Raw genomic sequence first — 144,179 nt, 5'->3', positions numbered from 1 at the left:
AGAAATCAATGATAAAATTGAAAATAGAACTTCTCTAACACCTGAACACTAAATAATATGTTATTGAATGATCAATGGAATTCTGAAATCAGGGATGAGATTAAAAAACTACTTAGAAATAAATGACAGTAGTAATACAATTTATCAAAATCTCTAGGACACAATGAAAGCGGTTCTAAGAAGAATGTTCATTGCATTGAGCACATTTTTTAAAAGAATAGGAAGTAACCAAATAAATAGTCTAACATTACACCTCAAAGCCCTAGAAAATTAAGAACCAATTAACACTAAGAGCAAAGGAAGACAGTAATAATGAAAATCAGAGCCATATTAATGAAATTGATACCAAAAAATATTAAAAATCAATGAAACAAAATATTGGTTCTTTAAAAAATAAATAAAATTAATAAACACTTAGCCAAGCTTACAAAAAAAATAAAGACTTAAATTTCTAAAATTCATGTTGGAAATATTAACACAAACTATCGTAAAATACAGACAATAATCAGAAAATACTTTGGACATCATGAAGACATCAACATATTTCTAGGGACATCAAACCTACCAAATTGAATCAGGAAGACATAGAAAATTTAAACAGAACAATTTCAAGAAATGAAATTGAAGATGCCTTCAAAAGCATGCAAACAAAGAAAAGGACTAGATGAATTTTCAGCTGAGTTCTACAAGACCTTCAAAGAACTTATGCCAATTCTCCTCAAATTATTCCATGAATAGAAAAGGAGGTAACACTCCCAAACTCAGCTTCTGGAGCTAGTATCACCCTGATACCAAAACAAGATAAAGATACATAAAAGAAAGAAATATTTAGCCCAATATCCCTAATGAAAGCAGTTATAAAAATTCTTAATAAAATACTGGCAAATCACATTCAAAAATATACTAAAAAATAGTTCACCATGATCAAGAAGATTAATTCTAAGGATGTGGGTTGTTTCTAAATATAGAACTCAATAAGCATAATTCACCACATCAATAGACTTAAAGACAAGAATAACATGATTATATCAGTACATGCAGGAAAAGCATTTGACATAATATAGCATTCATTCATGCTCAAAACACTAAAAAATAAACTAGGAAAACATCTCAATTTTTTAAAATCCATATATGTTAAACCCAAGGCCAATATCATTCTAAATGGGGAAAATTGAAAGCATTTCCACCCATAAATCAATTGCATTCCTATACAATGATGAATAGTCTTGAAGAGAAATTTGGAAAACTATCTTATTCATGATAGACTCAAAAAGTAAAATACTTGGGAATTAATTTGACAAAAGAAGTGAAAGAACTCTACAATAAAAATTATATATATATATATATATATATATATATATATATATATATATATATATATATAAAGAAGACCTAGAAGACAGAAAAATCTTCCATGTCTTGGATAAGCAGAATTACTATGTCCAAAATGGACATTCTACCAAAAGTGCTATACAGATTTAATGCAATTTCTATTAAAATTCCAATGATGTTCTTTATAGAAATAGAAAAAACAATCATAAAATTTATTTGAAAAAATAAGAGGACCAGAATATTCAAAGCAATTCTTAGCAAGAAATGTGGAGCAAGAGACAGCACAATACCAGACCTTAAACTATACTCAGGACCATAGTGAAAAAAACAGCATGCTCTTGGTACCAAAACAGACATGAAGACCAATGGAAGAGAATAGAAGAAACAGAGACAACCCCACATAAATACAGTTGTCTCATACTACACAAAGACACCATAAACATTCATTGGAAAAAAGAGCCTCTTCAACAAGTGGTGCTGGTAAAACTGGAAATACATATGTAATAGAATAAAATTCCATCCCTATATCTCACTCTGTACAAAATTCAACTCAAAGTAGATCAAGGATCTAGATATTGGAAGAGAGATCCTGCATCTACTAGAAGAAACAGTAGGCTCAACTCTCCATCATGTCCCCACCTCAACAAGACTCCTAAAAACAAGAAATAAAATCAAGAATCAATAAATGGGATGATATCAAACTAAAAAGATTATTTACAGCAAATAAAACCATCAAGAACATGAAGAGAGAGCCCACAGAATTGGAGAAAATCTTTGCCATGTGCACCTCAGATAGAGCATTATCTCCAAGATATATAAAGAACTCAAAAAAATTAATACCAAAAAATAATCCAATTATTAAATGGACAATGGGACTGAACAGACACTTCACAGAAGAAGAAACATTAATGACCAACAAATATATGAAAAAAAATGTTCAACATCTCTAGCTATTAGAAAAATGCAAATTAAAATTACACTGAGATTCTCTATCACTCCAGTCAGAATGGCAATTATCAAGAAAACAACTATCAGTAAATTGGCAAAGATGGGGTGAAAAAGGTATATTCATATGTTGTTGATGGGGCTTCATGTTGGTGCAACCCATATGTTAAGCAGTATGGAGATTCCTCAGGAAACTTGGAATGGAACCGCTGTTTGACCCAGTTATTCCACTCCTCAGTTTATACCCAAAGACTTATAAACAGCATACTACAGTGACACATTCTCATCAATGTTTATAGCAACTCAGTTTACAATAGTTAAGTAGATATCCTTCAACTGAGGATTGGATGTAATATACATATGCAATGGGATATTAATCATAAAGAAGAATGAAGTTATGGCACTTTCCGTTAAATGAACAGAAGTGGAGACAATCATGCTAAGTGAAATAAGCCAATCCAAAAAACCAGAGGCTGAGTGTTCTCTATGATAAGTGGATGCTTATACACAATAAGGTAGGGGAGGAATAAAAGTGCATTGATTTAGACAAAGGGGAAGGAAGAGAAAAGAGAGGGGAAAGGAATAGGATATACAGTAGAATAAATTGGACCTAACTTTCCTATTTCATATATGAATACTTTACCAGTGAAATTACACATATGTACAACTGCAAGAATAGGGATTTTAATCATAATAAGTTACATTCCATGAATGTATATTTCAAAATATACTCTACTTTCATGTATATCTAAAAATAACAAATTTTAAAAAGAACTTAGGTAAGTGGTAAATAAACATCTGAAACACTGGTAAAAGTGTTCAACCCTGAGACCAGACCGGAGGAGGAAGCCCAGCACCAAGCCAGACCACAGGAGGAAGCCCAGCTCCAAGATAGACCTGAGAAGGAAGCCCGGCCCCACCCTGCGCGCTAGTCCAGAGGAAGCCCATCAACCCTTAAAAACCCATCAAAGGGGGCGTGGCTACCAGCACAGTTCTGCAGCTGATCCAGGTACCCAGTTTCCAACTCCCCCACCCTTAGCTGCAATAAATCAAAATATTTCCCACAAGCTTTTGGGGGGTGTTGCTATCAACGCAAAACAACAACTGTACAGGCACCTGGTTTCCACCTCAGATATTAGAGTAGGGAGGATACAGGTGGAAGCTCATGTCCTTTCACACTGGCTATATCCACCACCCTGAACACAGAGGCTCAAGCTAGGAATACACAATGCCACCTACTGGAAGAAAGGAAAACAGAGTTCTGAGAGACTTTTTTTTTTCTTTTTCTCTTTTCTTCTCTCTCTTTCACAACCTCAACATATGTGAAACCAAGAACTGTGCATGAACAACCGAATCACCAAAATAATATAATATAGAGGAATTGCATATGCCCCACCTTCCCCCCCATTTTTTTCCTTATTCCTTTCTTACTTTCTTTTTCCTTCTCTCTTTTTTCTCTTTTCTTCCTTGTTATTTTTTTTCTTTTCTTCATTCGTATTCCCTCTATCCCACTTTCAACCCCCTAACTTTTACTATCTATACATAGGGTAACTATCTAAATACAGATAGGAGGTTGAATCTATACATTCTTCCATAACTTACCAATCTATTGGTTAGAGTTCTCGAAAGTTGCTAAGTTAGTTTAACCTCATACCCTCACTCCTTTCCCTCTAAGTATAACATCCTTCATCTGAAATTCAGTTTTCTGTATGCCACCAGATATGGTATGCCTTTTATGAAATTAATGACTACATTTTAAATAATAATTGAAACCAATATCTATAGACTTATATTCTAACTATAAATGTATTAATAATGAAAACTTGTGCTTAGATGATGTTCTGTTGATATTGGGAACTGTTAACATTGTCTTTCTCCACAAAAGAGGGATTTTGGAGCTATACAAGAACAATATAAATATGTAAGGGGAAAACCATTAACAACAGTTTCACAAAGCTAGAAAGAAACATGAGCAGTATGAAAAGACAAGGAAAGAAAGGATCACAAACAACGCAGGTCAATTCAACATTAGAAGAGGTAATATTTGCAGCCGATGGAATGTCAGATAAAGAGTTCAGGATATACATGCTTCAGATGACCTGGAGACTCAAGGAAGACATTAGACAGCAAATTCAGACAATGAAAAATCACTTCAACAATGAATTACATAAACAAATCCAAGAAGCAAAAGATAAACTCTACAGGGAGATAGAGGATATAAAAAAAAAACAGAACTCCTGGAAATGCAGGAAATAATAAACCAAATTAAAAACTCAAATGAGAGTATTACCAGCAGAGTAGAACACTTAGAAGATAGAACATCAGACAACGAAGACAAAGTTTTTCAACTTGAAAATATAGACAAATATAGACAGCTCAGCAAGAATGTTAAGAAATCATGAGCAGAAGATCCAAGAATTATGGGATAACATAAAGCGACCAAACTTAAGAGTTATTGGGATACAACAGGGTATAGAGGTCCAAACCAAAGGAATAAGCAATCTGTTCAATGAAATAATGCTAGAAAAAATCCCAGACTTAAAGAATGAAAAAGAAATCCAAATACTAGAAGCCTACAGGACGCCGAATGTACAAAATCATAAGAGATCCACACCAAGGCACATAATAATGAAGATGCCCAACATACAGAATAAGGAGAGAATCTTAAAAGCCACAAGAGAGATGGAAACAGATTACATTTAGGGGTAAACCAATCAGGATAATGGCTGATCTTTCAACACAGACTCTGAAAGCTAGAAGATCCTGGAACAATATATTTCAAATGCTAAAAGAAAAAGGGTTCCAACCAAGAATCATGTATCCAGCGAAAATAAGCTTCAGGATTGAAGATGAAATAAAAACCGTCCACTATAAACAAAAGTTAAAAGAATTTGAAGCTAGAAAACCAGATCTTCAAAACATCCTTGGCAAAACATTACAGGAAGAGGAAATGAATGTTAATGGCTTAAATGCACTAATCAAAAGACATAGGCTAGTAAACTGGATTTTTCAAAAAAGATCCAACAATATGCTGCCTACAGGAGACTCATCTGATAGGAAAAGACGTACACAGACTGAAGGTGAAAAGTAGGGACTCATATAGACCTTGGAAGCAAGCAGGGGTGTCCATACTTGTATCAAACAAAATAGATTTCAAGCCAAAGTTAATCAAAAGGGATAAACAAGGACACTACATACTGCTCAAGGGAACCATACACCAACAAGACTTAATGATCACTAATATATATGCCCCAAACAATGGTGCAGCTACGTTCATCAAACAAACTCTTCTCAAATTCAAGAGTCAAAGAGACCACAACACAATAATCTTGGGAGATTTTATTTTTTTTTTTTATTTTTTTTTTTATTTAAAGGACTTAAGATTTACTCTTGAATTACTTTATGTACAGAAACTAAAAATGATGTTAATGTTATAGATATAATATTTATTACTGACAGTATTTCAATATGAACATGTACAGCTATGTCTGTCTATAATATTAATAGATTTTTTTAACAAAAATGAGATCATAATATTTATATTGTTCTATATGTAAATTTTCACTTATATTATGCAGATTCGATTACATTTTCTGCTATATTTTTAAAAATTTCAGTATTTCTCAAGGACTTTTTTTTTAGTTGTTTCTTTTTTTTGTATTGTATATATTAAGTATTTATTTTATTTTATTTTTTTATTTATTTATTTTTTTAAAATTTTTTATTGTTGGCTGTTCAAAACATTACATAGTTCTTGATATATCATATTTCACAATTTGATTCAAGTGGGTTATGAGCTCCCATTTTTACCCCATATACAGATTGCAGAATCACATCAGTTACACATCCATTGATTTACATATTGCCATACTAGTGTCTGTTGTATTCTGCTGCCTTTCCTATCCTCTACTATCCCCCCTCCCCTCCCCTCCCCTCCCCTCTTCTCTCTCTGCCCCCTCTACTGACATTCGTTTGTCCCCCTTGTATTATTTTTCCCCTTCCCCTCACTTCCTCTTGTATGTACTTTTGTATAACTCTGAGGGTCTCCTTCCGTTTCCATGCATTTTCCCTTCTCTCTCCCTTTCCCTCCCACCTCTCATCCCTGTTTAATGTTAATCTTCTTCTCATGCTCTTCGACCCTACTCTGTTCTTAGTTACTCTCCTTATATCAAAGAAGACATTTGGCATTTGTTTTTTAGGGATTGGCTAGCTTCACTTAGCATAATCTGCTCTAATGCCATCCATTTCCCTGTAAATTCTATGATTTTGTCATTGTTTAATGCAGAGTAATACTCCATTGTGTATAAATGCCACATTTTTTTTATCCATTCATCCATTGAAGGGCACCTAGGTTGGTTCCACAGTCTAGCTATTGTGAATTGTGCTGCTATGAACATCGATGTAGCAGTGTCCCTGTAGCATGCTCTTTTTAGGTCTTTAGGGAATAGACCGAGAAGGGGAATAGCTGGGTCAAATGGTGGCTCCATTCCCAGCTTTCCAAGAAATCTCCATACTGCTTTCCAAATTGGCTGCACCAATCTGCAGTCCCACCAGCAATGTACAAGTGTACCCTTTTCCCCACATCCTCGCCAGCACTTGTTGTTGTTTGACTTCATAATGGCTGCCAATCTAACTGGAGTGAGATGGTATCTTAGGGTGGTTTTGATTTGCATTTCTCTGACTGCTAGAGATGGTGAGCATTTTTTCATGTACTTGTTGATTGATTGTATGTCCTCCTCTGAGAAGTGTCTGTTCAGGTCCTTGGCCCATTTGTTGATTGGGTTGTTTGTTCTCTTATTGTCTAATTTTTTGAGTTCTTTGTATACTCTAGATATTAGGGCTCTATCTGAAGTGTGAGGAGTAAAGATTTGTTCCCAGGATGTAGGCTCTCTATTTACCTCTCTTATTGTTTCTTTTGCTGAGAAAAAACTTTTAAGTTTGAGTAAGTCCCATTTGTTGATTCTAGTTATTAACTTTTGTGCTATGGGTGTCCTATTGGGGAATTTGGAGCCCGACCCCACAGTATGTAGATCGTAGCCAACTTTTTCTTCTATCAGACGGCGTGTCTCTGATTTGATATCAAGCTCCTTGATCCATTTTGAATTAACTTTTGTGCATGGCGAGAGAAAGGGATTCAGTTTCATTTTGTTGCATATGGATTTCCAGTTTTCCCAGCACCATTTGTTGAAGATGCTATCCTTCCTCCATTGCATGCTTTTAGCCCCTTTATCAAATATAAGATAGTTGTAGTTTTGTGGATTGGTTTCTGTGTCCTCTATTCTGTACCATTGGTCCACCCACCTGTTTTGGTACCAGTACCATGCTGTTTTTGTTACTATTGCTCTGTAGTATAGTTTGAAGTCTGGTATCGCTATACCGCCTGATTCACACTTCCTGCTTAGCATTGTTTTTGCTATTCTGGGTCTTTTATTTTTCCATATGAATTTCATGATTGCTTTCTCTATTTCTACAAGAAATGCCGTTGGGATTTTGATTGGCATTGCATTAAACCTATAGAGAACTTTTGGTAATATCGCCATTTTGATGATGTTAGTTCTGCCTATCCATGAACAGGGTATATTTTTCCATCTTCTAAGATCTTCTTCTATTTCTCTCTTTAGGGTTCTGTAGTTTTCATTGTATAAGTCTTTCACCTCTTTTGTTAGGTTGATTCCCAAGTATTTTATTTTTTTTGAAGATATTGTGAATGGAGTGGTTGTCCTCATTTCCATTTCAGAGGATTTGTCGCTGATATACAGGAATGCCTTTGATTTATGCGTGTTGATTTTATATCCTGCCACTTTGCTGAATTCATTTATTAGCTCTAATAGTTTCTTTGTAGACCCTTTTGGGTCTGCTAGGTATAGAATCATGTCATCTGCAAATAGTGATAATTTAAGTTCTTCTTTTCCTATTTTGATGCCTTTAATTTCTTTCGCCTGTCTAATTGCTCTGGCCAGTGTTTCGAGAACTATGTTGAACAGAAGTGGTGAGAGAGGGCATCCCTGTCTTGTTCCAGATTTTAGAGGGAATGCCTTCAGTTTTTCTCCATTCAGAATGATGCTAGCCTGAGGCTTAGCATAGATTGCTTTTACAATATTGAGGTATGTTCCTGTTATCCCTAGTTTTTCTAGAGTTTTGAACATAAAGGGATGCTGTACTTTGTCGAATGCTTTTTCCGCATCTATCGAGATGATCATATGGTTCTTATTTTTAAGTCTATTGATGTGGTGAATAACATTTATTGATTTCCGTATATTGAACAAGCCTTGCATCCCAGGGATGAATCCTACTTGATCATGGTGCACAATTTTTTTGATATGTTTTTGTATCCGAGTGGCCAGAATTTTATTGAGGATTTTTGCATCTAGGTTCATTAGAGATATTGGTCTGTAGTTTTCTTTCTTTGAAGTGTCTTTGTCTGGTTTAGGAATCAGGGTGATGTTGGCCTCGTAGAATGAATTTGGAAGTTCTCCCTCTTTTTCTATTTCCCGAAGTAGCTTGAAAAGTATTGGTATTAGTTCCTCTTTAAAGGTTTTGTAAAACTCTGCTGTATACCCATCCGGTCGTGGGCTTTTCTTAGTTGGTAGTCTTTTGATGGTTTCTTCTATTTCCTCAATTGATATTGGTCTGTTTAGGTTGTCTATATCCTCCTGACTCAATCTGGGCAGATCATATGACTTAAGAAATTTATCTATGCCTTCACTATCTTCTAATTTATTGGAGTATAAGGATTCAAAATAATTTTTGATTATCTTCTGTATTTCTGAAGTGTCTGTTGTGATATTGCCTCTTTCATCCCGTATGTTAGTGATTTGAGTTCTCTCTCTTCTCTTCGCTAGCATGGCTAAGGGTCTGTCGATTTTGTTTATTTTTTCAAAGAACCAACTTTTAGTTTTGTCAATTTTTTCAATTGTTTCTTTTGTTTCAATTTCATTAATTTCAGCTCTGATTTTCATTATTTCTTGCCTTCTACTTCTTTTGCTGTTGTTTTGCTCTTCTTTTTCTAGGATTTTGAGATGAAGTATGAGATCATTTATTTGTTGGTTTTTTCTTTTTTTAAGGAATGAACTCCAAGCAATGAATTTTCCTCTTAGAACTGCTTTCAATGTGTCCCATAGATTCCGATATGTTGTGTCTGTGTTTTCATTAATCTCTAAGAATTTTTTAATTTCCTCCTTGATGTCTTCTATAACCCATTGATCATTCAGTAACCTATTGTTCATTCTCCAAGTGATGTATTCTTTTTCCTTCCTTCTTTTATCGTTGATTTTCAGTTCCATTCCATTATGATCAGATAGGATGCATGGTATTATCTCTACTCCTTTATATTGTCTAAGAGTTTCCCTGTGACATAATATATGATCTATTTTTGAGAAGGATCCATGTGCTGCTGAGAAAAAAGTGTAACTGCTTGATGTTGGGTGGTATATTCTATATATGTCAATTAAGTCTAGGTTATTAATTGTGTTATTGAGTTCTATAGTTTCCTTATTCAACTTTTGTTTGGAAGATCTGTCCAGTGGTGATAGAGGTGTGTTGAAGTCTCCCATGATTATTGTATGGTGGTCTATTAGACTCTTGAACTTGAGAAGAGTTTGTTTGATGAACATAGCTGCACCATTGTTTGGGGCATATATATTTATGATTGTTATGTCTTGTTGGTGTATGGTTCCCTTGAGCAGTATGTAGTGTCCCTCTTTATCCCTTTTGATTAACTTTGGCTTGAAATCTATTTTATTTGATATGAGTATGGACACTCCTGCTTGTTTCCGAAGTCCATATGAGTGATATGATTTTTCCCAACCTTTCACCTTCAGCCTATGTATGTCTTTTCCTATCAAATGCGTCTCCTGTAGGCAGCATATTGTTGGGTCTTGTTTTGTGATCCATTCTACTAGCCTGTGTCTCTTGATTGGTGAGTTTAAGCCATTAACATTTAGGGTTATTATTGAGATATGGGTTGTTCTTCCAGCCATATTTGTTTATTTATGTTACTAAACATGGTTTGTTTTCCACTTTGATTATTTTCCCCCCTTTAGTGTCCTACCTCCCACTGTTGGTTTTCATTGTTATTTTCCATTTCCTCTTCCTGTAATGTTTTGCCAAGGATGTTTTGAAGAGATGGTTTTCTAGCTGCAAATTCTTTTAACTTTTGTTTATCGTGGAAGGTTTTAATTTCATCTTCCATCCTGAAGCTTAATTTCGCTGGAAACACAATTCTTGGTTGGAAACCATTTTCTTTCAGTGTTTGAAATATGTTATTCCAGGATCTTCTAGCTTTCAGAGTCTGTGTTGAAAGATCAGCTGTTATCCTGATTGGCTTTCCCCTAAATGTGATCTGCTTCCTTTCTCTTGTAGCTTTTAAAATTCTCTCCTTATTCTGTATGTTGGGCATCTTCATTATAATGTGTCTAGGTGTGGGTCTCTTATGATTTTGCACATTCGGCGTCCTGTAGGCTTCTAGGATTTGGGGTTCTGTCTCATTCTTCAAGTCTGGGAAGTTTTCTCGTATTATTTCATTGAATAGATTGCTCATTCCTTTGGTTTGAAACTCTGTCCCTTCCTGTATCCCAATGATTCTTAAATTTGGTCTCTTGATGTTATCCCATATTTCTTGGATGTTCTGCTCATGGTTTCTTAACAGTCTTGCTGAGCTGTCTATGTTCTTTTCAAGTTGAAATACTTTATCTTCATTGTCTGATGTTCTGTCTTCTAAGTGTTCTACTCTGCTGGTAGTATTCTCAATTGAGTTTTTAAGTTGGCTTATTGCTTCCTGCATTTCTAGGATTTCTGTTTGTTTGTTTTTTATAACCTCTATTTCCCTGTATAGTTGATCTTTTGCTTCTTGGATTTGTTTATGTAATTCATTGTTGAAGTGATCTTTCATTGTCTGATTTTGCTGTCTGATGTCTTCCTTGAGACTCCAGATCATCTGAAGCATGTATATCCTGAATTCTTTATCTGACATTCCATCTGCTGCAGCTATTACCTCTTCTAACGTTGAGTTGACCTGCAATGCTTGTGGTCCTTTCTTTCCTTGTCTCTTCATACTGTTTGCGTTCCTTTCTACTTGGTGAAACTGTTGTGCTATTGAATTTTCCCCCTATATATTTATATTGGTCTTGTATAGTTGCAAAGTCTCCCTCGCAGGCGCGGGCGGCGGCTCTGCCCCTCCTCCAATTGGGGCAATGTGCCTACCACGCCGGCAGGCCGCTGGGCCTGTTCTGCCGGTCGGTAGTAAGTCTGCCGTCCTTGCAGGCGCGGGCGGCGGCTCTGTCCCTCTGCGGGCTGCTAGGCTTGTTCTGTCGGTGGTCGCAGTTCTGCCTACTTTGCAGGCGCAGGCAGCGGCACTGCCCCTCTGCAGGCTTCTGGGGCTGTACTGCCGGTGGGTCGCAGGTCCGCCTACTTTGCAGGCGCGGGGGGGGCGGCTCTACCCTTCCTCAGGCCACTGGGCCTGTTCTGTCTCTCGGTTGCAGGTCTGACCTGTTCTGATGGTGGTCACAGTTCCGTCTACCTTGCAGGCGCGGGGGGTAGGGGGCGGCTCTGCCTCTCAGCAGGCCACTGCTCCTCTTCTGCCGGTGGGTCGCAGGCCCGCCTACCTTGCAGGAGTGATTGGAAGCTCTGCCCCTCCGAGGGCCACTGGGCCTTTTCTGTCGGTGGTCGCAGTTCCTCCTAACTGGCAGGCGCTGGGGGTGGGGGGCGGCTCTGCCCCTCAGCAGGCCGCTGGGCCTGTTCTGTGGGTGGTCACAGTTCCCTCTACCTTGCCGGCGCAGGGGGAGGGGACGGCTCTGCCTCTCAGCAGGCCGCTGCTCCTCTTCTGCCGGTGGGTCGCAGGCTCGCCTACCTTTCAGGAGTGATTGGAAGCTCTGTCCCACCGCGGGCCACTGGGCCTTTTCTGTCGGTGGTCACAGTTCCCCTACCTGGCAGGCACGGGGGGTGTGGGGCGGCTCTGCCCCTCAGCAGGCCGCTGGGCCTGCTCTGTGCATGGTCACAGTTCCCTCTACTTTGCCGGCGCAGGGGGAGGGGGTGGCTCAGCCTCTCAGCAGGCCGCTGCTAATCTTGGGAGATTTTAACACACCTCTCTCACCACTGGACAGATCTTCCAAACAAAAGTTGAATAAAGAAACCATAGAGTTCAATAATACAATTAATAACTTAGACTTAATTGACATATGCAGAATATACCACCCAACATCAAGCGGATGCACTTTCTTCTCAGCATCACATGGATCCTTCTCAAAAATAGACCATATATTATGTCATAGGGCAAATCTTAGCAAATACAAAGGAGTAGAGATACTAACATGCATTTTATCTGATCATAATGGAATGAACTTGAAAATCAATAATAAAATAAGAAAGAAAAAATCCGACATCACATGGAGAATAAACAATATGTTTACTGAATGAACAAAGTGTTACAGAAAACATCAAAGAGGAAATTAAAAAATTCTTAGAGGTAAATGAAAACTCAGACACAACATATCAAAATATCTGGGACACTATAAAAGCAGTACTAAGAGGAAAATTCATTTCATGGAGTTCATTCCTTAAAAGAAGGAAAAGCCAACCAATAAATGACCTCACACTATACCTCGAAGGCTTAGAAAAAGAAGAACAAATCAGCAGCAAATATAGTAGAAGGCAAGAAATAATTAAAATCAGAGCTGAAATCAATGAAATCAAAACAAAAGAAACAATTGAAAAAATTGACAAAACTAAAAGTTGGTTCTTTGAAAAAATAAATAAGATTGATAGACCACTAGCCACGCTAACAGAAGAAGAGAGAGAACCCAAATTACTAGCTTATGGGATGAAAAAGGCAACATCACAACAGACACTTCAGAAAGATAATTAGAAATTATTTTGAAACCCTATACTCTAATAAAATAGAGGACAGTGAAGGCATTGATAAATTCCTTACAGCATATGAGCTACCCAGATTGAGTCAGGATGATATAAACAACCTAAACAGACCAATATCAAGTAAGGAAATAGAAGAAGTCATCAAAAGACTACCAACCAAGAAAAGCCCAGGACCAGATGGATATACAGCAGAGTTTTACAAGAACTTTAAAGAAGAACTAATACAAATACTCTTCAATCTATTTCAGGAGACAGAAAAAGAGGGAGTACTTCTGGATTCATTCTATGAGGCCAACATCACCCTGATTCCAAAACCAGATAAAGACACTACAAAGAAAGAAAACTTCAGACCAATATCCCTAATGAATATACATGCAAAAATCCTCAATAAAATTCTGGCAAATCAGATACAAAAACATATCAAAAAGATCGTGCACCATGACCAAGTGGGATTCATCCCTGGGATGCAAGGCTGGATCACTATATGGAAATCAAAAAATGTAATTCACCACATCAATAGACTTCAAGATAAGAACCATATGATCATCTTGATAGATGCTGAAAAAGCATTCGAGAAAATACAGCATCCCTTTATTTTCAAAACTCTAGAAAAATTAGGGATAACAGGAAATTATCTCAACATGGTAAAAGCTATATATGCTAAGCCTCAGGCCAGCATCATTCTAAATGGAGAAAAATTGAAGGCATTCCCTTTAAAATCTGGAACAAGACAGGGATGCCCTCTCTCACCACTTCTATTCAACATAGTTCTTGAAACACTAGCCAGAACAATTAGAAGATGAAAGAAATTAAAGGCATAAATGTAGGAAAAGAAGAACTTAAATTAGCACTATTTGCCGATGTCATGATCCTATACCTAGCAGACCCAAAAAGTTCAACCAAGAAACTTCTAGAACTAGTAAATGAATTCAGCAAAATGGCAGGATATAAAATCAATACCAATAAATCAAAGGCATTCCTGTATATCAGTGACAAATCCTCTGAAATGGAAATGAGGACAACTACTCCATTCACAATATCCTCAAAAAATAAAATAAAATATCTGGGAATCAACTTAATAAAAGAGGTGAAAGATCTATACAATGAAAACTACAGAACCCTTAAGATAAAAATAGAAGAAGACCTTAGAAGATGGAAGGATTTACCTTGCTCATGGATTGGTAGAATTAATATTATTAAGATGCCATATTACCAAAAGCACTTCACAGATTCAATGCAATTCCCATTAAAATCCCTAATGACATCCCTTGCAGAAACAGAAAAAGCAATCATGAAATTCATCTGGAAAAATAAGAGACCCAGAATAGCTAAAGTAATTCTAAGCAGGAAGAGTGAAATTGGTGGTATCGTGATTCCAGATTTTAAACTATACTATAGAGCGATAGTAATAAAAACACATGGTACTGGCACCAAAACAGGCTGGTAGACCAATGGTACAGAATAGAGGACACAGAGACAAATCCACAAAATTACAACTACCTTACATTAGACAAAGGTGCTAAAACCATGCAGTGGAGAAAGGATAGCATCTTCAACAAATGATGCTGCGAGAACTGGAAATCCATATTCAACAAAATGAAATTGAATCCCTTTCTCTCACCATGCACAAAAGTTAATTAAAATGGATCAAGGAGCTAGGAATCAGACCAGAGACTCTGCATCTAATAGAAGATAAAGTTGGCCCTAATCTTCATCACATGGGGGCAGGCCCCAAATTTCTTAATAAGACACCTATAGCACAAGAGTTAAAACCAAGAATCAACAAATGGGATGAATTCAAACTAAAAAGTTTTTTCTCAGCAAGATAAATAATATGTGAGGTGAATAGGGAGCCTACATCCTGGGAACAAATTTTTACCCCTAAAACATCAGATAGAGCTCTAATCTCTAGAGTATACAAAGAACTCAAAAAGTTAAACAACAAAAAAGCAAATAACCCAATCAACAAATGGACCAAGGACTTGAACAGACACTTCTCAAAAGAGGATATACAATCAATCAACAAATACATGAAAAAATGCTCACCATCTCTAGCAATCAGATAAATGCAAATTAAAACTATTCTAAGATACCATCTCACTCCAATAAGAATGGCAGCCATTATGAAGTCAAACAACAATAAGTGCTGGCGAGGATGTGGGGGAAAAGGTACACTCATACATTGCTGGTGGGACTGCAAATTGGTGCAGCCAATTTGGAAAGCAGTATGGAGATTCCTTGGAAAGCTGGGAATGGAACCACCATTTGACCCAGCCATTCCCCTTCTTGGACTATACCCAAAAGACCTAAAAAGAGCATACTACAGGGACACAGCCACATCAATGTTTATAGCAGCCCAATTCACAATAGCTAGAATGTGGAACCAACCTAAATGCCTTTCAATAGATGAATGGATTTTTAAAATGTGGCATTTATACACAATGGAATATTACTCAGCATTTAAAAAATAACAAGATCATGGCATTTGCAGGGAAATGGATGGCATTAGAGCAGATTATGCTAAGTGAAGTTAGCCAATCCTTAAAAAACAAATGCCAAATGTCTTCTCTGATATAAGGGGGGGTGACTCAAAATGGGATAGGGAGGAAGAGCATGAGAAGAAGACTACCACTAAATAGGGAAGAGAGGTGGGAGGGAAAAAGAGGGAGAAGGGGAGTTGCACAGAAGATGGAAGGAGAACCTCATTGTTATACAGAATACATATATGATGTTGTGATGAGAAAAAGAAAAAAAGTGTGTCACATTATATTGGATAGACAGAAAGGATGGGAGAGGAGGGGAGGAGTAGGAGGGATAGGGAGGGCAGCAGAATAGAATAGACAGTATGATTGATGTATGTACATTCCATGTATGTATTATATGTCAAAACACATTCTGCTGTCACGTATGACTGAAAAAAATAAAAATGAATCGTATGGTAAAAAATAAAAATAAAATTCAAATACAAAAAAAAAGTGTTCAGAGGAGAGAAAAAAGATGGCCGCTGCGTACGGGGGTTGCTGAAGTGCTGAGCGTGGTGCTCAAAGCAGCGGCTTTAATAGAGATTTCTGTTAGAGCTCATTTCACCGTTAATCTGTAGCGGACCACTTTGCCAAGGAGCAGGAAGAACAAAGAAATCGAAAAAGAGACGCTTGGCTGCCCAGAGCCGCGGGCACTTTGCTCCCATCTGCTTCCTCTTTCACTTCGCTCCGGGCGGAGAAGCTGAATGTGTAATCAGCAGTGGATTGTAAGTACCCGAGGCAAAGAAAGCTCAGTGCGCCCCGCCTTTTTTTTTTTTTTTTTCTTTTTCTTTTTTTTTGAATACTTTTTATACAGGGAGAGTTTGTGGATTGGGTTTGTTGGAGGGGCTGTGGTTTCTGTGCCGAAAATCCACTCCGCGGGAGCCGCCATTTGCTTTCTGCTTGCTGTCTTGATGGCTCTGTATACACTGTCCGACAGCCGCACCTAGAGGTTGGAGCTGGGCTGCGTGCCGAGCCCTGTCCTCCGAAGGCTGGACTGCAGCCTCGAGCGTCTCGGTGGCCTGTTCGCCGCTGCACCTTCGGGCAGAGCCTGCTCTGGGGTCGTTCTGCACCCCCCTGCCAGGGGACCCGTGCTCCGGAGGAGGGGGATGGAGAGCCGCGGCGGCAGCCGCTTGGGCCCCTGGGGCCTGGCATAGGGCTGAAGAGCTGCGGAAGCCAGGGCGGCTCTGCTACAGTCGCAGACAAGCATGGCCCAGAGACAGCGACAGCGGCAGGGTTTCATTTCTAGAAATCTGGACTGGAAACAGAAGCAGCAGTTTGTATAATCCCAAGAACTTGCTTATACCAGGAAGCTGTAAGGGCAACATGAATAGCATTGAGGAGATGTAACATGGTGGCAGGCGCAGAGAGATCAAGTCTCTGACATCTTCAACTGCGGGGGCATAGGGAGCCGTAAACTGTCTAAATGCTGTTTGCTCAGGATCACTAGGCAATGCTGAGCTGACGTGGATCTGGGGTGTACAGGCTGGGCCCCTCAGAACACACACACAGAGCCCGAATCGGAAGCAATTAAGCTCCGGTTCGCCTGCTTCGTGTGACTCAGCACTAACGACCCCGCTGAAATAATTGGCCGGCCCTTAGGAACTTACAGAGGTAAAAGCCAACCGAGCCTTCATAGGCAGTGGCCACAGGACTGAAACGGGGATTGGGAGAGACAGTCAGGACCCACCCGTTGCATTGGTCACCCGGCAAAGGGAACAAACGGTCACCATTTGCATGGGATATCACCATGGCAGAGAAACGGCGTCACGGGCGGAGGAGATAACTGCATTGAAACCAGCGCGACAGGTGTGTAATCCCCTAGTCATCTCTCTCCACACAGCAGGGAAAACTTAAGGGCCACTCCCAGCTCTCCTGTGAACGCAATAACCAGAACGAGGGAATCAGGAGTGGCGCGGGACTCGCGGTGCGGAACTCCCGGCTACCGCTCCCACCAGTGCTGACAACTGAGGTCTCTTGCACCAGCTACCGGGGGCGTGGCTACAGGAGGGCAAGCAAATTCGCTGGGGGATCTCAGCCCCAAGCTCTACAAACTTAGGGTCTGAGGGAGGCAAACAGGGAGAGTGAGCCCAGGTGTTCATGAAAACAGGGCTCCCAGGAGCAGCAGACCTGGCGTGTAGCCAGTATTGTGGTGAGCGCCACAGGTGAGCACGGCCTGGCTTGAGGAAACACAAGACAAGGCCCTAGACACTCAGGATTGGAGACCCGCCCAGTCTAGGAGAAAGAGCTGCTGCACAGTGAATGGTTCCCACCTATTGAGAGGAGAAGCTTGGCCCAGTGGGCACAGCTCCACCTACTGGAAGAGAAGTTAATAGAACTCTAGGACTGCATTTATTATTATTATTATCATTTTTTTTTCTTTTTCTTTTTTGTTTTTTTTTCTCTTCTTTTTCTTTCATTTTCAATTTTTATTTGTTGTTGTTCTTTAACTTTTTTTCAATGTTTCTATTTTTTTTAAATTTTTTTTATTTTATTATTTTTTTTTAATTTTAATTTTCATTTTTTATTATCACTATTATTTTTCTTAAAAATTTTTTTTTCATCTTTCCTTTCTTTCTTTATTATCTAATCTTTGTTATTCTTGTTTCTTTTGTCTTTTCATTTCTTTTCAATTTTCTTATTCCCCCTTCCTTGAATTCTACCTGCCTACTCTCATTCTCTTTAGTGACTTCTTCCCTTCCCTTCTAATATCTTTCCTCTCAAGCATCAAATAAATCTATAAGAGTAAACAGTAACTCAGCAGTCAAACAGAACAAGAAGAAACATGAGCAGCATAAAAAAGCAAGGAAGAAAAGTAGTACAAACAATGAAGGACAGCCTAAATATTCAGGAGGACCTAGAGTCAGCAGAAAAATGGTCATATAAAGAACTCAAGGAATACCTTAGACAGATGGAATGGAACCTTAAAGAAGATACGAGACAGCAAATTCAAACAGTGAAAGAACACTTTGAAAATGAATTACATAGACAGATAAAAGAAGAAGTTAAGCATCTTTATCAGGAGATTGAGATTATAAAAAAAAACCAAACAATAATTCTAGAAATGAAGGAAACGATAAACCAAATTAAAAACTCAATTGAGAGTATCACTAACAGAGTGGAGCAAGTAGAAGCCAGAACATCAGATAATGAAGACAAAATATATCATCTTGAAAAGAGCCTAGCCAACTCAGAAAGGCTGGTTAAAAACCACGAGAAAAACATCCAAGAGATATGGGATAACATAAAGAAACCAAACCTACGAGTCATCGGGATAGAAGAAGGTACAGAGATTCAAACCAAGGGAATGAGTAACCTGCTGAAAGAAATAATTACAGAAAACTTTCCAGAAATAAAAAAGGAAACGGATATACAAATTGTAGATGCATACAGGACACCGAGCACACAAAATCACAGTAGACCAACACCAAGACACATTGTTATGAAGATATCCAATATACAGAACAAAGAGAAAATACTAAAAGCTACAAGAGAAAGGAGGCAGATTACATTCAGGGGTAAACCAATAAGGTTAACAACAGATTTTTCATCACAGACGCTGAAAGCGAGAAGATCCTGGAACAACGTATTTCAAACACTGAAAGACAATGGATGCCAACCAAGAATTCTGTATCCAGCAAAATTAAGCTTCAGGTACGATAACGAAATAAAAATCTTTCATGATAAACAAAAGCTAAAAGAATTTGCAGCCAGAAAACCAGCATTGCAAAGCATCTTGAGCAAAACACTACACGAGGAAGAAATGAAAAACAATAACCAAAACCATCAGTGGGAAGTGCCTCTATAAAGACAGAGGGCGGGGGGAAAGCTAACCATGGAGAAACAAACTAAATTAAAAAAAAAAGAAGAAGAAGATAAATAATCAAACATGGCTGGAAGTACAAACCATATATCAATAGTAACTCTAAACATTAATGGCTTAAACTCTCCAATAAAGCGACATAGGCTGGTAACATGGATTAAAAAAACAAATCCAACAATATGCTGCCTCCAGGAGACACATCTGATTGGAAAAGACATACACAGGCTGAAGGTGAAAGGTTGGGAAAAAATATACCACGCACATGGTCCTCGTAAGCAAGCAGGGGTGGCCATCCTCATATCGAATAAAATTGACTTCAAGACTAAATTAATCAAAAGGGATAAGGAAGGACATTATATACTGTTAAAAGGAACCATTCACAAACAAGACACAACAATTATCAATATTTATGCACCAAATAATGGTGCTGCGACGTTCATAAAACAAATTCTCCTCAAGTTCAAGAATCAAATAGACCACAACACAATAATTATGGGTGACTTCAACACACCTCTCTCACAATTGGACAGATCCTCCAAACAAAAGCTGAATAAAGAAACTATAGAACTCAATATCACAATCAACAACCTAGACTTAACTGACATATATAGAATATATCAACCATCATCAAGTGGATATACTTTTTACTCAGCAGCACATGGATCCTCCTCAAAAATAGACCATATATTATGCCATAGGGCAACCCTCAGTAAATATACAGGGGTGGAGATAATACCATGCATTTTATCTAATCATAATGGAATGAAACTGGAAATCAATGATAAAAGAAGGAAGGAAAAATCCTACATCACATGGAAAATGAACAATATGTTACTGAATGATCAATGGGTTACAGAAGACATAAAGGAAGAAATCAGAAAATTCTTAGAGATAAATGAAAATACAGACACAACATATCGGAATCTATGGGACACAATGAAAGCAGTTTTAAGAGGGAAATTCATCGCTTGGAGGTCATTCCTCAAAAAAAGGAAAAACCAACAAATAAATGAGCTCACACTTCACCTCAAAGCCCTAGAAAAGGAAGAGCAAAACAACAGCAAATGTAGCAGAAGGCAAGAAATAATCAAAATCAGAGCGGAAATCAACGAAATTGAAACAAAAGAAACTATTGAAAAAATTAACAAAACTAAAAGTTGGTTCTTTGAAAAAATAAACAAGATCGACAGACCTTTAGCCATGCTAACGAAGAGAAGAAGAGAGAGAACTCAAATCACTAACATACGGGATGGAAAAGGCAATATCACAACAGACACTACAGAAATACAGAAGACAATTAGAAATTATTTTGAAAACCTATATTCCAATAAAATAGAAGATAGTGAAGACATCGATAAATTCCTTAAGTCATACGATTTACCCAGACTGAGTCAGGAGGATACTCACAACATAAACAGACCAATAACAATAGATGAAATAGAAGAAGCAATCAACAGACTTCCAACCAAGAAAAGCCCGGGACCAGATGGGTATACAGCGGAGTTTTACAAAACCTTTAAGGAAGAATTAATGCCAATACTTTTCAAGTTATCTCAGGAAATAGAAAAAGAAGGAGCTCTGCCAAATTCATTCTATGAGGCCAACATCACCCTGATTCCGAAACCAGACAAAGACACCTCAAAGAAAGAAAACTACAGACCAATATCTCTGATGAACCTAGATGCAAAAATTCTCAATAAAATTCTGGTGAATCGGATACAAAGGCACATCAAAAAAATTGTGCACCATGATCAAGTAGGATTCATCCCTGGGATGCAAGGATGGTTCAATATACGGAAATCAATAAATGTTATTCACCACATCAATAGACTTAAAAATAAGAACCATATGATCATCTCAATAGACGCAGAAAAAGCATTCAACAAAGTACAGCATCCCTTTATGTTCAAAACATTAGAAAAAATAGGGATAACAGGAACTTACCTCGACATTGTAAAAGCTATCTATGCTAAGCCTCAGGCTAGCATCATTCTCAATGGAGAAAAATTGAAGGCATTCCCCCTAAAATCTGGAACAAGACAGGGATGCCCTCTATCACCACTTCTATTCAATATAGTTCTCGAAACACTGGCCAGAGCAATTAGACAGACGAAAGAAATTAAAGGCATAAAAATAGGAAAGGAAGAACTTAAATTATCACTATTTGCAGATGACATGATTCTACACCTAGAAGACCCAAAAGGGTCTACAAAAAAACTACTAGAACTAATAAATGAATTCAGCAAAGTGGCAGGATATAAAATCAACACGCATAAATCAAAAGCATTTCTGTATATCAGCGACAAAGCTTCTGAAACGGAAATGAGGAAAAACACTCCATTCACAATATCCTCAAAAAAAAATAAAATACTTGGGAATCAACCTAACAAAAGAGGTGAAAGACTTATACAATGAAAACTACAGAACCCTAAAAAGAGAAGTAGAAGAAGATCTTAGAAGATGGAAAAATATACCCTGTTCATGGATAGGCAGAACTAACATCATCAAAATGGCGATATTACCAAAAGTTCTCTATAGGTTTAATGCAATGCCAATCAAAATCCCAACGGCATTTCTTGTAGAAATGGATAAAGCAATCATGAAATTCATATGGAAGAATAAAAGACCCAGAATAGCAAAAGCAATTCTAAGTAGGAAGTGCGAATCAGGCGGTATAGCGATACCAGACTTAAAACTATATTACAGAGCAATAGTAACAAAAACAGCATGGTACTGGTACCAAAACAGGAGGGTGGACCAATGGTACAGAATAGAGGACACAGAGACTAATCCACAAAGCTACAACTATCTTATATTTGATAAAGGAGCTAAAAGCATGCAATGGAGGAAGGATAGCATCTTCAACAAATGGTGCTGGGAAAACTGGAAATCCATATGCAACAAAATGAAACTGAATCCCCTCCTCTCGCCATGCACAAAAGTTAACTCAAAGTGGATCAAGGAGCTAGATATCAAATCAGAGACTCTGCGTCTGATAGAAGAAAAAGTTGGCTCCGATCTACATATTGTAGGGTCGGGCTCCAAATTCCTTAATAGGACACCCATAGCACAAAAGTTGATAACAAAAATCAACAAATGGGACTTACTTAAACTGAAAAGTTTTCTCTCAGCAAGAGAAACAATAAAAGAGGTAAATAGGGAGCCTACATCATGGGAACAAATTTTTACTCCTCACACTTCAGATAGAGCCCTAATATCCAGAGTATACAAAGAACTCAAAAAATTAAACAATAAGAAAACAAATAACCCAATCAACAAATGGGCCAAAGACCTGAACAGACACTTCTCAGAGGAGGACATACAATCAATCAACAAGTACATGAAAAAATGCTCACCATCTCTAGCAGTCAGAGAAATGCAAATCAAAACCACCCTAAGATACCATCTCACTCCAGTAAGATTGGCAGCCACTATGAAGTCAAACAACAACAAGTGCTGGAGAGGATGTGGGGAAAAGGGTACTCTTGTACATTGCTGGTGGGACTGCAAACTGGTGCGGCCAATCTGGAAATCAGTATGGAGATTCCTGGGAAAGCTGGGAATGGAACCACCATTTGACCCAGCTATTGCCCTTCTTGGACTTTTTCCCGAAGACCTTAAAAGAGCGTACTACAGGGATACTGCTACATCGATGTTCATAGCAGCACAATTCACAATTGCTAGACTGTGGAACCAACCCAGATGCCCTTCAGTAGATGAATGGATAAAAAAAATGTGGCATTTATACACCATGGAGTATTACGCAGCACTAAAAAATGACAAAATCATAGAATTTGCAGGGAAATGGATGGCACTAGAGCAGATTATGCTTAGTGAAGCTAGCCAATCCCTAAAAAACAAATACCAAATGTCTTCTTTGATATAATGAGAGCAACTAAGAACAGAGCAGGGAGGAAGAGCAGGAAGAAAAGATTAACATTAAACAGATAGATGAGGTGGGATGGAAAGGGAGAGAAAAGGGAAATTGCATGGTAATGGAGGGAGACCCTCATTGTTATACAAAATTACATATAAGAGGTTGTGAGGGGAATGGGAAAATAAACAAGGAGAGATATGAATTACAGTGGATGGGGTAGAGAGAGAAGATGGGAGGGGAGGGAGGGGGGATGGTAGAGGATAGGAAAGGTAGCAGAATACAACAGTTACTAATAGGGTATTATGTAAAAATGTGGATGTGTAACCGATGTGATTCTGCAATCTGTATTTGGGGTAAAATTGGGAGTTCATAACCAACTTGAATCTAATGTATGAAATATGATATGTCAAGAGCTTTATAATGTTTTTAACAACCAATTAAAAAAAAATGAAAACCAGCTGAAGGAGATATGGCAATAGAATAATCAATTGAATAACAATCAAATTTAAACATTGGAAATTAATCAAAATGATAGGAAATAAAAATATCAAATAATCAAATATATATATATCTCCTTCAATCTAAAGACATGGTTGGCAGAATGGATTTAGAAACAAGAACTTGCCTGATGTGGTGGCACACACCTGTAATCCCAGTGGCTTGGGAGGTGAAGGCAGGAGGATTGCAAGTTCAAAGCCAGCCTCAGCAATTTAGCGAGGTGCTAAGCAACTCAGTGAGATCCTATCTCTAATAAAATACAAAATATGGCTGGATATGTGGCTCAGTGTCAAGTGCCCCTGAGTTCAATCCCTGGTACACCCCCCCCCAAAAAAAAAGAAAAAAAAACAAGACCCGATAATATGCTGTCTCTAAGAGACTCTCCTCATAGGCAAACACATTCACAGACTGAAGGTAAAAGGATGGGGGGGAAAACATACAATTCACATGGATCTTGTAAACAAGCAGGGGTTTCTATCCTTATATCAGATAAAGTAGATTTCAAGCCACAATTAATCAGAAGAGACAAAGTAGGTCATTTCATTCTACTTTAGGGAAAGATACATCAACAAAAATAGCAGTGGTAAAAATTTATGCCCCAAACAATATAGCATATTCATACAATAAATACTCCTCAATTTCAAGAATTAAACAGACCACAACACAATGATACTGGGTGACTTTATACCCATTTCTCATCACTGGATAGATCTTTCAAACTAAAAAAGCTACAAAACTAAAAAATACAATAATTAAGACTTAATGGACATATGTAGAATATTTCATCTATTCGATAACTGAATACATTTTCTTCTCAGCAGCACGTAGATTCTTCTCTAAAATAGATCATATCCTAGGCCACAAAGAAACTCTTATCAAATAAAAAAAGTAGAAAAAGTTGCCTTGTATACTAGCAGATCATAATGGAATGAAATTAGAAATCAATGATGAGATTTAAAAAAATAGAAGCCACTTTAACACCTGAAGATTAAATAATATACTTTTGAATGATGAATGAATAGCAGAATAAATCAGGAGAAATAAAAAATACCTACAGGTACATGAGAATAATGGTACAACATATCAAAATCTCTAGGACACTAGGAACAGTTCTTTTTTATTTTTTTATTTGTTCTTTTTAGGTATACATAAAAGTAGAGTATTTTGACATACATGCATGAAGTATAACTTATTCTAAGTAATATCTCATTCATGTGATTGTACATGACGTGGAGTTTCACTGCAGTGTATTCATATATGAACATAGTCAATTTATGTCTGATTCATTCCACTGTCTTTCCTATTCCTATCTCTTGCTGCTGATTTCTAGTTTTACTCCATTGTGGTCTAATAGGATACACTGGATAATATCATTTCTATATTTTCTAAGACTTAGGTTATGACCTAGAATAATGTCTATTTTTGAAAAAGTTCCAAGAGCTGTTGAGAAAAAGGTAAATTCAGCTGTTCAGGGGTGAAATGTTCTGTAGATGTCTATTAGGTTCATTTGATCTATAGTGTTATTTGGATTGCATATATCTTTATAGATTTTTTGAAGTCTCACCAACAGTATAAATGTGTTTTTCCCCCAATATCCTCATGAGCATTTGTTATTATTTGTCTTCTTGATAATTCTCATTCTGACTAGAGTGAGATGAAATTCTCAGCATAGTTTGTTGTTGTTGTTGTTGTTCTTTTTAGACATACATTACAGTAATATGTATTTTGGCCTACTAAACATACATGAAATATAACTTACTCTAATTAGGATTCTATTCCTGTGGTTATATATGATGTAAATTTACCCTGGTTGTGTATTCAAATACAAGGATAGAAAAGTTATGACTGATTAATTCTATTCCCTTTCTATCTCTCTTGCTCCCCTTCCCTTCCTTTCATTCCCCTTTGTCTTATTCAATGGGTTTATATTCTTCTCTTTCACATCCTCCCCTGTTGCGGGCTAGTATCCACACTTCAGAGAGAACATTCAGCCTTTGGTTTTTTGGTACTGGCTTGTTTCACTTAGCATAAAATTATGTTCTCCAGTTTGATCCACTTACTGGAAAAAGCCATAATTTTACTCTTCTTTATGGCTGAGTAATATTTCATTGTGTTTATATACCATATTTTCTTTATTAATTCATCTGTTGAAGAACACCTAAGTTGGTTCCATAGCTTGTCTATTGTAAATTGAGCTGCTATAACATTGATGTTGATTCATCACCATAGTATGCTGATTTTAAGTTCTTTGGGTATAAGCCAGAGTGGGATAACTGGGTCAAATTGTGCTTCCATTCCAAGATTGCTAAGGAATCTCCATATTGCTTTCCAGGGTGGTTGCATCAATTTGCAATCCACCAATAATGTATGAGAGAAATTTTTCCCACATACTTGTCAGCATTTATTGTTTTGTATTCTTTGATGACCCATCTATTGGTGATAGGGGAGTGTTGAATTCACCCACAATTGTATTGGGGTCTCTCTGGTATTTAATGTCAAGGAGTATTTTTTAATTTAATTAGGTGTGCTACATTTTGGGCATATATATTTACTATCATTATATCTTTTTGTTGGATTTTTTTCCCTTTACCAGGATGTAATGGTGTTTTTTGTCTTTTTTGATCAATTTTGCCTGAAATCAACTTTGTCAGGTATGAGAATAGCTGTTCCAGCTTATTTACAAACTCCATTTGCATGTAATATTTTTCCATCCTTTAACTTTCAGCTGGTGAGTGTGTTTGCCAATGAGATGTGTCTCTTGCAAAGAGCATACAGTTAGATTTTGTTTTGATGCTTTCAGCTAATCTATTAATTGGAGAGCTGAGACCATTTATATTCAGTGTTATTATGAATATGTTTGTGGTTTACTGCAATTTTGATTTTTTTTGTTGTTTAACTCAGTCTTGATTCTCACTTAGCTTAGTATTTTATTGATATTCATCTATTGGGGAGTTTTAGGATTTGTTTTGGGGGTCCTCTGTGTGCAGCTTATCTTTGATAATTCTTCTGAGTGGTGGCTTTTTTTGTCATGAATTCCTTTAGTTTACACTTGTCGTAGAATTTTTTTATTTCTGTATTGAATATGAAGGAAAGCTTTTCTGGGTATAGCAATCAGATGGAATATGTCACTATAAGCACTCCTTTATTGTAATGTCTGAGTTGGGAAGTCAGAAGTGAGCCTTATTTATTTGCTTCTTAATGTGACCTGAGGTTTCTCTCTTACAGTTTTTAATATTATTTTCTTATTTTTGGTGTTAGGCATTTTATTATGATGTGTCTTGGAGACCTTCTCTTCTGGCTATATCTATTTGGGGTCCTGTATGTTTCCTGTGCATGAATGTCTATTTCTTCTCTGATATAGGAAAAGTTTTCTGTAACATTCTCATTGAAAAAGTTCTTAATGCCTTTAGCTTGTATCTCTGTTCTCTTTTATCCCAATGATTCTTAAATTTGGTCTCTTGATGTTGTTCCAGAGATCTTTTATATTCTGATCCTATTCCATTATTTTTTCCTTTATTATAGACTGTGTGCTCAATTCATGTATTCTGTCTTTAAGACCTGAGGTTCAGTCTTCAAGTGCTGAAGTTCAATTTTCAATAATCTGTTTGTGATGCTTTTAAGTGATTTGGGAAATGGGGTACTGGGAATTGAACCCAGAGGCACTTAACCACTGACCTACATACCCCAGATCCAGCCTTTTTTATATTTTATTTTGAGAGGATGTCTTGCTTAGGGCCTCACTAAGTTGCTGAGATTGTCTTTGAACTTGTGATCCTCCTGCCTCAGCCTCCTGAGCTGCTTGGATTACAGGCATATGCTAACATGCCCAGCTCAAGTGAATTTAATTTAGTTCATAGTGTCTTTTACTTTCAGAAATTCTCATTGGTTTATTTTCAATATTTATATTTCTTTATTGAAATATTCTTTCATCTCTTTATTTGTTCTCTTAATTTATTTTTTAGAGCTTTTATTAGTTCACTGAACATTCTAATAAAGATTTTATAATCTTTTTTGGAATTTTATCCTCTTCCATATCTTGTGGAATTTTTCAATGAGGGATTATAAATTTGAGGGGATATTTATTTACCTGTTTTTTTAATATTTTCAGAGATACTGGACTTACACACCCATTAAGATAGATTCCCTTTCTCTTTTATACATGTGTCCTTATGTATGTAGGGGTTTTTTTAATTTTTCTAGAATTTCTCTGTTTTTTTAATATTTTTTAGTTGTAAATGGACATAACTTTATTTATTTATTTATGTAGTGCTGGAGATCAAACTCAGTGCCTCACATGTGCTAGACAAGCATTCTACCACTGAGCCACAACCTCAGCCCCTAGAATTTCTGTTTTTGATATACAATTGGATGTCAAGGGATGGGACCTGAAGTTCTCCTCTAGTTTTCCTCCTTGGGGCCTGGTTTTTTGTTTGGGGTTTTTGTCTGCCCAATTCTATGATTTGAAGTAATGTTTAGATGCAGGTGGAGCTAGAACATGTGTAGGATGAGAGTCACTGTTGCTTGGCTGAGTTGTGGGTGTTTCTTGGCAACAGTATTTCTACTCTGTGATCTTGAAGCATCCCAATCACTTTCAGGCTCTCTTAGAGGAAAGGGTAGCTGGAATAACACTGATGTCAGATGCAGATGTATAATTTTGAGATAAATGTCCAGTGTTTACATCTGTAACATTATTACAACCTATATAGGAATGCTAGGGTAAGCATTTATCATCAGTACCAGCAATAAAAGTTTGGACAAGATCAGGCATTCAAACATGAGGTGTCTACCATGTCGTCACTATGTTAATAAACACAGTATGAAAGGGGTATGATTTACATCTATATAATTTTATATTTAGAGGAATTAGTTACTTAAGCACAGAGAAAAATAGGGCATAACTATGAGGGAAAGTCTAAAATATTTTTTTAAAAAGTGATAAAGAAGAGGCCAGTGGTAGGTAGCAGATGTCAGCTGTAAAGAAGAAATAAAAGATTTATAAAAAAATAAGAGAGTACATAGGAACAGAAAAATTTGACTGTTGGTGAGGAGGATAGTTATTGAAGGGAAGATAAAAGGGATGAGAATCAAAGTATGCACAAACCAGCAACTGTAAGATCAAAAAAAAACTCAAACCCCTATATAAATGAACCCCACCTAAGACAAATCAAGCTATAAAATAAATGGGTGCAGAAGGGAGCAATTAATGTGAAAGTAAAATTATATAAACACAGAGATATGATAAATTGTGGTATAAAAGTGTATTAAGAATTGTAATGCAAAAAATAAATTTAAAAAAAAAATTTAAAGAATTATATAAACATACTAGTACTTTTTCAAGCCTATCTGCATAGTGAGTACATACACACACACAAACACAAAAACATACATAATGGGAAAAAGAAATAAAATATGATGAAATTATGTTTGAAAATTTTAAAACAGTCTTTTTAAAAATAAAAAGTTTTAATTAAAATGGCAATATGAAGAAAAGAAAAAAGAAATGAGGAACAAAAAAAATATACATAATATAAAATGAAAACTCTTACTGAGAAAAAAAGGGCTTATTTCCACCAATTCTCTGATAGCATGACCACTTGTTTTCTTGGCTGCAGGGAAGCAACAGATGGTCACCCTCTCTGGTAGTATGAATGTAAGTGTGAACATGATCATGAGTGCATTTTCCTCACCCACAGGAACTCAGCATGTGTAGCTGAGTTCTCTAGTAGCAGATGGCTGGCTGCTTTCTCTGGTATAGCAAGCACAGCAGGCAGCCACCTTATCTGGTAGGACAAGTTCATGCTTTCCCCCACCCCACCCCCAAGCCCAGCAGCCAGTTTGCCTTGCCTAAAAATGCTTCCCCTCACATGAGAGTTATTTTTGAAATTGCTTTCACTTTTTCACTTCCTAGCTGGCTATTAAACTCAACTATTAAAATAATCAGGCTACATCAGTTACACATCCATTGATTTACATATTGCCATACTAGTGTCTGTTGTATTCTGCAATCTGTATACGGGGTAAAAATGGGAGTTCATAACCCACTTGAAAAAATCAAAGTGATTTGAAAAAATCAAAGTGTGAAATATGATATATCAAGAACTATGTAATGTTTTGAACAACCAACAATAAAAATAAAAGAAAAAAATAAATAAAGATAAAAAAAATAATCAGGCTATTAAAATAATGATACTACAATCAGCTTTCCCTCTCTAATCCAACAGGTTACCCCAAGTCAATTCTTCTTTATTTTTTCAATGTCTTTATCAGCCGGTCATGCTGTCTCTTTTCTCTGCACTGTCCTTCCCCTTTGCTACAGCTGCTGGCAGCCACACTGGAGCCCAAACTGGCACTTCTCTGATGTGTTATTTCTTATGTTTTCATTTCTGACTTCTTTGACTCTATAGATAATTTTTTTACAGTTCCGTGTTCAGTTTCAGTGAGTTCCCCAGTTGACAACCTTGCTGAGAAGCCACTTCCTGCTTTGTAAGTTCAGTGCTGAGGAGCTACTAGAATGTGCACGCTTCCTCTAATCTCATTTTGGGGTGTGGGGGTACTGGGGATTGAACTCAGGGGTACTGGACCACTGAGTCACATCTCCAGCCCTATTTTGTATTTTATTTAGAGACAAGAACTCACCGAGTTGCTTAGTGCCTCACAGTTGCTGAGGCTGGCTTTGAACTCAAGATCCTCCTGTCTCAGCCTCCCAAGCTGCTGAGATTACAGGCATGCACCATCATGCCCTGCCCTTTAATCTCATTTTAATAGTACTTTTTAGTTATGCATACATTAGGATTCATTTTGACACAATTATAAAAGCATGGAATACAATTTGCTCTAATTTAATTCCCACTACTTCACCTTTCTCTCCCTTCCCTTTTTCCCTTCTTTCTACTCTATGATCTTTCTGCTATTTATTTAGGTTTTTTTTGGTTGTTGTTATCAGTTTCTTGTGTGTTTACATAAAGATGAGATTTATTGTGGTATACACACACACACACACACACACACACACATACAAGAGAAAGTAAGATCATAATCATCTCACTGTTATTCCCTTATTCTGTCCCTATCACTCCCCTCCCTCTACTCCACTGATCTTTCTGCTGCTTTGATGGAATTCTCCCCTTTGATTTTTACTTTCTTTTTTCTTCTTCTTTTGGACCAGGTTCCATGTATAAGAGAAAACATTTGAAATTTGACATTCTGCATCTGACTTATTTCACTTAGTATAATGGTCTCCATTTCCATCCATTTGTTGGCAAATGCCATAATATCATTCGTTTTTTATTAGGAATAATTCTTTAATCATTTGTTGACACGACCTAGATTGGTTCCATACCTTGGTTAATGTGAATTGTGCTTCTATAAATGTTGATATGGCTGCATACTAATTCTTGATAATTGCCATTCTGACTGGAGTGAGATGAAATCTCAATGTAGTTTTTATTTGCTTTTCCCTAATTGCTGTGGAACATTTATTTTATGTATTTCTTGGCCATTTGTATTTCTTCTTTTGGGAAGAGTCTCTTTAGTTCTTTTGGCCACATATTAATTTGGGTATTTTTAGGTATTATGCTTTTTAGTTCTTTATATATTCTGAAAATTAATCCCCTGCCTGAGGAGGATGTGGCCAAGATCTCCCATTCTGCAGGCTCTCACTCTTCTAGTGACAGAAACAATATAAAACAAAATCAAAATATGCTAATCAAAAACTGTAACCCTCAAAATACAGAGCATGGGAAAATAACCCTTTCAAAAAAGAAAAACAAGTCCAGAAATGAGGAAAGAGAAGCAAATGTGTATATGTATTGGAGTCTTTGAATCAATCAGTACATATTTAAATAAAACAAAAACCCAATATAGAAAAACAAAACAAAACCCAAATAAAAGGAAAATCTTGGTGAATTGTTAAGAAATTAAGGAGTCATTTCCACTGTGGTGGACAAAATAGTAAACATATATGTTCTCTGTCTGTGCCCAACTGGTTTTCTTTTCATTTCTTTTTGAAGTGTGAACTAAGTGTGGGAATATGGGCCTTGGACTGTGAGTCCTTCATTTTTATTGTATTGGCCACCTCATTGAAGGTTGGGGTTTAAGACTTCCCAACTTCCCTTCTTGGGGGATTATTGTGGACAGTAGGGGATGCTGGCCAGGTGGTGAAGCTGGTGGCTGGGGCAGTTGGGCCTGGCAGCAAACTGGCATGACAGGCAAGCTGGACTGTGGCCAAATGATGATGAAGTGGTTGGGCCAGGCGGGCCAGCCACAAAGTAGTGGGTCATGCAGGCTGGGCTGTGGCTGGATGGCAAAGTGGATGGCCACATCTAGCAGGCCTAGCTGACCTCAGCCAGGCAGATCAGGGCTAGGTGATGTCCCTGTAGTCATTGGTAAAGCTATGTGCTGGGTCAGGGAGGCCTAGCAGTGAAGCAGTGGCCTGGCAGGCTGGGCTATGAGCCAGCAGCAGAGCTCCTGTTTGAGTGAGCAGAGCAGTGGTCCAGGTCAGTGTCCAGGGGGCCAGGGAACTGGGGGCTAGGGGGCCCAAATGCCCTGGCAGTTGCCAGTCTGTTACTGGCACTGGGGACCTGAGAACCCAACAGGTGCCAGACAAGAGAGGATGCTGGGAACTATGGTGATGGGACAGGGGATTAGCCCAGGTGTGCCCCAGGAAACCAGTGGGTGCCAGACTGGGGAAGGCACCAGGGATCAGGCTAGTGTTGGGACCTGGGGTGGGGAGCTGGCCCAGGTGGGCCCTGGGAACTGGTGGGTGCTTGGGACTGTGTGGTTGCTGGGATCAGCCAGGCAGGTATGCAGAGAGCCAAGTGCTCTCATACCCACCTTTCCAACCTCCTGACCACTGTCAGCCCCCATAAGCCACAGGACTCACAGGGCTGGGGACAGCCTCTCCAAACTGTGCTCCTCCAAGCAAAATGGTCCCAGTTTCTGATTTTCCATAGGTTTGCTAAACCCAGCCAAGTCCTTGCTATGCTCAGACAGGCCCACATAGACCTAGCCAAACTCACAAATCTGTATTTCCAGTTCCTGTTGGTGCAACTGCATTGCAGTCCCAAGATGGCTCCTGGATTGGCTCTTCACTGGATGATTAATAAATTCAGGATGACTTTCTTAGGTCCACTTAATGAGTCAAACAATCTCTGGTTCAGCTAGGACAGACTGCCCCTCCAGTCTCAGGATTTTTCTCTCAGCCTTGGGGAGAAGACATATTCCTACTGCTTGAGTTCTGGGTAGCCAAGCTAGGAGAAATGCTGCCTCACTCTAATCTGCAATCTTGTCCCTCCTAATTCACTATTCTTCTAATTAGATTTATTCATACACTGACTCTAATTTTTTTATTTGTTTTAATTATATATGACATTAGAATGCATTTATGCATAGATAATATCATACATAGATGGGATATAATTTCTCATTTTTCTGAATGTATTGTTGCAGAATCATATTGGTCATGTAGTCGCATATATACATAAAGTAATAATGTCTATTTCATTCTATTATCTTTTCTACCCCCACATCCCCTCCCTTACCTTCCCATTACTTCCCTCTACCCAATATAAGGTAACACAATTCTTCTCTAGTGCCCGCCACCTTATTGTGAATTAGCATCCGCATATTAGAGAAAACATTTAACCTTTGGTTTTGTGGGATTTGCTTATTTTGCTTAGCATGATATTCTCCTTGCATTTACTGGTAAATGCCATAATTTCACTCTTCTTTAAAGCTAAGTAATATTTCATTGAGTATATACCACATTTTATTTATCTCTGATTTTTAAAATTTCTTCTGCATGAAATATCTCATTGAGTATGTTTTGTGATGACGGTTTAGTGGTTATGGATTCTTTTAGTTCCTGCTTGTCACAGAAAAAAATTTTATTTCATCATGGTATGCTATCTTCTTAATGTGTTTTGAAAGTTGTTTGCTAATGTTTTATCAATAATTTTTGTGTCTATGATCATCAGAGATATTGGTCTAAAGTTTTCTTTCCTTGATGTCAAGGGTCAATGCTTTTGCTCACATGTGGAAACTAGAGAAAAATAAGCCAAAAATGAGGTACATCCCTTGAAAATAGAAGCGAGATCAGTGGAATAGAAGGGGATAGAAGGGCAGCCAGGAAGGATGGGAAATGGGAGAAAAATGCAGAATAAAATTTACCAAATGATCCTGTGTACATATAAGAATATAGTGCACTGAATTTCAACTGTATGTATATCTATAGAGCACCACTAAAAAACTATGATAAATGGAAGGAAGACCAGCAGGGGGAAGTAGGAGGAGCAGGGGAGAGAGGAGTGAACATATACCTGGGACTGAAGTGGAGCAAATTATAATTCATGCATGTGTGAATTTTTCAAGATGAGCCCTAATGTTGGTATAACTATAATGTGCTCATAAAATCATTTAAAATTTACAAAACAAACTAAGTATACATAGGTGCTACATAGATAACAACTTAAAGATGTGGACTCAGTGGCATTCACACTTTTATTCCTCACAGCTCCTAGCCTAGTGTCTTGAGCATGTGGATGCTCCAGATAACAATGTACTACAAACATGGCCAGTATAATCATAGAGTTCTGGGTTCAAATTCTAGTACTTCCATTTATTTAGAAGTGGAATCCTTGAGTAAAAGTTTAATTCTCTCAGAACAATTTCCCCCTTCCAAAAGCTGGAGATTGGTAATAGTATCTTCATTTTAAGACCCTTTTTAATGTTTTTATTAGTACATTTATATTTATATATAATAGTGGGATTATTTGATGATTATATATGCATGGAATGTAGTTTAATCCATTTCAGTCCCCAGTGCTTTCTCTTGCCCTTCCCTCCCCCCATTCCCCTTCCTCTATTCTACTTCCTCTATTCTTCCACTTATTAAAAAAAACATTTTATTAAATTAAGAATTGAAAATGTTTTGATGGGACATGAGAAAATAGAAACTTTAAAGATGATAAAAAGATTGTGGTTTAAGCATCTATATAAATATAATTATCACTCTCAATGATGAGGAAAGGTTGTTAAATGAACAGTTTTGCAGGAATATCAGGAATTCAATTGATCTAAAATAGTAATTACCATACCACATAATATGCAATAATTCATTATTGTTTATATTACACAAATTTTGAAAATTAATTATGATATATTATTAGTACTAATTTAAATGTTTTAAATATGCATTTTCTAAAGATCAAATGAGCAGAGAAAATGTAGTTTTATTATGCATGAATACATATTATTCATAACCCTGAATCTATAAAAATGGGAAAAGTTACCAAACATGATTCTAACACTAAAAGCACTGAAACATAAAACTAATTTATATATTTATATATAATTTATTTATATTTAATTTATATATAATATAGTTTAATTTTTCTAGCTTTTTCTGACAAGTTTGAGATTAGCTTTGTTTATGTACAATGTACCTCACCTGTTCTGTATGAAAATTTAAAAATAAATTAATAGAAAAGATAAAACAAAAAAAGAATTGAAAATAACAAACATAATAAGAAACACTTTAAAAGTTAAGAATTTCTCATTGGTTACATATTGGATATGATAGAGCTTTTCTAAATAGATTTAAATCAGGGAGAAAATAAAAAGTAAACTCAAAGTAGAGGAAAGACTTAAGTATAAAGAACAGAAATTTTTCAACTGTTAGAAGAAAAAAGTAGGAGAAATACTTTAAAATGTAGGAACAGGCAATAACTTCCTAAACAAGATTCCTGTAACTCAGGAAATAAGAGCAAGAATCAATGAGTGATGACTGAATTCCCTTTTTTCTTAACATTACATTAAACTTTTTTAAATAGAGCATATTTTAAGTCACAAAGAAAATCTTATCAAATAAAAAAATAGAGATAATATTTTGCATTCTATCAGACCATAGTGGAATGAAATTAGAAGTCAACAATAAGATAAAAAAGAAACCATTCTAGCACATTAAATAATAAAGGAGATTAAATAATACACTTTTGAATGATGAATGAATAGCAGAAGAAACCAGGGGAGAAATTTTTTAAAGTTCTTAGAAATAAATAAGGGCTTCAACATATCAAAATCTCTGGGAAAGTATGAAGGCAGTTCTAAGAGGAAAGTTTATAGCAACGAGTTCATATATCAAAAAAAATAGAAAGATACAAAATAAATAATTTAACATTATGCCTCAAGGTCCTATTAAAAAGAACAAACTACCAATAATCAGTAGAAGACAGGAAATAATTAAAAGCCAAAATCAGTGAAATTGAGAATTGAAAAACAACACAAAAGATCAACAAAGAGTAGAATTTTTGAAAGGATAAATAAGATTGATAAGTTAGTTAGCAAAACTAACCCAAAAAAAGAAAGAAAACACTCAAATTACCAATATTAGACACTACTGAAATCCTGAAGATAATCACAAACGATTTTGAAAATTTATATTTAAACAAATGAATATCAAGTAATGATATTAAACATCTATCAAAAGCCTTCCAACAAAAGCAGTATGGAGACTTCTCAGAAAACTTGAAATGGAACCACCATTTTGACCCAGTTATCCCACTCCTTGAGTTTTACCCAAAGGACTTAAAATCAGCATACTACAGTGATTTCAAGGTTTATAGCAGCTCATTCACAATAGCCAAACTATGGAACCAGCCTAGATGCCTTTCAACAGATAATCAGATAAAGAAAATATGGTATATATACACAATAAAATATTACTCACCCTTAAAGTAGAATGAAATTGTGGCATTTGCAGGTAAATGGATGGAGCTGGAGAATGTCATGCTAAGTGAATTAAGCCAAACCCAAAAAAACAAAGGCCGAATATTTTCTCTGATAAGTGGATGTTAATCCATATAATGGGGGCAGGGATGAAGGAACTTTGGATTGTGCAGAGGGGAGTGAGTGAGGAGTGGGTGTGGGTATGGGAAGTATGATGAAATGAGATGTGCATTATTATCTTATATACATGTATTATTACATTAATGGTGTGAATCTACCCCAAGCTCAGCCAGAGGAAGAAGTTGTGCTCCATTATGTACTATGTGTCAAAATGCATTCAGCTGTCATGTATAATTAATTAAAACAAAAACGTTTTTAAAAAGCCTTCCAACAAAGAAAAGTCCAAAATCAGATTTTTTGTTTATTTGTTTGGTTTGGTTTTTGGTTTTTTGTGTGGTTCTGGGGATTGAACCCAGGGGCACTTAACCACTAAACCACATCCACAGCCCTTTTTTATATTTTATTTAGAGACAGAGTCTCACTGAGTAACTTAGGGCCTCCTTAAGTTGCTGAGGCTGGCTTTGAACCCACGAATCCTCCTGCCTCAGCCTCTCATGCCACTGGGATTATAAGCATGAACCACAGCACCCAGTGAACCAGATGGATTCTTAGCCAAGTTCTAACAGACCTTAAAGAACTAATACAATCCTCCTCAAATTATTCCATAAAATAGAAAAGGAGGGAACACTGACACATGCATTCTATAAATGTGTCATGCATTCACTTTGATACCAAAACCAAAGACATATCAAGGAAAGAAAACTTCAGTCCAATATCCTTGATGAGCATAGGTGCATAAAATCTCTTAATAAAAATTTGGCAAACCACATACAAAAACACATTTAAAAGATGTGTATCATGATCAAGTGGGTTTTATCCCAGGGGTGCAAGGTTAGTTTGACATATGGAAATCAATACATGTAACTCAGCACATAAATAGAGTTAAGAATGTGAATCACATGATTATCTCCATATATGTAGAAAAAGCATTTGACAAAGTCTAGGACCCATTCGTATTTATAATATTAGAGAAACTCGGGTTAGAAAAAACTCATCTCAACATTGTAAAGGCTATATATGACAAACCCAAGGAGAATATCATACTGAATGAAGAAAAACTGAAAGCATTTCCTCTAAAACCAGGAACTAGATAAGGATATCCACTCTCACCACTCCTATTCAAGATAGTCCTCGAAAATCTAGACAGAGCAATCAGGCAAGAAAAGGGAAATAAATAGAAAAAACAATAGGGCAAACTATTTCTGATTGCTGACAACATGATCCATATTTAGAAGACCATAAAACTCCACCAGAAGATTTCTAGAGCTGATGAACAAATTTGGAAAAGTAGCAAGATACAAGATCAGCATAGAAAATCATATTCCAACTCCAACAATGAATCTGCTGAAAAAGAAATTAGGAAAACTATCCTATTCACAATAACCTAAAAAAAAGTTTTAAAAATCAACATAACAAAAGAGGTGAAGGAACTCTACAATGAAAACCATAGAATACTAAAGGAAGAAATTAAATACCTTACAAGCTAGAAAGACTGCCCATGTTCTTATCTAAGCAGAATTAAAAATTGTCAAAATGGTCATACAACCTAAAGTGCTATACAAAGAGATCCAATGGAACCCCATCAAAATACCAATGACATTCTTCACAGAACCAGCAATAGCAGATCTGAAATTAATTTTGCAAAATAAGAGACTCATAGTAGCCATAGAAATCCTGAGTAAAAAGAGTGATACCAGACCTTGAATTATGCTACAGAGCTAAATTACAAAAACAGCATGGTACTGTCACCAAAACAGAACTGAAGACCAATGGACTAGAGTAGAAGACACTAAGGCAAACACACATAAATATAGTTATCTGATACTTGGCAAAAGTGCCAAAAACATATTTGGAGAAAAGATAACCTTTGAAACAAATGGTACTGGGAAAATTAAAAATCCACATGAAGAAGAATGAAATTGGACCCCTAGCTCTCATCCTGCACAAAAGTCAACTCAAAGTGGATCATAGACCTAGGAGTTAGATCAAAAACTTTGTAATTTCTAGAAGAAAATGTAGGACCAACACTTCAGCATGTCAGCACAGGAACCAACTTCCTTAAGAAGACTCCTAAAGTACAAGAAATAAAATCAAAATAAGTGGCATGGCATAAAATTAAAAGCATCTGCACAGCAAAGAAAATAAGTGAGAGCATGAAGAGAGAAGTGACGGAATGGAAGAACCGTGCCACCTGCTCCTCAGATGGGGCATTATAATATCCAGAATATATGAGTAACCCAAAAAACTTAAAACCAGAAAAACAAATAACTCAACTAATAAATGTCAAAATAACTAGACAGACATTTCTCAAAAGAAGAAATACAAATGACCAACAAATATATTTTAAAAATCTTCAACATCTCTAGCAATTAAGGAAATGCAAATCAAAACTACATGGAGATTTCATCTCCTTCCTGTCAGAATGGCAAGTATCAAGAATACAAATAATAATAAATGTTGGTAAGGATGTGTGGGAAAAGGGACACTCATACATTTTTGGTGGTACTGCAAATTAGAGCAACCACTGTGGAAAAGATTATGGACATTCCTCAAAAAACTAGGAATGAAACTACCATAGGACCCAGTTATCCCACTCTTTGGTTTATATTCAAAAGATTTAGAATCAGTATACTCAGTGATGCAGCCACTTCAATGTTTGTAGCAGCACAATTCACAGTGTCCAAGTTATGAAATAAAGCTAGATTCTCTTCAACACATGAATAGAACAAAAAAAATGTACTCTATATATACACAATGGAGTATTATTCAGTCATAAAGAAGCATGATATTGTGGTGTTGCTGCTAAATGAATGGATCTGAAGTCTATGATGCTAAGTGAAATAAGGCAGTCTGTCGCGACCCCTTGCCCGCAAGGAAGATGCAACTCAGGAATCTTCTTTCAGCAGTTTATTCAGGTCCTTGATATTTCTTCTTTCTCCTCTCGGATGCCCCTCCCAGCCTTAATAAAGCATCTCAAGCCCCAATGCAAAGCTGCCACGTGGAGCTTTCTCATAGGGTGGTGAAAAATCATGTGCCAACTCTCCCAAATAAGGAGTTGTTTGTCACAGACCACAGCGGAGCCAGCGCCATCTTGTAATGGCTACCATAGTCTGCAGAAACGGCAGAAGTGGCTCACCACAGTTCCCCCTTTTTGTTTTCTTAAAACAATACAGGCGAGAGTAGAGGTCCTATCCCACTGTGCAGAAGTGGCTGCATAGTATGACTCAGTCCTAAGGAGGGCCCTTCCCCAGATCTGAGGCCATATCAGCCGACGCCTTTTTTCGTGGGGCGGGGCGTGGACGCGTCTAACCCGCATGCAATAGGACATGCTCTCCTTGAGGTCCACATCAAGGATCACTCAAGTGCAGTGCCTTGCCTCGCATCCTGTATCGTGACGATAGTGGACGAAGGGGGATAGCTGAGGCTGAACTGTGGCTATTTATAATGACAAACAAGTTGACAGCATCCTGAAAGAAAGGCACGGACTTCAAGACGATAGAAAAGCACTAGTGTGGAAACCCATCTGCGTGCAATGGCAGTAAGACCGGCAGAGTGCAAGGGCTTTCCAACACTAAGAGAATGACAAAGAAAGTCATGTCGATCCCAGTGCAATGTTATAATAACTTGGGGTGTAACGACCATGTCAAAGGTTTACTGCTTAAGATGTGCAAGCCAGACTTGAGGTGAGTTGCCATTTTCTAAAGCTGCAAGAGCTTGTATGATCATAGCCTTATCGTGAGCACTGCGGGCCTTAAGGCGACAGAGAAACCACAAACAGAGGAACATACCGAAGCAACACATTGCACCAAAAATGCCTACCCCCACCCACTCTTTGAAGAAGGAAAAAGCAGAAGATATCCAATCGGTGAATTGACCCAAAGTCACGGGATCGACACGGGTACTGTTCAAGACAGCTATCTGGGTTAGTTGAGACTGGATCATGTCTTCCGCTGCCATGGACCAATTTCCGGCCAAATATTCGCCAATGATGCGGGAGGCATTCCTGGAATCATTAAATCTGACAGAGGTTATGCATAAATGTGCACGTTGATCAACACAACCCAAAAGCACCAAGTCGGCCAATTCTTCTACCTGAGCTTGGAGTAAATCTATTCTTTGGTTGGCAGCTAAAATCCCTGACAAAATATGTTGATTAATTGTATTTTGGGATTCAAGTATGGTGGAAGTTTGTTGAACAACTTGATTAATGGTGGCAGCAGTTTGTACTTGACTGGCCATGGCCACTCCAGCCGTAACCGCTGCAGCAGCAGACACTGCCACAGCTGTCACTATAGCTGCCGTAATTCCAAAATCCCTGCGGACTCTAAGTAGCTCAACAATGGGGAATTTATCTGGGTCCGCAGTGACTGGGATTGGGACAAAGGTTGGAATTTTCATAACCACTGCTACAGTCCAAGAACCATTCCAACACTCAGATAAGAGACAGGTAACACTAGAACAATCCAGCATCCCCGACGAGGTATCATTAGCCAAAAGGAGCAAGAACGGGGATTGGACGCAGACCATTGCAGGGGGCAATGTGGCATTATATAGCAAAGAGTTGAACGAAACAGATGTAAGTCTATTACCTCATTCACTCTCCCTAACAGTGCCAGAAACATTAGCCAGCCAGCTTTTGGCTCCCAGCAATTGAGCCAATGCAGAAATATCGGCTGAAGCCCCCTTCTCATTAGAAATCAGCCATTGAAACCAGGACCAACCTACTCCTGTAGAGGAGTTGGCACTGTTGTTAAAGTTATAAACATACCTCTTAAGAGAGGGGGAAAAGGAGAAACCTTTAGCAACTTGATGTTTCTCCCAAGAATGATCCTGACAAGGCGTAAATGTTGGGGGGAAACCAAGATTAGGGGTACAGTAAGGAGAGGCCTTGAAATGAGTGGCATTGTAAGTACTATTAGAAGAAGGAGGCACTGGGATTAATACCTTGGAGATAATAGCCAAGGTAGTTATGTTTAAAGCAGAGCTATTTGCGGGGGTCCCTGAACCTGATTGCTTCCCCGAAACTACTTGGCTCAGTACGGCACTGATAATGCTCCCTGAGACCTGACTGGACCGCAATGGGTCCTCCCAGTTAGTCAAATTTTTGGTCTTAAGACTAATGCAATTAGCGTTTCCAAGGCTGAAACAAAAAACTCCTGTGAGATTAACTTGAGATTGATTAAAAATGCTCTCCATGTCCCCTCTAGGAGAGGCACAGGGAGCAGACATCTCACATGAGGTAGAGAAAAGAGTGGGGAGGACACTAGAATTACCATGAACCGGCATCGGCATTGGCCAAGCCCGTGCCACTGCCCACCACTGCATTGGTGTCGTCTGTGCCATCGGCACCAGCACCAGAACCAGAGCACGTAGCAGAGTGAAGATCCTCATCACGGGATTGCTGTGGTATCTCTTGTTGCTGGTTGGTTGATGTCAAGACTCTTCTTGTCAGGCGTTCAGGGACCCACAACGGTTCCGTGCGATCCTGGAGAAAAACACATACAGATCCTCGCGCCCATGTCAGCACGGGGTCGGGGCCGTTCCATTGGCCCGTAAGAACATCCTTCCACTTAACATAGCCAATCACAGAGGGCTGAGGGGACACATGTCTATCAGCCACAGAGCGACCATGAATATCCAAATTCAAAAAATTAATGGTAAAGAGAGCTAAGGACAGGCGTTCTTTAGGAGTGTGTTCAGCTCCTATTCCCCCTTTTTGTTTTTGTAAAGTTTCCTTTAAGGTGCGATGAGCACGCTCAACAATGCCTTGTCCTTGAGGATTGTAAGGCAGACCATGAGTAAGTTGCACTCCCATGGTAGAACAAAAGGATGTAAATTGTCTGCCAGTATAAGCAGGTCCATTATCAGTCTTAAGGGATGCAGGAGCACCCCATGCTGCCCATGCTTCTAGGCAATGAGTAATAACATTACGTGCCTTTTCTCCCGATAAAGCAGAAGCATGAATAACTCCAGAGCACGTATCAACAGAAACATGTACATACTTGAGGTTACCAAAGTCAGGTATGTGCGTCACATCCATTTGCCAGACAACCAATGGCTTCAATCCCCGTGGGTTCACTCCATAAGTAGGGGGATGAAGAAATGTGACACAATGGGGACATTGTAATATTATCTGACGAGCATCCGCTCTTGAAATGGAAAAACGCCTGCGCAGCGTTAAAGCATTAACATGGAAATTCTGGTGAAATAATTTAGCCCCCTCTAAGGAGGAAGCCAAGCATATCAACTGGCCTCTAGTGGCTGAGTCCGCACAGGCATTACCCTGTGATAATGGACCAGGAAGAGAGGTGTGAGCCCGGATGTGCATTGGATAAAAAGGAGCAGTGCAGCTACAGATAAGCTGTTGAAGCTGATTAAAGTAAGCAGATACATTATGGGCATTACTAATAGCTCCCACGGCCTCCAGGACTTTGAGTGCTTGTACCACATAAATGGAGTCCGAGATAAGATTAAAAGGAAAAGAACACTGTTCAAAAACCTCAATAACAATTTGCAGTTCCACCCATTGTGGATTTCCAGGAGCAAATTGATGCTGAACAGGGGGAGAATCATTAATTACATAAGCTCCCATTCCAGACTTGGAACCATCAGTAAAAATATTAACAGCCCCCGGAATTGGATTGGGTGAAGTTACCTTAGGGAAAATGATGTGATGTTCTTTAACAAAATGGAGTAATGGATGGGAAGGGTAATGATTATCAATATCCCCTTGAAACGAGCAACATAGAATAGCCCAGTTGTCTAGAGTAGCACACAAAACATTAAGTTGAGCTTTAGTATAGGGTATAATAAGAGAAGAAGGTGATTGTCCGAAAAATTGAATGCTTTGTTGAATCCCTTTAAGTGCTAACGCTGCAACAGCATCAGGATAGTATTCTAAGGATTTTCCTGGGGATATATGTGGGTGGATCCATAGTAAAGGCCCATCTTGCCACAGTACTCCAGTAGGCTGCCGCATAGTGGCAAGCACACATAACTGGAAAGGTTTATTACTCTGGAGCCTGCATAGAGTAGCATGTTGTATAGCTTCTTCTACTGTTATAAGGGCCACTCTAGCCTCTTTGGTGAGGCTACGAGGAGAAGCAAGATCTGGATCACCCTTAAGGGTAGCATACAAAGGCTGGAGCACACCATTAGGAATATGTAAATATCCCCTTATCCAATTAATATCTCCCAGCAGTTTTTGAAAATCATTTAGAGTTTGGAGATCCTGAGTTCTTATGGTGATTTTTTGTGGTTTTAATTTGTCATACCCAATTATCGCTCCCAAATACTCAATAGAATTCCCCGTTTGAACCTTTTCAGGTGCGATATGTAGCCCATATTGAGCTAACAGCTTTACTAATTCTTTATAGGCCTCATTAACTGTCTGCTCTAACTTAGCGGCCAATAACACATCATCCATATAATGAATGATCTTGATGGAGGAATACTTATGTCTGAGAGGTGCGAGTGCCTTCCCCACATACATCTGGCACATCGTGGGACTGTTAGCCATTCCCTGCGGCAACACTACCCACTCAAACCTTAGATCTGGTTCCTCGTGGTTACACGAGGGAAGGGTGAAGGCAAAACGCTGTGAGTCTTTAGGATGCAAAGGAATAGAAAAGAAACCGTCTTTAATGTCAATAGCAATAATATGCCAGCCCTGAGGAACAGAGGAGAGCAGAGGCAGCCCTCTTTGAATGGGCCCCATAAGTTGCATTTGAGCATTAACTGCTCGTAAATCATGCAGTAGGCGCCACTTTCCTGATTTTTTCCTAATAACAAATATGGGAGTATTCCATGGAGAAGTAGAAGATTGGATGTGACCCAAGTCAAGTTGTTCTTTGACTAGATCATGGGCTGCTGCCAATTTAACCGAGGGAAGAGGCCACTGAGGCACCCAAACAGGCTCCTCGGTGAGCCATGTTATGGGTATTTGAGCCCCAGTGGCCCCTAGGAAAAACCCAGACCAAATCTGTTAAGCTTTTGATGACCTTGCACAGGATGCCTACGCCCCTGTAGGTGTTTTCCTAGTCCTAGACCTGGCCTATACCCCATATTTTGCATAATCTGTTGAGACACTGGGGAATAGTCATTACTAAGAGTGAACCCCATGTCTTTCATCAGATCACGGCCCCATAAAGAGATAGGTAAATCAAGTACATAAGGCTGAAAGGTGCCATTGTGTCCTTCTGGGTCCTTCCAAGATAGATGTCTACAGCTGATTTGAGGGGCTTGGGCATATCCAAGTCCTCTCAGGGATTGATCAGAAGTCTGCATTGGCCATCCCTTAGACCAGTCCTTAAGGGCTATGATACTACGGTCTGCTCCTGTATCCAGCAATCCCACAATAGATTTACCTTCTATGCTTAATTCCAAAGTGGGGCGATTGCTCATATCCAGTGATAAATAAGCACAATTCCCTCTGGTGGTACCAGCAGGGAAGTGATTATGTAAGCTAGGCAAAATTAGTAATTGAGCAATCCGATCCCCTGGGGAGATAGACACAATGCCCCTTGGAGCCTCCACCATAACCTTTACTGCCCCTACAGTATCAGGGCTAATGACTCCAGGAAAGACATGAAGACCTTGTAAGATAGAGGATGCACGTCCAATTAGCAAACCTACAGTGCCAGGTGGTAAAGGCCCTTTGAACTCAGTTTCCACCAATTGGACTCCCATCTTAGGTGTTAATACGAGTCTGCAGGTGGAACAGAGGTCCAATCCCGCGGCACCTGTAGTGGCTCTCCGCGTCTCATGGGATGGCGTAGAGATGGCCATGTCTCGGGTTCGGGTGTGACATTCTCCACTGCCCCATATATTTGTGGGCCCTGGGGTCGGGGGCCCCTTCGGCCGTTTTTTGGCCCAGCTGAAATAGGCTGTCCATGGATGTCCCTCACTGATCTACACTCTTTTGCCCAATGCTTCCCCTTTTTACATTTTGGACACAGCCCCGGTTGACGAAGGCCATTGGAAGGGCCACCATGAGGGGGTCCAGTAAAATTGTCTTTTTTGGGACATTCACGTCTGAAATGACCGGGTTGACCACAATGGAAGCATGTGCCGGCACCAGGACTGCCCCCTTTTGCAATCCGAAGGACAGCAGCTGCAAGACCTGCGTTATTTAAAGGTCCTCCAATCTCTCTACACACTTTCATCCATGCTTCTATGCCCTTATTTTTATAAGGAGTGATTGCCGCTTTACATTCCTTGGTGCATTGCTCAAAGACCAATTGCTTGATAAGGGGCATGGCTCTATCAGGATCCCCAAAAATCTTTCCAGCGGCATCCACCATCCTTGCTACAAAATCTGAAAAGGGTTCTGTAGGGCCTTGTAGAATCTTGGTCAAATTACCAGACACCTCTCCTCTATTTGGAAGCGACTTCCATGCCCGAATGCAAATGTTGTTAATTTGATCATATGCCTCAAGAGGAAATCCTGTCTGTTGATTTGCAAATCTACCCTGCCCCAAGAGCATATCCTTGTCCCAATGGGGGTGTCCCGCCGCATGGTTTTGGGCGGCCTGCTCTATTGCGCCCTCTAGCACAAATGCTCTCCAGTCCAAATATTTACCCGGGGAAACACAAGCCCGAACAAGGCTAGCCCAATCAGAGGGAGTCATGCAGTATCTAGACAGACTCTCCACCTGAGTTAGTGTGAAGGCGGCATCCACCCCATAAGTGTGCACAGACTCCGCCAGGGTCTTCACAATTTTAAAATCTAAGGGTTCATGGAATCTTCCCCTATTGTCATCCTGAAAAACTGGATAAGCAAGACCCATCTCAGCGTTAACAGCCCTCCATGTTTGGGCATGGAAAGCTCTCCCCGAAACACCCCCACCATACGGCGGTGGATCCGGGGGATCGCTTTTCTTGAGCCCCTGTTTATTTCTGTTCCCTTCTCCTATAGCTAAACTCTCTAGCTGACGAGACAGCCTCCCGAGCTCTTCCTCCTCATCCTCCTCTTCCTCTGACCCACTTTCACATGGGGGTGTGCGCAGCGTACTGAGATCTGGATACAATCGTCTCCTCCCCTGTTTCACGCTCTGCACACTCCCATCCTCCTGAGGCACCTCACTTCCTGCCGTCTCCGATTTCTCCTCATGTAATTGCTCTAGAACTTCCTGTCCTTTAGTAAGTGCTTCCTGACATCTGCCATCTGTAAGGCAACTACGGACCATTTTCCAAAGGGGTATCACCCCACCCTCTAATATGCCCTGCTCAGAAGCAAAGTCAAGATCTTTGCCTAATTTATCCCAACTAGGTACAGTAAGGCTGCCCGAAAATGCAAACCACGGTGCAGCAATATCTATCTTCTGTAAAAATCTCTGTAAAGTACTATGTTTCACTTCCAGGCCCTTGGAACATAACAGGCCATCTAGGGCCAGGGGAAGCGGACTTGAAGATGCGGCACCCATGACACAACAACAAAAGAAGCACAAAAACAAAAACGAAATGACACAACAAAAGAAACACAGAAAACAAAAGCGAAAGTAGAAGCGAAAGTACACAGTGCAGCTGCAATAAAATGTAATGCTCTCTCTTTCTTTACAGAGGAGCTGCCCCGCTTTGGTCGCGGATCCCACTTACCTGGGACTAACCGGTGCACCACCCCTGACTGCTGAAAGTTCTGGTTCCCGGGTCTCGGCACCACTTGTCGCGACCCCTTGCCCGCAAGGAAGACGCAACTCAGGAATCTTCTTTCAGCAGTTTATTCAGGTCCTTGATATTTCTTCTTTCTCCTCTCGGATGCCCCTCCCAGCCTTAATAAAGCATCTCAAGCCCCAATGCAAAGCTGCCACGTGGAGCTTTCTCATAGGGTGGTGAAAAATCATGTGCCAACTCTCCCAAATAAGGAGTTGTTTGTCACAGACCACAGCGGAGCCAGCGCCATCTTGTAATGGCGACCATAGTCTGCAGAAACGGCAGAAGCGGCTCACCACAGCAGTCCCCAAAATTCAAAAGTCAAATGTTTTCTCTGATATATACAAGGTAATACAACATAAGGGGAAAAATAGAGAAAAGTGAGGAACAAATTCCTTCAAAATAAAGGAAATATCAGGTGAAGGAGATTGAGGAAGGAAAGAATGACAGGATAAGAAAATAATAGTGGAATGAATCTGACTGAACTTTCAACATGAATATACCTCAACGAGTCTCAAAATCAAATATATCCACAAGACACTAATTTAAAAAAAAACTATAAATTATAGAAATATCAGTGGAGTGGAGGGCAGGGGAAGGGGAGAGTGGAGATGGGGAGGGGGAAGTGTTGGGGACTGAATTAGAGCAAATTATATTCCATGCTATTGTGATTATTTTAAAATGTATCCTGATTATAAATAACTAAAAAGAATCATAAAAATAAGTGGGGAGACATCAATTTAAAAAGCTTATTCATAGAAAGGGATATAATAGAGTGAAGAGACAATCTACAGAATAGGATAAAATCTTTGCCAGCTACTCCTCTGGCCAGATTAATATCCAGAATACATAAGGAACTAAAATAACTCAACAATGACAAAAACACAAAACAAAAAATCCAATCAATAAATGAACAAATGAACTAAACAGACTTTTCTCAAAAGAAGTACAAATTGCCAAAAATTACATGAAAAATGCTCAACATCTCTAACTTCCCAGAGAAATGCAAATCAAAAGTTCACTGAGATTCTATTTCATTCCAATCACACTGACAATCATCAAGAATACAAATAATAAATGCTGGTGATGATATGAAGCTACAGGGGAAAATGAATCCTTATGCACTGTTGGTAAGGTTGTAAATTAGGACAACCACTATGGAAATCAGTTTGGAGGTGCCTCAAAAAGCTAAAAATAAAATTTCTATATGATCCAGTTATACTAGCCTCATAATTTATCCAAAAGAAATGAAGTCAGCATACTATAGAGATACATGCATCACCATGTTTATCCCAGCACAATTCACATTAGCCAAGTTAGGGAATCAGCTTGGGTATCCATCAACAGGTGAATGGACAAAGAAAATGTGATATATATATATATATATATATATATATATATATATATATATATATACACACACACACACACACACACACAATGGAGTTTTACTCTGCCATAAAGAACAAAATTATGTAATTTGCATAAATGGAACTAGAGATCATGTTGTGTTAAATAAGTCAAACTCAGAATGACAAGAATCAATTTTTTTTCTCTCATATGTGAAAGCTAGAGGGGAAAGAAAGGGAATAAAGGGGCATTGTGGAATAGAAGAAAGACTATCAGGGTAAATAAAGGGATCAGGGGAGAGAGAGGTAAAGCATATGATGGAGATATTGAGGAGTGAAATTGATCAAATTATGTTTCTATGCCCAAATTTGCCCTGCCTTTCAATATAATTAATATGTAGCAATTAAAATCTGTTAAAAATGGTATATCAGGGATAAAATAAGCATTATGCAAGAAAAGAAACAAATTCAATTTTAATTTTTTTGTTCTTTCTCTTTTTTAATTAAAAAAGCAGGATTCTGTGGCTTATCAATTACATAGTAATTCCACAGACATTTTTAAACCTAAATATGACATACCCAGCCCAATCCATTTGTCTCAGAGTTAAATACTGGAACCCACACAATACAAAATAGGCTGTGAGATTTTGTGGAAAGTCACCTGATATCAAAATTGGGAAAGTGGAGCTCTGACCAAGCTCTACTACTATCAGGCTGTGTGAACGTAGGTGAATTACACCACATTTCTAGAAGTGAGATTGTTCATATGTTTTAAAAAGACAATTTGGAAATATATAGATTTCCACTAAAGACAAGGTCAAACTTTTTAGTTCATCTACTATTGTCATATTTATGTTCATTTCCTCTGTGGGGGAACATTACAACTACATTACAAATGTTTATAAATGCAGATGCATAAGGAAGATTGACCCTCCCAGTTAAACAGTAAGAAGGAGAAATTGTCCTGAACTATACACATATGGGAAAAGGTTGGCTTATTTATGCAGATGTATAACCTAATTCATTGGTGATTTACCTACAGTCCAATGGACACAGAATGTCAAAGTCTGCAGGGCAAGAAAACTCTTGAAATAAGGAGTTGTTCATCAAAGTTCTCAAGCTTTCAGAAAGAAGATGAATAAATTCAAAGTATTGAAGATACAACATGCTGACCATATTTAAAAATACTCTGGTGTACTGGAAGTTGCTGAATAGCTCTTCATTGTTATCACTACAAATGCACAATAGATGACTCTCGACTGGTGCAGTAATTAACTTGACTGTGTTAGTCATTTGAAGATAAGTATGTGTATTTCATATATATCAAATTCTGACTGGAAAAAAGAATTTAGACCTAATCATCACAAAGGAATAATAAAAGCAAAAAAAATCTGGTCTATAATTATCTAATTAGATAAATTTCCAACTGCTTTCCATTTTGCAACACAACAAACTTAGAAGTGAAAATCAATAAAATTATTCTTTGCCTAGCCAATATTCTAGTGGCTCAGCAAGAGGTCAGGCAAAATAACCATGGATAAAGACCGCTGCAGCTAGCAGGAGGATGGCATTAATGTTCAGTACAGTCCTCCACAAGGGCTTCTCTGATGTGTCTGTCAATTTCCTCTTTAAGGCTTCTTCCTCCTCTTTGGTCAGTTTGGGCCCTGCCTTCTGCAAACCACAGAATAAGTCATATGTCTTCCTGAGACATCCACGAGATTGCTCAGGATGATCTAAAACAACAAAAAAAGATGAAGAAATCATCACAAAACATGGAAAACAGAAATCCTCGTCAATGTTCTACATATGACCATAAAAAATCATAACAACATATAAATGTTGGAAGAAATCATAGAGAAAGTAGCTAAATTTGGTTATGTGAAAACAAAAAATCTGCATGGTAAAAGCCCAATAAACAAAGTAAGAACATTGGGGAAAGCATTGGCATGTTGTTTTAGAAAGGTACGAATATCCATAGTATAAAATGAGTTTCTAAAAATCGGAAAAGTCCATCAACTTCCTCATGTAAACATTCTAAAGAGATGAAGAAACAGTTCAAAAAATAAAAATAAAAATGGCTCTTAAGCTCACTCAAAAAAGAGAAATTTAAATGAAAACTTGCTGAAATGCCACTTCCCATCTATCAAAGGCAAAATTTTAAAGTTACATGTTAAGTCTAGAAACAGGAATTGTCTTATGTAAAATACCAATGAATTAGTATCACACAACTGCATAAATAAGTCTACCTTCTCCCTCTGTGCACATGGTCCAGGACAACTTTTCCTTCTTACTATTTCATTGTGAGGGGAAAGCTTCCTTATAATTTATTTGTGATATTTTTAAATCATGCAGGAAAAATATTGTTTAAGTCCAAAGAAGTAGAAATTGGAGAATATAGCAAAATTACATTGGCTTTTTTACCTCACAAATCTCTTAAAACCTATCCCAACAATATATTGGCAAATTTACAAAAATACTTATTTACAAAGCTATTTTGCAGCATTGGAAAATTTAAAAATCATAATGAAATTAAGACTATAATTCCTATACTTAGAAATAAGTGATAATGAAAAGTACACAAAATAAATCCATTAGATGCAACAAAAGTATCTTTGAGGGAAATGTATACATCTTCCAATGTTTTTACATTAGAAAATAAGATAGCCTAAAAATTAATGAAATAATACTCAATTGAAGTCAGCAAGTATAGTTAACAGAGTAAAATCAAATAATATAGATGGAAAAATACACAAATGAGGTCAGAATGTAATGAAATATGAAAGAAGAAGAATAGAAATATATATAAAATTCGTTCTTTGATTAAAGTAAAATAGGCTAGTCTTTAGTAGGATTTATCATGAAAAAAATCACAGAAATTATATTAGGATTTAAAAGGTAATATAAATACAGAGGCAGAAGAAATGAAAACAACAATATATAGAATAACTTTATACCAATATATTTAAGATGTGTACTAAACAGACACAATCTTAAAAGTATGTAACTTTCCAGAATAGATTAATGAAGAAATGAAAATTCTATAGCCATTATATAAAGTTAATAAGTAGTTCAGAAACTTCTCTCTTTTTCTCCATTTGTCTCTGTTCATCTCTTTCTCTCTCTCTCTCTCTCTCTCTCTCTCTCTCTCTCTCTCTCTCTCTCACACACACACACACACACACACACACACACATACACACAGAAACCCCTAATTTTATTTCTGGCAGAATATTAAAATTTCAATGCGGATATCACTCTAATTTTATTAAAATATTTTCATAAAATTAAAAAATGCTACTTTTTATTTATTCTGAGAACACTGATCCTAACACTAAAACCAAATACAATACAGGAAAATTACAGGTCAGTCTTATCACAGGAGTACTGATATAAACAGCCGAAAGAAATAGAAGACATTGGTCCTTTCTTAAATTGAAAGAAACTAAATCAAAACTAAAGAATTAGTGTACAGTTCAAGACACTATATCTTGACATGATAAACCATGTCAGTAGTTTTAAAAAGCATGAGGTAATCAAAGCCATAGTGAAGGATTCTTCCTTCATATTCCTAAAGGAAGTACAATTAGAACTTAGATTTTAGGAATATTTTTTTCTTTTGTACGGGAGGTATTTTTTTCTTTTGTACAGGAGGTAGAAATATCCTCTAGGGGGACATGATGCATGTGGGGAAAGTGAAGTAACCTGCCTACTTGGGTTGAAGAAAACAGTGAGAGGTAAGGTTGGGGAGCAGGTAGGTTTAGATACTTAAGCAAAATCAATCAAAATGAATTTGTTGAAAACAATATGTAACTAGAAACAAGAAAAGTTTGTAATTATCATTTTAGCACTGCCACTCATTATTATGGATGGACAGATAGATGGACAGGCAGATGAATGAATAGATTACATATGTAACAACTAGTTGTATTGTTTGCTGAAAAGATGAAATTGTAAAGTTTCAGTTTGCCACAAATTGAATAGCTTTTTCAGAAGTTGAATTTCATGGCATTAAAAAAAAAATCTCACCCTAAACCAAGCCATGCACACAGAGTTCCTACATAAAAACCAAGTGTAAGCCAGACATTACCTTCCTCCTCAGTGTCATATTCTTCATGCATTATTTCTTCTGCATCTAAATCAATTCGTTCCTCTGTACTGTTCCGAAGAGCCCAGCACAGGCGATACAACTGACCAGAGATACCCAAGTAAGTTAGTGATGGAAGAATGTTCCCAATAATCCATTTGTACCCTTATTTAGTGTATGGTTTAAAAAATCAAACTTAACAAGAGTGTATGTCATAAAATAAAAAAGGCCTCCTGCCAAGTTCACTCACTAAAACATTTTTACTTATAATTATTCTAGCAGATTTTCAAAACTCCAAAAAATATTCTTAGAGCTCCCACTTCTGAATTTGTGATTCCAAAAAAATAAAAGATTTAGCCCACATATACCATGCCCCTTGTTCATTCATTGTCCTATCATCCAACTTCTAATAGCTATATCATAGTTTATAATTTTAAAAATATTTTCTGACATTATATTTCTGATCCATTAGATTTAGATAGCATCTATGTGTTGTTCTTAAGTTCTAATTGCAATTAATATCCTTGTTGGCCTTTGGTAACTCACCTGCAAACTTCTATCAACTATACCAGTACTCTAAACTGTTTTGTAGAATTTAATTTAATTTATTTCTGTAATATAAGTAAGATACCTATACTTATTCTGTTATGTTGATTAAGAAATTGAAAATAAATAACATATGTGCTATCATTTTTTATTGGTCACAGATCCAAGTTACGTGATTAGATACAAATAAACACCAACCTTGTGTCATGCTAAGGAAATTGTTCCAATTATCAATAGGTTTTTAAATTTAAAGTCATATTCTCAAAATAATGCATCATTTAATATAATTCACAACTTTCTTGTACCAATTTACAAAATTTTTGTAATTGGCTTTCTTACCTATTATTGACATAGATATATATGCTTTCACCTTATCACAATGATTTCTCATCATAGCTTTACAAGCTCTTATTCATAGCATTTCTTTTATTAGATTAAATCCACTTTCTTTGTAAAGCTCTTTTCCTTGGACTCCTTGAATTCTTCTTAGTTGCATCAATTTTATTCTAGATTTCTCCTCCAAAACTGGAATATCTCACTACTGCTCTAAGAGGTTAGGTACATAACAACACATTTCATGGCTGTCTATGAAAACATTTAATGCCCAATATTCAGTGTAAATATTGGTGATGAATTCTGGTGATATTTCTTTGGTAAACTAATTTCACCTACTCTGTGCTTAAGTTTACCCATCCACATAGCATCTACTGGTCACTTCTCAAGGAAATATAAAATATATATTATTTGAGATTAATGTTGATTAATTGATGATGCAAAACAAAAATATACATGTTAGAAATAAATTCAATCAACATTAGTATTTAAATTATTCATATTTTTAAGTGATTAATATTTTCTGTGTCCCTATGGTGCCCCCCTTCCAGAGATAATTGCTAAAAACTTCAGATGTGAGCATGTCAAGATTTTTTCTACGCATAGATGAAGACATTTATTCCTATGTGTGTTTTATTACAACTATGATATTAGACAGTAGTATAATACTCTGTATATGTTTTTCCCATTTAGCCATAATACAGACATTTTTTTTAAATCCCTGTTCATTTTATTAAGTTCCTGAGTCCAGCACTTTTTTTAATATATTTTAGTTGTAGATGGACACAATACCTTTATTTTATTTTTTTTATGTGGTGCTGAAGATCAAACCCAGTGCCTCACATGTGCCTGGCAAATGTTCTACCACTGAGTTACAACCACAGCCCCTTACAAACATTTTTAAAAGCAAATAACAAAGCTCCCTCATCTTGTTTCGATTCCTTTAGTGGTGGAAATTCAGATTGTCTTCACTTTTTCTATTATAAAACATTTGCAGAGAAAATCCTTTTACAAATATCTTCCTACCTTTATACATTTTTCTACATAAGCTACTAAAAATGAAATTCTTAACTCATAAGGTTAGAAATCTAAAAATTGACAAATGTTGCCCAATTGCAAATTATAAAATGCATACCCTCAGCAATTCTGGACTGCGGGCATTCTTTCACATCCCATCAACATTGTACAATATTCATATTAGGTACTTTCATCTATTTGAAAGGCAAAAGATGAATGCCATTCTATTTTTCCTTTTCTTGCCCCCTGCTACCATGTGCTTTTTCTTTTTCATCTCTGTTGTCAGTGTTTGTTTATATATATGAGGTTGAACTTGCCCCCAAACTGGCCCTCTCAGATGACAGTTCTGCTGTTAGGTGTCACAGTCTCTTAGGCAACAGATCCCTGACTCTTAAGCAACACTAAGTGTTTCTCCCTGGTATGTTTTAACAATGGTGTAGATTTACCTACCAATAGCATTCTGCAGTTTAGGGATTCTCTAGCCCATTTCCTAATCTCTTAATTCTTAATCACTGGTGCTTTTTACATACTAAGGCAGAAAATTGTTGTTTAGTTGAATGACAGGATGACAATACTCTCTTTTTTTCTACTTTATGTGGTGCAATGATTTCATCGACCTGAGACTTGTGTACCAGTTGTCACTTAAGAAGGCAAAGAACTCTTATTTTACAATGAGAAAATTGCCATTACACAATACTCACATGTACATCAGGAATGGGTTTCGTTAGGAAGGAAATCCCCAGGATGGCCAGTAGGGATAAGCAGAAGAGAATGATGGAAAAGTACATATAGTGCACTCCACAGATGATCTTGGGACAGTCACTGGCAACCAAGCAGGTCCCTGTTCCATAGGCAAACTCTGCGATCATACGAATAAGGCCTATCACAAGCCCAATTATCAGACCCCAGAATGCTCCCTGCAAAGGAAATAACAATAAATCAATGTTTAGAAAAGATGATGAATCAATCAAGTAAATCATGATTATCATTCAGCCTACTTTCTCAACTAATGACAAACAAAGGGCTAATCATGAGCACAAGTTTATGAAAGCAGTTTTATGAAAGTTGCAATGTACTTTGCTATCTCAGCCAAAGAAACAATAATTCTCACTCTGGCAGGAAAATTTTTTCCCAGTTTTTGCTTACTTGTTCATTGACTCTTTTACAAAAGATGGCAAGCAGGAAGACAGCTGCAATTGGAGGCCCAAGGTAGCTGGAAATTGATGATAGGTAATGGAACAGCTGTCCTTTTTGAGATACTTGTACTAATGGAACCCATGCAATGCTGATGACAAGTAATATGATGACAAATATCCTGGTAGGAGAAAAAAATGTTTTGAATATTAAGCAAAAGTATCATAAGCACCTCCATTTCACTTTAGTTCTCCTTTTTAATATTTTTTAATTGTCAGTGGACCTTTTTATTAATGTGGTGCTGAGAATCAAACCCTGTGCCACTGAGCCACAACCCCAGCCTCTCACTTTAGTTCTTTAATTCATTCTTTTGGCCTTCCATTAATTTTTCTAACAAAATTTATGTTCTAGACTCGACATGAATCCATGCCATGCTTAACACTTGTGATTAGTAAAATGTCAATAAATTGCTTCTTTATAACTCATCATGATATGTTATCTATGAGACTAAGCATCCATTCATAAGACAGTTCAAATGTCAGCAATTGACTAATAATTCCTTCATGCAATGTATATATCAGTTAGAAATTCCACTTTTATATATCAGTAATTATAATGTACCAATTAAAAAACAATAAATAAATAGAAGGAAGACCAATAAAGGAAGGGGATCAGGGTGAGGAAGGAGGGAAGAGAAAGGGGAAATACTGGGGATTAAAATGGAGCAAATTATGTTATATGCATCATGAATGTGTCAAAATGAACCACATTGTTATGCATAACTATAATGACCTAATAAAATGAAATAAACTACGGGAAGTCAACATTATGCATAACACACAGTATGGTCAATAAACTACACCCAATAACTTTATTATTATTATTAGAAAGTCATGTACCTCTCCTGCTCTTAGCTTTAATTCCTTTCTATCACATGAAAAGTGAAATCCAGTTTCCTTATGACTTCAATACCCCTGCAGACATCACCTCTGGCACCTTCCTAAGCTTGTTTCTTATCATCTTGTGCAAATCTCACTCTTTGTTGTTAACCTAAACACCATTAATTCTGTCTTAATTTTCTTCCTAACATGTCTTGTTACCTAATGGAGCAACATTTATTGTGTTTTCTCCATAAAGACCTAAGTCCCACAAAGCAGGAATTTTTAAGTAGTGGTGTGGGTTTTTTTCATATTTGTGTTCTGGGAGAAAAATCAAAACTCATTAGTATTTATATTCCATGATTTTATAATTGTCAAAATGAATTATAATGTTGTATATAACTAAAAAGAACCAATAAAATTTTTAAAAACTAGGTAAGATATCATTAGACTTAAAGAAGTGTTGTGCTCAATATTTTTATACCTATTAATGAGCCTACTGCATCCTAGGACTCCTGAATTCCAGTTTCACACATGCTCTCCCATGAGAACATCAAGGTCTGACTGTTCCTTTTGTTTTACTGTATTTGTACAGAGTCAAGATACGGACAAAGTGAGGTCTTCAGGTTTTTCTTCCAAGTGTTAAATTTCCTAAAGCTGTTACTGTTAACAACAAAGCACAATCTTTTAAATAGATGATCAGTTTCTTTTGACACCAACTTCACAGAAAATTTGTCAGTACCCTCCCAAGATTGGTTTTCACAGGCACTGAACTTCTGGACTGTGCTGAGTGTCCCTACTCTGAAGCCACTGATATATGAGTCCCCAGGTTGCTCTATTCAGTGAATGAGCTAGGGAGAAGGGAGAGATTCTAGGTTAAGAGAACAGTTCCCCTTCCACTTAATTGAAAAGCTTCAATGTAAACTTCAAGCGTTAAGCCACAAGTACATAATGACATATTTTCACTATATAAAATACACACAAATACATTACCAAAAAAAAATTGAAAGGATAGAAGGAGAAATGTTATCGCTTTGGGGGGGGGGGATATGTATCCCCCAAAAGCTCATATGTGAGACAATGCAAGAAGGTTTAGAGATGAAATGCTTGGGTTTTGAGAGCCTTAATCCAATCCGTGAATTAATCCCCTGATGGGGATTAACTGGGTGATAACTGTAGGCAGGTAGGGTGTGACTGGAGGAGGTGGGTCCCTGGCAGGTGTGTATTTGGGGTATATATTTTGTCTTTGTTGAGCAGAGTACTCTCTCCCTGGATCGCCCCCACCCCCTCTGCCCTACTTCCTGGTAATGTCCTGAGCTGCTGTCCTCTTCCACCATGATGTTCTGCCTCACCTAAAACCCCAAGGAATGGAACAGGTCTTCTATGGAGACCTCTGAAACTGTGAGTCACAAAATACACTTTTCTTCTTCTAATCAGTCTTGTCAGGTTTTTTGGTCATAGCAGTGAAAAAGCTGACTAAAACCACATTTAGAATTATTGTGCCTGTCAATTTGATTATTTTTACAAGTGTCATAATTATTTTTTATTTCAAGATCTTTTCCTGCATTCTTGTTAATCATAACTAATAAATTTTAAAAGGCCAAGAGTGAAAGATATGTAAACATATAGCAATCTACCATAAAGAATTATGTGTCCATGAGTACCAAGAGATGTTGACAAAATCCTCAATCCAGAAGTCCATGAAAAATAAATTCAAATATATTACAATAATGGAATATCATATAGCAAATGACTGAATAAACTACAGCTATAAATAACAGCATGGCTAAATGTCACAAACAGCCAGGATATCTACTGGGCTATTCTATTGATAATAGTGCAAAACTAGAAAAGACTAAACTACAGCATTGGAGGTTACAGTGATTATTTTTGGAAAGATGGGGCCCAACAGGAAATTTGGGTGCTGGTAATTTCCATTTCTTGATTTGAATTTTAAAAACATTTTATAAAATGCTATGAGCATATAGAATCCACTTACAAATTGTGAAGTGGGAAAAGGAAACTATACTATCTAGTATTTCTCCTTATTTCCTTCCACCTCACTGTGTGCAAGGCCCTCAAACTGCTTCGGGCCCCCTGGGTTGACAAAAGTATCCAAACAGCCTTTTGTATTTAGTCACTTTGCTGAGTCTATCCCTTCTAACATGACCCAGTCATTAGTCAATGTAGCTATTGAGTGGATAACTTACCCTATTAATTCTGTGCCATACATGGAAACTTCTAGAGAAAAGTTTCTAGGGTTTTTTGAAGATGTGGATGAGGGGGTGGTTAGGAGAAGAAGAAATAAGAGACAAATATGCTTGAAAGTCTGAAAAAACAACTATTTGATTTTAAAAGTCTGGCCTCAATTTTTATGTTTAGAAAGAGCAAAGTTGAATTAAATGTCCTCTACTTTCTTCACTTTAGAACTGTTTGATTACTTTCATTGAAGTCAAAGGCTAAGAGTTGTAGTTCACTTCCACATCTGCCTTTCCCCAGAGAAATTCTAAATACAAACCAGATTCCCTTACCGTCCAACTATCAGGAGCTCTTTCTCTGATGCCTGCTTTCGAATATTGGTATAGATGTCAATGGAGAAGAGGGTGCTGGCACTATTGAAGATGGATGTCAAGGAACTCATGAGAGAGGCCAACATGACGGACAGCATCAGACCTCTCAGTCCTAAGGCCAAGAGAAAGTGCAAACATCATTTAGCAATTGGATGTCATGGTCTACAAGGTTCTTGCTAAAAACAGAAAGCCATATAAAGATTAAAATGTCACCTGGAACATTGATTAACTACTGTAGTTGTAGTTTCTTTTTACTTATTTATATATAACATCAGAATGCATTACAATTCTTATTACACATATAGAGCACAATTTTTCATATCTCTGGTTGTATACAAACTATATTCACACCAATCCGTGTCTTCATACATGTACTTTGGATAATAATGACCATTACATTCCACCATCATTTCTAACCCCATGCCCCCTCCCTTCCCTTCCAACCCCTCTGCCCTATCTAGAGTTGGTCTATTACTCCCATGCTCCCTCTCCCTATCCCACTATGTATCAGCCTCCTCATATCAGAGAAAACATTTGGCATTTGGTTTTTTGGGATTGGCTAACATTTTAATAATAATCCAGTACATAATTTTAGTACTAATTATAAGCATATTTATAAGCTGAAAACTAATTTTGGAAAAGAGTGAAGAATCCAGTATCATCTTTCTTTGGAAAAGAAGGTCTTGGTTTCCTGAAGAGTTTGAGAACCAGAGAAGTAGAGGCCCAGTAGATAACACTGCTGAAAAGCCCTTTGGTGGGAAAAGTTGAGGGTTTTGAAACATAATGAAAGGTCCAACTTCTCACTTCAGTTCCTTCTGCCCCTTAGTAATGGACCTAAATCTGCTAAGACAGAGTAGAAGATGGTCTTGATCCTGAAAGAGCAAGGGTTCTAACAGAACCTGCATCTGGTTCACTCTTTATCTCCAGGCTCATCATATGGTTGGCAGCATGTGGAAGGGGCTCATGAAATATCTGAATAGAATTGAATTAATGGAAGTAAGAATACTAAGGCTTATTCTACAACCCTTCCTGATGGATAGAACAGACATCTGAAGCTGTGTAAGCAAGGACATTCACTTACCAGCAGGCATCAGTTCCAGCACCATCATTGGGTAGGCATAGTTAGTGCAGCCAACTTCAACACCACAGTGCTTCACACATTCAGAAGGTACAACACAGGCAACTATATCTGCAGAGATGTGTGGAGTTAGTGCAGTGAGCAGGTAAAACCCACAAACATTGAACATAGAGATAATGTATAAGACCATTAATGGGAGGAAATATATTTTCCTCAAAATTGGAGATTCTGCTTTGAACTTCATACAATGGATCCTGTCCTTCTTTGCCCAGAACACAGCATCCAAGTATCTCATCTCCAAAACTCCCTTGCACTGGCCATGGGGCAGGGCTCTACTTTGGGAGATAATGTGGCCAGATCATTAATGCAAACAGAAAGAGCTGATCCCATCTTCCAGAAAATGGCAAGAGAACCAGTTCTCCCAGGAGAATGATGCTCCAGAAATATGAAAACACCCAGGAAGCTAGGCCCAGTGTCCAGTCACATTTTTCTCAGTGTCATTTGCCTACATCTAGGAAGATGTCACTGTGATAGTTAATTGGGTGACTATCCCATGAGGTATGAAGTCTCACTTCTGTGGCAGGTGATGAAATTTTGCTTAAGCAATATTAGGACAACAGATATGAAAAAGTGTTGCATATCCACCCAGAATAATAACACTAGCACAGCATCTTCTTTTCATTTTGTTCTTTTCTAATACTTTTCCACAGAGAAACCAATATCTTTCACTGGGGGATCATCTTTGAGATAATATTTTGCAGCATTCTTTCTACAATAACATAATAACCTCAACAATTTCCACATTTTTAAGATAATCTTTTCCCCTAGTGTAGAATTTTCCATAAATGAGGTAAACAATAATTATTTGGCTATATTCTGCTAGGTGATTATTGATACATTTTTTACTGTTATAAATAGTAAGAATTTCACAATCAGAAGTGATGTTTACCACTTGATGGTCATTTTGAGATTTCAGTGAAATAAACTAATGTTTATTTGAAAAAATACAGAGTGGATTTAGTGTTAGCTAACAGATTGCTCCTAATAAAAAATGAAACCCCAGTTATCCAGAAAAAGATCAGCTATATTTTCTTTACTTTTCACAGTAAAGAAAAAAATGCTGATTTTTTAGGGATATTATCAATATTAATAACTATCCTCACCTGAATCAGAAATGAATGGTCCCTCCAAAAAAAATCTGATTCTGATAGCAAAAGCTGATTCAATTCTACAGTTATCTCAGAGACCAAGAAGTATGAATTTATCTCAAGACCTTTTCAGTCAGAGATGTGATTAAACTCCATGACTACAGATCACTCAAGTCATCTTTGCCCAATTCTACCTCAACCTTCTTCTTCTTCTCTTCTGTCATATTCTCTAGATTTCCTTAAATTCAAGCCACTCATGAAAATAGTACTCACTGTCTCAAATATATACTAAGAGACAGGCAAGCATCATTAAAAACAATAAAAAACAGTGTCAAATAGCCAAATTTTCCTGTTTTTCATCCCCTTCACAAATCTTGAATTCTTCTTTTACTTCCATCCAGAATTGGGTTTTTTTGGGGGCGGGGGATGGGGGCATTGATCATGGGTTTATACTAAAACTTTAAAATATTTCTTAGGATTCATAATAAAAAGAGGATATATGGATTCATGGCTTGCCTGTATATAGGATACGACTGATCATTCCTGGCATCACCATGAAGAATATGGGCAGAATCTTCAAATAGCCACACATGATGCAGGCAGCCTTCACGTGAGACATGTTCTTGCCACACAGGCAGCGTTGTACCATAATCTGCCAGGAAAAATACAACATATTAGTAAAATAATGAGGTAATGATTTCCAAGGAGGTTAGTGTCTTTGTTCAGGGTTTAATGTTGCAATAAGAAATTACATCATGGTTAGTGGAAAATAATGGGCATTAGAATAAGGCCAAGATTTGAATTACTACTCATTTTGCACATATGTGATCCCTGTGAGTCTGAGGTTTCTCATTCATAAAATGCAGGGCATTCTGAATAATTACTATGATGCATAGTAATAACTTTGTTACATAGAAATCAATACACATTAAACTACAATTAAAGTATTTTTAAAGCTCCAAGATTGCAGATCAACAATCATAATGTGCTTTATTAGTTGCAAAGAAGTTATATTGATGCTACCACAAGTTGTGTAAATTGCGTCTTTAATATTGTAGGCATTATCAGCAGCTCCCTACTTTAATTATGTAATGGCACCCTTGGGAAATAGACATTTGCCATAGAAACACTATAGTCAGACAATCATCAGAACTGAGCACTGAAACATTAATTTTCAGATTTCTTCAAAATATTCTGAGAATCTCATCTAGTTACAAATCAAATATGATAGCACTGGGGGAAATAATGCATGTGGTTTTGTAATTTCTACTTAATTTGTGCAGTCTTTTAACTGAGAATTTTCTAGCAAAGGAGTGTTTATACCTATAATGTCAAGACTTCTCAATATTTTTAAAGACCATCAAAATAGGGATGTCCTTAAGATAATCAATTTATTAGTGTTAAAGCTGGTATCATTTAATGATGGGTAAGAATATGGCATTTTTTAGACAGGTCTAGAAACAAACAGTTGACAAATAATAAGTGAGGACAGAAACCCTGTGAGCAGATAAGCAGGATCAGGTATCAGATCTAAACAAATGTGAGGCTGCTTGCAAAGCGTAAGTCAAGGAGTCAGAAATGAAATAAATATAATAAAGAAGGTTCTAAAATTCATAAAGAAATTTTGCATTATTTGACAGATATTTTGAGAAAATCAGTTTATTACTTGGGTAGTACAGACATTTTAACTATATAATTCTTCCAACTCATGAATATGGGATATTTTTCTTTATTTGTGTCCTCTGTTTATTTAATCAGTATTTTAGAGTTTCAATTATAGAAATTTTTCACTTCCATGGGTAGTTTATTCCTAGGTATTTTAATTTTTTATCTACTATAAATGGGATATTTTCTTTAATTCTTTTTCAGAAAATTTACTGGTAGCTTATAGAAGTACAACTGATTTTTGTATGTTGATTTTGTATCCTTCAAGTTTACTTAATTATTATATATAGTTCTAATAGTTTTTATTGTGGCCTTTAATGTGATATTAGACATATATATATATCAGAATATATCTCAATATGCAAATATAGTCACCCGCAACAGAGACAATTTTATTTACTCCTTTCTAATTTTCTAATATGGGTATTCTTTATCTTTTTCTCTTGCCTAATTGCTCTGGATAGGACTTCCAGAAGTATGTTGGATAGAATTGGTGAAAGTGGGCATACTTGTCTTGTTCAATATTTTAGAGGAAAAACTTTCACCTTTATCCTGCTCTATAAAATGTAAACTGTGGGTTTGTAACCTTTAACCTATGACCTTTATTATGTTGAGGTACATTTCTTCTACACCTAATTTGTTGAGAGCTTTTAACACAAAAAAAATGTGCTAAATTTATCAAATGACTTTTCTGAATCTATTGAAATATTTATGAGTTTTTTGGTCCTTGATTCTGTTAATCTGATGTTTCACATTTATCAATTTGCATACATTGAACCTTCCTTGAATCTATGGGATGAATTCTACATGATTATAGTGAATAAACTCGTTAATGCACCATAGAACTCAGTTAGCTAGTTTGTTGAGCGTTTTTCCAACTATGTTCATTAGTTTACTTTTTGTTATTTTCTCATATAATTTTGATATCAGGGTAAATCTGACTTCATGGAATGAGTTTTGAAGAATTTCCTCCTTCTAAACTTTTTGGAATAATTTGAGAAGAATGTTCTTTGAACATTTGTTAAGAGTTTGGCAGTGAAGAATCAGGCCTTGAACTTTAGACTTTTTATTACTGATTCATCTCATTACTCATTATTGTTCTGTTTAGATTTTCTATTGCTTCATGGTTGCATGTATATAGGAATTTATCCATTTCTCCTGGCCTTTAAATTTCTTCCTCAAACTTGGGAAATTTTCTGCCATTATTTCTTTTTTTTTTTTTTTTTTTTTTGGTGGGGATACCAGGGATTGAACTCAGAGCACTCAACCACTGAGCCATTCCTAGTCCTATTTTGTATTTTGTTTAGAGACAGAATCTCACTGAGTTGCTTAGCACCTCGCTTTTGCTGAGTCTGGCTTTGAACTTTGAACTCTTGCTTCAGCTCTGCCATTATTTCTTTACATTTGTTTCTATCTCTTTCTCGCTTCTCCCCTTCTGCCCTTCTGACCTTCTCCCCTTCTCATCTCTTTAATCTTTTTTTTCTTTCCTTTTCATTTAATAATTTCCAATGAGCTATCTTCAAGTCCATTATTCCGCCTTTTGCTAACTCTAGTTTGCCATTGAATCTCTCATATTTTGGCATTAACTTCTATAATTTTATTGTCATTATAGTATTCTATTAGATATACCTATGGCAAACTCGTGCAGGGTGTCTACTTTTTAAAAATGTTTTTATAGTTATGTGTAATGTAATTTTTGTATTTTTTTCAGTTCTGTTTTTGTATTATTCTTTGGCTTGGTGATTTCTGTTTGGTAATTAAAAATTCTTTATTTTGATTTGAATTAACATGTTTTAACTCTACATATTAGTGGAGTTCAGTGTGATATTTCAGTGTTTGATGATAAAATCCAACCTCTCTTTATCCACCTGTCTCAACCTTCCCAATTTCTAATAATCACTAGTTTACATCAAGGTTGGCTTTTTAAAATTTCCATATATGAGAGAAAACATATACTTGTTTTAAGTGTCTGGCTTATTTTAGTTAACTTAATATCTTCCAGTTATATCTATTTAGTTTAGTGCTCTTATATATTTCTCTCTCTGTTAAGTTCTCTGTTTATGTATTGCTCTTCTTACCTGAGTGAGCTTTAAAACTGTTCTTTCAAATTTTGTCAGGTAAATTGCATATCTCCATTGCATTAGATTTAGTTCCTTGAGATTAATCTTAGTCTTTTATTTGGAATATATTTTGTAGTTTCTTTATCTTTCTTGGCTCTCTATCTAATTTTGTGAATTAGATAAAGAAACCACCTCTCCAGATCTTGGTAGACTATTCTTGTAAAGGAACTATTTCTCTGCAGTCGTCCTGGCAAACGATTTCATGTAACTCTTTGTGCTTATTCTACCTGCTGTCTTTATTCTTAGTGACTCACAAGAAATTACAGAGTGTCGAGTCTTGCTATTGCCTTAAAGAAGGTAAGATAGAATTCAGTCTTTGGGGGCACAGCTCAAGAGACTGGGATGTTAGATGTTTGACCCATTTCCTTCTTTCCTTAAAGAAAAGTTGAGGGCCAGAGTTCGTCTCCCACTCATTCTGCCCTACACCAAGGAAAATATGTGCGGCAGATGCCTATATTCTTAATCAGCCTTCAAACTTGAGAAGGTAATTGTTTAACGTTTGCAAGTTTATTTTATCTTTATCATAAGAATTGAACCCAAGGTCTTGTGTATACTAATCAAGTGGTCTGCCACTTAGCTATGCCTTCAGCCTATTCATGAGCTTAAAAGTCTTGTTTTTATTCACTGTAGTGAAAGAAACTCAGGAGTGCAGATCTCCACCAACTTTGAGTCTAGTGAATTTGGAGCTATTTCTGTGGGCAAATATTGTAAAGGTTACTCTTCTCAATGTACCTAGAAACTACTTTGAGGAAGAATCTGAACATCTGGATTTACTGTTGTAGGGAAGAAGTGGCAAAGAGTGCTCACTCTCTCTTATTTAAGCTAGAATGTTTCATGATCTCCTTGAAGGGGGAACCATCTGGTTTGAAGTTATCACTGAACAAATCCTGGAAAGAAGGTGCAATCTCAGAATGGTCCCCTAGCCTCCCTTTAATGAGAATTTTCAGAAGTTTGTCTTAAGATAAAGTCAGAGGAGAAGATAGGTATAACCCCTCCATTCTTGCTGGTAAAGATTTCCAACCCTTTTCCCATGAGAGACTCTAGGACTGGAATTGGCACTGAGGCAAACTGGGGAAGAAAACAGAGAGTGTTTTTATTCTTGTTTAGGCTAGAAATGGTTCATTCTCTATTGATACATAGGATAGATTTTCAGATACTAGCTTGGTAAAGGCCAGAACCATAGGGAGCTATTGGGAAAACACACAGTCAACTCATTCCCAGGGAAAGATGGAATCTGGGCTGATCCCTAGGGCTACAGCAGCTAGAAGAACTCACATGGTTCAAAACATTCTTCTTTCTTTGTGATTGAAAGTCATGGTGCAATACACTGTGCTTGCTATTCTTCAGGCAGGATGACTCTAAAGCTAAGCCCTCTAGTAGTGACTTTAAAGTTCAGCACCATATATGTGGTGTAAGCCCTTTCCACCCCTTGGGAAGATGCTGGGAATTGACTAAGACTCTGTTCACAGTGGGGTTAGTTGGAATTTTTTCTCTGTTTTGATGTATGTATTTTCTCAGTCATCTGTTATATAGTAATGTTTTGGCAGGGTAGGTGGGATTCTGAATTTGTTTTCAAAAGAAGGGAACTTTCTGTAGATGTTTACTCTGTGTTTCTGGGAGGGGGAATAGTCAGGAGTAATATTCTGACATATTACTGATTTCACTCCTCCATTTGGAGGTATAAAGAGAAGATTTCAGCAATTCACAGAGATTTTGGTATTTAATGAGTAATAATTTCCAAGAAAAATTAAAACAGTGTAAAAAATCAAAATATACCACATCTGACTGGAGTTATGAATTACTCTCATATAATCAGAAAAATAGAGGCATTGCATACTGATCTGTCCAAACTTATGATATAGACATACTGGGAGGATAGGAAAACAAGAAATATCACACAAGGAATTGAGAATAGAAAGTTAAACCCTCATCTCTCATCATGGGAAGCCAACAGAAAAATATTAAAACTGGAAGGTAGGCGGGCCTGGGACCCACCGGCAGAACAGGAGCAGCGGCCTGCTGAGAGGCAGAGCCGCCCCCTCCCCCTGCGCCGGCAAGGTAGACGGAACTGTGACCACCCACAGAACAGGCCCAGCGGCCTGCTGAGGGGCAGAGCCGCCCCCCACCCCCCGCGCCTGCCAGGTAGGCGGAACTGTGACCACCGACAGAAAAGGCCCAGTGGCCCGCGGAGGGCCAGAGCTGCCAACCACTCCTGCAAGGTAGGCGGGCCTGTGACCCACTGGCAGAACAGGCGCAGCGGCCTGCTGAGAGGCAGAGCCACCCCCTCCCCCCGCGCCTGCAAGGTAGATGGAACTGTGACCACCAACAGAACAGGCCAGACCTGCAACCGACAGACAGAACAGGCCCAGTGGCCTGAGGAAGGGTAGAGCCGCCCCCCCCACGCGCCTGCAAGGTAGGCGGACCTGCGACCCACCGGCAGAACAGCCCCAGAGGCCTGCAGAGGGGCAGTGCCGCTGCCTGCGCCTGCAAAGTAGGCAGAACTGCGGCCACCGACAGAACAAGCCTAGCGGCCCGCAGAGGGACAGAGCCGCCGCCCGCACCTGCAAGGTAGGCGGACCTGCTACCAACCAGCAGAGCAGGCCCAGCGGCCTGCCGGCATCGTAGGCACATTGCCCCAAATGGAGGAGGGGCAGAGCCGCCGCCCGCGCCTGTGAGGGAGACTTTGCAACTATACAAGACCAATATAAATATATAGGGGGAAAATTCAATAGCACAACAGTTTCACCAAGTAGAAAGGAACGCGAACAGTATGAAGAGACAAGGAAAGAAAGGACCACAAGCAATGCAGGTCAACTCAACGTTAGAAGACGTAATAGCTGCAGCAGATGGAATGTCAGATAAAGAATTCAGGATATACATGCTTCAGATGATCTGGAGTCTCAAGGAAGACATCAGACAGCAAAATCAGACAATGAAAGATCACTTCAACAATGAATTACATAAACAAATCCAAGAAGCAAAAGATCAACTATACAGGGAGATAGAGGTTATAAAAAACAAACAAACAGAAATCCTAGAAATGCAGGAAGCAATAAACCAACTTAAAAACTCAATGGAGAATACTACCAGCAGAGTAGAACACTTAGAAGATAGAACATCAGACAATGAAGATAAAGTATTTCAACTTGAAAAGAACATAGACAGCTCAGCAAGACTGTTAAGAAACCATGAGCAGAACATCCAAGAAATATGGGATAACATCAAGAGACCAAATTTAAGAGTCATTGGGATACAGGAAGGGACAGAGTTTCAAACCAAAGGAATGAGCAATCTATTCAATGAAATAATACGAGAAAACTTCCCAGACTTGAAGAATGAGACAGAATCCCAAATCCTAGAAGCCTACAGGACGCCGAATGTGCAAAATCATAAGAGACCCACACCTAGACACATTATAATCAAGATGCCCAACATACAGAATAAGGAGAGAATTTTAAAAGCTACAAGAGAAAGGAAGCAGATCACATTTAGGGGTAAGCCAATCAGGATAACAGCTGATCTTTCAACACAGACTCTGAAAGCTAGAAGATCCTGGAATAACATATTTCAAACACTGAAAGAAAATGGGTTCCAACCAAGAATTGTGTTTCCAGCAAAATTAAGCTTCAGGATGGAAGATGAAATTAAAACCTTCCACGATAAACAAAAGTTAAAAGAATTTGCAGCTAGAAAACCATCTCTTCAAAACATCCTTGGCAAAACATTACAGGAAGAGGAAATGGAAAATAACAATGAAAACCAACAGTGGGAGGTAGGACAGTAAAGGGGGGAAAATAATCAAAGAGGAAAACAAACCATGTTTAGTAACATAAATAAACAAATATGGCTGGAAGAACAACCCATATCTCAATAATAACCCTAAATGTTAATGGCTTAAACTCACCAATTAAGAGACACAGGCTAGTAGAATGGATCACAAAACAAGACCCAACAATATGCTGCCTACAGGAGACGCATTTGATAGGAAAAGACATACATAGGCTGAAGGTGAAAGGTTGGGAAAAATCATATCACTCATATGGACTTCGGAGTGTCCATACTCATATCAAATAAAATAGATTTCAAGCCAAAGTTAATCAAAAGGGATAAAGAGGGACACTACATACTGCTTAAGGGAACCATACACCAACAAGACATAACAATCATAAATATATATGCCCCAAACAATGGTGCAGCTATGTTCATCAAACAAACCCTTCTCAAGCTCAAGAGTCTAATAGACCACCATACAATAATCATGGGAGACTTCAACACACCTCTCGCCACTGGACAGATCTTCCAAACAAAAGTTGAATAAGGAAACTATAGAACTCAATAACACAATTAATAACCTAGACTTAATTGACATATATAGAATATACCACCCAACATCAAGCAGCACTTTTTTCTCAGCAGCACATAGATCCTTCTCAAAAATAGATCATATATTATGTCACAGGGAAACTCTTAGACAATATAAAGGAGTAGAGATAATACCATGCATCCTATCTGATCATAATGGAATGGAACTGAAAATCAACGATAAAAGAAGGAAGGAAAAAGTATACATCACTTGGAGAATGAACAATAGGTTACTGAATGATCAATGGGTTATAGAAGACATCAAGGAGGAAATTAAAAAATTCTTAGAGATTAATGAAAACACAGACACAACATATTGGAATCTATGGGACACATTGAAAGCAGTTCTAAGAGGAAAATTCATTGCTTGGAGTTCATTCCTTAAAAAAAGAAAAAACCAACAAATAAATGATCTCATACTTCATCTCAAAATCCTAGAAAAAGAAGAGCAAAACAACAGCAAAAGAAGTAGAAGGCAAGAAATAATGAAAATCAGAGCTGAAATTAATGAAATCGAAACAAAAGAAACAATTGAAAAAATTGACAAAACTAAAAGTTGGTTCTTTAAAAAAATAAACAAAATCGACAGACCCTTAGCCATGCTAGCGAAGAGAAGAAGAGAGAGAACTCAAATTACTAGCACACGGGATGAAAAAGGCAATATCACAACAGACACTTCAGAAATACAGAAGATAATCAAAAATTATTTTGAATCCTTATACTCAAATACATTAGAAGATAGTGAAGGCATCGATAAATTTCTTAAGTCATATGATCTGCCCAGATTGAGACAGGAGGATATAGACAACGTAAACAGACCAATATCAATTGAGGAAATAGAAGAAACCATCAAAAGACTACCAACTAAGAAAAGCCCAGGACCGGATGGGTATACAGCAGAGTTTTACAAAACCTTTAAAGAGGAACTAATACCAATACTTTTCAAGCTACTTCAGGAAATAGAAAAAGAGGGAGAACTTCCAAATTCATTCTACGAGGCCAACATCACCCTGATACCTAAACCAGACAAAGACACTTCAAAGAAAGAAAACTACAGACCAATATCTCTAATGAACCTAGATGCAAAAATCCTCAATAAAATTCTGGCGAATCGGATACAAAAACATATCAAAAAAATTGTGCACCATGATCAAGTAGGATTCATCCCCGGGATGCAAGGCTGGTTCAATATACGGAAATCAACAAATGTTATTCACCACATCAATAGACTTAAAAATAAGAACCACATGATCATCTCGATAGATGCGGAAAAAGCATTCGACAAAGTACAGCATCCCTTTATGTTCAAAACTCTAGAAAAACTAGGGATAACAGGAACATACCTCAATATTGTAAAAGCAATCTATGCTAAGCCTCAGGCTAGCATCATTCTGAATGGAGAAAAATTGAACGCATTCCCTCTAAAATCTGGAACAAGACAGGGATGCCCTCTCTCACCACTTCTGTTCAACATAGTTCTCGAAACACTGGCCAGAGCAATTAGACAGATGAAAGAAATTAAAGCCATAAAAATAGGAAAAGAAGAACTTAAATTATCACTATTTGCAGGTGACATGATTCTATACCTAGCAGACCCAAAAGGGTCTACAAAGAAACTATTAGAGCTAATAAATGAATTCAGCAAAGTGGCAGGATATAAAATCAACACGCATAAATCAAAGACATTCCTGTATATCAGCGACAAATCCTCTGAAATGGAAATGAGGACAACCACTCCATTCACAATATCTTCAAAAAAAATAAAATACTTGGGAATCAACCAACAAAAGAGGTGAAAGACTTATACAATGAAAACTACAGAACCCTAAAGAGAGAAATAGAAGAAGATCTTAGAAGATGGAAAAATATACCCTGTTCATGGATAGGCAGAACTAACATCATCAAAATGGCGATATTACCAAAAGTTCTCTATAGGTTTAATGCAATGCCAATCAAAATCACAACGGCATTTCTTGTAGAAATAGAGAAAGCAATCATGAAATTCATATGGGAAAATAAAAGACCCAGAATAGCAAAAACAATGCTAAGCAGGAAGTGTGAATCAGGCGGTATAGCGATACCAGACTTCAAACTATACTACAGAGCAATAGTAACAAAAACAGCATGGTACTGGTACCAAAACAGGTGGGTGGACCAATGGTACAGAATAGAGGACACAGAAACCAATCCACAAAACTACAACTATCTTATATTTGATAAAGGGGCTAAAAGCATGCAATGGAGGAAGGATAGCATCTTCAACAAATGGTGCTGGGAAAACTGGAAATCCATATGCAACAAAATGAAACTGAATCCCTTTCTCTCGCCATGCACAAAAGTTAATTCAAAATGGATCAAGGAGCTTGATATCAAATCAGAGACACGCCGTCTGATAGAAGAAAAAGTTGGCTACGATCTACATACTGTGGGGTCGGGCTCCAAATTCCTCAATAGGACACCCATAGCACAAGAGTTAATAACTAGAATCAACAAATGGGACTTACTCAAACTAAAAAGTTTTTTCTCAGCAAAAGAAACAATAAGAGAGGTAAATAGGGAGCCTACATCCTGGGAACAAATCTTTACTCCTCACACTTCAGATAGAGCCCTAATATCCAGAGTATACAAAGAACTCAAAAAATTAGACAATAAGAGAACAAACAACCCAATCAACAAATGGGCCAAGGACCTGAACAGACACTTCTCAGAGGAGGACATACAATCAATCAACAAGTACATGAAAAAATGCTCACCATCTCTAGCAGTCAGAGAAATGCAAATCAAAACCACCCTAAGATACCATCTCACTCCAGTAAGATTGGCAGCCATTATGAAGTCAAACAGCAACAAGTGCTGGCGAGGATGTGGGGAAAAGGGTACACTTGTACATTGCTGGTGGGACTGCAAATTGGTGCAGCCAATTTGGAAAGCAGTATGGAGATTTCTTGGAAAGCTGGGAATGGAGCCACCATTTGACCCAGCTATTCCCCTTCTCGGTCTATTCCCTAAAGACCTAAAAAGAGCATGCTACAGGGACACTGCTACATCGATGTTCATAGCAGCACAATTCACAATAGCAAGACTGTGGAACCAACCTAGATGCCCTTCAATAGACGAATGGATAAAAAAAATGTGGCATTTATACACAATGGAGTATTACTCTGCATTAAAAAATGACAAAATCATAGAATTTGCAGGGAAATGGATGGCATTAGAGTAGATTATGCTAAGTGAAGCTAGCCAATCCCTAAAAACCAAATGCCAAATGTCTTCTTTGATATAAGGAGAGTAACTAAGAACAGAGTAGGGTCGAAGAGCATGAGAAGAAGATTAACATTAAACAGGGATGAGAGGTGGGAGGGAAAGGGAGAGAGAAGGGAAATTGCATGGAAATGGAAGGAGACCCTCAGGATTATACAAAAGTACATACAAGAGGAAGTGAGGGGAAAGGGAAAAATAATACAAGGGGGACAAATGAATGTCAGTAGAGGGGGCAGAGAGAGAAGAGGGGAGGGGAGGGGAGGGGAGGGGGGATAGTAGAGGATAGGAAAGGCAGCAGAACACAACAGACACTAGTATGGCAATATGTAAATCAATGGATGTGTAACTGATGTGATTCTGCAATCTGTATATGGGGTAAAAATGGGAGCTCATAACCCACTTGAATCAAAGTGTGAAATATGATATATCAAGAACTATGTAATGTTTTGAACAACCAACAATAAAAAATTTAAAAAAAAATAAAATTAGAACTTAAAAAAAATATTAAAACTGGAAAACCTAGAGGGAGCAATATAAGAATCATTTGAATAATGTGGGATCAAGTTACTGAGAAAATTTTGACTAATTGGATCTCAGCAAGGTGTGAGCTCCAAGGCAATGTCTATGCTGACAGATCACAGATCACACACTGAATATAATGATTAAGAATAGGAATAAACACAAAAAAAATCCTTAATTGAAAGAGCTAAAATTCTTTTCCTCTGAGGAGAAAGAAACAAGATAAAGAGAAGAGAATCAGGTATATATTTTTATGAAAAGCCTTATGGCATTTGATACTTTAAAAGTGTTTGATACTTTAAAAGATATATGTGTAGGTAAAACTAGAAACTAGATGCTTTTTTACAACATAGAAAACAACAATATATACACACATGCTCACCTGATCTGTGCACCAGAACCACACAGCTAAGATATTCATTCCAAACATTAGTCCTGGCCATGGAATATCCCCAGTGATAGCATCTCGGAAAATGTGAAATGCATCTGCCTGGGGAGTATAGCACTGGGGGCTGATTGTCAGGTTATCCCCCTCGATCACAGACGGGATGGCATTCATGTACTTCTCTGTAAAGCTGTCGTAGCCTCCAACTTCAGCAAATGCTGAAAAGGCATCAGATAAAATAAAATTGTATGAAATTTCAAGACACCTGATGATTATGATTGCTCCTTTATAGTGGAGGTACTAGAGCACCTCCCTGCAGCTTGGTAAAATCCTCAGGGGCTTCCCGCCATCATGTCTTTCTAGTTTCTCCACTGGCCTCCACCATGGCTGAAGACTGGTTTTCACATAATACATAAAACAAATAATTCTCTTTTTTCTCCTAGTGCTCTTTAAAGTTTTAATTTTGCATCTAGACTTGTGATAAAAAATAAAACTGTTAGCTCAAAGACAGATACTGATGTCTCACCACCACCCAGAGCAGAATCAAACAAGATAATAAGCTAAGAGATTCAGCCTAATGGAATTAGCCATCAGAAACTCCAACTCTTCTGAAAGGAACAGAAATAAATGCCTCTCTTACTCACTCAAAATCTGGCTATTCTGACCTTATGTGCAATCTGATTTTCTGATGCAATATTTTATTCTGTTTATGTTGCAATAAAAAAGTTGGAGATATGAGCAGAAATTGGAGGTAGCAGGTTAGATGTGATGAGGAAGAATGGCCAGACTAAGCCCACTGGAGGCTGGAAAGTCTAGTTAAGTATAAACAAGAATTATAGTTAATCTTAGAAAGATGAATCTTGACCTCTAGGGCCACTTCTACAAGTTAAATGATGCAAAATATACCCAAGTATTATATAATTGTAGAATTGTGGTTGGCATTAATTGTTCACTAATTAGTTGAACATTTACTATGTGACAAACATCATGCTATTGTACAAAATGAAATTTTAAGGCAGCCTAGTGTAAGACACAGGCAATACAAAGAAATTGTTAAAAAGAAATATGAGTCAGGCTCAGAGGCACATGCCTGTAATCCCAGCGACTTGGGAGGCTGACAGGAGGATGTTGAGTTCAAAGCCAACCTCAACAATGGTGGGGCACTTAGCAACTCAGTGAGACCCTGTCACTAAATAAAAACAAAACAGGGCTGGGGATGTGGCTCAGTGGTGGAGTGCCCCTGAATTCAATCCCTGGTACCAAAAGAAAAAAGAAAGAAAGAAAGAAAAAAGAAAAGAAACAGAAAAAAAGAAATATGAAGGGTTAGGATTGTAGCTCAGTGGTATAGCACTTGACTCACAGGCACTGGGTTCAATCCTCAGCACCACATAAAAATAAATAACTATATTGTGTCCATAGACAATTTAAAAAATATTTAGAGGAAAAAGAAAGAAATATGAGACAGGCACAGTGGCACATGCCTGTAATCCCAATGGCTCAGGAGGCTGAGGCAGGAGGATGGGGGGGGGGGGGGGGTTCAAAGCCAGCCTCAACAAGAGTGAGGCACTAAGCAACTCAGTGAGACCCTGTCTATAAATAAAATACAAAATAGGGCTGGGGATGTGGCTCAGTGGTCAGTGTCCCTGAGTTCAATCCCCAGTACCAAAAAGAAAGAGAGGGAGAGAAAAATGATTTATAAAAACCACATGGGGTTTCACATGCAATAAAACTAGAAATCATTAACATGAAAAGCTTTCAAAAATTCTACAAATACATGGAAATTAAACGAACTATTCAAACAGCCAATGAATCAAGGAAGAAATCAAAAAGGAATTTTAAAAACATTTCTTGGGCTGGGGGCGTAGCTCAGTGGCAAAGTGCTTGCCTAGTATGCGTGAGGCACTGGGTTCAATCCTCAGCACCAAATTTTAAAAAATTAACAAAATAAAAGGCATTCTGTCCATCTACAACTACAAAAAAAAGTTTTAAAAATAACAATAAAGATAAAACATTTCTTGAAGCAAATGAAAATGGAAACCAATATACTAAAAGCTATGGTATATGGCAAAAACTGCACTGAGGGAAATTTATAGCAATCAGTACCTACAGCAAAAGGCCAGAAAGATCTCATAGAAACAACCTATTCTTTCCTCTCAAAGAAGTAGGAAAACAGTAAAAACCAAATCCTAAATTAGTAGAAAGAAAGAAATATGAGAGCAGAAATAAATAAAACAATGACTAAAGTGAAAAATAATAATAAAAATATCAGTGAAATGAATATTGATTTTTGAAAGGATAACCAAAATTGGCAAACCCATAGCTAGGAAAGAGAGAGAAAGAAGACTCAGATAAATAAAATCAAAGATAAAAGGTAGAAAGCACAACCAAAACCAAAGAAATATAAAGGAGTATTCAAAATTATTATGAAAACTAAATATTAACAAATTTGATAACCTAGAGTAAATGGACAAATTCTGGGACATATACATCTTGATAAGATTGAAACATGAAGAAATAGAAAACCTGAGCAGACCAATAACCAGTATGAATTAGTGATTTAAAAAAATCTTCCACCAAAGATATTATACCCTTACCTCTAACCAGTTTCAGAAATCAACTCAAATGGTCTAAAGATTTAAATATAAGGCCTAAAACTATGGAACTATTAGGAAAAAAAGGGGGAAATATTTTAGGATACTGAAAATGTTTTGGACAAGGTCCAAAAATCATAGGAAACAAAAGCAAAAATGAACGAGTGGAATTAAACAAAAAAGAGACTCCACACAACAAAGAGAAAAATCATCTGAGTATTAGAAAATTTACAGATTGTGAGAAAATATTTGCAAACAATACATCTTGCAAGGGGTGGTAGAGTGCTTGTCTTGCATGAACAAGGCCCTGGGTTCAATCCCCAGCACAACAACAACAAAAAGCCACATCTTGCAAGGGGTTAATATTTAGAATACATAAGGAACTCCAATAATTCGATAGCATATACAAAACAAGCAACTAAAATAAATCCAAATCAAAACAAAAAACAATAACAAAAAATAAAAGTTGATTAAAGAGGGGGCCACAGACCCAAATAGACAATTCTCAAAAGAAGATATACAAATGGTCAAAGGGTATATTTTAAAAAGCTCAAGAGCAATAAGCATTAGGGAAATGAAAATCAAATCCATAATGGTATATCACTTCCCTCCATTAAGAACAGCTTTGATCAAACAAAATGAAAGATAACATGTACCAATGAGGATGTGAAGAAAAAGGAAAACTTGCACACTGTTGGGTACGAATGTAAATAGCCATTGTGGAAAATGGCAAGGAGGTTTCTCAAAAACTTAAAAATTGAACTACCATATGATCCACCAGTGCCACTACTGTATATACATGTAGAGGAAATGATGTCAGAATGTTGAAGAGATATCTGCACCCCATGTTTATTACAGCACTATTAACTATAGCTAAGAAATGGAAACAATCTAAGTGTCCATCAACTAACAAATAGGTTTTTTTTTAAAAATGTCATGGAATACTATTTATCCCATTTATACAAAAAAGGAATAACATCATGTCCTTTGTAGCAACATGGATGAATCTGGAGATCATTACATTAAATGAAATAAATGAGGCACTGAAAGATATATTCCACATGATCTTATGCATATGTGGGATGCACAATGTTTAATCAAACAGAAATCTAGAGGAGAATGCTGGTTACCAGAGGCTAGGGAAAGTAAGGCGTGGGGTGATGAGGAAAGGATGATCAATGGGTACTGTTACAATTAAGTAGGAGTAAGAAGATCTGGTGTACACAGTAGGGTCGCTGTAGGAAACAATCATCTATTGTATATTTCAAAAGCTAATATAAATTATTTTTAATATTTCCATAAAAAGAAAAAAAATTTGAGGATATAGATTTGTTTAACATTTTTAGACATTACATAATGTATAAATGTATTGAAGCCTCACATGTTGTACTCCATTACTATATATGATGTTGTTTTTATGTATCAGTTGAAATAAAATTAAAATACATGAATTAAGCTGAGAGATAAGATAGGCTTCTTATTGTAAAAGGAGAAGTAATATTTAGAGCTCCTGATAACAGGGAGTGCACCACTGGAGCCACAAAGCACAGAACTATGTTCAAAACAGCACAGAAGTTTCTGGCTAACTAATTAGACACTGAACGAGGAAGTGGTACTAGCAGTTGCCTCTTGTAGCATTACTGTACAAAAGAAACATTACACCTTGGTGAAACTGTTCTACATCTGTGCTGTTCCATCTGGTAGGCATTTTCCAAATACCTAGCACTAGGAATATGGCTTGACAAAATGAGGAACTAAATTTTTATTTTATTTAACTTTAATGTAAATAATCTCAAATATATAGTATTCAAATCGTCAAGTATTATTGCAGACTTTATTTTCTTTGCATTTATATCAGTGTGTCATCCTTGGAGAAAAAGGAGATAGTAAAATACTATGTCGTTCAAGAATCCCTCTCTGTTCCCAACAACCTCGTCAAGTTAAAGAGTGAGTTTGGGCCAGAATATCCAGATAAATATTACCTCAAAGGACTGATTTTCTCTCATGTGGACTGGGAATAATGACAAGTTAGCATTATCTGTAGAAAACTGCTTTCTTCCATGCACACCAAGTTCCTTGAGATGCTGCTCATACAGTTGGACAAAGCAAGCTAAGCTAGTGATGTCAAAGCTTATGTAGCCTAACTTATTAAAAACCCTCTCCCTGTAGAAACTGGTGCGAAATTGAGGACAATGTGAAGAGGCAAAGTGCTACTTATCTAGCTGTATGTCACTGGACAAGACATTATGAGGGATGAAGATGCTATTTTCCAGAGTAAGTGTAAGAAGGGATGGAAGCAAAATACCAGGAGGGATGGAGGTGCTATGGTTTTACCTATTGCCCTTGGACCTTCCCTGTAAGCATTTTTCAAGAAACCTGAAGTCTCTCATGCCATCTACAGGTACTTTCTTTGATCTCTTAACAAAATATTACACTGTCCTTGCATAGCTAGGTATGAACAGTACAATCAGTTTTGAATCATGTATTTTCAGGCTCTGTGACGAAGTACATGCATATTGGCATTTTTCAGCATGTAGTGCAGCTTGACCAGTTGTAACATGGTGGCTTCAAGAACGGGAGTAAAAGAATAAGAATTCTTATTATTTTACTATGTGCAGAGATAAATAAATATAATAAAAACCCAAAATAATCAAGCTTAAATTAGATTCATGAATATCATTAGTTTTCACTATTTTAGAGAATAAAGTGAAAGTAATCAAGGAAAACTCCAACCTTGGTTTACATCTTCCAATAATATAGTAGGTAGTGCATTTTAATAGATTTATTCTAAAATATCTGTAATGAGGATTAGATTCAGTTTGGTAAATTTTTCCTACTACTTAATCTTTCATTTTATGAAAATTTTATGTAACTCAAAGGTTTATATGCTTTGAATGAAATGCACCAGTATTTGTCAAATTCTGGAAATCTAATAGTATGGATTTTGTCCATTCTGCCCACAAAGAAATTAAGGTTAAATAATATAAGTTAGGCAATAATTTTATAAAGGAAATAAAGTTCTTGTCTCCATTTCCTCATGCTGAAATAGGGCAGCAAGAATGAATTCAGGCATCTATTTCCATGGTGGGAATAACATAAATGATGGGGAAATGTAACCCAATAGAACTGGGAGGCAGTAGTAAAGATCAGACCAACAGAAATAAGTCCTATACCAAATCTACAGAGTCTAAGGCTGTGAATGCTGTGATCACTTACCAAACCCCATGAGAATAAAAGATCCAACCAACATGATGATAGCCTGGAGGGTGTCTGTGTAAATCACTGAGGCCAAGCCCCCTGTGAAGAGAAAGAAGAGGCCCAGGTCATTTTGTCCATGTCTACTCATCTACTTGCCTTTACTGCTGGGTTCTCAACTATTCAAACCATGGAAATGACTCACAGAAAACATATCCAAAGCTCTTGGCTGAGCCACAAGCTTGTCTTGACATCATTATCTCCTTAGTGTGAGAATCTTCCACTTATATCCTAGCTCCCTTGTCCTGATTTAAAGTTTCTATGAATCAGAATGAAGTTCCATCTTCATGTGGATGTTTAAATTTTAAGTAGGGAAAAATTTTTATTATCTCAAAAGTTTCCCTGAACAATTTTGAATGCCTCTCATTTGACAAAATATATGTGCTCTCAAAAAAATCTATCTAAACTGTTTTTGCTCTTGTTTTATGACATATCATTGTTCTGTTAGTTGAATACCCGAAACACTCATTGACTTGTATTTTGCATCAATATTAAACAACAACAACAAAACCCATTTTTTTTTAGAATAAGGGTTTTTGGTCCCTTTAGTGTTATACATGACAATAGACTTCATTGTGACATAATTATAAAAATAGAATGTCAGGAGAGACCAATGATTCTCTGGAAAACAGGAGAGTAAGGCCCTTATCTCTTATATAATCTGAACATACACTCAATCTATAAAAAGGGCCAACACCCCAGCAGTGAAGCTGAGATCAACATCAAATCGGAAATATTTAAAGTGGATACAAAACTATTTCCACAATGCAGACAATTAAGTGTGTAGTGGGCAATGGTGCTGTTGGCAAAACATTCCTCCTTATATCCTACACAACAAACCAATTTCCATTGGAATATGTACCAAGTGTTTTTGATATCTGTGCAGTCACAGTTATTATTGGTTTGCAGTCATGGACTCTGGAACATTTTGATACTTCAGGGCAAGAGGATTATGAGAGATTATAACTGCTGAGTTATCCACAAACAGATGTATTTCTGTTTTTCAGTGGTCTCTCCATCTTCATTCAAAATGTGGGGGGAAAAAGTGTGTGCCTAAAATAACTCACCATTGTCCAATGACTCCTGTCTTCTTGTTGGGACCCAAATTTATCTCAGAGATTAATCCTCTACTATTGAGAAACTTGCAAAACAACAAACAGAAGTGTATCACTCCAGAGACTACTGAAAAGCTGTCCCATGATCTGAAGGATGTGGAGTGTTCTGCACTCACACAGAAAGACCTAAAGAATGTGTTTGATGTAGCAATATTGGCTGCCCTGAAGCCTCTAAAACCAAAGAGGAGCTGCAAGTATGTGCTGTTATGACCACCTCTCCAGACCCCTTTCTGCAAAGATGGTGTTGTCATCATACTAAGTAATATTTAAATCAAACTAAAAATTAAAATTTATTTCTGCCATGATGACAAATGTCCTGCATCTATGCACATGCACTCATGTGAGACAAGGCCCATAGGTATGGCCCCTGCTTTCTCTCCCAATACTAGTTAATTCTGAGTAAATATGCATTGTCATAAAAATGATTAGCACTAATTTTTGTTTTGTTACTTTAAAATAAAATTTCTGTTGTTATTTTAAAGCAAGGCATGCTGTGATGACTATGTAACAGATTAATTTGTTGAAGTCATTCCCTGAATTGAACCTGTACAGTAACCTAAAACATTTTAGTGGCTTTTTGTTCTTATTCTTGTTTAATGAAAATCATGGAGAGAGTCTTGTGGACACTCTTTAATAAGGTTAATTGGGATTTTTTTTTCAGCTTATTTAGGTTGCAATTTTCAGTTTTTAAAAATGTTTAGGTAATTTTTTCCACCTTCCCCAAATCCTAAATCTTGTAGATTCATTAGTGTAAAAACTAAGGTTTTCTCATGTCTCAATTTTTTGAATATGCATTCTTTTCAAATGTATTAAACAAACAAAAAAACCCTCAAAATGGCTCTAAAACTGTGGGAGGGTTTTCCTAATGAAATATAATTGTGCAAAATTGTAGAACTCATTGTGGTTTGTTTATAAATAATTTGGCCAATTTCATTGCTTAGTGTCTATTCTCCCTTTTTTCCCTATCATTTTCCCTTTCTGATTCCTATTCTTTCTGGTCCATTATGCTTTTGATATGAGGTGTCCCCCAAAAGCTTCATTTCTGTAGGAGTATTCAAAAGTGAAATGATTAGATTGTGAATGCTATAATCTAATCAGTTCTTCCTGGTTTGAATGGACTGGGAAGTAAATGTAGTCCAGTGGGTCACTGGAGGAATGCCCTGAAAGTGTGCATCTTCCTTGTGGTCTTTACCCCTCTGTTTCCTTATTGACATGAAGAGAGTAGCTTCTCTCTGTCATACCCTTCCTGCAAGATATTCTGCCTTACCTTGCCAAGAGCAATGCAGTCAACCACCTATAGACTGAGATTTTTTTATTTTATGAGCCAAAATTAACTTTTCCTCCTCTAAAATGTTCTTTTTTTTTTTTGTACCCGGGATTGAACTCAGAGGTACTCAACCACCAAGCCATATCCCCAGCCCTATTTTGTATTTTATTTAGAGACAGGTGTCACTGAGTTGCTTAGTGCCTCGCAGTTGCTGAGGCTGGCTTTGAACTAGCGATTCTCCTGTCTCAGCCTCCCAAACCTCCCACACCATGCTCGGCCTAAGTTGTTCTTGTTGGGTATGTTGATCACAGTGAAGCAAAGCCGCCTAAAAGAGAAATTGGTACCGAAAAGTATGGTCATTTCTGTGACTAACCTGACCATGTGGTTCAGAAGATTTTGGGAATCATTTGAAGGATGAATTTGGACAAGTTTGGAAATGCAGGCTAGAAAAGCCTTAGAATGTTATGAGCAGAGCTTAATGAGTGATTCTGGTGGGAGCTCAGAAGAATATTCTGCTGATATGAATGCAGACTGAGCCCATGAAGTTTCAGAGGGAAATGAGAACTCTAATGGGAATTAGACTAGAGGCCACTCATGTTACCTTCCAGCAAAGACCTTGTTCACATTTTGCTCATGTCCTCACTTTTGTGAGGCTGAATATAAAAACAATGCACTAATTAAGGTAGCAGAGGACATTACAAGGTACTATAGTAATGAGTCGGTGGCACAGATGTTGTTGGCAGCTTTATCCCTGTTTACTGGGGGAATCAGGAGCAGAAAGTAGCTAAAAGATTTAAAAACTAGCCAAAAACCCTTGAAGTTTAACCAGAAAAGTACTTGTAAAATTGGGGCCAAGGAAGGTGTGCATGTTGAAGAGACTGTAGCCCCTAAAGTGATGCTAATTACTTTGCAGAAACAATGGAAAATGCTTTGAGGCATTTCAGAAATTTCAAGACCACACCACAGCAGACTTGAGGGTATAGAAGGGAAAATTCCTTCAAAAAGAGATCATGTGGGTAGCCTGATTGCACAGAGTGGCCTAGGATATTTTTGCACCATGCTGAGCCATGCAGTCACTCAGAGGTACTTCAGCCATGGTTCTAGGAGGCTGCAGTATCGCATGAGCTGGCAGAGGAAATAAGCATCATCCACATGGTGCTGTTCTGCAGGAATGCAGATTGCTACAGTTAAGGGGTCATGGAGGATTCCACTGAAAATTCAAAGACAGACCTGGGAGACCAGGCAAAATATAGCAGAGTCAGAGTTCCTGCAGGCTGCCCTTGAGAGGGTGATGCATTAATCTGTGAAAGTGAGGCCAAAGCTGGAACGGAGACCCCAGGAATTAAGAGATGCAAGTTATATGGACAGTCTGCTGAGAAAAACTGTTAGCTCAAGAAGAAACTAGACTAAAAGAGAGGTTTTGTGCACTTGTTTCACCATCAAAGTGAAAGGGGAAGGGCTGCCTATGCCCTTTGGAGAAAACATCTTGCAACCATATGTCCTAGATGCTATACATGGAGTTATGGGACCTGATGTATGTGGAGTGATAGGATTAGTTTTCCTAGCTGGGTTTTAGTCTTGCTTTGGCCCCATCTCTTTTTATTATGCTTCTATTTCTCCCTTTGGAATGGGAATGTTCACTCTGTGCAACTATATATTGGATATGTAGCTTGCTTTTGGTTTTTATAGGCGCTCACAGGCAAGAGTTTGATTTGAATCTCAGAGATTTGGACTTGGTCTTTGGGATATGCTGGAACTATTAAGACTATGTAATTTTTGGAGATGGACTAAATGCATTTTGCATGGTGAGATAGACATGAACTTTTGGGGGGGCAGGGGCAGAATGTTATGGTCTTGGTAGGAAGCATCCCCAAAAAGCTCCTGTTGTTCTGTGGAAATATTCACAGGTGAAAATGATTGGTTTGTGAAATCTGAAACCTAATCAAGTCCTTCCTAGTTTGAATAGACTGAGTGGTAACTTTAAGCAGATAGGATGTGGCTAGAGGAGATGGGTCACTGGGGGAATGCCCTGGAAAGGTATATCTCTCTTGTGGCACCTTAACTCTCTCCTTTGCCATGAGGTGAGCAGCTTTCCTCCACCACACCCTTCCCCACTGTTGTTCTGCCTCACCGTGGGCACAGAGCAATGGAGTTGGCTGTCTATACTGAGATCCCTGAAACCATGAGCCAAAATAAACTTTTCTTCCTCTAAGTTGTTCTTGTTGAGTATTTAGTCACCTGATACAAAGCTAACTAAAATGTGGTCTTCTTTCTATTTCCATGAAAATTCTCTTTTTGCCCTTTTTTCTCTCTAGCTTCCACATATGACAGAAAATATAAAAAATGTCTTTTTTTTGGCAAGGGTAGGGTGCAAGGATTGAACTCAGGGGCCCTTGACCACTGAGCCACATACCCACCCCTATTTTGTATTTTATTTAGAGACAGTGTCTCACTGAGTTGCTTAGTGCCTCATTTTTGCTGAGGCTGGATTTGAACTCGCTATCCTCCTGCCTCAGCCTCCCAAGCCACTGGTATTACAGGCCTGTGCACCATGCCTGGCTCAGAAATGTCTTTTATAGTTCAAGTTATCAGCTATTTTTTAAATTTTGTCCAACTCAAGTGGTATAGTTTAATTTTCATAAATTTGTATGCATGAGACACTAAACCAAAAAACCTGATTGAGAGCCTGCTTGAACTATTGCTGCACACCTTTTCTCCACAACCAACTTACTGCTCCAGATCTACTTTCCTAACCAATGATTGTATTCATTTAAACCTCATCTTGTATTTTTAATCTATGAGCTTCTTTTTCATCTCAACCTTCCATGTGTATGATATGCTGAATTCTAAATGATAATCTGGATACCAAACATAAAATGTCACTTTTCTTAATCAAAGTACTCATATATAATACTGAGGATTCTTTTTTCTTTACTACTTTTACTATTCATGTTTCTGATCTTGTGCCTGACTCTCATAAAGGAAATGAAATGGTATCCTTCCCTTGACAATGACAAGGCTAACACTGGGTTACTAATTGCAGGGATAGGTTAAGCAGAAGGTAACATACTGTGTAAAACACTAGCAGACTCACCAGTTATTGTGTAAACAGCAGTGACAGCCAAGAGGATAAAGATTGCCAGGTAAATATCCAATCCCAAGGCCAGCTGGATAAATATGGCTCCAGAAAATATACTTGTCTAAAAAGGGAACGGAACAGTTGGGATGGGAAAGAAACATGCATTTCACTTCTATGGGTTCTTTGCTCCAATGTCCATTCTCCCTCCCTTCTTTTCCTAGTAAACTCCTAATCATTCTTTAAGGCTCCCATTTAGATGTCTCTATAACAATATCTTCCATAAAGCTTCAAACAGAAACTTTATCTCTCTCTTCTATATTCTCATAGCACTTAATTCATTGCCTAATTAAGGTACTTATTAAATTATGGGACGTGTCCTGAGAACATTTTCTTTACCATGATGCTTAAAGATACTGGTACTGAGTATTTGTTTATAAGAATACTCTTGATGTGATAGAGTAGATAGATAGATATAGATTTATTTCACATGATATTCTTGTTTGATTTTTATTTATATATGTGTTTTTATTTTGTAAAATCACATACAATATTGGGTTTGTTTCAGGAGATTAATGTGGAAATTTGTTCTCTATTTTGCAAAAGTTTAAGCTATAAGGAATTACAGGTTGGGTCTTTTCCAAGAGATGAATGGGGTAATTTTTCCTTCTGTTCTGGAGAACCTTAAGTTTTCTAGGATTTATTTCTTCCCCCAAGCCCAAAAGAATTTACTCCTATCATCTTTTGTTTTCCAAACTCTATGTAAAGGAGATATCTTTATTACATTTATTGTGCATCTAAGGATTTATCTAAGTTCTGGGGATTTATCTAAGGTCACACAGGTAGCTTGTGGCTTGTGGCATGCATAGAATTTGAACACATGCAGCATTACTTCAATTTTTACATTGCTTAACATAGTGTTAGCAGCTGTCATAGGATTTTACTAAATTAAATATAATAGTAATATTCAGAAATTCAAAGAAATCGTTATGATCATATGGGAATAATGGCCACATGGTTTTGAATCTCTAAAGGAGACAGAGTAATTATTTAGTCAAATCAACAAAATTAAGCATTTCCACAAAGTCTAAAATGCAATACAAGGGAACAGATAAATGTTATCCACAATATTTAAATGGTAGCAAAATTGGAAAGTAGAGATACAAAAATGTATTTGAAGAACCTTAGAATTAGACATTCTCACCTAGCAAATAGTTATTCACTGAGAATCATAATAGGACAATTTTAGAACTTTAGCTTATAGTGAAAATAATTTTGCTCTAATGACTAGTGGGTGAGTATAAATATTCCTTGATAGGTTCTGAAGGGACCAGAATAGTCCAAATCATACAAAATCTCAAAAATAACTGCCCAAATTCTCTTTAAAAACAGGCCTTGAGGGGCTGGGGTTGTGGCTCAGTGGTAGAGTACTCATCTGACATGCATGATGCTCGAGGCACTGGGTTCAATCCTCAGCACCACATAAAAATAAAATAAAGATATTGTGTCCACCTAAAACTAAAAAATAAAATTTTTAAAAAAATAGAGCCTTGATGTTCTGCCCCAGGACTAACCCTCCCACCATAGAAACCCCCACCATCCTGAGGGTGGAGCTAGCATCAAATTCCAGACAAACCCACCTAACTGCTGAGAAGGGAAGCTGAGAAATAATTGGTCAAAATTTTGAGATTCTTTTTTCTCTCATATTTCTACTATTTTTGAAACCAAGTATTTTTCATCCATCAGTTTATTGAGACTGGGATGTCTGAAGAGTATGTTACAGTTTTGTTGTGTTCTTTTATTTTTACTTTTTTTAATTTTTACTTTATATATATTTTTACTCTCACTTATCTCTTTCCATATTTTTCCTCTCACTTATCTCTTTCCCTGGATTCTCTTTCTCTCTTTTCTCCTGCTAACAGTTAACCTCTATTAATTCCTCTGTTACTCTCCCTATAATTTTTTACTTCTATCTTTTTTCCTCCTTCCTCATAACCTCACATCTTACACCACTTCTGTTCATTCTTTGTCTATGATTTGAAATTGTAAACCCTTTGAAAACTTACTGTTTATATTGTAGGCGATAGCTGAACATATTTATTGCCACAAGACTGTAGATATCTTAATAGGAGCTATGTGGTTTAAGTCTATATATGTTTGCATTGGGTACTGTTAATATTGGTATCCCCCTTAAAGGCAAGGTTCAGGAAACCTTCAGGAATATTATAAATCTACATGGTAGAAACTGTACTGCCAAAGATCTGCACTGCTAGATGGGAAGACAAGTGGACAACATAAAAGAGAGAGAGAGAGAGAGAGAGAGAGAGAGAACAAAGCACCCCCAAACAAACCAGATGCTCCAATAATAGAATCCATTGACAACAAAATAGAAGAATGTCAGAGAAGGAGTTTAGAATGTGCATAAACTGATCCATGACATAAAGGACAATGTAAGGAGTGAAATCAGACATAAATTTCAGGAGGTGAAAGATCATTTTAATACAGAGATAGAAATTCTGAACAGAAATCCTCAAACTGAAAGAATCAATAAATCAAGTTAAAAATTCAATGGAAAGCATCACCAATAGACTAGATCATTTGGAAGACAGAACCTCAGGAAATGAAGACAAAGTACATAACCTTGAAAATAAAGTTGACCACACAGAGAAGGTGGTAAGAAACCAAGAAGAGAACTTCCAAGAATTGTGGGATAACATGAAAAGACTAAATTTAAGATTTATCAAGATAGATGAAGGTGTGGAGACACAGGCCAAAACAATGCACAATCTTCTCAATAAAATAATATCAGAAATTTTTTCAAACCTAAAGAATGAAATAGAAAATCAAAAACAAAGGCTTATAGCACCATAAATGTACAAAATTACAACAGGCCAACATTATAATGAAAATGCCTAACATACAGAATAAAGATAGAATTTTAAAGGCTGAGAGAGAAAAATATCAGATTACCTATAGGGGGAAACCAATTTGGATCTCAGCTGATTTCTCAACCCAGACCCTAAAAGCTAGGAGGTCCTGGAATAATATATATCAAGCTCTGAAAGAAAATGGATGCTAATCAAAAGTTCTACATTCAGCAAAATTAAGCTTCAGATTTGAAGATGAAATAAAAACCTTCCACCAAAAAAAGTTAAAATAATTCACTAGAAAGCCTGCACTATAGAACATTCTCAACAAAACATTTTATGAAGATGAAATGAAATTTAAAAGTGAAAACCAACAAAGGGAGGAACTACACTAAAGGAATAGTCAATCAAAAAGAAACTAATTCAAATAAAAACCAGAAATAAACCAAATGACCAGGAATACAAATCATATCTCAATAATAACTTTGAAAATTAATGGCCTAAAGTTATCAATCAAAAGACATAGATGGTAAGATTTGATTTTTTTAAAAAAAAAAAAAGATCCTAAAATGTGCTATCTCCAAGAGACTCACCTCATAGGCAAAAACAGCCACAGACTGAAGGTGAAAGGATGGGAACAAACATATCACTCATATGGATCACATGAACTAGCAGGGGGTTCTATCCTTGTATCAGATAAAGTGGACTTCAAGATAAAGTTAATCAGAATGGACAAAAAGGACATTTCAAACTGTGTAAGAGAAAGATATATTAACAAGACATGACAATCTTAAATATTTATGTCCCAAACAATGGGGCATCTATGTATATCAAACAAACCCTTCTAAATTTCAAGAATCAAATAGATCACAATACAATAACACTGGGTGACTTTAACATACCTCTCTCACCACTGGATAGATCTTCCAAACAAAAACTAAATGAAGAAGCTATAGAACTAAATAATACAATCAATAAGACAACAGACACATATGGAACATTTCATTTGTCAATGAGTAAATATACTTTTTTCTCAGCAGCACACAAATCCTTCTCTAAAATGGACCATATCTTAAGCCACAAAGAAATTCTTAGCAAATACAAAAAAAAATAGATATACTACCCTGCATTCTATCAGAACATAACGGAATTAAATTATAAATCAGTGATAAAATAAAAAATAGAAGCTACTCTACTACCTAGAGACTAAATAATACACTAATGAATGATGAAGGTATAGCAGAAGAAATCAGAGATGAAATTAAAAAATACTTAGAGGTAAATGAAAATAGTGATACAACATATCAAAATTTCTGGAACAGTATGAAGGCAGTGCTAAGAAGAAAGTTCATTGCATTGAGCTCATTCATTAAAAGAATAGAAAGTTGGGTTGGGGCTATAGCTCAGTGGTAGGGCACCTGCCTCACACATGTGGGGCATTGGGCTCAATACTCAGCACTACACAAAAATAAATTTTAAAAGATATTGTGTTCATCTACAACTAAAAAAATTTTTTTAAAGGATAGGAAGTCAATGAATAAATGACCTAACATTACATCTCAAGGCCCTGGAAAAGAACAAATAAACATCAAAAGCAGTAAAAGATAGGAAATAATTAAAACCAGAGCTAAAGTCAATGAAATTAAAACAAAGGAAACAATTCAAAAATTTGACAAACCAAAAAGTTGGTTCTTTGAAAAAATAAAAAAAAAAATTGATACACCCTTAGTCATGCTAATGAAGTCAAAGAGTGAAAAAACTCAAATTACTAAAGTTCATGATGAAAAAAGGAAATATCACAACAAACACTACTGAAACAGAGAAGATAATTAGAACCTATTTTGAAAATTTATACTCCAATAAAATAGAAAATCTTGAAGACATCAAAAAATTTCTAAAGACATATGACCTGCCTAAAATGAATCAGGAGAACATACACAATTTAAACAGATCAATTTCAAACAATGAACATGAAGACACCATTAAAAGCCTACCAATCAAGAAAAGACCAGGACCAGATAGATTCTTGAGTTATACAAGACCTTCAATGAAGAATTAATACCAGGTGTGACACTACATCATGTACAACCATAGAAATGTAAAGTTGTCCTGCAATTGTATACAATGAATCAAAATGCATTCTGCTATCATATATACCCAGTTAAAATAAATTAATTAATTTTAAAAAAGAATTAACACCAGTACTCCACAGATCAGTCCATGAAATAGAAAAGAAGGGAATCCTTCCAAACTTATTCTGTGAAGCCAGTCTCAATCTGATACCAAAACCAGACCAAGTCAAATCAAGGAAAGAAAATTTTATAACAATATCCCTGGATGATAGATGAAAAAATTTTCAATAAAATTCTGGCAAATTGCATACAAAAACATATTTAAAAGATAATGTGGGCTGGGGTTGTGGCTCAGTGGTAGAGTGTTCACCTAGCACATTTGAGGCCCTGGATTTGATCCTTAGCATCACATAAAAATAAATAAATAAAATAAAGGTATCATGTCCAACTACAACTAAAAAATATTTTTTTAAAAAAGTAATGTACCATGATCAAGTGGGGTTCATCCCAGGAATGCAAGTTTGGTTCAACATACAGAAATCAATAAATGTAATTCATCACATCCATAGACATAAAGACAAGAATCATATGATCATTTTTCAGTAGATGCAGAAGAAGCATTTGACAAAATATAGCATGGCTTCATTTTCTGCCTGCAAAAAAAACATTCAACTCAAAGTGGATCCAAGACCTAGGTTAGTATAGCATATAGGACAGCTTCATTTTCGAAACACTAGAAAAACTAGAGACAGTAGGAACATACTTCTACATTGTAAAAGCTATATATGCTAAAGCCAAGGCCAACATTATTCTAAATGGAGAAAAATTAAAGCATTCCCTCTAAAAACTGGGAAAATACAGGGATGCCCTCTTTTACCACTTATATTCAACATCATCACTGAAACTCTAGCCAGAGCAATTATACAGAAGAAAGAAATTAAAGGGATAATAATAGGGAAAAAAAGAAGGCTCAAACTATCCCTATTTGCCAACAATATGTACCTATATTTAGAAGACCCAAAAACTCCAGCAAAAAAACTTCTAGAACTCACAAATAAATTCATCAAAGTATCAGGATATAAAATTAATACCCCTCAATCAATTGCATTACTATATATGCCAATGAATCAGCTGAAAGAGTAATTAGGAAAATTATCCCCCTCAAAATAACTTCAGGAAAAATGAAATACAACCCAACAAAAGAGGTGAAAGACCTCTACAATGAAAACTATAGAAAATTAAAGAAAAAAAGCATAAGAAATAAAACCAAGAATCAGTAAGTGGGATACCATCAAATTAAAAAGTTTCTGCACAGTAAAGGAAACAGAGCATGAAGAGGGAGCCTATGGAAAGGGAGGAAATCTTTGCCACCCAATTCTCAGGGGATGAATATCCAGAACATAAAGAACTCAAAAAACTTAAAACCAAAAAAAATTTAATTTAATTTAAAAACCCAATTAATATATGGCCAAAAGAACTATACAGGCACTTCTCCCAATAAGAAATACAAATGACTAATAAATTACGAAAAAAAAAATTCAACATATCTAGCAATTGGGGAAATGCAAATCAAAACTACATGAATGGGATACTAAAAGTTTTACTCCATGTATGTACAATGTGTCAAAATACACTCTACTGTCATGTATATCTAAAAAGAACAAAAATTTTTAAAGGCTTGGAAATTTTTAAATGAATAAATAAATACATGAAAATTTTATCTCTAGTCAGAATGGCAATTATCAAGAACACAAATAACAAATATTGGCAAGGATGTAGGGAAAAGTGTACACACATATATTGTTGGTAGGACTACATATTAGTAAAACCACACTGGAAATCAGTAGTCCTTTAAAAATTAGGAATTAAATCACCATATGACTGGGCTATTCCACTCCTTGGCATATACCCAAAGATCTAAAATCAGCATAATTTAAGAATGCAGCCACATCAATGTTTACAGCAGGACAATTCACAATAACCAAGCTATGTAACTAGTTTAGGTGCCCATCAACAGATGAATTAATTTTTTAAATGTGGTATATATACACAATGGAGTTTTACTTAAAGAAGAATGAAATCATTGCATTTTATGGTTAATGGATAAAACTGGAGAACATCATGCTAAGTGAAAGAAGCCAGACCCAGAAAGCCAAGGGTCATATGTTTCTCTAATGTGCATAAGCTAGACAAAAATAAGGGAGGGGAGGGAAAAGGAGTAAGGAATTCCCAAGAAAATAGAGGAGAGATCAATGGAGTAGAGGAAGGAGATTGAGGGGGAGGCAGGAGTGGTGGGAAAAGGGAGGAATGGTGGAATGAATCTGACCTAACTTTTCTGTGTATATATGTGAATATACCATGGTGAATTTCACCTTTATGTTTATGCGCAATGCAGTAATTTAAACAATTATAAATAAATAGAAGAAAGATTACTAAAGTAGAAGAAGAGGATCAGAGGGAGAGAATGGGGAGGGAAAGGGAAGTACTAGGGACTGAATTGGAGCAAGTTATATTCCCTGCTTCTATAATTATGTCAAAATGAACACTAATATTATGTATAACTTAAATGAACAAATAAAACATAAAAAATAAGAAAAGCCAACAGGAAAAAATCATATGGACTTATTTAATAGGTAGATTGGAAGCCTAGCTATTGGAAATGAAGACCTAACTATGCAGAATTGAACACATGAATTAGAGTAACAAATTGTGAAAATGTGAGATGGCAAAGAGACTTGGGTATGGTAGTAAACTGGGTGGAGAAGTGACTAGAAAGATAAATCAGTTTAACAAGGTTTGGAAATCTGTCCTTGACAATAAGAATGATGCTATTCTTCTGGTACAGGGAAGACTCTTTCACAAGAATGATCTTGTACCTGCTGTTTTCACATGCTTTTAAGTCAAAACAATCAATATACCAGAGCCACACATTTTGGAATAGGATCTTCTTAATTCTTTTTCCTCATTCTCAATAATAAAATAGTTTAAATTTTTCTTTAGACTCAGAACCAAGGATGACTACCATCAACTTTTCTATTCAAAATTGTTCTATCCAGGCACGGTGGTATATATTGTAATCTCAGTGGCTCAAGAGCCTGAGTCAGGAGGATCCCAAGTTCAAAGCCACCCTCAGCAACTTGGTGAGGCCAAGTAAGAAATAATAATGGGCTGAGGATGTGGTTAAATGATTAAATGACCCTGGGCTCAATCCCTGGTACCCCCCAAAAAATTATTTTAGAAGTCTTAGTTTAAAACAAAGACAATAAAAATAAATAAATAGTAACAAAGTTGGAAAGAAAAGCCCTTCAATTAGGTTAATCACCCCTTCATGATAAACGCTCTAAACAAATGAGGTATATACAAGGAACAGCAACCCATAAGCTAACTTCAACTTAGGAGAAAAGTTTAAAATTTTTCCTCTGAGATCTGGAATAAGAAAAAGACATCCACTTTTTTCACTCTTTTTGGCTGCAATTTTGTAGCCAAAGCAGTTTTAAAAGAGAAAGATATAAAGGGAATCCAAATTGGAAAGAAGAAAGTCAAATGATCACTATTTGCATATAATGTAATCTCCTTTATAGAAAACCCAATAGACTACACCAAAAAAAAAAAAAACATTGAAACTGAAAACAGCATTCATTTGGATTGTAGTATACAAAATCAATATACAAAAATTAGCACACAGAGAATGAAACTAGTCCTCTATGACTCACCATAACAAAAATCAATTCAAAAAGGTTCAAAGCCTTAAATATAAGACTTGAAATTTTGCTACTACTATAATGCAATTTACATACAAACTACCAATGCAAACTCAATTTCTCACTTGTGAGGTTACATTTGGCAGGCATTCGCACATTCCCCTGAGTTCTCCTTCTTTCACAATTCACAGGTGCCATCTTTGAATTCTTCCCAGAATTCTTTGCCTCTCAGTGATGCCTCTATAGAGCACAAAAATGGAGTATGCATTTGTGGATTTTCTCTGTCAACCTACCTTGCACTTCCTTCCTGCCTTCAATAGCATCTGCTGATAGCAGGAATAGGCTCTTCTAACTCTACCTTGAAGATTAAAGAGGAACAGTCATTTGTAATTTGTGTTCAGTTAATCTTTGAACACTGGGAAGGAGAGCTGGGTTATAAATCAGATGACCAGATAATAGGGGAAAAGTGTAAAATACTGAAAAAAGAAAGGTGCTTCCACATCTGCATTTGAATATTGACTCCATCACTTAGTATTTGTGAATTGCGTCAATTATATAACTTTGCTGTAATTTGATTTTTGATTTGTAATAAAAAGGTTAAAATATCCATCTCATAAAAAAACCAACTACCTGAAAAAGAAATCAAGAAAGCAATACCATTTGCAACATCTATAAAAATATCTAAGGCCGGGTGCAGTGGTACACGCCTGTAATCCCAGAGGCTCAGGGGGCTGAGGCAAGAGGATTGTGAGTTCAAAGCCAGCCTCAGCAAAAGCAAGGTGCTAAGCAATTCAGTGAGACCCTGTCTCGAAATAAAATACAAAAAAAAAAAAAGACTGGGGATATGTCTTAGTGGTCGAATGCCCCTGTGTTCAATCCCTGGAACAATCAATCAATTTAGGAATAAATTTAACCAAGAAAGTGAAAGATCTCTCCAGTGAAAAACATGAAATGTCAATGAGGGAAATTATAGAGCACACAGAAAAATGGTAATGCATCACACATTCATGGACTAGAAGAATTAATATTGGTAAAATGTCCATACTACTCAAAGTGATCTACAAATTCAATTCATTCTATATCAGTATATCAATGACATTCTTCACACAAATAGAAAAAAAATTTAAATTCCATGAGTATTACAAAGGCTTTGGTAACCAAAGAATTTTAAGCAAAAAGAACAAAGCTGGAGACATCACAATATCTGACTTCAAAACATACTACAAAGTTACAGTAACTCAAACAGTGTGGTGCTGCCATAAAAGTAACACATAGACCAATGGAATAGAAGATAAAACCTAGAAATTACTCCACATTTTTGCAATAAACTGATTTTTGAAAAAGGAACCAATAGTACACATTGGATAGAGAACAGTTTCTTCAATAAATGGTGCAGAGAAAACTAGATATCCACACACAGAGAATGAAACTAGTCCTCTATGTCTCACCATAACAAAAATCAACTCAAAAAGGTTCAAAGTCTTAAATATAAGACTTGAAATTTTGCAACAACTATAATAAAAAAATAGAAATACTTCAAAGCACTGGTATGGGCAAAGATTTTTTTATATGATTTAAAAGCACCAGAAACAATAAGCAAGTTAGATAAATGGGATTATATTAAGGAAAAAATAAATGGTGTGAAGAGACAATCTGCAGAAAAGGAAAAAATATTTGCAAACTACTTAACCAACAAGGGGTTAATATCTAAGATATATACAATATCTGAATATATATTTCTCAAAAGAAGACAAATAGCTCAAAAGTATATGAAAAATGCTGAATGTCAATAATCTTTGAGAAAATTAAGAGCAAAACCACAATTATATATCATCTCACCCAAATTAGATTGGCTAGCATTAAAATTAAAAAGAAAATACAAGATGTTTAAGATGAGAAGAAAGGAGAACTCTTATACACTGTTAGTTTCAATGTGAAGCAGTACAGACATTATGGAAGACAGTATGGTAATTTCTCAAAAAAAAATAATAATATAACTACCATGCGAGTTAGCCAATCCCAAAAAACCAAATGCCGAATGTTTTCTCTGATTTAAGTATGCTTATTCATAATGGGCGGGGGGAGGGGGGATATGGGAGGATTAAATGAACTTTAGATAGGGCAAAATGGAAAAGGGGAGGGAGAGGTAGGGAGTGGGGAATGGGGGTAGGAGAGGCGGTGGAATCAGATGGACATCATTACCATAAGTACATATATGAAGACACAAATGGTGTGACTCTACTTTGTGTACAACCAGAGGTATGAAAAATTGTGCTCTATATCTGTAATATGAATTATAATGCATTCTGTTGTCATATATAACAAATTAAAATTTTAAAATTGAAAAAAAATAACTACCATGTGATCCAGAAATTCTACTGCTGTGTATACATCCAAATGAAAGGAAATTAGTAGTTTGAAGATATTTGCACTCCCGTGTTTATTGCAGCACTATCCCCAATAGCAAAGATATTGAGTAAACTTAAGTATCCAAGAATGGATGAATAGATAAAACACGAGGTACAGGGCTGAGGTTGTAGTTCAATGGGATTAGTGGTAGAGCACTCACCTAGCACGTGTAAGGTAATAGGTTCAATCCTCAGCACCACATAAAAATAAATAAATAAAATAAAGATATTGTGTCCATCAAAAAAAGTGACATATATACATAATGGAATATTATCCAGCTATAAAAAGACTAACATTCTGTCATTTGCAATAACCTGGATGAACCAGGAAAACATCAGGTTAAGCACAGTAAGCTAGGAAGGGAATGACAAATAACAAATTTTCTTACTAATATGTGGAAGCTAAATAAGTTGATGTCATAGAAGTAGAGTGTAGAAGAGTGGTTACCAAAAACTTAGAAGGGTAGAGTGGTAGGAGGGTAGACAGAGACTGGTGATTAAGTACAAAAAATGCAGAAAGATAGGAAGGATAAATTTTAGTATCCTATAGCATAGGAGAATAATCATATTCAACAATAATTTATTGTGTTTTTCAAATAAAGGTTTTTAAATTTTTGCAGCTCAAAGAAATAATTAAATGATGCCTATAATAATTATGCTGATTACACATTATAATTATATAAATATATCAAAATATCAGTGTGCCCCATAAACAGATACAATTATTATATGTCAATTAAAATTTTTAAGCCCAAATTATCTTATTAATAATGTCTTGATTTTTATTTCTATTTTACAGTTCCATGAAGTCTTTAGGTTGGTGATTTTGAAATTATATTATCATGGTAAAATATATGTGACATAAAATTTGCCATTTGAACTATTTTAAGGGTGCAATTCAAGGATATTAACTACATTCACATTGATCATAAAATATTTCTCACTATAAAGAGGAACTATGATGTTACAGTTATAGAATTTTATTTTGCTAAAAAGGACAAGACTGGAACAACTGTCAACATCTGAATAGATCAACAGATTAGGTAATAGTTTGTATCAAAGTTAGGGTTCTGATTTGAAAATTCCCAGTGTAGTTCTCTAAAAGAATATCAATGTTTTCAGTAAATGCAAACTGAAATACTTAGGAATTAAAAGACAGTATGCCTAAAACTTATTCTCAATTTATTTATGTTATTTATTTATGTTATTGGAGGTTGAGAATAAATAAACAAGATGACCTTGTTTTTCAATGTGGACTGTAGTGATCTCTGAAAACTGCTTCAACCTAAGTCCTCATAGTGATGCATTTAATAAGTAACCAGTGTAAAATCTGTTATCAGAGTATAAAAGTACACAAATCATCATAGCTAAGATTAATAATTATTAATATTTCTTAAAATCTAATCTTGCAGGCAAGAATGAACTCCTGTTGTGGTTTCTTTGTAGCTCACCACAGACCTTGCACAATAAAATACACATGTAGGCGCACATGCACACACTCACACACACACACACACACTGCCTGCACCATACACAACATTCCATTTCTCTTCCACCACAAGGAACCCTCCACTCTAGGATGGATATCCCTCAGAGACTCTTCTGGCTGCTGTCATTCTGCCTAGTACCTGTTGCTGCTCTTCAGACCCATAAAGAAGTATATGCGACAGAGGAAAACTGAAAGATTTGTAATTCAACTTACTTACAGAGCAAGCACCAAGCCCCCTGACACCTACAGGCTCCTCAGCTTCCCTCTGCTTCTTCTAATCTCTTTGTTCTGTAGATTACTTAAATGGCCCCTCTATAAAATGACTTTCAGTTCCGTCCAGCAGGGACCATATCCTTTTCTGAATGTGAACAATATGATTCCTATATGATTCCTATACTCTTCCACACACTCTTGTTCAGCTTGTATTTTTTTATATTTACATGTATTATCATAAGAGACTATTTTGTGTATTGAATTCTTATCTCCTTAGCAATGTGATAAATTCACATTGCTCAGGAATCTTTGTTACCCTAACACTGAGTTCAATAATATGTAATAAATACTAGGAGATGCCCACATTTTGCTAGTTAAAAAGGGGGGGAGGGTACCTAATCTAAGCAATTTATTGCAACATTGACTTAGCTTGATGGAAGAGTATTAATGAGGGTCAGCATTTTCTCTCATGAATATTGGGATACCTATCTGAATTGTAAATTTAATGAGATTATCTCTTTAGTTACTGATACATGAAGAGCAAAGGAATTATTCTTTCTTTGTTCTTTATTTTTTTATTGGTTCTTTTCTTTTTTTTTTTTTACAAGTGCTACTGAATCTTCAAATCCCTTCTTTATTTTCTGAGAATAACTCTGAGAAATGTAACTTTTAAAAAAGGTCTTAAATTCTTTTAACATTTATTTGTGGCACCAGTTTTACAGCAGTGATCTTAGATAAAATAGGATAAATTTTAAAAGTCAGCATAATAATATAATATACTTTTCTTCTAGTTCATGTGTGTGATAATCAAGGTTGAAAATGGAAATTTAAACCTGGACTGGCTCTGAGAAAGAATAAGAAGTTTATTGTCAATAAAATAAAAGTCAGAATTGTCAAAAAGAAAGCAAAAATCCCTTTGGAGGCCTTAGTACCTTACTGACAGGGATAAGTTGCTCACAAACACAGTAGCGAGAACTGGAAATGGAAAAACTGGTACTTCCTTAATATCCCCACAGACCTGGATAGTTCACAGAGTGACCAGTCTGCCCTTAGCATGAAAATGTCCATGGATCTGCAGAATTTTTAACCACCCTGATTTGAGTCAGTTTCCTACCACTGGGCTCACTCAGTCCTTGCTTATTTCCAAATATGCTGAACTTCAGTTTCCAAAGAATGCTGAGCTATGTACTCACCCTTCCCCTTTTTGTTATAAAAGCCTCAGTTCTGCTTCATCCCAATAAAACATTTGTTCAGTTTCCAAATTGAATTTGTGTCTTTCATTTCTATTTAACTTCATTTGTGATTTTGATTCAAATCATGCAGCATCAAAGGCAACAGACAAGAAAAGCCCTCTTCTTTATTGCTAGAGAGCAGTGTTACTTGAATCAGACATTTTATTCTTTCTGCATAAAACTTTTTTCATATTTTTCTTGAGAAGGTATGTTTACACTTTGGAGACATTCATGATTCAAAAATCTAGTAGTCTATAAATACAGGGGGTCTAAACCTCACCCTTTTCCTAATTAATTCTCTGTAGAAAGACCTAAGGGAATTGGATCCACCCCATAAAAAGTTATCAAAAGTCTATACCTCCCACTCTTTGATCTTAGCACTCTGGTCCCATCAGGCAAACTATTGAGGCTAAAATTCCCGAAGGCACTGAACTCACAGAGATTCTCACAGCCACACAGATGAAGAGTGACAAGACAGAGAGGTAGATCTGGAGTCTCTTCCCTCCAAATCGCTTCCTGAGATATTCCGGCATGGTCATCACCTGCAGAGACAAACATCAACAGGAATTCATCTTCAGACCTATTGCATTCAGATTGTTCAACACTCGGTAAGCACCTATAGGCAGTTAAATACTGCACATTGTGCCTTGGGAATACAGAGATCGGAAAGGCACATTTCCTTGGTAAGATGACAAAACCAGAATGAATACAGGCTCTGGTAGCAGACCATCTTGGGTGATCCTCCAGCCCCAACATTTACTGGATGTTATGATCTCTGACAAATGACAATAGTTTTGAATCTCTATTTTCTCATCTGTAAAGGGTTTAATTAAGTACCTACAAGAACACCAAATACCTGGTAGACCCTCAATTCAACAAGTAATTTTTATTTTTACCAATAAAGTTGCAATCCATTAAAAACAATATTACTTGCAAATAATGAATAATTATGATTATACAATGCACAAATAATTGAAATAATTGCAAATTTGCACTTGGGTATTTATTTTTAGGGATTATTTAATCATAGAGAATACCATAAAATTGCTATTTAGATAAATACTTGTGGTTTTCATTTCTGAAGTACAAGATTAAATATATAATCTCTTATCACAACAGTTGTATCACCTAAAGGCATAATTTATAATTAAAAGGGAAGCAGGACTAAAAACCTGGCCAAAGAAAGAGTGAAGAAAAAGTGTGTAAGATGTATGCATGTGTGTAGCAACTGCTTGCTTAAGATATTAGCATGGATAAAAGAGAGCCAGGTGCTGTGTATCTGGCAATGGGGAAAAGGTCTCAGGAGTATTTCAGAAATCTTCAAGGCTGCCCCTTCCATCACAGGCCCAGAAGCTTAGGAGGACAGAATGTTTTAGGGACTAGACCTGGTGTCATCTCCATGGGTTTGCTACACCAGGGCCACCTCAGTAATCTGCTTCACACAGCCCACTACATTGCTTTGCTGTCATATCAGTGGCTTAATTAGAACCAACACAGTTCATGCTGCTACTACAAGGAAGCAAACATTGGGTCTTCGTGGCAACCATATGGTGCTAATTCTGCAGGCATTCAAAGTACAAGGACTATAGAGTAATGGGGACAGATTTCAAAGGAAAATCTGGGAAGCCGGGAAGAGGTTGGCCACAAGGATGGAGACACCAGAGTCTCCACTGGGACTATGACGGGTGGAGCCACACCAGTACGCTAGAACTGTAAAGAGAACAGCAAAATGTAATGTCATCCTAGAAATGCTGTAGGAACTCAACTCCACTCCCTAAGATACCTTATGGACAACAGAACCTAGCAAAATCACAGCAGCAAGTTCTCCTGAGGTCAATTTAGAGGCTAAGTATTAATGTTTGACCTGCTGGATTTTATATTGCTGGGACCTGTGATTTCTTTCCTTTGGCCAATTTCTACCCTTTGGAATTTGAATACTTATCTTATCCCAGTCCCACTTTGTATCTTGGAAGTAAATGACTATTTTATTTTACAAGCTTGCACTGGAAGAAGTTTGTCTTGAGTCTCAGATGAGACTTTGGACTTGCACTTTGAAGATGATGCTGGAATGAGTTGTCTTGGGGGCTATTCCCATGGAATGAATATACTTCACATTGTAAGACAAAAACTTTGAGGGCTAGGGAGAGAAGTCTATGGTGTGGTTATGATTTATCTCTCAAAGGTTCATGTGCTAGAAATTTTGTCCCCAATGTGGTAGTGTTAAAGTAGTAGAATCTTTAAGAGGTAGAACCTAGTGGATTGCAAATATGTTAAAGTTCCACTCTCATGAATGGATTAATTGATTGATCCTCATAAATGGATTGGGTTACTTCTTGAGGGAGTGAGTTGTTACAAAGCAAGCTCACCCCCACATGCTTAGTCCCTTCTGCTTGCAATCATTTCCATTTCTTCCTCTCCACCATGTTGTGACACATCAGAGATCTTCACTAGAGCCATGCAGATGCCATCACCAGACTCTTGAACCCTAAGAATTGTTAACTAAATAAATCTCTTTTCTTTAAAAAGTACCTAGCCTGAGGAATTTTGTTAAACAACACAAAATGAACCAAGATGGAATCCTAAAGGCACAAAACTCACCCATGTCCAAGAGAACTCATTGTTCTCCTCATCATCCACTATGTGGCTTCCCTCTGGAAAATACACCTGCTCCATTAATGGTGTCCTCATGCATTCAGGTCCTTCAAGCTTCAAGCTTCAGAATTGTCCTTATGCTTCTCTAATAAACAAGCTTTGCATAACTCTTATTTACAATCGCACCTGTCACCCCTACCCCCAAAGCAGTTTCCCTTCCTTTCTCCTTCCTTCCTACAGCCTCTGAAGCAGGTTTAAATATCTTCCTTTCGTGAATCCCCTCCTCAATTTTATTGTCAATTCAGTTGTCCACTTAGTTGTGTGAACAGAAATTCTTAAAACATGAATCTGATCATGACCCTTGAATGCCTGAAACCTACATTGCCCATTTCTAGGAAGACACAGGGCACAGTTTTTAAGTCTAGAATACATATCAGCCTTTCACAATGGAATGCCACCCACATCTTTAGACTGATCTCCATCTCCACCACCCTCCCACGTATACTCTCTATTTTAACCAAAAATTAACCTCACCTACAAATACTCCAAGCTTAGAAATATTTAGCTTCCATGTATTGTTTTCTCTGACCATCCATGATCTGATTTTTCTACCTATAAAAGTTACTCTTATCCCTAAGGCTCAGGTCAGGTCACTTCTGAGAAGCTTTCCTTAAAGTACATGGGTGACCCCAGCTTCAGGACTCCTGTACCAGGCTGACTTCTACCGTGGTGGTAATTATGCAGGGCCACTAAGGTTTCTTACTTGGTTGTAGTTGCATTCTACACTGGGAGCCCTGCTAGGCAAGGAATTTGGTTTTGTCACCTGTATGTTCTTAGCAGTAGACTGCCCAATTCATGATTGAAAAGAAACAATGAATGAATAAAAGAATGACTGAAAATACACCTGAGAGATTTACCTTGAACACGGGAGAATACTCACCCCTCCCTTGATGTAAATGGGGACAAAGATCCACCCTAGAACCAATACCATATACATGGCCTACAAGAAACAAAGAGTAAAGTTAAAGAGGCTTGACTTATGTAGCTTATTGTCATGATCTCTGAGTCTGAAAAAAAAGTTTGCTTAGATCCTGTCTCATTCAAATAATTATGATCCTCAGTAAACTGGGATTTCCTTTCCTGTGTCTGTTTGGCTCAGAAGTTCCTTTTCTAAGGCTGAGAATGTGAAGATGAGTGGTTAAAAAAAAAAGAGAGAGAGAGAGAATAAGAGATCTGAGCCCAGATTGACTACTAGAAGATCATACACTTTTTGCCAAAATTTCTTATTCTTGCCAAAATTATACATAATATATACATAATATATATTATGAGTGCATGTCTGTTTCTTCAACTGGAATGTAAGCCTTACAAAAAGGGATCATTGTTTTACAATATTTTTGTTCTTCGCATCCAGCTCTGGGCTTCACACATAGTGTCTAGAAAAGAGAGAAAAAAATGACAGGGAAATTGTGGTGGTCAATAATAAGAAAGGAATTTGGAGATAGAAGAATATTCCTAGTGACTTTGACATTTTGCTATATGTATAATACTGATTGCAATATAATATAGCATTATATGCAATGTTCACAAAGAGTTTTTGCATATATAATTTATGCCACTCTCACGAATAGGTAAGGCAGGTATGATAAGCACAGTTATTCCTGTCTTACTGAGGTGAGAAGTGAGTATCATAGAGATTAGCAATGCCTAAGGTCACAGACTAAAAATGGAACACCTGAGTTATCTGCAGCCTGATAATCACACCCAGTTGGACGTAGGTCACTCTGAACAGGACTCCAGAGGCAGAGTCCACGGCACTATCAAAACAAAACTCTGTCCACAAAGTGTATCCGGATGCTGGGTACATAATAGAGTCCCTGATATTACTAAAATAAAATTAGGGGCAGAATTTTCAATAAGAGAAAGGCAAAGGCATTTGTGATGACTTAAGGTCACTTTCTGAGGCCATCAAGGGATGATCTGTTTAAACTTTCACTAGGATACAACTTTCTTTAACACAAGCATCTTTCTCTGGCCAATATGTATGCACAAATATATATAAATACCAGAAAGGATAAAAGAACAAGAACAACAAAAACAAACTCAGTTTACTCAAGAAGTATTTATGGCACATTTACCACATATCCCAGCCATGGGATAGATGTAGGGTGGTATGAGTGGAAGAGAGGACATTGTCTCTGTCTTTAAAGAACTTAGGGTCTGATTAAGGGGACATGGCTTATACTAGTGCAGCAACAACAGAACCATTCACAAAAGGATTAAGTGATTCAATCACCAAGTCCTATAGATTCTGTCTACTATCTTTCAAATCATTTGCCTCTCACTCTACCATTACTGCCTCCATCTAGCCCTACTTGGACCATTTGTACTCATTCTTCTGGCATCTATGCCAAGAAGCTCCCTTGACATGTACAAATACTACCCATCTCCTATGAGAGGATGTGCCCCTATGAGATCCCTCAATACACTGTCAATTCTTCTCTCCTAACACTTTCTACACTGTAGTGAGTGCATTCCTGTTTCTTCAACTGGAATGTAAGCCTTACAAAAAGGGGTCATTGTTTTACAATATTTTTATTCTTCGCACCCAGCTCGGGGCTTCATATATAGTGTCTAGAAAAGAGAGAAAAAAGTGACAGGGAAATTGTGGTGGTCAAGTGAAAGAAGGGATCCAATCATATAGAAATGACACATGTGGTGGGAATAGCTGCTTTACAAACATCTCAAAGGTGAGTAATAATGTGACTGGAATTCCCTTGGCAGAATGGGATTACAGAGGTGCTGAAAGTTAAATAAAACTTAAGGAGAGGAAAATTAAAATTTTTTCAAAACCAGAGAGAAGTATAATTTCTACAGACTCCCTGAAAAACCTGGGGTTTGGGTTTGATTAAAATATCTTGATATGGGTTTGATTTAAAGAAAAAAGCCAACGATGTCACTTACATTCCATTCATCTACTACAACAGCAATTCCTGAAGCTGCTGCTGACCCAGCCAGGCCCACAAATTGGTCACTGCCAATGTTACTGGCAAAGAGAGAGGCACCCATCTGGAATGCAAGAGAACAGAGTAAGGTTGGGATGAAAAGATCCAAATCATACTTCTTAAAAACAGATAGCTGTTGACATGTTTCTATCACTACTCCTTAGAGCAGCAGTCAGCAATCTATGTTCCACGGGCACCATTTTTTGTATGACCCATAAAGTGAAGAATGTTTTTTTTTTCATTTTTGAGTGGTTAAAATAGTTAAAATAAAAAGAAATTTTTGTGAAAATTGGAATATGAAATTTAAGTTTCAGTGCCCATATATAATTTTATCAGAACGCAACCATGCTTACTGGTTTACACATTCTCCTTGGGTGCTTTTATGCTAAAATAGCAAATTTACATGAAATCAATATATAACCCATACACAATAAAATACTTAAAATATGGCCTTTTTCAGAATAGCTTTTTTACTCCTGCCTTAAGGGATCATTAATCCATCTATTTAAAAGCTCTAAGTTGAAGATGCCCTTGGTTAAGAACTGCCAGACTTCCTGTCAATTCTTGCCTCTTGAATCAGCAGCAAGGACCACAAAGTTTATTAGAAGGGAATTCCTCTCTATCCTTCCAGCCACACATCCTTCTTTTTATTCATCTATCTTTCCTTTGAATTATCTGCTCTTTTTAAGATTGACAGATGAAGAGAAATCCTCTGAGTGAGCATAGATTAACAGCAGTCAGGTCCAAACAAAATGTATGTTCCCAACTTTTCAGACCTCTGTAAAATCTCTTCTTCTATTCAGATATTTGGGATCAGAGAAGTGATTGAGCTGATTTATGATTATGTATTTTATTGAGATTTGAATGTTTCACAAAACAATACTAAGAAGGCAATGTCTGATTGGACACCCCAAATAAAAACTGATTTTCAGCTTATAAATGATCTGTTTTGTTAATCCTGGGCAGGTCATTTCCCAATCTCCATTTCCTTTCATACTGTTTACATGAGTAAGCATATCTGTGAAAAATAATTTACTGAGCACTTGCTTACAACCAGTTCTGACACTCTCCAAGTTCATAGGGAAAGATAAAGCCTCTGCTGAAATGGAAATCTGACTAAGGGGATGGGGGTCACATCAAAATGCAGAAATGCAAAAGGTCAAGAGTCAAAAATGCATCACTATTGACACCATCACAGGGAACACAATCCACTATTAATAAGTGCATAGAACATAAGGAGTAGGCATTCGGGGCAAGGGTGGATTAAACAGGGAGTAAGATAAGAATTGAAAGAGGAGAGGCTATTTCAGACAAGAAGAGCATCATTAGCTCAGGATTGGGAGAAATGTAGGAATGTGTGGAACCAGTAATAATGCAAGGCAGAAGACTTTTGATGAGGATCAGGGGTAAAGCACATGAGATAAAACTGAATTGGGGGTCCTTAAACTCCAGACTAAACCCATTCACATAAATGATGACACTATCTTTTTGCGCACAACCATGAGGCCAGAGATCTAAGAAAACAGCCAAAACACATCAGAAATGATCAATATTACTACTGTTTTCTTTATTCAATCTTAAACACAAATACAGGAAATTTATCTCCATGAAACTCTGCCCCACTTACCGGCCACCAGGACATATCTCGACCAGCCAGGAAAAAGCCTCCAACAGTGCCTCGGTTGGTCTTCAGCATCGCCTGAGCAGAAAAGAAGACATATGAAAGTAAAAGAACTGCAGATGCACAAAAGACCCCAGAGACCCTCTTCTGGCCAGGGTGCTGACAACAGTGTTTTCAGCGTTCCTGCAGAGAAAAATAGTTCCATGAAACAGTTCCCTGTTAAAACAAAAATTTTTGGAGGACCTCAAAATATAGGTTCATAAAGAGAATTGAGATGACTTTAGTAATTCATATTTCTCAACTCTATCCCAGCTGCTCTGTTTAATTTCATTTATGAAAACAATATGAGGTATTATTCCAACTGTGATTGAAAGGAAATTTGCAGCCTTAATCTCATTTCTAAAACAAAAGCATAAATGTACAGGAATTATTAAGTGTCCAACTCACTAAGCCAGAAAGTGAAAAACATCAAATAATTATGATATAATAAAAATAACATCTTTGTTCATTATGCTAAATGTTGGAGATGCTAAACAAAATAAGTCTGAAATTCCAAGTGCTGATTGTTCAAATTACAGAGTTGCTAAGAGGAAAAAAATTTCAGTAAAAGCATTATTTATGTCACACATCACATGCAAGAAGAATGATCCAAATAGAAAGAAATGACATTTGTGAAAACTGTTAATATTGTCTCAGTTTTTCATGCCATACTCTCCTACCCTGAAACATTTTCCCCCAACCCTCATGCCCAAACTGAAGCCCACTGGGATCCCACATACCCACAGCCCAACAGCCATCACCACAATGAAATAGACAACAATGACAGAGATATCTGCAGCATTTTGGATGCGCCCTGACAATGCAGGCAGTTCTGGATTTTCAGCCTTGGTAGTGGGGCTTAATGTGCTGCTGGCCATGGCTCCAGACGATGCTGTCCTTATCCCAAAGATAGCCCCTTTCTTTATGTAAGCACTGAGTTAATGATCAGCCTCAGCAGGTGGAGCAAGATATCAGAGTGAGTTCTTGGGCATGGGGACCTTTAAACCTCTCCTTTGAATCCAGGCTCTGAGACCTTGGTCTTGTAGTGATCAGTGCTAGCCTAGGTAGTGACAGACCCAGACTGATTTTCTCTTAAAATTGGGAGCCATTTCGCCACAAAGCCATAAAAAGATAATTTCGGCTTTACTATAAATTACTGCAAATTCTGAACTAGTTTAAAATGCCTGCCTGTGCCTTCAACTCACCCATGCCTGGCTCTCTCTGACCAGATAACGGCCCTCTCTGAAACTTTAGTGACACCTCACAAATCTTGGCCTTCCCTGGCCAGATAATAACCCTCTCTGAGGCTCTAATGACCTTCATAAATTCTGATGCCGGGGCCAGAAAAAATATAAATTAGCCTTTGTGTTATGCTCCTCAGAGTTTTGTTATCTGTAACTCCACTTTGTATAACTTTCTGGGCTATAAAGCTGGGTTGCAAGAAAACTGCGGGGCTATCTTGTTCCCACAGTTTTTGGTGGGAGAGGCAGCCTGGCTGGTCAAAATAATAAGCTTGCTTTAATTTGATTTTAATTGGAGTCAGTAGTCTTTTCTTTGTGCCCTGGTCTAACAGAAGGAGGAATAGAAGTTCATTGGATTAGACAAAAGGGAATGAAGGGAAGAAAGGGATGGGAATAGAAAACACAATAGAATGAATAACTTTCCTATGTTCATATATGAGTACATAACCAGTGAAATTCCACATCATGTACAAGCACAAGAATGGGATCCTAATTAGAAAAGTTATACTCCATATATGTTTAATATATCAAAATATATATTATTGTCATGTATATCTAAAAAGAACAAATAAAAAATAAATGTTTAAAATAAAGAAAGGGGGAAAATAATAAAGGTCTGGGAGCCGAGCGTGGTAGTGCAGGCCTATAATTCCAGCAGCTCAGGAGGCTGAGGCAGGAAGATAACAAGCTTAAAGTCAGTTTCAGCAACTTAGCAAGGCCCTAAGCAATTTAACAAGACCCTGTCTCTAAATAAAAAATTAAAAAGGGCTGGGGATGTGGGTCTGTGGTTAAGTGGCCATGAGTTCAATTTCCAGCACAAAAAAAAACTTATTTTGGACCATTTTGCAAAAGGAGAACATTGTTCCTAGGACACTGTATCTGTTTTTCACTCCACTCAGGGGAGGCTCTGGAATCTGCCAATTTTGAATTCTCTAGTTTTGGATTTTGTGGAGGGAGGTGGTTAGAAAAGAAGTCTGTAGTATTTGGATTTTGAAAAGAATGGAGACAAGTGAGGAGGCTGTTTAAAAGACTTTCTGCAGGTGAAAGTGTGTGCTTTTCTGTTGGTGTTTTTTTCTGGATACCTCACAAACCCTTGAAGTGAACTTAGCTAAGTTCAGTAATTAGAATAAATAACATTTAATGAGTGTTGTCTCTGGGTGGGTTCCCACCTTATCTAAGCAACTAACCCTCCCCTTCCAGAGTGATTGTCACTCCATTCCTTCAGCTCTGAAAAATTGGGGCTGAGAAATAGCAAATGGCTTGCCTCAGATAACACAGCTTTCCAGCACAGAGCTAGGATGGTGCACAAGAAAGCCTTTGCAAGGCAGCATGGATTGTTTGTTGAAAAATGCAGATTCCCAGTTCCATGCTTCTCATGCTTGATTTGGTCTATCCCAGGTGGGGCCCAGGAATCCATATTTTTCACAAGTTCCTGTATGATTATAATGTGCACCCTTAATATTGACCCTGATAAGGAAACAGAACCATTCAAGCAGGCCAGTCTCCATGATTTGACATGCCCACTTCATGAGTGTCAGCTGATGATGTTTGGAAATTTTGCTTGTGACAATTAGAAAAACATTAAAGGATAGGCTTTGCACAGCTGATGCTCCCAAACTGAGATACTATGGTTGATGACTGGCATTTGCCAAAGGAACCAGCAAGAGGTTTGGTTACCAATGTTGTCTTAGTTGGAGCCCAGACATGTAATCAAAAGCAACTGGTCAGAATGGATCCATTTGTTGGTTGGTTGGTTGGTTGGTTGGTTGTGCCAGGAATTGAACCCAGGAACTCATAACCACTGAGCAACATCCCCAATCCTTTTTATTCTTCTCTTTTGATACAGTGTCTCCCTAATTTGCTGAGGCTAGCTTTGAACTTGCAATCCTCAGCCTACAGAGCTAGGGATTACAGACATGTGCCACTGCACCTGGATTGGATCCATTTTTTTTTCTGTGAACATCTCCCTTACTCCACACTGAAGCAAGACAGACTTTCTAATTAACTCAGCCTTTCTGTCACAAAGCTAATTGAGAACATACATTTCATGTCATTTGTAAGGAGGCATAAAAAATGCTTTTTTTACCAAAAAGAAAAAAAAAACTAAAATCAACATGCTATACCAATACAGCCACTTCAATGTTATAGCAGCACAATTCACAATAGCTAAATTAAGAAATCAACCCTGATGCCCGTCAATAGATAATTGGATCAAGAAAATGTGGCATATATACCCATTGGAGTTTTACTCAGCCATAAGGAAGAATGAAATTATAGCATTTGCTGGTAAATGGATAGAAATGGAGACCATCAAGATTAGTGAAATAAAATCAATGGATGTGTAACTGATGTGATTCTGCAATCTGTATATGGGGTAAAAATGGGAGTTCATAACCCACTTGAATCAAAGTGTGAAATATGATATATCAAGAACTATGTAATGTTTTGAACAACCAACAATAAAAAATTTTTAAAAAAAGATTAGTGAAATAAGTCAGATCCAGAAAATCAAGAATTTAATGTTTTATCTCATATGTAGAAGCTAGAGAAAAAAAAGGAAAAGAAGTCAGTTGGGGAGAAAATTGGATATCATAAAGATATAAGGAAGATCAGTGGAGCAGAAGAAGGAGACTAAAGGGAGGGAGGATGGAAGAGAAGGAGGAAGAAATGTGGAATGAATTTAACAAAATCATGTTATATATAAATATACCAAAGAGAATTTCATCTTTATTTATATGTAGAAATTATCAATCAAAAAAATAAATAAATAAAGGAGTGAACAGAGGATCAGTAGAGGAAGGAGAATAGGGAGAAGGAGGAGGGAAGGAAAAGGGGGGATGGGAATTGAAATCAAATTCCTTGAATGTAGGAATTTGTCTAAATGAACCCAAATACTATGTATAATTTTAATGCTCTAATAAAAAAAAATGCAAGGATAAAGAGGAAAGAAAAGAATGCTAAAGAAAGGAACCATACCAAAAAATTTAAATATGGAAAACAGATGATAATTAAAATGATGAAATACAATGGAAAGTAAAATAATTCTTGAGGACTTGTTTTTATTGTAAGATTAATTATAATCCAAATAGGTAATAACATTTTTTCATCTTTTTAATAAAGACATAACTACAATAAAAGAAACTCAATTAAAATCCAATCACTTTAACACTAAAAATTTAACAATGCTGAACATGGCAAATGAAGCTAGGAATGTTTCTCATGTTGGAAACATGAGAAACATGAGCTGGACTCAGCTTCCAGGGTGGATTGGAAGGGCTCAGAGTCAGAGAGAGGGCCTGGAGCCTTCTAATGCATTCCTGTCTCATGCGGCCCAACTGAGATCTGAGCTAGTGACCTCAGGAAACACTTTTCAATTATTGTAACAAAATGCTGCATAAAAACAACTTAAAAAGAGGAAATTTTTATTGTAGCATTTTGTCTCATAGTTTCAGAAGTTTCAGTCCATGGTTTCTTTGTTCTCTTGCTCAGGAGTCTGGCTGAAGTTAAATTTAAGATGTTCAAAACATCCATCTTGCTAAGTGCTTTAGAAAATTACTCTGATTGGAGAGCTGTTTGAGGGAGCAGGAACTCTACTGATGTACTCAGTGGGGAACTAGACTAAATTTTTAAGTATAGTTAATAAACCTTATGAACATCTATATATTTTACAACTATTTAAAATAGTCTTAAATAGATACCTAGATAGTAGTCATTCAAAAATATGGCTGGGTCTGACCCAGGTAGTGTTTGGGAAGTAAGGACTTTGGAATCAAGGTGCAGAAAAGGATCTCATCAGAATGGCTCAACTTCCCTGAGCCTCAGTTTTCTTATCGGAAAAACAAATACAAGAACATCTGCCCCCATTGTGACCTTGATCTGACCTATGTCTGGCTTTCCACTTGTTACTGCTCCGCACTGTGGTCTCACACTCAGGCCTTCTTGTATCTCCATCTCTCTCATTAATGCCTAAGAACTATGTGCTTTGTACTCCTTCTTCCTAGAACATGCTTCCCCAGATCTGGCCAGGGTTGGATGCTCTTCCTCAGTTTAATAGAAAGCAGGTCAGATCCTATCACGGTTCATTCTTTCACTCCCTGTAGTTTGATTGGAGTGTTCCCTATATTTTTATTGGAGTGTTAAAAGCATTTTCACCTCAAACAATTCCTGATAAGGGAAGACTGATTTGTATTATTTTTTGTTTGTTTCCTCCTTTCCTGCAAGATTATAACCTTTCCTCTTTAGTTGATTTTTTTAATGAAACATTTTCATTCCCAGCCCTTTCATTTCTTTGTGGTTCCTACAGGGGTTCTATTTAATATGAGAGATACCATTCTGATGTGAATCTATAGCAGCCTAACTTGATAATGTACAAAACATTCCTCCCATACAGCTCCCACACCATTCCCCCTCAGTTACTGATGTCACAAAGTTACATGTATACGCATTGTGTGTTCAGTAACATAGGTTAGTAATTGGGAATTTTGCTACATTGATCTTTTAAATCATGTGGAAAACAAAAGTAACCCTTGCTTAAATAATTGTCAGGAATTTGCCTTTACCAAAAAGATCTTTCTGTCTTCAGCTCTGTTTTAGTCATTTTTTTCACTGCTATAAGAACAATTAGAGGAGGAAAAGTTTAATTGAGGGCTCATGATTTCAGAGGTCTCAGTCCATAGATGTTTGACTCTATTGCTCTGGGCCCAAAGTAAGGCAGAACATCTTGGCAAAAGGATGTGGCAGAAGAAAGTGGTTCAAGACATCACACCAGGAAGCAGAGAGAAGGCTGTGCTCAACAAGGACAAAATTTATATCCCCAAAGGCAAGGCCTCAAGTAATCCACCTCCTCCAGCCACACCCTACCTGCCACAAAGTGAATCCCTATTGGGATTAATTCACTGATTAAGTTAAGGCTTTTATAAACCAATCATTTCATCTGTAAACCTTCTTATTTTTTCTCACACATGAGCTTTTGGTGGACAAACTCTAAACCAAAATAAACTCTGAGTTCTTGTCTAATGTCCTTCAGTTCAGTCTGAAGGACTGCCCTCATGTAGGGCATGTTCTAGTGTTGACCAACTCCTTCGGCTTATTTTGTGCTATGGTGCTATGTGTGTATGTCCTTCTGAAATTCCTGTGGAAACTTCAATAGCACTGCAACAGTATTGAGAGGTGGGGCTGCAGGAGGTACTTTTAGGACATAATGAGATGTGAAAACCCTCAGAAAACAGTGTTGGTCTATACTGCCAAGGCCCTGGTTCAATCCCAGCACCACACACACACACACACACTACATTTATTAACCTGGGTGTGATGGCATACACCTGTTATCCTAGCTACTCAAGATACTCAGGAAGGAGGATTGCATGTTTGAGGCTATTCTGAGCAACTTAGTAAGACCCTGACTCAAAGTAGGAGAATCTGTGGATAGAGTTCAGTGGTAGAGTGTTTGTGTAGCATGCATGAAGCCCTACATTCAATAGTCCACTGCCACAAAAAAAAGGGAGAAAGAGAAAAGGCTTGAGATAGTGAATTCAACACTTCCCCCTCTTCCACAATGTGAGAACACAGCCACAGGGTGCCATGTTAGAAGGAGAAAGCCAGCCCTCTCCATACACTGAATATCCTAGAGCCTTGACCTTGACTTTGTAGTCTTCAGAAGTCAATTTCTGTTATTAATAAATTACTCAGTCCAAAGCATTTTGTTATAGCAACACTAAGGAACTAAGGCATCTGGAAACACTTGTATTTCTCCTTCCTTTGGGACAGATACTTTCCTGACCATAGATTCTTGGCTGAAAGGTTTTTGTCTTTTATCACTTTGAATATATCATCCCACTGCCTTCTGGGTTCCAGGGCTTCTGATGAGAAATATGATGAGGACCTTATCAGGAAATTATGATGAAAAGTCCCTCCCTCTCAGTCCTATAAATATTAATATCTCCATGTCTTAGGGAACAGAGCACACCAGTTACTCCAAATTATCAGAAAGAAAATGTCTTGAGTATATATATATATATATATATATATATATATATATATATATATATATATAGAGAGAGAGAGAGAGAGAGAGAGAGAGACCTTTAAACCCTAAAAGTTATTACAGATTTTCAGACTCAAAATGAAAAGACCATTGAAGTATCCTACAGGTTTTAATTTCTGAACAAGTAAATACAGTCTCCACAACCAATTGAAGCAAAAAGCTTCTAGAGTCTTTTCTTAATCATTATTGAAGTAGAAAATGTTCAGGAGGCCAAAAAATGAGACTAGCACTCTGGGTTATGCACATCTGTGACTAGGTCATTTCCTGCTCTGACCTCACAAGGAACCATTATGAGGTAATTTCAAATATCACCTATGTAAAGTTATGCCTGTGACTGGTTTTTTATCCATAGCACAGGGATCTTTGTGTTGGGAACCTGTTGAACTCAAAGCTAACTAGCTTTGGGGGTTTGGGTATTTTTATTTTGGTTTGAGGGGGCGTTCTTTGATTTTAGTTGTTCAGTTTTTGTTTTGTTTTGTTTTGTTTTTCCTTTTTTTATTTTTAGCACAATTAGTGTTGTTTCTTACCATGGGTACTTGAAAGTAGTGAGCTTATGAAGGGATGACTGTGTGGCAGGTCTCAGCTCCTCCTTTGAAGATATCCTTGCAAACCATTACAGTGTCCTGAGGGACATTGAATAGGGCAAATTACCCCAAGTGAAACTGGCCTGACAATTTCCCAAGGCCAGAAGTGGCCATGAACATTCTGCCAAAGGAATAACAGAACTTCTCTTTCATTATATCCAAAGTGGTTATAGTGGAGACTCTGGAACACCCAAATGTGATGCAGCTGTCTCAAATGATTGAAACCATTGAAAGTATCTGTGTCACGAAGGAGCATATGCATGGGGGACAGCTCTTGCACCACATCCTAGAGGCTGTTGGCATGCAGGAGTGGAGGCCCAGAGGGTATTCGGGCAGATCTTGTGTTTTGTACACTACTGCCATCTGAAGGGCATTGCATACAGAGATCCCAAGCTAGAGAACATCCTGGTGGATGCCAGAGAATACATCAAACTCTGTAACTTTGACCTAAGTTGCAGGTTCACAGCTGGGCAGAAGTTGGACATGTTCTGTGACACTTTCCCAAATGTGCCTCAGAACACTATCAGCAGGAAGAATATCATGGCCCTACAGTGGATGTCTGGAGCCTGGGTATCATTCCATATGTCAGGGTCATGAAGGGCTCCCATTCCAGGTGACCAACTTTGTGTGGCTGAAGGAGCAGATCCTGTACATAGATATGACATTCCCTCTCATGTTTCCACCAAAGTGCAAAGTGTCATCTGTTACTTGCTGACTGTGGACTCCATATAAAGGCCCATCATAGGCCAAATCATGGGGCACTTGTGGCTGAGCCAGGATAAGGAATATTTGACTACTCCTAGTAAATTACTACCCAAGTACCTGGACCCCACAATAATGCTCACTCTTGACATTGGTTACAACTCAGACAATACCTGGGTATCTTTGGTAAACAGAAAATTTAATGATGCTGTAGTTACATACCAGATGTTCCAGTGCCACACAACCCAGGAGTCAGGCTGCACATTCCCAGTTAAGCCTGTGCATCTGGAGGTTGGGCTTTGCCTGCTCCCTACATATCTTTCCACCATTCCTCTGCTCACAAAGAAGACAGCCAGTGAGCCTGTCCTTCACACCTTCACTTCCCTGCCCTCTGAACATCAATTGCTAGAGGAGGACAAGCAGTCAGGGCAGAAGGGTGGCACAAGAGCCAGCTCACCTGCTGTTGCTCACTGAAGACTTCAGTTTCTTCATATGTAAAACGGAGACCATAGTGCTGATTTCCAAGTGTTTTAAGGATTTAATGGAAAAAAAAATAGTAAAGTGCTTGGCACACAATAGGATCTCAGTAAAGGGAATGTCAAGGTTGGGAGTCCCCTCCACATGTATCCATTCCACCCCTCCTCATGGTCTGTCCCAAGCCCAGCCCTGATGGCTGTTTTAGAGTCAGGCAGGGAGAATGGCTAAAGCTGAAGCTGGAACCAGCAAAGTTTCAGGCTCTGCAACCTAGGACTAGTCACTGCCTCTCTCTGGGCCTCAGCATCTCCATGTGTAGAGAAACAGAAGCTATACTGAAACCACTCCGAAGAGCAGCAATGACTGGTACAGTTATGGAACACTTACAGTGAGCTCCACTCTTCATCTGACTTCTGAAAACTTCATGGGCCACCAGTGTTCTCAACAGCCCCATCTGTATAGGAAGCATTTCTCAGAGAGCTGGAGGGACACATTCACAGTCACACAACTTGAAGCAACCCCGGAAGACTTGAATACAGCTCTCCTTCCTGAGTGGCATGGTGCTATTAAGATGCTAAGCCAACTTTCAAAAGGCTTTAAGTCCCCCTCCAGCCCTGTTTTTAACCATCTTTCCCAACCTCTGTGGGGCACATTCATGGAAGATGAACAGCCATCAGTCTCCACTGAGCTCAGCACAAATGGTCACAGCACAGCTACTGCTCTGTCTCCACCTACTTGGTAAATTAGATGGAAAACACAGGGTGAGTCAGGGTAGGGAGGGAGTGCTGGGAGCTGCCACTGGCTCTTTGGGCCTATAGCCAAACAACTGCAGAAATTGGGGATTCGGTTTCTTCAGCTATCTGCATCCACACTGTGTGCCTGGCATTGAGCCGTAATGAAGTGGCACCCCCTTTCTTCACCATGGCTGATTTTAGGTCTGTCAGTAAAAGAGTCTCTGAGAAAGAGTTCAGTGTAGATAAACTTCCTATTTTCATGTCACCCTGTTTACTTGGCCACTGGCAGAGAAGATACCAGCACTCCAGGCGCTGGACACCCCCTTACTAGTTTTCACAAACATATCCAGTATAGTACTTTGAAGAAATGTGCAAACAAGGCCTCTGGCCTTGAGCTGGGGTTTCAAAGAGATGTCTACATTTTTAAGATAAGTTACAAATGGGCTCCATGGTAACAGCTGGCAGGGAGAGGAAAAAAAAAAAGGGAGAAGAAGCTCTCCCCTTCTCAGGTGTAGTCCTTGAAGGGTTAACTTGCCCAGAACAAGTTAACTGCTTTTATGTGAACTTCTGCAGACTGTGAACTTCTGAGCCCCTCCCCTTACATACTGGGTATAAAACTCTGAAACTTCCTAAACTCGGGGTTCAGGGGATTGATTGATTACAGCAAAAGCTGAGCCCTCTGAACCTGGCTGCAGCCAAAAAAACTGTTTCCTGCTATCTTCGGTGCCTTGCCTCGTTTGTCCCTACAGCAGTAAAGGTTTCCCATCAGCAGGAACAGGGGGCTTTTTAACAGGTTATTCAAAAGCCACATTCCATGTATTCTCTGTTGGAGTTGTAATTCACTTGTTAATTTGGGAGATAGTCATTTCTGAGTTTCTATGTTTTACAAGGTCAACTTTAAATGGATCAGGCTATCATTATCTTCCAAAAATGCATTTAAATTCCAATTCCATTGTGAAGAGTAACACAAAATATTATATATAAATATTTACAACAGGTTACTTTATCCAGCTATAAAACATCAAATGACGTGAATAAATACCAGCCAAATTTCTTCTTATTATTTAAATTCAAGACTTTTGCTACAAAAAATTTTAGTTTGGAGAACACCAACTTGGCAAAGTGCTCTCATAAGCTTTACATTTAACTAAGTTTAACTTTTGAAATACAATTTATAATCCAGAGTGTATGATAACAATAATCACAGGTCTGCATAGATTAACAAAAATCAAAAGATAGCCTTAAATCTCTTATACGTTTTGGAAACAGTATTATTGATCAGAAATTGACTTAGTCAAAGCAAACAGATGTAAGACAACTCTTCAAATGATAATGTGACCTTTCTATGTCAGATACAATGTATAAAAGAGAACACTTATTGGTTATCTTGCCAGTAAATTTACATAAACTTTCATTTTGTAAGCTGTTATATAGACAAGTAAGACATAAATTCTTAGACAAGGCTTAGACAAATATAGCTCTCAGATGCATACATATACCTAGTCACATATATTTTGGGTATCAACTATATTGTTATAACCTAAATAATAGCTGTTTGTTTAACCAGTTACAAAATAATCATTTAAGACTTTAAAATAGGTACAAACCCTAATTCCTTTAAGACATTGTTTCCCCAAGTAATAAAACCTGAAAAATACAAAAAAAAATTACCTTGATAGATAAGAGCAGATCAATATTTCAGACTTTGCTTCATATCAGTACTTTAAATTTCAAATAAATATGACTGTGCTAATTATAGCCAATTTAATCACAAACATGAACTTTTTGAGATGTACTTCTGCAAACCTTCTGTGACTTACTTGAACATCACAACTTGTTTACATCCTTAGTTTTGTCCCCTTTCATCTTGGAGTTTATCACAAGAATATTACTTTATCAGACAAAATACTTTCTCATCCAGAAATGTTTATTTTACCTTCTAATTTTCGGTACTAAAATATATTTCCATACATGTAACTTTCTTTTATCTTTTCTAGTTTTCTTTGTTCACCCATCTCTAGTCTTCTGGTCTAACTCACTCAATAAGCATTAATTTTGCTTTTTATACTTTTAACCTCTCATATTTTATGAGTGTGAAGTTAGTGTGTGTGTGTGTGTGTGTGTGTGTGTGTTGGTGCAACCCAGGTCCTGATAAATGCTGAGCAAACACTCTAGCACTGAGCTACGCCCCCAGACCCTATAGTTGTTCTAATAGTTTCATTTTGTAATCTGGACAATTTTGCTAGTCTGGTTTTTTGTTTTGTTTTGTTTTGTTTTGTTTTTTTGTTTTGTTTTTTTGTTTTTAGAGGACACTTTTTTGTATTTCTGGTTGTACACAAAGTATATTCACACCTATTCGTGTCTTCATACAGATACTTAGGGAAATGATGTCCATCTCATTCCACCATCTTTTTTACAACCCTTGCCCCATCTCTTCCCCTTCCCTCCCCTTTGCCCTATCTAGAGTTTGTCTATTCCTCCCATGCTCCCCCTCCCAACTTCACTATGAATCAGCCTCCTTATATCAGACAAAACATTCAGCATTTGGTTTTTTTGGGATTGGCTAACTTCAGTTAGCATTATATTCCCTCAACTCCATCCATTTACCTGCAAATGTCAGGATTTTATTCTCTTTTATTGCTGAGTAATATTCCATTGTGTATAAATACCACATTTTCTTTCTTCATGCATCTACTGGCAGGCATCTAAGTTGGTTCCACATGAAACTGCCACAGTTTCCTATAGCTTATTCATACTCACCCTCTCCAGGGCAGAGATCCATAGTCTCATCTTTTAGCACCATTTAATGTTATATGTAATGTTAAATAAGGGGAAGGTATTACTATTTCTATATTGCCTTTAATGTGGATTAGGATGCAGTTTAAACTTTTAAAATCAAGGAGGTACCAAAAAGAAGCAGGGCTGTGGATGAGATGGGTGAACAGTGACATCATACAAGACTAAATAGAAGGACAAGTTGAGGCAATGTGTAAGAAGAGAGGTTTTATTGTTCTCATGTTGCCCAGGCTTGACCCCCAGACTCCTGGGCTCAGAAATCTTAAAATGATCCTCCCACCTCAACCTCTTGAGAAGAGAGTTAATGATTAACTTTTGGATTTGGGGGGGGGGTTTTTGTTGTTGTTTTGTTTGGGTTTTTTTGTTTGTTTGTTTGTTTGTTTGTTTTGTTTTTTGTTTTTTGGGTTTTTTTTGCAGGAAGCAGTTAGCTATCTTGGCTGACCTAGTGAAAGATTTACCACTGGAATTTTACTTCCTCTTTTCGAAGTCTCAGGCGGAAGTGATCTCTGAGAAACAGGAAGATACGGTCCTCAAGGAGTACAGCTGCGTCACTTATCAGCCACTCATAGCCGAGGCTCTCCTGATGGTGTTTAGGACTGCTTTATATATCTGATTTTTATCTTCCTGTCAAGAATTTTCTTTTTTTTTAACCATACGATTTATTTTATTTTTTTTAGTCATACATGACAGCAGAATGTATTTTGACACATAATACACACATGGAATGTACATACATCAATCATATTGTCTATTCTATTCTGCTGCCCTTCCTATCCCCCCTATTCCTCCCCTCCTCTCCCATCCTTTCTCTCTATCCAATCTAATGTGACACACTTTTTTTTCTTTTTCTCATCACAACATCATATATGTATTCTGTATAACAATGAGGTTCCCCATCCATCTTCCATGCAACTCCCCTTCTCCCTCTTTTTCCCTCCCACCTCTCTTCCCTATTTAGTGGTAGTCTTCTTCTCATGCTCTTCCTCCCTATCCCATTTTGAGTCACCCCTCTTATATCAGAGAAGACATTCGGCATTTGTTTTTTAGGGATTGGATAACTTCACTTAGTAAAATCTGCTCTAATGCCATCCATTTCCTGTAAATGCCATGATCTTGTTATTTTTTAGTGCTGAGTAATATTCCATTTTGTATAAATGCCACGATTTTTTAATCCATTCATCTATTGAAGGGCATCTAGGTTGGTTCCACATTCTAGCTATTGTGAATTGGGCTGCTATAAACATTGATGTGGCTGTGTCCCTGTAGTATGCTCTTTTTAGGTCTCTTGGGTATAGTCTGAGAAGGGGAATAGCTGGGTCAAATGGTGGTTCCATTCCCAGCTTTCCAAGGAATCTCCATACTGCTTTCCAAATTGGCTGCACCAATTTGCAGTCCCACCAGCAATGTATGAGTGTACCTTTTCCCCACATCCTCACCAGCACTTGTTGTTGTTTGACTTCATAATGGCTGCCATTCTTATTGGAGTGAGATGGTATCTTAGAGTAGTTTTAATTTGCATTTATCTGATTGCTAGAGATGGTGAGCATTTTTTCATGTATTTGTTGATTGATTGTATATCCTCTTCTGAGAAGTTTCTATTCAAGTCCTTGGCCCATTTGTTAATTGGGTTATTCGCTTTTTTGTTGTTTAACTTTTTGAGTTCTTTGTATACTCTAGAGATTAGAGCTCTATCTGATGTTTGAGGGGTAAAAATTTGTTCCCAGGATGTAGGCTCCCTATTCACCTCACATATTATTTCTCTTGCTGAGAAAAAAAACTTTTTAGTTTAAATTCAACCCATTTGTTGATTCTTGGTTTTAACTCTTGTGCTATAGGTGTCTTATTAAGAAATTTGGGGCCTGCCCCCACGTGATGAAGATTAGGGTCAACTTTATCTTCTATTAGACACAGAGTCTCTGGTCTGATTCCTCACTCCTTGATCCATTTTGAGTTGACTTTTGTGCATGGTGAGAGAAAGGGATTCAATTTCATTTTGTTCCATATGGATTTCCAGTTCTCCCAGCACCATTTGTTGAAGATGCTATCCTTTCTCCATTGCATGGTTTTAGCACCTTGGTCTAATATAAGGTAGTTGTAATTTTGTGGATTTGTCTCTGTGTCCTCTATTCTGTACCATTGGTCTACCAGCCTGTTTTGGTGCCAGTACCATGCTGTTTTTGTTACTATTGCTCTATAGTATAGTTTAAAATCTGGAATCGCGATACCACCAATTTCACTCTTCCTGCTTAGAATTACTTTAGCTATTCTGGGTCTCTTATTTTTCCAGATGAATTTCATGATTGCTTTTTCTATTTCTGCAAGGAATGTCATTGGGATTTTGATGGGAATTGCATTCAATCTGTAAAGTGCTTTTGGTAATATGGCCATCTTAATAATATTAATTCTACCAATCCATGAGCAAGGTAAATCCTTCCATCTTCTAAGGTCTTCTTCTATTTCTTTCTTCAGGGTTCTGTAGTTTTCATTGTATAGATCTTTCACCTCTTTTGTTAGGTTGATTCCCAGGTATTTTTTTTTTTTTTGAGGATATTGTGAATGGAGTAGTTGTCCTCATTTGCATTTCAGAGAATTTGTCACTGATATACAGGAATGCCTTTGATTTATGGGTATTGATTTTATATCCTGCCACTTTGCTGAATTCATTTACTAGTTCTAGAAGTTTCTTGGTTGAACTTTTTGGTTCTGCTAGGTATAGGATCATGTCATCAGGAAATAGTGCTAATTTAAGTTCTTCTTTTCCTATATTTATGCCTTTAATTTCTTTCATCTGTCTAATTGCTCTGGCTAGTGTTTCAAGAACTATGTTGAATAGAAGTGGTGAGAGAGGGCATTCCTGTCTTATTCCAGATTTTAAGGGGAATGCCTTCGATTTTCTCCATTTAGAATGATGCTGGCCTGAGGCTTAGCATATATAGCTTTTACCATGTTGAGGTAATTTCCTGTTATCCCTAATTTTTCTAGTGTTTTGAACATAAAGGAATACTGTATTTTGTCGAATGCTTTTTCAGCATCTATCGAGATGATCGTATGGTTCTTATCTTTAAGTCTATTGATGTGGTGAATTACATTTATTGATTTCCGTGTATTGAACCAGCCTTGCATCCCATAGTCTGTTATTTTTGGTTTGTTTTTAATTCTACATTTAGTGGTATCTGTGATAATGTTATTAAAATATTATATGATTCTTATAAGTATAGTAACTCAAGCCCATGGATAGCTAACTTAATATATGAGAATTTCTAATGATCTGCAAATCCATGAGTTCTACCTCTCCAGTTATTTGGGTCCTAAATTTAATCGTCTCCTATACTTGTTTTCTTCACTTTTTCTATTTTGTAACAGAATTAAATTGAAAATACATATTTTGGAAAAACATATGTCTATTCATATGCAAAGATAGTTATATAGAAGAGAAAAACAAATTATTTGCTTTTGACATAATAACCAGATTAAATTAACTATATATTTTAATAAATCTAGTCATAAGACAGCATTAATTTTAGGTGACCACATTACATTTCTAAAATAAATTTAGGATCTTCTTACTAAGGAAAAATGGAAAATGAAAGAAATAGTAAGCAACCAGAGTCATCTCCACCCTATTATTGAACCCTCACTTTCTAAATGTGAGGATTCCTCAAAAGTGCAGTATGCATGCAACAGTATACTCGGGTTGACATAATCATTGGAAATTGAAACCTAGTATGTAGATAAGAAGAGTTTACAAAGTTTTTTATCACTGAAAAATATTCCACTTGATACATGTGTAAGGTTTGTTGGTATAGTGCCCCCACAGAAGGAGGTCTCATGCTTACAGTTTGGGCAACTATGAGTAAATGGCCTGAAACATTCCTATGTAGATTTTTATGTGGACACATTTTCATTTTACTGGATAACACCTAGGAATAGGTCAGCTGCTTGTATGGTATGGTTATTTTTACTTTTCTAGGAATTTAGTAGGAATCACCATTGAAACTGTTTTGACCTGGTGCTATCTTACTTTTAAAAAATATTTATTTTTTGGTTGTAGTCAAACACAATACATTTATTTTTTTTTAATGTGGTGCTGAGGATCAAACCCAGGGCCTTGCACATTGTAGGTGATGTGTTCTACCACTAAGCCACAACACCACTCCCTGGTGCGATCTTATTTTGAAGTTATTTATTGATTCAGATAAAGAACTTTTGGGATTGTCTTTCTCCTTGACTAAGCCTTAGTAGTTTCTGCCTTTGGAAGAATTAGTCTATTTCCTCCAATCTCTCAAATTTATTTGCAGAAAATTGCTAAAAGGATTTCTTTATTCTCATTTACTATTCATGAAATTAGGAATGATAATTTCTTTTTTATAAATCTTTTATATATTTTTAGTTGTAGATGGACTTAATGCCTTTATTTTTTTAATTTTTATGTGGTACTGAGGATCGAACCCAGTGCCTTCCATGTGCAAGACAAGCACTCTACCACTGAGCCACAATCCCAGCTCCATCTCTTTTATGAATTTTATTGGTCCTTCATGTCTTGTCCTTTTCTTTCTGATAACCCGGCTCCAGGGTTACCAATATTGTAATCATTTCAGATAACTAGATTTTGGGTTGTTGAGTCTTTCTGTGGATTTCCCATTTCCCAGTACCTTGATTTCTGTGATGATTCCCTGTTTTCTTTTCCTCTGTCTGCTTTATATGATGCTAATTCTTTTTCTTCAGTTTCCTAACATGAAGCTTAGATTGCTAAATTTAGTTTATTTACTATAATGTTACATGTAGTGCTACACATTTCCCTCTGAATATTGCTTTTGGTATATTCCACAAATTTCAAAAAATGTCTATTAATTTCTTTTGCTATAAATATGTACAAATTTCTCTGGAGATTTCTTTTTTAAATATTGATCTTTTAGCTTTAGGTGGACACAATATCTTTATTTTACATTTATGTGGTGCTAAGGATCGAACCCAGTGTCTCGTGCATACTAGACGAGCACTCTACCACTGAGCCACAACCTCAGCCCCTGATGGTTTCTTTTTGATCCATGTGTTTTGAAGAGTCTGCTTTTTAATCTCCAAATATTTGGGTGTTTTCCAGATCTTTTTTTCTTTTTGAAACCTAGCTTAATTCCATATTGGTATGACAGCATAATTTGTATGATTTTAATCTTTTAAATATGTCAAAGTATGTTTTATGGCCCAAAATATAGTCTATCTTAATGAATTTATCTCATGAACTTGAGAAGAAATTGTATTCTGTCATTGTTGAATGGAGTGTTTGTACACATGCCAGTTAGGTCTATCTGATTGATATGTGCTTTTGCTAGTTTCCTAGGATGGCCATGAGCAAGTACCAGCTTGGTTGGCTTGAAAGAGTTCGAGTGTGTTCTCCCAGAGTTCTGGAGGCTGGAAATCCCAGATTAAGTTGTAGGGAGGGCAAACTCCCTCTGAATCTGTAGGAAAAAATCTTTCCTGCCCATTCCTAACTTCTACTGGTTTGCTGGCCATTCTTAGATTTCATGACTTTCAACTGCAACACTTCACTCTCTGCTTTCATCATCATGAGGCATTTGTCCCTCATGGATCTGTCCTCTTTCCATATAAGAATAGAAGTCCTATTTATAGAAGGGATCCACGCTTTATCAGTATACTAATTTAAATCATTTTTATCTACAATGACTCTATTTCCAAATAGGTAAAATTTTTAGGGACTGATGTTAGGACTTTAACGTGTATTTGGGTGGAAATAATTTGACCTATAACAGATTTGATTTAACACTATTTCTTTTCTTCCTGATGGATCTGTCAAGTACTTATAAAGAGATGGTGAAATCTTTCACTGTAATAGTGAGATATTCTATTTCTCATTGTAGTTCCATCCTTTTTGTCTCTGTTTTTCATTTCTTTCTGGTCCACACCTCTTTCTTCTATCATCCACTAAAGATCATGTTCCAAGAGCAACTGAGTCTGTATGTGTTCCAACAACCACCTCCATCCTCCCTGACCCCATGTTTACACAAAGAAAGCCACCTGAGTAATTCTTCAACAAACCAATGTACAGACAGTTACACTAAATGCCCCTAGATTCCAATCAGGTCCTGATGGAGGTGATTTCATGTGACTAGGGAGAAGACAAAACCCAATCTATTGCTAAGGTAAGGTGATCCTTTTTTGATTAAGATATAAATGTTGAGGCCTAAAAATCTGACAGTGTACCTTATAAAGGACACATACAATTTCTTTTGTGGATGAATGACAACTCCAAGTCTATTACCAACTGATGCCTGATTCAAAATGGCATTAATGTGTGACAGCAACAGTTTCAACTGATGGTAGTGAGAATTTTCATCAGTAGCACTTTTCCTTGATTGAAAAAATAATTTTTTTTGTATGTGCCATTAAAATGTACCTGAGAAATATCCCATGCGAAGCTCATGTCTTTTCCCCTAAACTTTACTTTGTGGCCTTTGTCTCAATCACTGTTTCCCATCAAGTTATTTAATATCACCATAGCTAACAGTAGCATATGCAAGATTCAGAATGATCTCATGTTCACGCTGTCTTCTTTTCTGTAACTGCAGGTAGACTTTGCAGCAAATGAAAACTGTACATATTCTCAACTCCCTCACATGCTGAGGAAAAATCTTAGTACTGAGAAACGTTGAACTTTTGTGTCTATCTTTGTACAGAAAGTTATCAGGATTCCAGATTCTTGTTGGAAACCAGGATTGGGGTGTGGTGAAAGAAAGTGATAATCCACTGAAGAATTATAACCATCTACCATAGTCCTGAAGCAACTGTCATTTTGGTGGTGTGGATTTGTGTGCATGAGGGTGTATCCATGTATAATGATTACGTGTTTGTGAGAGTGTGGGTACTTCCTCATAAAATGTGTTCTAACATACACAAGTGTCAATTTTCTGAAAACAAAATCCCATATTTTTGCACAATTTACATGAACCAATTTCTTCAACCTTCATCACAACAGAAGCTGAAGATTAGTTTACTGTGCCCACTCTGTAGATTGAGATAATATAGAGTCAAATGATCCAGGTTCTTGACTCTATAAATGGAAGAGGCAAGTAAGAATTCAGGAATGGGGCCCCAGACTTGATGCTCTTGGCAAGAGAACTGTATTCATCATTCAGCCATGTGTCACCATGCCAGATTGCTCCAGTATGTTTATATACGCCTGGAGAATTGTAGCCTACATAAATGTAAAATGCTGTTTACCTTTGTGTTCATTTCTGTGGGATACAACTCCCCTAGGAGTACAAATGTAAAATATACATAGCCCAAATTGTTCTAGTCTAGCTAGAAAGCTAAAAGCTCTGGTTCTTGTTTTGTTCCTGTTCCTCTCTGTGTGATGCATTTTCACCACTGTTCACACCAAGAAATGGCCTGAATAATTCATAAGTAATATCACCAGTGTACTGACAGTCACTCTGTGTCCTCCTAGTTTCCTCAGAGGACTTGGTTGAATCCCTTCTTCATCAAATAGATAGATCAGAAGGGTTCATCAAATGCCATGGTAAGTTTGTATCTCTTTCTCTGAAATACAAATATTGCTCTTTGGTTTCTTTCTTTTTCTGTTGTATTAAGATATGTTAATCTGAATATGTACTTTAAAAATAACATTTCCAATTTTCTCAGTGGGGGGCATCTCAGGCATGAGAGCTTTGCCAATCAAGCGTCATGGAAGGCAACATTAACAAGTACCAGCATCAGCTACATACTATATGGTAGCAAGCTTTGTCCTCAGGAGCAGTTTGGGAAAACTGGCGAAAAATATTTGGAATTTTCAACCAAAATAGACTTGAGACATCCATCTCCCTTGAAAAGTTTGTGTCTTTTTGCAGGAATAGGTTTGTTCTGTTCTTGCCTTTGAGTTCCCTTGACTTAACTACTCTTTTTCATCTGGTCTTCTAATGTCACCAACTGAATGAAAGACCTGTGCACACAGGACACAGCATGGCTTGATCTTCATAGTGACTCCCTTTCTGTAATTACAGGAGGATTCAAGAGAAACCAAAACTGGTATGTATCCTGGCCTCACTCCCTTGCTGATGGAAAATGTAGATGATGCCAAGAGTGGAACAGACTTCCTTCCTTTAGTGTGCAGAGTCACAGCGATTCCCACTTCCCAATGGAGGATAAGAAGTGTGAGTGTGGGGGTAGAAACTGATTTTCCAGATAAAGAACTATGACCATTCTCTGTAGTCCCTGAAAACAACTGTATTTGCTTTAGACGATATGTGTCTCCAGGAGCATCCATATGGTGTGATTCTGAGTAGGCCTGTGTGTGTTTTTGTACATTTCTGTGTTTCTCTAGACATATATCCCTCTAGTTGCCAGTGTCAACATTCTCAGCCCAGAATGTCATCACCATTATAGCATGATTTTGGATATGTATAAATTAATCAAATTGTAAGCTTTACATGTGTTCAGTTCCTTCCCTGCCAAGTATACTTCAATTATCATGGAGAAAATACCTACCAAAACCCAGGCAATGTTCTTAGGGCTCAACAAGGACAAAGATAGGGTTTCATCCATGTTACTGCACCAGTAACAACTTCATTTAACAATGAGCCTCACCTGTCAGGAGGCCTGTATATTTGCTTATGGCATTTGATTGTTCATGATACATCCCTTTTGACACTTTTCTGATTTATACATCTTTTCTGTCAGAATTCATCTTCCACAACCCATTTTAAGCACCAAGTGCTCGGCAGGCCCCTTCCTCTGCAGACAGTCCCAGGTCCACCAATATGCTGTCCTCACTTCTGGTTGGAGTCTGAGACAGGAAGATGAAATTCAGGGTTAGTCCTGTGACAGTGGTGCCCAGGCCTAAGGTCCCTGAAGCTGGGTAAGGATTGAGGTTGAAAGTTTCAGCTGCTTCTGGAAGCTGCCTTACAATGAATGGGACTCTCATAGGACCTAGACAGTGCAGCTGCAGCACATCTAGTTGAAAAGCCAGGGACATGGGCTCCAGTGCAGGGCAAGCGCAACACAGTGAAGGGGGACTGATCCCACAGTCCAGGAGATCCTTGCTGCTCACGTATGTGGCCTGAAAGATAACACTTCAATAGTGTCTCTGAAAGGTCTTCATGTTGTCATTCCCAAATGCTATCTGTGTCCTACCAATCATAGCTCCATGAATATTGCCACTGAATGGTCATTGTGAGGGCAGAGCCTCTGTCCTTCTTATTCCTCCCAACCCCTGAGCTCAGCCCTGCTCAGACTGTCTTGAGTGTGTAAAAAGATTCCTTCCTGCCTGTGTCCAGCCTGTTGTGCCCACTCTGGGCCAAGTACCCACACAGGCTTTGACCAGGGTTTAGGGGAGTTGGGGGGATATGTGAAGATGACATTATGTTCCCCCTCTGCTTCCACTGTTCTCAAGACAGGGTGTGCTAGACCCTGCCAAGAGCCATCTGGGCCTGAATGTTAACCTCCTTGATTTAATGTCCTCAGGGAATCACAGAGTACTTGGCCCTTGTGCATGTGCCCAGAGTCCATTTATAAGTTAGTAAGTGGATCAGGTTAGCAAACTCCTCTGCAAGGGAACACCAATGGAAGGAAGGTCATGTCTTCCTCATCTTTGGACTTTAGGTTTATGCCATCCAAAATGACAGTCACTACATGAATGAGCTGTCTATATTAAATTAATTTGAATTTTAAAAAATTCAGAACCTTATCCCAGTAGCCACATTTCAAGTGCCCAGGAGATATACATGCATAATGCAGAGAGAACATTCCCATTTTCTCATGGACAGCTCCTCTGAGGCTAGCACAGGGTCTGTTCCCCAAATTCATTTCCCTGAAACTGTGCATCACAGCTGCAATTCCAGGTTGATTTCTTTGGAGAGAGCATTAATAGACCAGTAGAGATAAGAAGTTGAAATTTGACTCCTTCACTCCTCTCTCTCACATGAAGGCTTGCAACTGATTATAGTGTCTCACTGGAGGCATCTGACTCCACAGATCCCAGGCTAGGTCTGAGAACACAAAGCACAGATCAGGGTGATCTTGAGTGATCTGCTATATTAGTCTGTTTTTATTTCTATTAAGAAAACAATTGATGATGGTGGAATGTGATGGACATTATTATCCAAAGTACATGTATAAAGTCATGAATTGTTGTGAATATACTTTGTATACAACCAGAGATATGAAAAATTGTGCTCTATATGTGTAATAAGAATTGTAATGCATTCTGCTGTCATGTATATATAAAAATAATTTTAAAAAAATAAAAGAAAAAGAATACATTTGAGGGGGCTGGGGTTGTGGCTCAGTGGTAGAGCACTTGCCTAGCATGTGTGAGGCACTGGGTTCGATCCTCAGCACCACATAAAAATAAATAAAATAAAGGAAAAAAAACAAGATTTGAATTCTTGGATAGAGATCCAAGATGGCAAAATAGAGGAGTTCGTGTTCCTGGCTGCTCCCTGGCATGAAACCAAGAAAACAGATGAGCGGCTTCTCCACATTCTCCACAATGTGGGCCAAAAAAAAAAATAGGGGGGCAGGTTTACTGAAGGGAAAGTGAGGGAAAGTCAGAGCTGACAAATAAAGGCCATCTCTCTATAGCAAAGAGAGGCAAAACAGGCTTGGGTTCTAGAACTTTTTTTTTCCTAGCCCTTTTTTTTAATTTTTATTGTTGGTTGTTCAAAACATTACATAGTTCTTGATATATCATATTTCACATTTTGATTCAAGTGGGTTATGAACTCCCATTTTTACCCCGTATACAGATTGCAGAATCACATCGATTACACATCCACTGATTTACATATTGCCATACTAGTGTCTGTTGTATTCTGCTGCCTTTCCTATCCTCTACTATCCCCCCTCCCCTCCCCTCCCCTCTTCTCTCTCTACCCCATCTACTGTAATTCATTTCTCCCCCTTGGTATTTTTTTTCCCTTTCCCCTCACTTCCTCTTGTATGTAATTTTGTATAACCCTGAGGGTCTCCTTCCATTTCCATGCAATTTCCCTTCTCTCTCCCTTTCCCTCCCACCTCTCATCCCTGTTTAATGTTAATCTTCTTATGCTCTTCCTCCCTACTCTGTTCTTAGTTACTCTCCTTATATCAAAGAAGATATTTGGTATTTGTTTTTTAGGGATTGGCTAGCTTCACTTAGCATAATCTGCTCTAATGCCATCCATTTCCCTGCAAATTCTATGATTTTGTCATTTTTTAATGCAGAGTAATACTCCATTGCGTATAAATGCCACATTTTTTTTATCCATTCGTCTATTGAAGGGCATCTAGGTTGGTTCCACAGTCTTGCTATTGTGAATTGTGCTGCTATGAACATCGATGTAGCAGTGTCCCTGTAGTATGCTCTTTTTAGGTCTTTAGGAAATAGACCGAGAAGGGGAATAGCTGGGTCAAATGGTGGTTCCATTCCCAGCTTTCCAAGAAATCTCCATACTGCTTTCCAAATTGGCCGCACCAATTTGCAGTCCCACCAGCAATGTACAAGTGTACCCTTTTCCCCACATCCTCGCCAGCACTTGTTGTTGTTTGACTTCATAATGGCTGCTAATCTTACTGGAGTGAGATGGTATCTTAGGGTGGTTTTGATTTGCATTTCTCTGACTGCTAGTGATGGTGAGCATTTTTTCATGTACTTATTGATTGATTGTACGTCCTCCTCTGAGAAGTGTCTGTTCAGGTCCTTGGCCCATTTGTTGATTGGGTTATTTGTTTTCTTATTGTTTAATTTTTTGAGTTCTTTGTATACTCTGGATATTAGGGCTCTATCTGAAGTGTGAGGAGTAAAGATTTGTTCCCAGGATGTAGGCTCCCTATTTACCTCTCTTATTGTTTCTTTTGCTGAGAAAAAACTTTTTAGTTTGAGTAAGTCCCATTTGTTGATTCTAGTTATTAACTCTTGTGCTATAGGTGTCCTATTGAGGAATTTGGAGCCCGACCCCACAGTATGTAGATCGTAGCCAACTTTTTCTTCTATCAGACGCAGAGTCTCTGATTTGATATCAAGCTCCTTGATCCATTTTGAGTTAACTTTTGTGCATGGCGAGAGAAAGGGATTCAGTTTCATTTTGTTGCATACGGATTTCCAGTTTTCCCAGCACCATTTGTTGAAGATGCTATCCTTCCTCCATTGCACGCTTTTAGCCCCTTTATCAAATATAAGATAGTTGTATATTGTGGATTGGTTTCTGTGTCCTCTATTCTGTACCATTGGTCCACCCACCTGTTTTGGTACCAGTACCATGCTGTTTTTGTTACTATTGCTCTGTAGTATAGTTTGAAGTCTAGTATCGCTGTACCGCCTGATTCACACTTCCTGCTTAGCATTGTTTTTGCTATTCTGGGTCTTTTATTTTTCCATATGAATTTCATGATTGCTTTCTCTATTTCTACAAGAAATGCCGTTGTGATTTTGATTGGCATTGCATTAAACCTATAGAGAACTTTTGGTAATATCGCCATTTTGATGATGTTAGTTCTGCCTATCCATGAATTAGGGAATATTTTTCCATCTTCTAAGATCTTCTTCTATTTCTCTCTTTAGGGTTCTGTAGTTTTCATTGTATAAGTCTTTCACCTCTTTTGTTAGGTTGATTCCCAAGTATTTTATTTAATTTTTTTTTTTGAGGATATTGTGAATGGAGTGGTTGTCCTCATTTCCATTTCAGAGGATTTGTCGCTGATATACAGGAATGCCTTTGATTTATGCATGTTGATTTTATATCCTGCCACTTTGCTGAATTCATTTATTAGCTCTAATAGTTTCTTTGTAGACCCTTTTGGGTCTGCTAGGTATAGAATCATGTCATCTGCAAATAGTAATAATTTAAGTTCTTCTTTTCCTATTTTTATGCCTTTAATTTCTTTCATCTGTCTAATTGCTCTGGCCGGGTTCTAGAACTTTTATGGGGAAGGCTCAGGAATCAGAGCCAGACAGGTCCTAATGTGGGCAGTTAGGGGTTGGGTTGGTATGAGGGAGTGGTGAGCCTTTCTCAGAAATGCCTTTGGGCAGGAAAGCAAAACTTTTTCCTTAAAATGGCAGCTGTCACTTAAGATGGCCATCCACATATTAAGCAGGAACCTTATAGTTACTTTACTGGAATCTAAAACTGGGCATTCAAAGTAGATCAGGGACACAGGAGGTTAAAAATAATGTAATAAAAAAAATCCCCAGCAACATAGCCACTGCCACACCCAGACTGGAAGCTCCAGCTAGAGAGGTTCCTCGTGAGTATAGTAGAGGGACAAGGGAATTAAAGAAACCGAATTTGTGGGAGGCCTGAGGCATGTTTGCGTACGGAGCATTTAGAAACCAAGGATGATGCCCAACAAATTTGAAGGACATGCTGCACAATATCTGAGTCTGGGAAAAGAAGCCACCATCTCTCCAGGTGGTTTGCAGAGGACAAAGGAAGGAAGGAATCATTTTGGAGCTGCAGAGAAGGAGCCAGCAATTGAGGAAGCCGATTCCTGGCAAACCCGAGTTTGGCCCGAAATACAGGCCCAATAAATGCACACTGCACAACATAGAGGGTGATTAAGTGATCAGAAGAAAATCAAACATGATTTACACAGGGACAATTGGTTGTGGAAACCCACCCAGCTCTGCCCCTCTTCCTCAAATCTGCCTGCTTGCAAGACCCCGTGGTCGGGAACTCAAAAGGGCAGGGGCAGGAGAAATTGTCTGAAGACTGAACCCAAGACTAGAAAATGTGGGGTCTCCAGGTGACGTAGGGGACTCAGAATTTTCTCCCCCACGACTTGAGTGGAACCCATGGGAGCCCCGGGTTAAAGTTCTCCAGTGTGGACAAGCAAGTACTGGCCCTGGAGGTGTGCTGATCTAAAATCTCCAGACCAATTAGCATTCAGCTAAGAGCCTAGAGCCCACCTAAGCCTAAACCCTGCCTCCAGTAATTCCACCTACAAGATTGCCTCTCTCACTCCAGCAATCCAGAGGCATCAGACTCCAGAAGACTCCATCTAATAAAACCGCTAAGAGAAGCTGAGAATATTTTGAACTCCAATGGAAAGAATTCTTTAACTTTTCTTCAAGAATTTTTTCTATTCTTTTTTACTGTTGAATTACTGTGACCTTCATGGTTCGTGGACATTTATACAGTTTCCTATTTTTTTTTTCTTATCTCTAGCATTTTTGAAGCCAATTAATTTACATGGATTGGTTTTTTGTGAACTAGGATGTTTGATTAGTATATTTCAGTTTTGTTTTGTATTCTTTCAATTTTATTTTTAATTTTTTTTAAATTTTTGCTTTGTGTATATTTTTTCTCCTACCTGTTTCCCTTGTTTCTCTCTTTTATTCTGCTAACAGCCAATCTCTATTGTTCTCTCATTCATTCTTCCTTTAATCTTTTACTTCTGTCTTCTCTCCTCCTCCCTCATAATCATCATATCCTGTATCATTTTTGTTCTCTCTCTGTCCACCATTTGAAAATGTAAACCTTTTTGCAAACTTGCTGTTTTTATTATAGGCATAACTGATCATATCATTTCTGTTTATTGTGATAACTAACATTGTAGATGTCATAGTAAAAACTATTTGGTTTAATGCTATAAATTGTTTGCATTGGTGGTTGTTATCATTTGTCTCCCCCTACACAGTAAGGTACAGGAAACCTTTAGGGACACTCTAAGTCCACAGGACAGAAACTCTACTGCCTCGGATCCATACTGTTAGATTAACAGACACACCAACTATATGAAAAAGCAAGGGAATAAATCACCCAAAGCAAACCAAGATATTCCAATAACAGAATCCATCATGATACCACAGTAGAAGAAATGTCGGAGAAGGAGTTTAGAATGTACAAACTTAAATTGATCTGCAAAGTAAAGGATGAGGTAAGAGCAAATACAGGTAGTAAAATATTACTTCAATAAAAAGAGATTCTGAAAAAGAACCAAACAGGAATCCTTGAAATGAAGGAAACACTAAACCAACTGATTTCCCACAGGGGAAATCAATTCAGATCTCAGCTGATTTATCAACCCAGACCCTCAAAACTAGAAGTCCTGGAATAATATATACCAAGTTCTGAAAAAAAATGGATGCCAACCAAGAATCCTACATCCAGCAAAACTAAACTTGGAGATTTGAGGATGAAATAAAAACCTTCCATGATTAAAAAAAAAATTAAAAGAATTCACAGCCAGAAAGCCTGCACTTCAGAGTATTCTCAACAAAATATTCCATGAAGATGAAATGAAAAAAGAAGTGAAAAACAGTGAAGGGAGAAACTACACCAAAGGAATAGTCAATCAAAGGAGAAACTAATTCAAATTAAAAACTAGAAATAAACCAAAATGATGTGAACACAAATCATATCTCAATAATAACCTTGAACTCATCAATCAAAAGACATAGACTGGCAGACTGGATTAAAAAACAAGACCCAAAAATATGCTGTCTCCAAGAGACTCACCTCATAGGCAAAGATATCCACAGACTGAAGGTGAAAGGATGGAAAAAATACATCACTCACATGGACCGGGTAAACAAGCAGGGGTTTCTATCTTCTAAAACAGACCAAGTTATGTAAGCTATATAGTTGTAATTATACAATTGTAATATTACCTTAATACATTTTAGCATATGTAGAGTTGTTTTGATAGCTCCCTTTCCATTGATTTTTTTTTTTTTTTTGCTTTTTTATTGATTAGATTTCCATCAACTTTTAGCTGCATCATTTCTTTTCTATTTTACATATTTCTGCTTCTACTCTAATTTTTTCCTTCTTACTACCTAATTTGAAAATAATTTGATTGTTAATCTAGCTTCTTTTTGATACAAATACTTTAAGTTGTAAGTGTTCACCTGAGTACTATCTTGTCCCAGAGATTTTAATATTTTAAGCTTTTATTATCACTTAGTTCAAAGCACTTTTTATTTACTTCTCTTGTGCTTTCTTCTTTGATCTGTGAGTTATTTATAAATGTGCCATTTAATTTTGAAGTAGCTGAGACGTTAGGGTGGGGTTCTATATATCTTAAGGCAATTAATTTCTAATATAATGAATTACACAGGAAACACAGTCTACATGATTTCAGATTTTTTAGACTTCTCAAAGCTTATTTTATGACACAATACAGTCTATCCACATTAATTTTCTACTTGTAATTTTTGTGTATAGTCCTGTATAAATAACAAATAGGTCAAGGTGATTGATTATGTTGTTAAACCTTCTATATCATTATGCCTTCCAGCAAAGTGAGGGCTTAAAATCTCCAAATACAATTATGGAGTTGTCTTTCTATTTTTTCTTAATTTTTACTTCATGTATTTTGGAATTTTGTTATTCAGTTCATACACTTTTAGGATTGTTATACTTTCTTGAAGAAGTTTCTCCTATTATGGTTATGAAATGTTCCCCTTTGTCTCTGAAAATCCTTTTTTTGAAATTGATTTTATATGAATAGCTCTACTTTAGATTTCTCATGCTTATTTTCCCCTTCTTTTCCTTTTAACCTATTGGTGTACTGATATTTAAAGTGTGACATTTGTATAGAACATATAGTCATTATTTGCTTTTTACACATTTTGAACATTTATACCTTTTAATTATAATATTTAGTTCATTCATATTTAATTATTGATATTATTGAAAAAAAAGAATACCTGACATGAAGGTCAGTGGAAAATTGGGTAAATGATAGGTTTGAAGATGTAATACTTTGGAAAATGGTTTAAATAGTCCTACTGTCAGGTTCAGAGAAACAATTGTTGGAATTCTCTTGTTGCAATTATTCATTCTCATTTATCATATGGTACACAGGAACAGATTTACTTTATTATTTGTTAACACTTTTTATTTTGCAAATAAAAAATAATATATACACATATATATGCATATATATATACAGTACATAAGCAAAAATGTAGGTCTTTTCATAACTGATTTTTTACAGATATTTATTTTTGTCTTACCTATGTTGTAATCTGATTTCATTTTTTTATTAACTCAATGTTATTTTTATAAGACTGGGTTGTTTTAATTCACAGAATAGCACATTGTTGTAGATATTATTTTGTAGAGCTAAATTCTTGATTTTGTAAATCATTTAAATAAATTAATGTTAATAACATTTAAAAAACAAAAAAAGATTTGAATTTTTAAAAAACACTTAAGACTGAATACAGAGGTGTGTTTAGCTCACAGTTTGGGTGATTCAAGAGCATGGCACTGACATCTTGCATTTGGTGAAGGATTTGGTGATGGGTGATATCATCATGGGTGAAGGTGCAGTTGAAAGAGATCAAATGATGGGACAGGAAGTCAGAGGGATTCGGAAACATGGTTGGCTGTTTTTATAGCATATCACTTTAGAGAGAACTAACCAGGACATGAGAAAACTACCTTAATCCCACTGAGGGAGGTGCCCTTAATGACCTCATCACCTTCCAGCAGGCCCACATCTTACAGGTTGCACACCTTTCAACCTGGCCACACTAAGGACAAAGCCTCTTGATTATTTTGGAGACAAACTACATCCAACTCTAGCACCCATCATGAATTCAACTGGTGTAGAAGAAGGGGGTGAGACAAAGCCAATTAACTTTTGCTGACATTTTTGTCTCTAAAGGTGGGATTTTCAGCTAAGCAGTGAGGATGAAGAGACTGCAGGTAGGGAACAGCCCTTGAGGTAAGACCCAATGGGAAAGGTTTCCTGGTAGGAGTTGAGTTCACTTACTTACCTGGAGGTTAAAAAATGGGTATGCAATAGAAAGGAAGAAGAATTGTGTTCTTTTCATATTTTAATGTCAAAGGAATAAGAATTAGTAAGTTTACTGGCTTTTAAACATCCTGTTTGTAACCTCTTTGCTTTGTCAGTTAAATGTGAATATGGGGAGAGTGGGAGAGAAAGCAGAAGTCAGTAAGTGCACATATTCTCCATTGCATCCTTAACTTTCTTGGTTGCACTTTAGTCAATCCAGCAGAAGCAAGAAGAAGCACTGCAGTGACCACTATTGCATGTGACCCATGACCAATGCAAAGGGAGATGTGTTTATGGTAAAATCAGCACAGGCAGTGACAGATACCCTGAGAACATATCTCAGGGAATGGATCCCCATTCTATCAAAGCCCATAGGATTGCAAGGCCAAGTCCTCTACTAGGTGTCTTATTAGAATAGGTTGTAGGTGCCCATAGGGGTACCATGTACCATTGTTACACCGTGTCCTTTGTGCAAAGTATCCTTGGAATGGACAACATCCTAAGCCCTGCACTCCCAATCCTCTCAATGGGAATGGAGACTACCAAGCTCATCGATGGATATGGTGAGAAATTATGGTTTGCACCTGACTCTCCCACTTTAGGGTCCTAGGTAAAAGGTGAAGAGGACAGAAGTAGGGAAGGGCTCCTCCTCATGCAAGCAGGGGAGCTCAGCTAGTGCAGATATGTATCCTTCTGGGCTCTGATGAGGCTCTGGCATTAACTAGAGTACACTGCACCCTGAAAACCTTTTTATGAGTAACTCTGAGAGCACCTCAGTTTCTGTACTCTGCAGTAGATGTACCTCATATCACCATTTCTGAAGCTGAGATTCTATGGATACACACACACACACATATTTTATATGTGTGCATAACTACATGAAATTTGAACAAAACACAAAACCTGAAGGAAGTACAATGTCATGACAACTCAGAATCTGTTCAGAGGCAGGATTACTTATGTTTTCTTTATTTTTTTAATTTTGTAAAATGAAGAAGCAAATATAGTTTAGTTACACTTTTAAAAGCAAGGTCTTCTGTAACTTGTCTTGACAGAATTGCTAAGTCCCTAAAATATATGATTTTATGCTTAAAACACAATGACTTTTTCTTTTCTTTCTTTGGTGTAGAGATAAAACTCAAGGCCCTCTGCGTGCACACACACCCTCCCTCCCAACCCAAAAGCCGTCTAAGGATGGTTCCTACAAAGGGTAAGGCTGGAGGGGCAGAGTCTTGGCTCCACCTTGTGTCATTAGACCTACTACTCTTCAGGGGATGCAGAAGTGTGACTCAGCCTTTACACACAAGTGTCCTAGAGACAGATGCCCTTTCCTTTGCTTCATGGTCACTCTCTAGGGGAGCAGCCTCTGAAGGCTACCCAGTGAATGTCCCAGGGAATTTGCTCCTGGAGGACATTCACAGTCTTCACACAGACAACACCCTCAGATGAGAGCAGCAGACAGACCTTGGTGCCCCCTGGGAAGATTAGGGCCCAAGGTCCTTGCCAATTATAATTTCTACTCCTTGCCATCCTCCTTGATCAACAACTCCTTCCCGCTTCTGTCTCCCAAGCGACCCCTCATTTGGTTCTGTGTTGCATACTGCTATACCAACACCTGAGATGACAGCAACCTGTGGTCCTGGGGCTCAGAATCTAAATCAGGTACCAGATCACAGTGCAGATGCCTCGTCAGTGCTTGTCCTTTCTCACATGGAAATGAGTGTAGATTTAAGTTTACTTTGTTAAATGTTTAATGTTAGTATTTAATGTTGGATATTTTATATTAAATAATAGTTACTTGCTACCAGCTGCTTTTTAAACACTTTTTTAAAATAAAACACATCATAGAAAAACACACTTAACAGAGGTAGATCTTAATTACAAAGCAGTCACCTTAGCAACCCTCATCACCATCATGCCCTCCCTCCTGCCCTCATATTATTTTAATTGAACACAGTAACCTTAATTTAGCATTCACCATCTGTCCTTATGTCAAAGACTATCTTGAGATTTTTTTGACTGAATTCAACAACGGGAACAATATTAGCGGAGGTCTTCCATGACTCCTTGGATGTTTGGGAGTTTATTCTTGTAAAGAAGCTTGGATGTTATCAAATCCATGGCTCCCCACAGTTCTCCTTGAGACTCTTCAATATTACTGTTTCCCTCAGGCAATGAAGGTTTCTAAGAGGGTAAAGAGATTCTGCTTTACATTTTCTTGTATAGCATTTGCTCCTTTATTCTAGATGCAACAAAGGAGTTTTCTTCTTTTAAGTTCAGGATTTCACTTGCTTTTCATCCTTCCAAGTCAGAATATTCTCTTAAAAAAAAAAAAAACAACTCCAAAGCATTGTTTTATTTTTGGAAAAAATAATTTGAGTTACGGTTTTTAGTATTTGCTTTGTATCTTTGTTTAGGTTTTTCTCTTTCTGGTACCTGTCAGATCTCCTGTGGTATCTTTGGCTTTTGACATTTCTATTCAGATCTCTTACCATCTCTTGCTCAATTTCTTTTGAAATATTTCCCTTTCACTTTGTTTCATGTAACACACAGCCCCTCACTGTGTTTCTTCTATTTTACATCTCATTGCTAAAGTGATGTTCCAATATTTGCTTACTCTCTCCTGACTTCTGTCCATCCACTTCAGGGTTTCTCCCATCCTGATTTATTCATGCCCTTTCATGCTTTTACTCATTTTTTTAAATGACTTTTCCCTCAGATTTGAAAAAGGACATTGCCAGTAAATGTCTCATCAAGACTGAAAATAATTATTATTCTCCCATCACCTCCCTTGTATCTATCCATACCTATCCTTCCCTAGTGTGAACCTTCACCTGATTATTGTTCCTCCATGTATGGCCTTTCTCACAAGGAAACAACTGCTACCACATTACCAAAACCTGTAATCATTCTAAGTAGGTGTCCATTTTCTAAACCCTTTAATATTTAGCTATTGACCATTATAGATCTAAACAATGATTTGCCTTCCAAATTTTTCTTTTCCTTCTCTTCATTGTTTAGTATTTCATTCTTACAATTATTGACTTTTAGTTTCTTCAGGGTTATTTTAGTCACAGAATTTCTTTGTCTTAGATATTTGCCTTTGAGTCATTTGAATTTTTTTTTCTTTCTAGATGCATCTATTTTCAGACAGATTTGGTTCTTAGCCGTGGCAATGTATTTTTAGTGTGTAGCTGCAATTTATTTTTACTCCTTTAAATTTCCAGACATGCATGTGCTGGGTTGTGTCCATTTTGGGCCACACCTGTCTGCAAATGACTCACATTGATGCCCTATCTATGTCACAGTATCCCCAAGAATTGTCCTTAAAGGTTTACTCATATTATATTGAAAATACACTCTACTGAAAAACTCTATAGAGAAAAATAGTCTTAATTTTCTTGGCATATTTTAAAAAATATTTTCCTTGCATACAATAACATGGCAGTCATATTATGCCTAGAAAGTTTTTCAGCCCTTTAAATGATGGAAAGCCTATCTTTTACAATATTTATGAAACTAGAAGACATTATGCTGAGTAAAAGAAGCAGAAAAAGAAGTGATATCCCTCAGATATGGAATCTAAATGAGTTAAACTCATAGAAACAGAATAGGATAGTGGTGACCACAAGCTTGGAGTTTGGAAAATAGGGAGCTGTTGGTCAAGGTTTCCAAGTTTCATGGCTGTGGAATGAATAAGCTCTAGAGAGCTCATCTCCAGCAAGTGTTCTACAGTTAATAATATTGTATTGTATCTGGATATTTGTTTAGAGAGTAAGTCTCACATGTTCTTATCATATACACAGAAGATAAGTACGTGAGTTGGAAGATGTATTAATTAGCTCAATTGTGGCAATCATTTCACAATGTATATATACATCTAAATACCACATTGTATGCCTTAAAATATGCAATATTATTTGTGAATTTTACCTCCATAAAGATGAAAAAAATGTTTCAATAAAAGGAAGACTTTTGCAAAATTGTTTGCAGAATTAAACTGTTTTAGAAAAACTATTCCACAAGAATCATCAGCTACAGGTATAATAAAGTTTATATTTTGATATTGATTATATTTTTATATTATCTAATTGATCAGAAACTTATCTGGTGTTGTTCCAGCCCAGGAAAATCCCTCACAAGCTCGATTCATAGTTAAAGCAACAGAAAAGATCCTCTTCTGAATCATAAATTATTAAACTTATTTGTTATCTTGCGGTTGCCAAAAGTGACTGATGCTGCTTTCAAGTATATCAATTAGCAAAATTGCTAAAAGTATACATTTTCATGGATATAATTAACAAATGTACATAAAAGTAAGCCAAAAAAACTTATATCAAGCTAATATTGGGAAAGTGTTTTTGTAGAATATAAAGTTTGTCACCAAAAATATTATTTATAATGTATAAATTTATGTTACTTCTCATATACCTTCAATACTTGTATTATGTTGTATAAGAAATAAAACGTTTTAAGGGGAAAAGTTTCATAATTCAGTACATATACTAATAATTTCCTTCAGGTTTTTACATAAGGACTTCTGCATTTTCTCTTTGCTTGGATCTGTGTCTCAGAATGTTTTGTGCATACATAACTGAATACCAGAGACAAGATAATTTATAAAGAAGATAAATTTATTAGTTCAAGAATCAAAAAGATCAATGTGAAGGTACTAGTATCTAGTGAGGCCCTCTCTCCTGTGTCATCTTGTGGCACAAAGCAAGAGGACAAGAGAGGGCTGAATTCACCTTTCTAAGAATCCCAATTCTAGCAATAAACAACCCACTCCCATAGTAACAGTAGTAACCCCTCATGACTATAGAGTTGTTTGTTTTTGTTTTTGTTTAGTGGACACAATATCTTTATTTTTATGTGGTGCTGAGGATTGAACCCAGGGCCTCATGCATGCGAGGCAAGTGCTCTACCATTGAGCTACAACCCCAGCCCCATGACTGTAGAGTCTTTATGAGCAAATGGCTTCTGAAGCATCCCATTTCTCAACCCTGCTACACAGAGAATTATGTTTCAAATATATGAACTCTAGGACCAATTCAAATCATAGCAGCCTATGGCAAAGTACGCAGCCAGTCTTACAGCTTGAGCAGACTCATGAGTGGAACAAGCAGAGGGGCCTTTGATCCACTTTCACAAAGTGCCACAGATTGACCCAATCACCTAAGAGGGGCCCTGCCCTGTAATGCCCTCTCATCTAAGGAGTTCGCACAAGGGTACCAGCTGCCAAGGGAACCATGAACACATAACAGGTAAGTTTTGCAGAACCTATCCCAGGGTTTGACTAGATGCTTTTCATGTCTAAGCAGAAATGGAAATAGGAAATAGAAATTAATGGCAAGTATTGTTAAATGTATACGCCAGAATTTATAGTGCAAGGGAGATACACAGAGACTGGTGGTCTGGTACCTGCCTTCAGGAAATACCCAGCCAAGTGAGCTGAAATGGTCAGCAGATAAGTACAATGTCACTGCATAAAAGAGCAACAATAGGAGGGGTGTGTGTGGGTGTGTGTGTGTACAGGGGTTGAGGAGAAAGGGAAGAAATGAAGAAATAGGCTCAGGAGACAGACCATCCCAAATTTTTGCAGCTAACAAATGGCAAGGTTGAAATTCAAACCCAGGTCCTCTTGCCAAATCCGCTACTTTTTCATCTATACCAAGGCATGGTTATCCACATCTATACACCTGGTCTGAATGCACACATCTGCCATACATCTTAGTTTGTTTTCTGTTGCCAAAACAAAATACCCAAATTTAGGTAATTTATAAAGAATAAAAGTTTATTTGGCTCCTGGTTCTGGACACTAAGATCCAAGAGCATTATACTAACCTTCTTGCTACATCACAACAGAACAAAGAGCATCATCACATGACAAGACAGAGATAACATGCTAGCTGGGGTCTCACTTCCACCTCTATAAAGTCACCAATGCCATCCTTGGGGCCCCACCCTCATGATCTCATTTAATCCTTAGTACATTCCAAAAGCCCTACCACCCAAATTTTAATGATACTACAAATGAAATTTGGAGGCAGGGGATACATTCAAACCATATCAATGTTTAACCAAATCATCCATTCTCAGCACCTGGGCAGCAGGGATGAAAGGAGGTGGGCAGGTCGGAGAAAAAGTTTAGATGGATAGGTGGGAAAACTGAATGATGATGGAAGAGGAAGACACTGAATTAAGATTCAAGATTCTGGCTAGCAGAAGTGGGTGGGAGGAAATACCCATCAAAAAGCGAAATGCAGAGGCCAGGTGCACTGTGGTACACACTTGTAATCCCAGCAGTTTGGGAGGCTAAGGCACAAGAATCACAACTTCAAAGCCATCCTCAACAACTTAGCAAGGCCCTAAGCAACTTAGCAAGAACCCTGCCTCAAAATAAAAAGGGCTAGGGATATGGCTCAGTGGTTAAATACCCCTGAATTCAACCCTTGATACCAAAAAAAAAAGAGGAATGCAAACAAGCAGGAAGCTGGGGTTCATGGGCCAGTGTGTTTGGGGTCCAGCTCTGACAGAAAAATGACACAGTATCCTAACTCACCAGCTGCCCATTCTTCTGCCAGATCACTCCCTGTCCCTGTTCTCCTGGATCATCTCTGGAAGAGTGGCAGAAAGTAGGGGCAAATGATAGCCTCATACACTGGATACTGAGGAACACCAGTGGTCATTCTATATGGTGTGAACAGAGCACCAACAGCTGTGCCAGCACTTATCACTCAGGAAGCTGGCTTGAGAGCATGAAGAAGACTCCTATCCAGGAATGTGAGAAGAGCCACCAGAGAGCAAATCACTGTTACTACCTCTCGTTAGTAAATCCTTTCACATCCATCTATCTTTGGCTCCTCCAACTACCCCAAGATATAGCTTCTTATTTTATAGATGAAAAGGAGCAATGGTTTGTCCAAGGGAAGGAAAGGGGGGAAAAGGCTCCAGGTCAGGAATTAACCACTACATCTTCACATGTATTTACAAAACCGTTCTCTCAAATACGCCTTAGGAGCTGCAAAAAGTTCAGATGGATCTTGTGTGCAAAGGTTCTGAGTTGGTCAAGTCTAAGTTCTAGGGACTGAATAATGGCAAGGGTAGCTCTAGAAATAGCCCAGAGAGCAGGCTGGGCAGGCCAAATTCTTGTTTTGGGCAGTGCTAGGGATCAAACCCAAGGCCTAGAACATGCTAGGCAAGCAAGCACTTTACCACTGAGCTACATCCATAGACTGAATCTATGGTTTTTGAAGTTCAAGTCATCAAAGAATTCTAAAATAAGTGGCAGACAAAATTGGAGTGGTTTTTAAAAAAATGCCCCCTACTTCCTAGTAAAAAATGGCCAGAAGCAAAAGCAGAGGCAAGTTAAGTTTTCCTAGGAATGTAAGATAAAGGCAAAGGAGACCTGGATTTCAAAGGCCTGGGAAGAAATGGATGGATTTGTAAGGTATCGAGGAGATAAATAAACAGGGCAAGTGATTAACTCCACGTGGAGAGATGGAAGAGGAAGAAGTGGCT

The 144,179-nt window shown here is 37.3% G+C and overlaps 1 protein-coding gene and 1 pseudogene across 2 annotated transcripts; one reads left to right on the top strand and one right to left on the bottom strand.

Annotated features, from left to right (window-relative positions):
• Positions 1-50,223: 50,223 nt before the first annotated feature.
• Positions 50,224-107,226, bottom strand: LOC114106511 (solute carrier family 5 member 4). 2 transcript variants are annotated; one of them, XM_027953446.2, is made up of 15 exons: positions 107,089-107,226; positions 106,316-106,387; positions 104,648-104,752; positions 102,624-102,683; positions 99,529-99,633; positions 85,128-85,233; positions 79,613-79,693; positions 73,803-74,023; positions 62,010-62,145; positions 60,349-60,456; positions 59,229-59,379; positions 55,832-56,000; positions 55,387-55,602; positions 52,772-52,892; positions 50,224-50,438 (listed from the first exon to the last, which is right to left on the bottom strand). In XM_027953446.2, the coding sequence occupies exons 1-15, from the start codon at positions 107,224-107,226 to the stop codon at positions 50,224-50,226; spliced, it is 2,004 nt and encodes a 667-aa protein (XP_027809247.2). The 2 variants fall into 2 exon arrangements, with proteins under 2 accessions (XP_027809247.2, XP_027809248.2); XM_027953447.2 differs by having other exon boundaries at positions 52,793-52,892.
• LOC114106512 (cell division control protein 42 homolog pseudogene) lies at positions 80,417-80,976 on the top strand (annotated as a pseudogene).
• Positions 107,227-144,179: the final 36,953 nt, after the last annotated feature.

Source organism: Marmota flaviventris, chromosome 1, assembly GCF_047511675.1.
Source record: "Marmota flaviventris isolate mMarFla1 chromosome 1, mMarFla1.hap1, whole genome shotgun sequence".
Classification (NCBI taxonomy): Eukaryota; Metazoa; Chordata; class Mammalia; order Rodentia; family Sciuridae; genus Marmota; species Marmota flaviventris.
Note: the sequence above shows the minus strand (reverse complement) of the source record. Positions and strands in the feature narration are given on the sequence as shown.

Coding starts and splice junctions, on each gene's coding strand:
- LOC114106511 (XM_027953446.2), bottom strand. CDS start 107,226: ATGGCCAGCAGCACATTAAGCCCCACTACCAAGGCTGAAAATCCAGAA. Junction 85,234..99,528: donor GTGTGGCTGTGAGAATCTCT/GTGAGTTCAGTG, acceptor TTCCCTTTTTAG/ACAAGTATATTTTCTGGAGC. Junction 79,694..85,127: donor TGCTGTTTACACAATAACTG/GTGAGTCTGCTA, acceptor TTCTCTTCACAG/GGGGCTTGGCCTCAGTGATT.